We start from the raw sequence: 144,179 nt of genomic DNA, 5'->3' as shown, positions 1-144,179 counted from the left end.
AATCAATCCCGAAACAAAATTTCCATCAAACAAAAACAAAAACCAATCAAAATCTCAAAACAACAACAAACTAACCGCATCAGCAGTAGAATTATCAGCATCCATCTCCGGCCGAAGCTTGGAATATAACTGCGGACTCCGATAAACAGACCCAGGAGCAGGATGATGCGAAATAACAGGACCCACATCAAACGAAACAGTACCCATATAAAATAACATCCCAGAAATATAAATTAACGGCGCAAATAAAAAAATCCCTTGTCTCCTCAACAAAACTGATAAAACCAAGTAAGCCAAACGATGCGCCATTGTTCTGGGAGGTGGAGGTCCAGGTCGACCTTGCTTAGACCTTCCATGGCGGTACCTCGGCGACCTTACTGACGGAGATTGCGGCGGAGATGGCGTCGTATGACCGCTGCTTGGTAGTCTGTTGTAAGCTTGCATCTGTATCTGCATCTTCACACAAACAACAAACAGTTTCTCTCTCTAGAAGTTGTTTCTCTCTCTAAAATGTGAAATTGGTCTTCAATGGAGTGTAAAGTGAGTGTAGTTAAGCTGAGCTGAGCTTAGCTACATAATGGTGATGTGATGGGGGAATTTGAGTTGGGGTTTGAATGAATTTTGGTGATTTGATGTGATGCGCACGCTAAGAGGAGGAGGAGGAAGAGGGAGGAGGAAGAAATGAATTGTGTTTTTTGTTTTTTGTTTTTTTAATACTTGTATTTTTTTTAAATTTTGATTTTTTTAGTGTATTTTTGGAGGAGAAGGAAGATAGTGGGGAAATTGGTGAGGAGCACGTGCAAAGGGTGAATTTTAATTTTTTTTATATTTTTTGGGTGGTGGTGTATTATGAAAGTGATGTTCAGCTGTTGTCTGTCTGTACCAAGATGGTAATGTTTTTTAGTGATCACCCCTACAGCTTTTTAATTTACACGATTAGTACGTGGCTCGGAAGTTGTACCATGTTACTACTTTGAAATGGAGAATTTCTCTATCTCTACTAGTTTAAGTTCTCTAGGACTCAAGTAAGAGCATTTCAGGACTTGTTTCGATTTACTGGAAACAACTAAAATGAACTAAACTGAACTAATTTGAGCTGAATTGAACTGAACTGAACTGAAATATTTGACAATGGATTAATCATTTTTAACTATGGATTAGTAATGATATTAATCCACTACTAATTATGAAAAATAAATTAAAGTTCAAAATTAATCCACTAATAGTTTTTCTTTTTTTTTAAAATTTTTTATTTTCATGTTAATTAATGCCTGTGAATTAATCTACTGTAATAGTTTGGCTGTTAAAAAATGAATAAAAACAAACCAAAAAAAAAACAAACGAAGAAAATATCCAAAAATAAAAAAATGAAAAAAAAAAGGAAACAAAGACCCAAAACTACGCACTTCCATTATAACCATTTGAACAATTATTATTATTTATTATTATTGTTGTTGTTGTTGTCGTCGTCGTTGTCGTTGTAATATATACTAAAAAGTATGAAATTTGGCTTTAATTATCATTAGCAATATCATTAGACATAAAGATAACCTTAAAAAGATCGACCCAAAGGCATGCCTAAACTAATTGTCATTAACAATATCATTAGCTAAATCATATAAACAAATAAATTAGCATAAGAACTGAACTGAACTGATTGGAGCTGAACTAAACTGAACTAAACTAAACTGAAATGAAATTAAGCTCAATAGAAAAGACCCTTAGTAAGAGAATTTTTCTACCTTAAAGTTCTTTGAGGTCTCAAGTAAGTGTGGGCCCCCCATGTGTACAGCACTACTTCCTCCGTTTCGTATTAATTGCTACACTTTCTTTTTACATTTATTTCATATTATTGCAACACTTTTATATTTGAAAATAACTCATCATTATTTTATGATTTCTCTTTCCCACTAACCCTACTTTCACAAATATTTTATTATTTCTCTTTCCTATCAACCCCACTTATACTACTTTTTTATTATTTCTCTCTCCTACCAACAATACTTTATATTATAAAAAAAATCTTCTTTTTGGCTCCACCCTATATATTTTCTTAAACTTTGTGAACACCCTAGAGTTACGATTAATACGAAACGGAGGGAGTACATAATTAAAAAGCAACTATAAAAAATAAAAAAAATGAAGGACAGATTTGTGGTGGGTCCCTGTCATTTTTTGTTTAACTTATTTGTGGTTTCCGCCAAATTATAGTTGATAGCGGGAGTTTTTTTTTTCCCATCAATTTATTGCATTATTATTTCCAAATTCTTATTCTTTTTTCCACTAAATAAAATAACGTGATTTAATTTAATTTGCCATTGAATTCCTTCCAATTGAATGTTTTGGTTTTTGTAAAACGAAGAAGGAAATTCAAATTTGGGTCTTCGATTTGTTGTGTTGATAATTTATTGTTCCACATCTGGAAGGTGAAACTGGTGAATTATTTCTGCCATAGCTAAAATTGAATGAAAATGCATTTTGTTGATGGATTAAGCGATGTTAGTGGTAGTCATAGTGCAGAGGTTCGTTAGTGTATTGTATTTGAAGAATTTTGCAGTTCTAATTTGTTAGGTTTATTGATTCATGATTGCGCCTGTTGTTGTGTAACTAGTCTAATTATTAGTGGAATTATGAGTAGTGATATTAGCATTAATTAGTATTGTTGTTGAATAGCAACTTGTATGCTTTGTTTGTTGAATTTTGCAGCTTTAATTTGTGGGTTTAGGGATGTAGTTATTTCTTGTTGTATGCTTTCTATTGTAGTATGAAATTGGTAATATATCATATGCTGTGCACTTCATAAGTATGGAGGTTGTTCTCAGTTCTAACCTTCAATGTGATATAATTGTGTAGCATGTAAAACCAATAAGTGATGAGTTTGTATTTGATATTAATACCAATTGCAAACTGGATGGTACTGTTTTGATATTGTGTGTATGATTTTGATTGAATGATTTATTAATGGTCTATGTGAAACTTAAATTGTTTATACATGGTTTATGATTAGGGGATTTTTCCCCAACCAATCACTGTCTGCCATAAGGACCAATCAGGTCCTGCCATGTGTCCGCCACATGGACCAGCAAGGACTCGACACGTGTCAAGCAGCAATCAGTCCAGCATGGACCAATCGCGCCACGCCACGTGGCCTGTTGTCTGCCCACTTGGAGAACGACCACCGGGGCCCGGTTTCCGAGAAAGGCCAAATTAGCCCTAGGTTAACCTAAACCTAATATTGGGCATGCATCCCGAGGCTATAAATACAATAATTAAGCCTCCATTTAAGATTATTCAGAATTGATTACTCTCACCTAGAGAAGTCAAAACACACGTGCATACTAATCGCTAGACTAGAGTTAGTATTATTTGCACTTCCTGATCACTCCTCCCCCTAGAGGAACCAGATCAGTCTTTACTTTCCGCACCTTTTTACTCCACCTACAAGTACTAACTTGATCGTCGGAGGTGGAGCTCCCACCAACCGGAGTTTTCGTTGTTTTGCAAGTACAGGCGCAAGGATTCCAGTCCCGAAATTGTAACTCTCCCGCAGGACATCAAAAAACCCCGAAACATTTTGGCGCCGTCTGTGGGGAGAGTACTTTCGAGATGGAATCACAGTCTGTACCGAATCAAAGTGACAAACGTCCCATGGACGATCCCCTGGTTCAGACGAGCCAGGACACTGACAATGAATTTAAAGTCGAGACTCATACGGCCTCTGACGGGACCTTAAGAGCTCGACGCACCCGTTCCTCCGAAAGGAAGGAACGGGAGGATTTCCTAGCTGGATCTAGTAAACCAGCTGGCCAGTCGCTTGGTCATCCGCAGGCGGCCGAGGGATCTGCCCCCATCACCAGAAATGAACTCATGACCTACATGAATAGTTTCAAAGGGGAGATCCAGGAACTTATGAACAAAAGAACGACTGTCCCACCAAAGGAACAGTCGGCCAGAAGACCCTCCCAGTTTGGGAGGAAGAAGCTTGTAAAAGATCGGGAGGCGACTCCTTACCCTAAGCCTAGGGAGTGGGAGCCACCAGTGATCGATCTAACTAAATACCGCTTCCCCTCTCCAGGGAAGAGAAAGCCCATCCGTCATGTTCAGCCAGACGGGTCGAAGAAAACATATTCTGATGCTCGAATGTTGCTAGAGCAAAAGAAGAATGACCGACTATCAGAGTCGGCCTCTACGTCTGATTTTCAAGATAGTCTCCACAATGCCTCCCTGAGGTATTCAAAATCAAATTATGACAGCCAGACAGGCGGTACCTTCTACCGGTCCGGCTCCTAGAAAATCAAGCGGCCCCGTATGTGCCACCCCAGCCATATGTACCACAACCTCAATATTTTATGCAGCCTACTCTGTTTGGAGGACAGGCGGCAAGGAATGTCTAACCTTTGGACTGGCAACTTAGGTTGCTTAGACTTGGAGAACAGCCATCCGCCTTCTCGAAGGAGGTAATTGAGGCTGCCAAGCCGGCCAAAGTGAAGAATGTGTTGGTAGGAGCCTTTGATGGCACTACCAACCCTGAAGATCATCTGATGGCGTTCACCAACCTAATGTATCTTCAAGGGTTGGATGATCCCACATGGTGTAAATGTTTCCCGGCCACATTGAAGGGCATTGCCCAACAATGGTTTGGCAACCTGCCGACCGGTTGTATTAACAATTTCAAGACCCTCGCTTACTTGTTCACCTCAAATTTTGCGATGAACATCCTTGCTAAGAAGACGACCCTTGATCTAGGGACTATACAACAGGGAGAAAAGGAGGGATTGCGTTCCTACATCAGGCGGTTTAACCTGATGAGGATTCAGATCCAGGGGCTGCCGGATGAGGTAGCCTATACTGATTTTTTCAGAGGACTTAAGGACGGGTCGAACTTCAAATTCGACCTTGTCAGGAAGAGGGTCACCACCCTCCAAGAAGCCATGATAGAGGTGGATGCCTATATTCAAGCAACCGACCTCTGTAATACTGGAAAACAGTCGGACGGCAAGAGGTCTGACAAAAGAGAGAGCCGACCAAAGTAGTCGGCAAATAAAGAAGATAAAAAGAGAAAAGAAATTTGGGCGGCCGACTCCTCTGAACAGCCGTCCCAGAAAAAGAAGAAGGAATATAAACCATACTCCCCCAAGTATGAGTTCAACAAGGATAGCCATCCTTAATGAAATCAAGGGTCAGATCACAATTGAGAAGCCGGCCGCCATGAAGGGTTTTGTCAGCAATCGGAACCAAAGTAAATACTACCATTATCATGAGGACATTGGTCACGAAACCAATGAATGTATCAGTCTCAAGCGCCTTCTGGACCGCCTGGAAGACAAAGGGGATCTTGACTCCTATGTCAAGAAGGGGAATGCACCCCCCAAACAGAAACAGGCGGCCAAGAAGAAGAACCAGTCGGTTGACAATTCTGACACTGACGACGCCGTCGTCTATACCATAGCAGGCGGCTTCGCATGAGGAGGCCCCACAATCAGGGGCAATAAAGCCAACATCAGGCAGTTGGATGTTAACTCCGTCAACCAAGGACATACCTCCAAGAGTTCATTTCCAGAAATTGTCATCACAGAAGAAGACTTGGGAGGTGTTAGGGGGCCGCATAACGACCCCATTGTAATTGAATGCAAAGTGGCCAACTAGAGAGTTGGCCGGATCCTCATAGATACCGGCAGTTCTTCTGATCTAATCAGCAACAAGTGCTTGTCAAAGCTCAAGTACAAACCTGGCAGCATATATCCGGTATCTCACCCTTTGGTGGGGTTTGGAGGACGCGTCGTACATCCATTAGGACGGGCGGATCTACCTATCCACCTGGGTGAAAAAGGGGAGGGCCGTCACATGGTAGTCCGGTTCTTGGTAGTCGAGGAGCTCTCGGCATACAACATGATCTTGGGGCGACCCACCCTAAATAATTCAAAGGCTATCATCATACCATCTCTCATGCTCCTCAAGTTTGAAAGGGATGATCGATCAGTCGGCTCCCTAAGGGGAGACCAGAAGATGGCAAGAGAGTCTTACCTCTCAGATATCAAACCCACTATGGCGACTGCTGGTCCCAGTGGAGAGAAAACTAACCTTGAGCAAATCAGGGATGATGCGCCTGCCCAAGTAGCAGGCGGCAAGAAGAGAAAGGTCGCCCACCTAGGGGCCGAAAGAAAAGAAAAGCGATAGCAATCACTGGCCAAGGAGCGGTCAAACGAGTTCTGCCCTCAGCCGGCTGGCGAGCATGTGGACGTCGTCCTGGACGACTCACGTCCTAACCGAACAGTTAAGGTTGGGACGACTGCTCTTGCTGCACTTGGTGATGACTTTCACCAACTCTTGAAAGAATTCAAGGATATCTTTGCATTTGAAGTACACGAGATGCCAAGTATAAGTCCAGACTTGGCAGTGCATAAGCTAGCTGTGGATCCGAAAAAGAAGCCTGTTAGGCAAAAGAAGCGGAACCATGGTGAAGAAAGAAACCAGGCGGCCGCCACCGTGGTTAAAAAGTTACTTGATGCAGGGTTCATTCGGCAATGTTATTTCCCTGACTGGGTTGCAAACGTTGTACTTGTGAAAAAGCCGAATGGTACCTGGCGTATGTGTGTGGACTACACAAACTTGAACAAGGCGTGCCCTAAAGATAGTTATCCATTGCCTAAGATCGACAGTCTAGTCGACTCTACAGCCGGTCACGCCTTAATGAGTTTTATGGACGCTTAATCTGGCTTCCATCAGATTCCCCTATGGAAGAAGGACCAAGAGAAAACAGCCTTTGTCACAGATTAGGGATTATACTGTTATACGGTCATGCCGTTTGGCTTGAAGAACGCCCCGACCACCTTCCAAAGAATGATAAACATGGTCTTCTTTGATCAAATTGGGAGGCATGTGGAGGCGTACATAGATGATATGATTGTGAAATCCAAACTCCAGACGGACCATTTGGCCGACCTCCAAGAAACATTCACCACACTCAAGCGGCACCATGTCATGCTCAATCCCAAGAAGTGTGTTTTTGGAGTTGAGTCTGGGAAGTTCCTCGGATTTCTTATCAATCAAAGGGGTATAGAGGCTAACCCCGAGAAGTTGCAGGCGGTCATAGACATGCAGTCGCCCCGCACTGTCCGAGAGGTCCAGAAGTTAACAGGTTGTCTGGCGGCCCTGGGGAGATTTCTCAGCCGGGCAGGCGACAAATGCCTCTACTTCTTTCAGGCAATAAAAAAGAAAGCTATGTTTGAGTGGGGGACGGATGCTGAGGCGGCCTTCCAAAAGCTGAAAGAACATTTGCACTCTTTACCAAGGCTGGTCAGCCCTTTGCCCAAAGAAGTGCTCTATATGTATCTAGCAGTGTCTGACCATGCTCTAAGTGCCGTCCTCCTTGCTGAGAGGGACGACTGCTAGCTCCCGGTCTATTTTGTCAGTCACATTTTGAAGAATGTCGAGTTAAGATACCCCCTGGTGGAAAAATTTGGCCTTTCCCTCTTCATGGCAATTAGAAAGTTGAAGCCCTATTTTTTGGCGCATCCAGTCGTGGTATACACAGACCAGCCGATCAAGCGGCCCCTGACAACCATGGAGTCGTCAGGCCGAATGATCAAATGGGCGATAGACATACAGAGCCTTGAAATTTCTTTCGAGCCAAGAAAAGCAGTGAAGGGGCAAGCATTTGCTGACTTTATAGTAGAGATGACTCGGCCCTCTGATTCTCAAATTCCAGAATAAGTCTGGAAGGTTTATGTGGACGGGAGCTCCACTATGAATGGTTGTGGAGCAGGCATCATATGTCAGTCGCTCGAAGACGACAGGTATGAGTATGCTTTACGATTCAACTTCCAAGCCTCGAACAATGAGGCCGAGTATGAAGCTTTGCTGGCCGGCATCCGCATGTTCAAAGCGGCTGGGGCAAGAAAGATAGCCGCCTGTTCAGACTCACAATTGATAGTAAGTCAATACAATGGTGATTATGAGGCCACCCATCCGGCCATGATTAAATATTTACAGGCAGTAAGACAGGCGGCCGAGTCTCTATTGGAATTCCATTTAACTCAAGTACCCAGATCTGAAAACAACCAGGCGGACGCCCTCTCTAAACTAGCATCCTCGGCCTCCTGTGACACCCCAAGGGCCGTTTTCTGGGAAGTTATGGAGAAGCGAAGGATTGAGGAAGAACCTATTGGAATTCTTGATAGAAGCTCAACCTGGATGGACCCTATTAGAGCCTATTTAACAACCGGCATCTTACCGAGTGATCGCTCCCAGGCGGCCCTACTGAAAAAACGGCCGTCCAGTTTTGAAATGTGCAAGGAAGAACTCTTTAAGAAAGGCTATCTTCTACCTCTCCTAAAATGTGTCACCCTAGAAAGAGGACAAGAGGTTTTAAAAGATCTGCAGTCAGGGTACTGCGCTTCTCACGTAGGCGGCAGGTCGCTTGCTCAGAGACATTTTGGTAGCAGTCGACTACTTCACTAAGTGGGTGGAGGCAGAAGCAGTTAAGGGTATCAAGACCAAGGACGTCATCACCTTCATATGGAAGAATGTCATCACTCGATTTGGGGTACCCATGTCAATGGTTTTTGATAATGGTCCCCAATTTGAGACGCCTGTTCTCAAAAATTGGCTAGGAGACCAAGGTATCTCGCACTGCTTTGCATCAGTCGGCCGACCACAAGCAAACGACTAAGTAGAAGCTTTCAATAAAATCATCTCAGACGGTATCAAGAAGAAAATTGAACGAGCAGGCAGCGTATGGGCAGACGAACTACCGCATGTTCTATGGGCCATTAGGACGACTGAAAAAGGGGCGAGTGGAGAAACTCCATTCCTCCTAACTTATGGGGCAAAAGATGTTCTACCAATTGAACACTACGAGCCGACTCTTCGAATAATGTTGTATGACGAAGACGTAAATTGGGAGTCCATGCGTCTTGCATTGGATTCACTCCCAGAATGAAGGGGCAATGCAGCCCTGCGCCATGAGATCTACCACCTGAGGATGACAAGGGCATATAATAAAAGGGTACACAGGCGTCCACTCAAAGTGGGGGACTTTGTACTACGAAAGATGGAAGCAGTCGGTAGGGTCAATGAGTTGGGAAAATTAACTCCCAACTGGGAGGGTCCCTACCGAATCATTGAAGAGCTTAGGGACGACACCTATTGCCTGGAAACACCAGACGGCCAACCCTTACCTAGAACTTGGAATGTTGATAATTTAAAGAAGTAATATTTTTGAATGATGTAATTGCCGAGAGCAACTAATAAAACTTGCAAATTTGTTTCATTTATACTTTACGTTAAATAGAGAGGCATGCCGCCTGCTCCATTAGCAGTCGGCTACTCTCCAGTTTGCACTAATTGAGGGGCAGGCCGACTGGACAAACCATCGGCTACTCTCCATTTTCTTCGCTTTGTACTGTTTCAGAGGGGCATGCCGCCTGTAACCTTACAGTCGGCTACTCTCCTATACTTGTAGTAGAAGATAAACTTATTGCCCTTGTTCACCATGAACTAAACAAGTCCTATGGCCGAATGATCAGCTCAGGCGCCTTGCCAACTGATCCTCTCTTAAAATTAAACTAATACGACATGTCCCAACATCATAGCAGGCGTCCGGCGACATCCCTCCGGATGAGATTCATCGCAGAGAGCAGCTCCCTTTTGGGTGGAATAATGCTCTATAAACTAAACACACGGCCCCTAAACGACTGTCCCCAAGGACAACCACATAGCCGTTTACAACTGAGACAAGGATAACTCTACCACTAACCAAGCAAGAGGTAGCAGTTGACATCCGAGTCGGATGACCACTTGTATTACTTGGGATAAATACAGGGGGTACCTCTTGAGTTAATAGCCAAGAAACATTGGCGAATCAAGGGGATCAGCCGGCCTCCGCCGCCTGGTACCTCTACTACTCAAGCTAGGGTGATGGAGACTGCGTAAACTCCAATGTTAACTCATAGTCACTCTCTCAAACTTAGTATGGAACCTACAAGGTATGAGTAGTCCGCCTGTTTTTTAGCAAACAGAGGTACTCAAACCACTATTTTTACTAGGTTACCAACCTTTGAGTTAGTAGCCACGCAAAACTTGGCGAATCAAGGGAACTAGCCGGCCTACGCCGCCTAGTTACCCTACTACTCAAACAAAAGTATGGATCCAAAAAGTTCGACAGTCGACTATTTTTTGGCAGACAAGGGCTCAAGAACACTATTCCTACTTAATCAAACAGGCGGCCTGACAACAAGCAGCCTGTTCCCTTCAAACTTGCAAAAATTAAGAGACCTAATGTATTTGCTAAAAAATGCGTTGGGGGTCCGACTCGTTTCATGGCCGACTAGTTGCCAATCTAGAACAAAGACACCAAGTCGCCCAGGGGCATGTATGCAGTCGTCACCGTGAGTAGTTGGCACCTGATAAACCTCGCCTACTCGCAAAAATTTTGAACTCGCAAAGTTTTCTAAATTCAAAATTTTGATCATTCCTAGAAACAGATTACAAGCTAAAACATTCGGTTTGACATTCAAGAAGATATCAAGCAGATAAACATAAACAAGAATCAGTGATCAAAGACGACCAAAAAGTGGTCGCTAGCTTCATAATGAAACAGCCGGCCATGAAGACCGGCAAAATATTCATAACCCCGACCCCATGGTCGGGTAAAGAAAATTCACAAATACACGGCACACAGGCCGGGGAAAAGTTTGAAGATTTAAAGCTTTAAACATTTGGAGGGGCTTCACTCTCAACTACCGGCTGATCGAGCTCGATTATGGGCGCCTGATCTTGCAAGACGTCCTCTTTGCTCGGCTCGTTTTCCGGTTTAGGATCCTTTTTAATCTTGTTATTTAACTGAAGTGATCACAATATTTTAGAATTATATGTTGCATTAACATTCAACCAATTTAGCTTAATAATAGTTTGGAGCAAATTGAGTCTTTGTTTGTATGCCTTTAGGATTTCAGGAATACTTTTCGCTATAAGAATCAAGTAGAGGCCAATGCTGGCGAATGTGATTCCATGACTCACTTCGTACCATCATCCTCGATCCTCCTTTTGTGGTTCCGAACCATATAGTGTTAGTAATCTCATGGATTATGAATGGGGTGTAACCTTCATGGGTCAATCGTTGTTGCCTTTCATTGTCCCGTAATCGTGGTTTCCTTAAATGATGGCTTACAAGTTCCTTAAAAATCTTGTTGGTGGCTCCCTACTTTCCTTGTCTCTAATCTTATAAGGTTAATGCCCACTTCCTATGACTGCCAAGCATATTCATAACATGCTTAGGTAGGCACGCTTCGAATGACGCCTATAAAACCAAAATCCAAAAATGGTAAACTATCCTAGAAAAGAAAATAAGAGACCTCAAAAAGATTCCTTTGTCATTCCCTAAGTAGCCCAGTCGCGATCTTGGGTAGATGCAAGCCAAATTCTCAATATAAAATAGAAATGCCAAGAATCCTACGCCAGCCAAGCAAGTAATGTAGATGGCTTGAACAAGTAGAATGACCTCACAATCATGACGGTAGTGGAATAGCAAAAGTCACTCCTAAAGCTTCAACTGACTAGCTTAGAGAGCGACATCCATCTTACCATAAACAAGTGAGTTTAGGTTTTACGGCCCTTATGTTCTACACTAGCTTAGAGGGCGCACACAGTGAAGGGAGAAAAAGGCACATGGCAGGAAGTTTGCGCATTGGCTGCGGACCTAGGAGAAGGCGCGCACCCACGACACGCGGGCGCACAACCTTGTGTACAGGGAATGAAGAACAAATAAGAGGCACGGTAGAGAGTTTGTGCGGGGACCTGCGCGGCTACGGAGAAGGTGCACACATCAACTGCGCGAGCGCGCAAGAATGTTGTGCGGGCGCGCTTTTCTGGGTTCATTTTCCGTACCCAGAAAGTCGTGGGCGCACAACTACCTGAGAGGGCGCACTTACAGGTTGCGCATCGCTGGGTTTTAGTTTTTAAATCTGGATTGTTGTAGGCACACAGCAGTTGGGGAGGGCACGCGTCTGGTCGACTTCTTCTTTTTAAACCTTCCTATAAATAGCTTGTACTTTCTTTTTAAAGTAATTTGAATTAGATTAGCTTAATTTTGAGGTTTATTAGCTTAATCTAGAGAGAGAAACACTCTTAGCTTAGTTGGTAGCGAGAGAAAGTGAGATTTCCTCCATTATTGATACTTAGATCTTGAAGAGGAAGATCATCTTGGTTGTAGACATTCATCTTCAATCATGAGCATTCTCTTACTCTTTTCTCTTTACTTTTGTTAATTGATTTTGCTTTTGTTTTGTTAATTACTTGATAATCATGCTTTTGCTTGTTGATTTGATGATTAACTTGTTGATTGCAATGATTAGTGAGTAGTATTCTTAGCAAAGGATGTGGGGATGATGTAGTTAAAGCTTGATCATGTTCTAGATTTTGAACTTGATTTTATTGTGATTAAAGTCTTTATGTGCTTGATATACTTCAATTTGCTTGCAAAGTGCACGTTGTTTGTAAATTGAGGGTGAATTGATGCTTGATGATGCAATAGCGGACATTGCTAGATTCATTGTTATCGATCTATGCTTGATTGCACCTTTTAATATATGGTTCTAATGCGATAGCATTGAGGCTATGTTAGGGGAAACCTTTTGGCCCTGATAGGTGGTTAGATTGGACCTTATTTCGATATTCAAGCATGCTTAGTTTGCAATCAATTCAATTCTATGTCTATGTTTGTTTAAGTGGATCTTACATCTACCCATTCCCCTTAGTGTTTGTTATATAGATTTTACCTCGTACTTTCGTTGCTTCTAGTGCTTACTTAATCAATTTTCATCTCTTCGAACTAGCTTAAATTGTGATAGTGACTGTAGTGTTTGACCATTCCTTGCGGATCGACCATTTGCTTGCCATATATACTTGTGTTTGGTTAGTAGGTTATAAATTTTACTTGATTTGGGGATATGTAGTAGCGACCTATTTTTCCCAATATCAAATTGGTGCCGTTGACGGAGAACAATTTCTATTACGTGTTTGCTATCTTTTTTAGAGTAGTTCATTGTTTCTTTTGCTTTTTATTTTTTCTTATATGTGCTTACCTTCTTCTTAGCTTTGTTGTATGAGTAAGGGACGAACTCGCTCAAGATCTTTGGTGCCCATTGATTCTGAGTTAGAGCATTCTTTGACTTTGCTAAGGAAAGAGGCAAGAGCAAGGAGTAAGAACTCTCATACTACCCCACCTTCACCATCCTCAAGTGAAGAAGGAAGTAGTCCTAGTTCTTCCTCAAGTTCGGAGATCAACCTTTTCTCCTCATTCGATTTCGAAAGTGTGCAACCTCACAACATGGGAGATCATAGAGTCCTAAAGCAATTAGGGACTCTCGAAGCTTACACACCTTAATGTAGGATTCAAGCCCCCACCACTCAAGCAAACAATTTCGAAATCAAGCCTACTTTCATTACTATGATTGAGAAGAGGCAATTTTCGGGTGGAAAGTTTGAGAATCCACATGAGCATCTCGAGGAATTTCTCAAGTATTGTGATACTATCAAGGCAAATGGTGTTTCGCAAGAGTACATCCGCCTTAAGATGTTTCCCTTTTCTCTCACGGGTGTGGTTGATCATTGGCTCAAGAAGGATGTCCCTCCCGGTTTTCTCACAACATGGAATGAAGTCACCACTGCTTTCTTAGGACGGTTCTATAATCACAAGAAGACCGCCGAGGCTCGTTCAAAAATTCAAGGGTTCCGTCAAAGAGGTAGAGAATCTTTGTGTGAAGGTTGGGAAAGGTACAAAGAACTTCAAAGACAATGCCCCCATCATGGTATTCCTAACTACCAAGTGTTTCAAACCTTTTATGGTGGTCTTTCTCCTCAAAGCAAGACAAGTTTGGATGCCAGTGCAGGTGGTCCTATAATGAACAAAAGAGAAGAAGTGGTGGAATGCATTATAAAGGACGTGGTTTGCAATTATGAAGATTGGTATAAAGGAGAGTGTGAAGCTACCCCAAGTAAGGGAACGGTCCATTCATTGGAGCAAGCTAGCCATCACAAATCTTTCCAATCAAATGACCAAGATGGCAAAGCAAATGGAAGAGCTCATGAAGGAACAATCTCAAAATGCTTCCTCCCCTTCTACCAAGGGAAGCAATGGTATGAATACTCCTCCCCCTTCTTCTTACAATACAATGCCCCAAGGATGCTTATTTTGTGTTAATTGTGGTACTTATGATCATGATACATCTCAATGTACGTACTCTTGTGAAATTCAACCCCCTCCCCAAGAACATGATGATAATGTGGAAGATGGTAATGTTATGAATTTTGCCCCACGTATGGGGAATATAAGGCCAAACCTCAATCAAATGGGGAATTGGAATCAAAATTGAAACCATGGATGGAACCAAAGTGTTGGTGGTTATGATAACCAATACCATGGTGGGGGAGGCCCTTCCAATCCCAATGGAAGAGACTACCCTAACCAAATGGTAATCAAAACCAACAACACAAGTCCCGATACTATGACCATCAAAATCAAAGTTTTGGTGATCAAAGTAACATGGGAAACAATCAACAAAGAAATGTTTCTAATCAAGTCACCGGAGGCAATAGGGCTCAATATGCTTCTCCTTATGCCCAAAATAATAAGCCTCCTGGTTTTCATCAACCCCAACTTCCCCCACCTCAACAACCCCTTAAACTTGAGGCTCCACCAAATGATTCCATAATGGCTAAACTAGATGCTTTAATGAACATGCGTGAAGAGGATCAAAAGCAAACCAATGCTCACATGAAAATGCTTGAAACTCAAATTGCTCAACTTGCATCTAGTTCTTCTAATTCATCTACTTCTTCTTCTTCCCTTCCTAGTCAAGGAGTCAACCCTAAACCCATGTATGTCGTGACAACTAGGAGTGGAAAAGTGGTTGGGAATGACCCTTTAGTTAAGAAGAAGTCTCGTGAGGAAGTTGAATTGAGTAGCGATGATGAAACCCCCTTGGTGATTAAGCCTTTGAGAGGAGAAAAAGAGGTTGAGAATGTGAGGAAAAGGATGAGAGGGTTGATGATTCCCTAGAGAAAAACTCCTCAAAAGAAACAACACCTTTACCCTTGAACAAGCAACCAAGAGAGGAGAAATTGCCCTACCCCACAAGATTTGTGAGATCTAAGCTTGATGCTCAATTTGGGAAGTTCTTGGATGTCATTAAGAATTTGCAGGTTTCCCTTTCTTTTGTCGATGCTATGAAATAAATGCCCCACTACTCCAAACTTTTGAAAGATCTTTTGAGTTGGAGAAGGGAGTATGAAACCGTGAACCTGACCGCCAATTGTAGTGCCATTCTTTCCAACAAACTTCCCACCAAATTAAAAGATCCAAGTAGTTTCTCCATCCCTTGTTCCATTAATGGTGTTGAGTTTGATAAAGCTTTGTGTGATTTAGGAGAGAGTGTAAGCCTCATGCCCTATTCCGTCTACCAAAAGCTTAGTGAAGGAACCCTCTCCCCCACAAATGTTACTCTTCAACTAGCGGACCAATCTACTAAGTTTCCCATGGGTAAGGTTGAGGACATTCCCCTTAGGGTAGGAAAGCTCACGTTTCCCGTGGACTTTTATGTGCTAGAGATGGATGAGGATAAGAGGATTCCTATAATTTTGAGCAGACCATTCCTAGCTACCTCTAGAGCAATCATTCATGTGAAAGAGGGCAAGATGACCCTAAAAATTGACAATGACTCCATTAAATTTAACCTGAGCAATGTCATGCAATAACCCTCAAGGGGTGAATGCTTTAGAATTGATTTTCTTAATACTATGCTTAATGAATTTTCTCGCTCCTATATTCATGTTACTAATGATACTCTTGAGAATGTCTTGTTGAATGTGCCTAAGATAAGTCCACAAGAGGAAGTGCTAGCATATGAAGTAATGCTCAATGAGAAGGTTGAAGAATCAATTCAAGAAAGCAACACATCACCACTTGATCTCCATCATGTAAATGACAAGCAAGATGTTCTACAAGGTAAGGAAGCACCAAAGGTGGAGTTGAAACCTCTACCTTTGGGCTTGAGGTATGCATTTCTTGACTCCAATAATGCTTTCGCCGTAATCATCAATTCTAATCTAACGGAAGAGCAAACCTTCCTCTTGATCAATGTATTGAAGAAACACAAGAAGGCTTTGGGTTATACCATTGATGACCTCAAGGGTATAAGTCCATCTTACGCATGCATAAAAATCATCTAGAGGGAGATGCTAGACCGGTTAGGCAAAGGCAAAGGAAACTCAATCCTTCATGCAAGAGGTTGTGTGGAAGGAAGTTTCTAAACTTCTTGATGGGAGAATTATTTATCCAATCGCTGATAGTGATTGGGTATCTCCCATGCAAGTTGTGATTAAGAAGGATGGCATGACGGTGGTGAAAAATAATCGTGATCAATTGGTTCCTACTAGGCTTGTTACCGGTTGGCGAATGTGCATTGATTATCGCCAACTTCATACAAGTACTTGCAAAGATCACTTTCCATTGTCGTTCATTGATCAAATGTTGAAAAGGCTTACAAAGCACTCATTCCATTGTTTCCTTGACGGTTATTCGGGATTTTTCCAAATCCCGATTGACCCAAGGGACCAAGAGAAGACTACATTCACTTGTCCCTACGGTACCTTCGCGTATCGTAGGATGTGTTTTGGACTTTGTAACGCCCCCGCTACATTTCAAAGATGTATGATGTCAATATTTAGTGACATGATTGAGGAGGAGATGGAGGTCTTCATGGATGACTTTTCCGTAAGAGGAGTCACCTTTGAGGCTTGCCTCTCTAATTTGTCTCGTTGCTTTAAACATTGTGAGGAAACCAACTTAGTGCTTAATTGGGAGAAATTCCATTTTATGGTGACAAGTGGGATTTTCTTGGGCAAAAAATCTCCCATTTAGGCATTGAGGTGGACAAGGCTAAAGTTGATGTCATTAAGAAGCTTCCCCCACCTACTAATGTGAAGGAAGTGAGAAGTTTCCTTGGTCATGCCGGTTTTTATCACCGGTTTATCAAGGATTTCTCCTCAATTGCCAAATCCCTCACTACTTTATTGTAACAAGAGAAGGAGTTTGTTTTGATGAGGTTTGTTTGAATGCTTTTTGTAGGTTAAAAGAAGCGTTGTGCTCCGCTCCTATTATCCAAGGCCCCAATTGGTCTTTACCTTTCAAACTAATGTGTGATGCAAGTGATGAAGGAATTGGTGAGGTCTTGGGACAAAGAAAAGATGGAAAGCTTCATGTAATTCACTATTTTTCAAAGATCCTCAATGAGGCACAAAAGAATCACACTACAACCGAAAAGGAGTTTTTGCGGTTGTACATTTATTTGAGAAATTCCGGTCTTACCTCATTGGGTCCAAGACAATTGTGTAGACGGATCACTCGGCTCTAAAGTTTCTCTTGAGCAAAAAGGAAGTAAAGCCCAGGTTGTAGAGGTGGGTGCTATTACTCTGAGACTTTGATTTGGAACTTAGAGACAAAAGGAGAGCCGAAAATGTGGTGGCCGACCATCTTTCAAGATTAGGAGTTGCTAGAGTACATGAAGATGACTTACCAATTAAGGATGCCTTAATGGATGACATTCGATATGCTCTTGAGGAGAAATCAGAGCCTTGGTATGCCGATATTGTGGATTACTTGGCTTGTAGTGCCATTCCTCCAGATCTCACTCCTTAACAACGTTGAAGACTCAAGCATAAGGCAAAGAGGTATATTTGGGATGGTCCCATTTTGTTGAAACGAGGGGTTGATGGTCTTTTAAGAAGACGTGTTCCCAATGATGAGTTTCAAAGTGTTCTCTCTATGTGCCACTCTTTTCCTTGTGGTGGTCACATGAGTGCCCAAAACACCGCCTCTAAGGTCTTACAATGCATGCACTTTTAGCCCTCTTTATTCATAGATGCTTGGCATTTTGTTAAAACTTGCGATAGGTGCCAAAGGATGGGGAACATCTCTAGAAAGGAAGAAATGCCTCAAAACCCTATCCTTGAGCTTGAAGTGTTCGATGTTTGGGCAATCGATTTCATGGGTCCCTTCATCTCTTCTCATGGGAACAAGTATATCTTGGTGGCCGCCGATTATGTCTCCAAATGGGCGGAAGTCGTGGCTTCTCCTACAAATGATTCCAAGGTAGTTGTAAACTTGCTTAAGAAAGTGATTTTTCCGAGATTTGGTGTCCCTAAGGCTATCATAGTGACGGAGGGTCACATTTCAAGCACCACACATTCAATAGGCTCCTCAATAAGTATGGTATATCTCACAAGCGAGGGCTTGCTTACCACCCTCAAACAAGTGGTCAAGTGGAGATAACCAATAGGGAGCTCAAGGTCATTTTAGAGAAAATGGTGGCTAGGACAAGGAAGGATTGGTCCACCAAGCTCATTGACTCATTGTGGGCTTATAGGACCGCCTTTAAGACTCCAATAGGGACTACTGCCTATAAGCTTGTATATGGAAAGAATTGCCACTTGCCCGTAGAAATGGAGCATAGAATGCATTGGGCAATCAAGCAAATTACCTTTGATCTCCATAGTGCAGGTGAGAAAAGACTTCTAGAGCTTCATGAGTTGGAGGAGTTAAGGATGAATGCTTATGATTGTTCAAGCATGTACAAAGCAAGAACCAAGGCTTGGCAAGATGCCCAAATCGTCAATAAAGGCTTCGAAGAAGGGCAAAATATTCTCCTATACAACTCTCGTTTAAAGCTTTTTTCGGGCAAGCTATGGTCAAGATGGAGTGGGCCATTCGTCAACACTAAGGTGTTTCCCTATGGTGATATTGAGATTTCCAATGAAAATTAATCCCCGTTCAAAGTGAATGGACACCGCCTCAAGCCTTACTATGAAGGTGTAACTCCCTATTTTTTTTATAACTGGAAACGTTAGCAGAATTACGCCTGAACGGGAGGCTACTTAACTTCGATTGGCAAAGTCAAGCTTTACCTAGGTCTAAAAGTTAAATTTAAGTCATTCAAACATCGAAATTAAGTTGTTTTAACCTAAATGAAAACTAAATGAAGAAAAAGACAATAACAAATGAACTTAAACATAGGTAAATCAATTACATTCAAAAGCCAAGGGCAGTACAACCCTTATCGGCCAAACTGAAATCAAACTAAACTAAATTCAAAGCACTTAAACAAAAAGCTAACAACAATGCATACAAGCCTAAAAGTTGGTTTCTAAACTCCCAATTCCTAACCCATCGTCACATAGATCAAATAAACAAATAGAACCTGCAAATTACAACAACGTTCCACAATTAGCAGGGAGTAACTAGCAGTTCTCCTTCAAATCAAAAATAGAAGATTTTAAACTTAAATTAATAGAGAGAAACCACAACCACAAATGACCTGAAAACTCAAATGAAATCATTTAAAACCACCAACCATACAAACAATGAAATATTTCATAATCAACTTAAAACGGGAAACCGATATTAAAATAATTTACTTCAATCATAATTTATATAAACTTCAAAATACTTAATAATTTCATATTTTCAATATTTCAAATTCAAACTATTCAAAACAGTAGAACTGGCATGGAGGGAACGCTAGTGACCTCGCAATCCACTTCCTAAGGTTTGTCAAGACGAACCCCCGATCATCTGGCAGAGACCGTGTCTAAGATTGGCCAACTCCCGGTTATGGGTTAATGCCTATAAGGTCTTACATACCCTCGGACGACAACAATTAACCCAGGTTGAGCTACTAAGACTCGCAATCAAGGTAGTTAGCATGTTCATTAACCATCAAGAAGCAACTCGGCCTCACACCCGACTATGGCCCCACACATAATTCAAAATCATTAAGATACTTGATATAATTTATTTCACTTGGAAATCTGTAAAGAAGCCCAAATGGTCTTACACTCAATTCAAACTGCATAAGAAAATCATATTTCTTAAATTCAATTGAAATTCCATTTCAAAACACATTTCAACTTAATAAACTAGAAAAAGTATCGTCTGAGTTCGGGAATATAATTAATTATCGAAATTCAACAATTAAGTGCAATCACAACTCTTCGTGAAGTAATGCCAAAGACAGTGCTATCCTTCTCTAAAGCATTACGACGTCGACAATATAATTACAACTCACACATATTCAAACACACATCAAAATACTCATCACTTATTTAAAATATAATTTCAACTAATATATAATAGTTATAATAAAAATTCCATAAATTCATTTGATAAAACCAAAAATCCAAACTACAATTTCATAAAACAACCAAAACAGGGCAACAACATATAAGTCCAAAAATCATCACAAAAACCCAACCAAACATGCTTCAAATGTGAAATAAAAATTAGGGCACATACATATACTCAATAGGCATCATATAAAACCATTTCGGACTTAAAATTCTAGAATTAACATGCTTAAATAAAATCATAAACACAGCAGCCCCAATTTTAATTACAGCAGCACCATTCACACAAATCACCCCCAAAACCCACCTTAAACATGAAACTAAGCTTAGCCCATTTGAGTACACACTCTAAAAACATAATAGGTCATGTTAACCATGCATTTAGGATTAGAAATTAGGCAAAACATATCATAAAAACTCTCTAATTACACACCCTTCACAATGTATGGCAGCAGCTCCTATACTTACTTTTAGGCCATTAAAACAAATCAAACTTGCTTAGAATCATGCCAAATTAATTAGGTGATAGCTTAACATGATACTAATTCAATTTAGGCATGAAAACAAACCATATAATCAGATTTAAGACTCGTAATTCACACCCCAAACCTGCTGTAACTCATTCGCGGATTCCAGTTTTCTAAGCTCGAGAACAAGTCCAAAACATGCCCAAAATCAAGGTTTAACACATGGAACTTATACCTAACAATCCCTACAATGCTACTACACATTAACCAGCAAGAATAAGCCCAAGAAAATAGGTTAAACATGCCTCAAAACCACAACAAAACTCATGACAGGTATGTAACATTTCAGCAGTACCTATGGTGCATTTTGAGCCTTAAAACCATGTATAAACTCATTAAAAACATCATTCAAAGATCATATAACATCAAGGCCTTGATATCAATCAAGTTTGGACACAAAAACATGGATTAAAATCACCAATTCAAGCTCTACACTACACAAGCTACAGCAGCTACAAAGTGAACGAAAATCAGAAAATAAACCTAATCCTAGCCATGTTTCTACCTATCAATTCAACCCTAAAACCTAGAATTTCTAATCTAAGGGAAGAAAGGCTAGTTACCTCTTGAAGCGTGACCAAATTATAGACTAGCAAGAGGTGAGAAAAGCCACGAATTCAGCCCCTAAACCCACGCACAAGCAGCCCCTTGAAAACCCTCAAAGTTCTTCAATTTTGACACTTCGAAAGAGGAGGAATTTGGGCACGAATTGGAGTAGATTTAAGCAGCATATCAGGCTTTGATTCCCCCCTTGATTTGCCTTTGAAACTTACAAAAAGGATGAAGAGAGAAGAGAGTAAGTTGCAGCATAATTTGGTGAAGAAAAACTGACAAGTATTTGGCCTCTATTGAACGTGAAAGGAGAAGGGGAAGAGGAGAGGTTGGGCAGCCATAATTAGGTGTAATTAGGGAGTGAATGAGGGGGTAACTTAGGTTAGAAAATCAGTCCACATCCCCCCCTTGCTTCCCTTTTGGGCTTGATTGAATGATTAGTTGAGGCTTAAGAATGGGATTAAGGAAGCTAATAAACAATCCTATCTTAATCTATTTAGTCATGAAAGTTTTAAGGCAAAACCCAACCCATAAACAAATTCTAGTAGGCCCGAAACTAGACTAGGAAAGGAAAGCAACGAAAAGCGAGTTGAAAATGCGTTTAAAAACGATAATATAGATTATATTATTCATATCTCCATAATGATATAAACAATAATTACAATAATAATAATGAAAACAATAATTTAAATCACGACACAAAAATATATAAAGTTCTTATTCACAGAAAAGCGACATAAAAGAGATAAGAAAAATGAAACCAATAATATTATTCATCTATAATGACCTAGATGATAAAACGGCATTATAATGAGTTTTATAAATATAAAATAAAATAATAGTTTATGAATAATATCAATTTGATAAACGAGTTGACGGAATCACCAAATACAACTTTATTTATCGATATTGATACCATTGAACGTAAAACGTCTTAAAAACTAAATCATTTCATACCTATTAAATTGGCACTTTAGTCAAGGAATCACCCATGATGACCCGTATCAATTTTAATAGGTTAAATATCAAAAATACTATTTAAGTGTAACACTTATTGAATTGATGCTTAAGTTTAAGGAATCACTCTTTAAGGCTAATTTCAACTCAGACAAGTCAAATATAATTGAAATGATTAAAACTTAAATATAAAACCTTTTAAATAATAACTTTCAATCGTTTCGTCAAAACATTATAATTAGGGTTTCAAAAGTTTGGGATGACCCTTAAATCAAAATAACGATTTTAATAATTAAATTAACATTTCAAACTAGAAATTAGGTTTAATAGGTTGAAATGCACATAAAATAGTGGTTCGAAAATACGGGGCGTTACAGAAGGACATTCCATTAACAAGCCGGTTTCCTCCCTCCACATTCATGTGCATCATGTGTACGATCCTCCTTGAACTCACTCAAGGAGCGTCGAGCTAACGACGTAAACCAAAAGCGCTTACGGGAAGCAAAGTCTTTCTAACCCTCTATTCTCTTTTCTTTTTATACAATGCTTTTGTCTTATTTTTGTTGATTTTCTTGATAGGTGCTGGATTGTTCGCTTGGGTTGAAATTTTTTGATAATTTGTGGTGCATCAACAAGAGATGAGGTGAATATGCTTGAAGGTGAGGGAAAGAAAGCTCAAAAGGTCATAAAAGGGTGAAATTCCTGTGCACGGGTGTGTAGCCCTATGAGAGGGCGCGCACAGGAATTGCATAAAATGAAATTGGAGGCAGATTGTCTGCGCGGACTGTGCGCGGGCACTGCGCGGGCGCACAGACTAGGTGTGCGGGCGCACAAGTCCTGTTAGAGGAACGCACACAAGAAGAAGGCCAGATTTCAACTAGAGGAAGAATGTTTTGCGCGAGGACTAGGCGCATTGTTGTGTGCGCGGGTGCGCAGTTCGCGTGTACAGGCGCGCAACTGGGTAAATTCGGTTTTTAATCCCTTTCTCCTCCTCGATTTCTTTTCATTTCAATCTTTCCCCAAATTTTCTATTTCTCTCTTCTCTCAAACCCTAACTCTTATAATTCCTCAAATCTTCAACATAATCCATCATTTTCCTTTGTTTTTTCACCAAATCCACCATTTTCTCCACAATTTCATCAAATTTCATACTTTCTGTCTCCAAAAACCCCAAAATCGACCATTTTTTCACTACTTGGAGTTGGTTGAAGAAAGTGTTCTTGGGCCATTTTAGAGGGATTGAGCATCATTTTTGTGGTATAATTCTTTACTTTGTGTTTGATTTTACGGTGATTTCTAACAAGAAAAACACTTAAAATTGTGTGGGAACAAAACCTAAAAAATAAAATATTACAAAGTAATTGTAAATATCAAATACAAACCAATGTATTTCAATCAAGTATTAATAACTAAGAAATTACAGAAAATTTCTAAGTAAACACTAATGTAAAGATAATCTAACTTTCCTTAACTCCAAGCCATACAAACAATGCATGAACATAAGAATTGCGATGTTACTTGAGACTACGACCTTGATACACTGTCAAAGGCTATACTTTCCTAAAGAGATTAATTTCCCCCACACGGTGCTTGGGTTATTCCGGAAATTCACTTTGAGATACAATTGACAGCCCTTTCGTTCTTAGCACAAAGAATCGAAATGAAGATGAATAATTCACAAAGAAGGCTAAAAATCAAGAGTATTTCTCACAATAGTTTGCAAGAAAATTGAGAAAAATTATGGAGAATACTTAGGGAGAAACTTCAGAGAATAATGTTATGTATCCTTTTCTCACGAAACTTGTCTTTTAATAAAAGACACAACCGTCAAGAAAAAAAAAAACGCAAAACAGGTAGGCGCGGGCGCTCCTAATCAGAAATACAAAATTTCCACAGGAAGGCAGAAGGGGGCGCGGTTTAGGCGCGACCAGTGGAGCGAGCGCGCCACTCAGGACGCGCGGCCGCGCCATCTCTTCCTTCCATTTTGCCAAATTCCAGAGAGGTACGTGGTTTAGGCGCGCTCTCTACGCGGCCGCGCCAAACTTGCGCGGGCGCTCCTTCATGGTGCGCGAGCACGCAACCATCAACAATCTAAATATCTAACAATCCTCCCCCATTTAGTGTGTTCCCTTAAAACATTCTCCAATTCTATCAATTTAGCCACATCTCATGGATCAATGTGAAAGGAATCGCGTCCTTCCAACAAGTGTATTATTCCGATAGAGGGTTCAGAATTATCGGAAACCTAATTCTTCAGTAAGGTCAAGTGATCGGAATGTCTAGGTGGAGGCCGCTTCTGATCAGTAATATTAATGTACAATTAATATTACAGCTTAATCTTGACTGAACCCTTCGGGTCGAACCCAATCGAACAACCGATCCGAGACGACGAATCAATCCGAAGGATTTTGATGAGTCGTCGGAGTTTTACGAAAAAAGACGTCGGATATCGAGCTTAGAGCGTTGAAACCGAGCGTCGCAAGTTGAGTCGAATTTAGAATTCGACGAGACACGAAATCAATCGAGTTACAAGTACGAGCCTAGCCGTAGCCTCGCATTGGCCTAGCCATGTGAGTGCTAGGCTAGGCAAAACCCGTCGCAAGCCTAGCATGCTAGGCGTGCTGGGCTCATGATGCTAGCTAGCCATCGCAGCCCCACACCATCGCATAGCAGCATGCTATGCTATGCATGGTGCTGGGCGCTAGCAGCCTTGCTAGCACGCTTGGCAATAGCAGCGCCAAGCCATCGCAGCCACGCATCAAGCATCGCATAGCAGGGTGCATAGCATGCAAGGCTACGCATGATGCTAGGCGCTGGAAGCCTTGCTAGCACAACATCGCACAACACCATGCGCCAGCCAGCAGCGTGCTGGGCTATGCGTGTGCGTGCGTGTGCCTAGCATCACAACACCCAACACATCGCACCAAGCAGCAGCGATGCATTGCGTGCTGGATGACCTTGTGCTGGCAGGCAGCGCATGCATGCATGCGGGCTGTGTGCGTGTATATGCTGGCTGGCTGGCCAGGCTGCCCAGCCTTGGTGCTAGGCGCCAGCTGACAGCCTTGGCAGCCAAGATAGGCTGCCAGCCAGCCATGTGGAAGAGAGCGCCGGTTTGAGCAAGTGGGGACCAAGGTGAGTGGGAATTGCCTTGGGCACCAAGGGCATGGTCCCCTCCTCTTGGAATGGTCCTCACCTACCCACTCCTCTCCATGTGCCACTTGTAACTCATTGATTCCTTTGCATTTTATTTTGTTTTAATTAAAATAAAATAGTGGAAAAATGCAATTCTCCCACATTGATGGGAGAATGGGAAATCAAGTAGCATTCCCTTATAAATACCCAAGTGTTGGGCATATGGGAATACACTTGAGTAGAACTCAATGAGGCATCTCCCATTAGGTGAGAAAACCTCTAAGTTCGTAAAACTCCAGTTTTTATTTGGTCGGGTCCCGACTAACCTTCGGGACTTGGACCGTTCGGGTCGGGTTCGTGGGTACGAGCCGTTGGAGGCGGTCACGATTGTGACGCTCGAGCTTTCGAAGTAAGATCTCGATTTGCGAGCGAAGCACGCATTAAAGGTATAATCTTTTATCCTTTCTTATGCTTTAAATTATGTTTTTCTTGTTAATTGCATTTATTATGGGGGCGGGTCTTGGCGGGTTTCAATCCGCGTAGTGTGGGTCACTACGAAACCCAACAGCGGTATTAGAGCCACGCTCCTTTTCATTTTTGCAATTATTGATTAATTAAGGTGTTTTAAAGTAAGATTTAAATTTTGGTTTTGCTTTTCTAATTAGATTAGAAGCTCGTTTTAATTAATTTTAAAACTCGTATTTTTATCGATTTGACTGTCGAACCCAGATTTTGGCTAAAAAATAGTGATTTTTGGATGGAATCGACGTTCTGAAACAGAATCAACCCTCTTTGAGCACTGTCCAGAAGCCAAATTCGAACCAGAAACCCATGTTTTTGGGGTTTTTTTGTTTTTCAACGAAAATTTTAAATCTTTTAAAGCCTTGATTAATGCAAGCATTACATGGTTAGATTAAATGCATTATTTCATCCCTAATATACTTTTATTTTAATTATCCTTGAGCATAATTATGGAGTTTTAATTAGTGCTTGAGTTGATATGCTTTTCACACAAACTTGATTTTTCACAATTATGCAAATAAATTGCATTAATGTGTGAATGTTTGATGTGAATGTGTAATTTTAAGTTCCCAAGTATGTTAAAGTTCTAATCTTTAAAGGTTTAAATGATTGGAACTCTAACCCTAAATTCCATATTGAACAAAGTTTGGGTTTTTCATTTTGGTTGATTAAAATCCATGAAGTTCAAATACTTGTGAGTAAAATTTCGATTAATCTTCATATTGGAAGATGTAATCTTGTTATTTTACACAAGTATGAAAGTTGGAAAATTTTTATCATTAGATGGTTAATTTATTTTTCCAACTCCCATTTGTCAAATCCATTATTAATTTGCATTTTGGTTAAATTAATTATGGATGTAGCCCTTCAATTTTGTTGCATCAAGTTAGACCTAAAATTGATTCAGAGAATGGTTCTTGAATAATTTAGGCTTGTACACTATTAAAATTGAATTTATTTAAGTTAGACTTGTTATATTTTCACTTTGCTCTAAATTGATTCTAAAATAAATTTAGAATTAATTTTATCTCACACGAATATTGGGATTAAAATCCCGAGTCAAAAGCGCACAAATCGAGGCAAAAGACACCCAAGCACCACCAAGGCTAGCCGGACTGCTCTCGCAGCCCACATGTGGCTGCCTTGGTGCGCATGGTGGTGCTCCCACCTCGCTGTGTTGCTGCTGTATGGGGAGCAAGCATAGTGCACCAAGCGTGCTGCTGTGTGTGGTGTGTGGCTGCTGGGCACTGCTCGCAAGTGCTGCTAGGCAGCGAGGCAGCAAGCCACAGCAGGCCAGCCACACCTGCCAGCACACATGCGCGCATGCTAGCATGCAAGCATGATGCGTGCTGGTGCTAGCAGGCGCAACAATGCCTTGCAAGGCAGGCTGCCTGTGCCCAAGCACAGCACAGCCGCAGCCATGATGCTAGGCACTCGGTTTTGTGTGGGCTGTTTTTGGATGCATGGGCTATGTATTTTGCAAAATTTTGCCGTTTTAAATAATTTATGTAATTATTTTAACGAGGTTAGACCTCGATTTTTCCGGATTTTGCAAAATTTTTGACAAATTATGGGTTATGCCAACTTAATTAATCGGATTAATTAAGTATGGATGCGGAATTTAGTGGGAGCTTAGTTTATTGCTTGAACAATTTACTTTTAGAAATAATGGATTAAACAACTTTGACTAGTTTTAATTAGGCGCGTTAATCGGATTAACCACCTAAGTTAGTTACTAGTTTTGCGTGTTTAATTGTGTATTTCATAATATGCATGGGCCATTCACAAATAGTGAATGGGTGAATGAAAGATTGTTTTCAAAACAGGTTATTGAAAAAGGCAACTAGTAGGATCCGACTAGGATAGAAAATATGGACTGCGTTTCGTTACGTATTTTTGTAAATCTAAATACGGTCTGCGAACCGTTAAGTATTTTTGTACTTTAGATTAATCTTAGTCGTAGTAGCTAGTAAATTTATTTTGGCAAAGATGTCTCAAGACGGCGTTTCGATGAAGACTAGCCAAGATGAAGGCCCTTGAAGATTTGAAGATTTCAAGGGGTCATGCTAGTTGCCAAATGCATCATATTTGTGCCTTATATATATTGTTGTTTTATATATATTGTGAATGTTCGATGCATGTCTAGGATTTCAAATGTTGCGATGATTACTTAAGTTCACTAAAATCAACCAACATAGAAACCCTAGGTCCCTTAAAATATTGAGCTAAAATATGCCATTCCAAGAACAACACTTACCGAACTAATTTGCGTATGTGATGGGCTACGCCAAAGCGAGGCATCACTACTTCCCTAGGAACGTAAGGTATACTAGGTATACAAGTTGTCTTGGTTAAGCTCAACGATATCAGTAAGGAGTCCTTAGATGTCGTGGCAATGGAGATAAAATGTCAAGGAAGCATTAGATGCGACGTTTTATCGAACCAAGAGTAGCTTAGAGCTATTAGCAATTGGATTGCTTACCCTAAAATATTAAGTGTTAAGACAAGCCAAAGCATGCTTAATCACTTTCTGATTCTTGGGATCTTGGAATCGTTTTATTCTCGCCAAAAAGGGACATTTTAATGTGTGGATAAGACGCGTAATAAGATTGAAAGTTTGCATGTATGCTTTGAATTTCAAACTTATTATGATCTTGATAAATGGTTAAACTTTGCACTTATATTTGTAGAATTCGTAATCAAATTATATTGTTTCCATTGATTGGTAAAAGAAATCTTTTGAGAATGGTTCTCAAAGAATGGAAAGGCATTTCTAAAATACAACCTCTCATAATTGACTTTTATGACTTAAGTCCGAAAGGACGGTTGGATATCATGTATTCAAATAACTGGGTAGTTTTGATAAACATGAAATAATTGAGTTGAAAAACTCAAACTGTCAGTAGTTGACAACCAAAATATCTTTTCACTTCATACGCTTATGAGTAGGACTCATTGATGAAGTAATTCAGGTACGAATTAGTTGAAAAGATAGAACTTTGTTTTGCGGCGCATTAGATGCTTAATTATGCCTAACAAAGTATAAAAGTCGAAGAACTTAAAGAAATGATTCTTAAAGTTATGAGATGATGTACTATAAGAAATATAGGAAACAAGGAACAAAGAAAAGAATGAGATTCCTTTTTCTACCCTTGAGTTCATGTTATTATGGTCAACTTAGCAACTCGTTATCTTCATAAGTATTGGATACTACTTGAGTGTTTCACTTTAAAAGTGACCTCAAGCTATTGAAGTTAAGCTAAGTTATTGACTTACAAGCTTAGAATGAAGCAAGTAATGCTACATCAGTTGTAAGGTCACTTGTTTTGTTTAAAGTCCTTTTAAAACTAAGGCTGGAACAAATAATGGTTATTGTGTTCCATAATCAGCAAACGATCCATTTACACACGGAAAGACTCACATTCAAAAGTAAAAGCAATAGTTGCTAGGTTTACTTGAATGACATGGTCGCATAAGCCATGAGTCAAGAATGCTTGATTATAAACAAACATTTCCCTGACATGAAAACTCAAAAGTTCAAGTCATGAACATGATTTGCGTTCCAAACTTCTTTAGTAATGTCACATCGACAAGAACATACTCAAGGCTCTATTAGATAGACTCTTGATAGTTGATCGATTCGGAAGCGTTCTAAGACAAGCAAGTCTTACTTGTTGAAATTGACAAATAAAGGAGCTATTGTGCTTGGCATAGACAATTGACTCCAAAAGCTAAAGAAGATTCCATTACTTCAACGTCTCACAAGATTTTGAAAGAATGTGGCTACATTCATCAAATGTGAGCAAACTGGACCTTCAGTAGCTCAAATGTTCAGTGAAGTATAGAATCGACTTGGCAAGATATCACAACGTCTAGCTAGATTAGATCGAGCGATGTTTGCTTGAGCTAAGTGTGATCACATCAAACTTATGGAATTAAAATTTCATAATTAGCTCCACAAAGAACATAGTGTGTCTTGACGGAGACCTCGATGCCATTTGGAAATGACTCGAAGGATGATGAATCACATCCCTTCCTATAAAATTCTTAAGATTTGCACAAATGACTAAATGTTACACTAAACAAAAGTGTCGAAGCTAAGAAAGGACACCATATTCAGTTATGGATAGAAATAGTTTCTAGCGTCTTTTCAAGTATATGTCTAGGGCTCTTAGCTCAGTGGGAGCTAAGTGGCTCAATAAGGGCTAAGATAGCTCGAGAAGGAGCTAACTGTTTGTTTCACAACGAAATTTTACCCAAAGACAATATACATGTCTATTTGTAAGTATTCAAATGAGACTACGGGCATTACCTCCACAACCTAATTGAGAACATAGTATTTGTTGCTCTAAATGGTGTCTTTCTGGAAAGTAACACCTTTCCAAAATGACAAGTGGGAGGAAAATCGAACTCGACGAATTTCGAGAGGACGAGCAACAGTGTCAACCTGATAAAACTGACAATCAAAATGCTTTAGAAGCAGTTGATAAGATTGGTCAGAATCAAACAGACAATGTAAATGCTTAACCTATTACCCCGTATAGGTATAGAATTCATCAAAGGCTTGGATTGAATCCTATAAACCTAAGACTTACAAGCATATTATTCACCATTGGATGGTGAGGGAATAGTGTCTTGTAAATTAGCTACGAGAAATCCAAATTCCGAATAATGGTTAGAAGCCACAAAATCCGAAATAGACTCCATGTTTGTAAATCATGTTTGGAACTTGATTCATTTGCGTGAAGGGTTACAATCCTATCAATCGCAAACAAGTTTTCAAGAAGAAAACTGACAAATGTGGAAATGCAAAAGCATACAAAGCTAGATTGGTTGAAAAGGATACAATTAATTCACGGCGTTGATTTTAATAAAAACCTATTTCACCAATCGGAACGCTAAAGTCTTTTCGTGATTGTCCTAGAAAAATTGCGCATATGAAATATGGCAAAAATACGAAATCGCTTTCCTAAAATTGGATTTTGGAAGAGACTATAGAAATAGTCTAAGGGTTTTGCAATTCTAAGTAATGCTAGATTTGAAAGCAAGCTCAAGAAATCCATTGTGGGATTAAATGAAGCATTGCATGAAGGAATAGGAACATGTATTCTCAGAAAGTCAATAAAAGGTTTGACTAAAGGAGAATCATAGAAATTCTTATAAACAATAAGTTTAGTGGGAGCAAGAGTCAATCCTGTATGGTCCAACAAGAAGTTTGTGAACTCTATTGTGAAATGACTATCAAATGCTAAATGCTTAGATTTGAAATGATTTTCGACAATGGACCAAGAAAAAGGCGACACTTAGTACATATGGGAATTAAGATCTATTGGATAGACTTAATGAAATGTTTAATTAAACGAGTAGAGGAATTTACCGTGTTAAACATGAAGGACTTGAAAAGGCTTTCGACCCATATGTATAAAACTATGTAAATGTTTGAACTAAGTATAAGCTGGGCAAGTACTAAGTCAAACAAGAAAGGCTCTAGTAGAGACTTTCAACCGTATCACATAGCAAACAGTTTAGCAAAACTCTGTGAAACTGGATGAGCTAAAAGGTCACATGAATGGAACATATTGGGAATAATTCTGCGATTGAAACCATCATGTATGCTATGATATGGAGTCGTCACCTAACTTACATGCTTAGAGCATGAGAAGTATAAACTACCAATCAATCTAAATCTAAGTGATGAATCGTTAGATTATGGTCAAGAAAATCCAAAGTACTTTGATGAGTACAAGGGGATAAGTTCTTGACGCATAGAAACAATTGCAATTTGAGAATTGATGTTGCAAGCACATCCTTAGCAAGGATTAGATCCTTAATAAGGAAGCCGTTTATAAGCACAAGCTAGAATGCGTCGTGGCTTTAGAATGGTAACATGGACACAAATCCATGTATAATGTGTGGAAATTTAAGGTAAATTTCCATAATAACAAGTGATTAGGGCCTCCCAAATCTTTGTGAGTCGTTCGGAATAAAATCCGAGCAAAGCAACGTTAGAATGTCTACTGAAATATACGTTGAGAATAGTGTTGCCTGGAAGGCAATAAAAGGAAAGTGTTCAATGGAAGGTTCGTTGTCGAACGTTGATTGTAGGTTGTCAAGTTGAAAGATCTCAAGTCATGAAGTGGGAGCCATCACTTGGACAATAAATCATAAATCACATATGATCCATAACACTCTCAAAATCTTGTTATCTCATTATGAAATTGTTCGATAATGAAGATGCTAAGATTTGAAAAGTAATAGTAGCTAAACCTATGCAATAAGTGAACGACAACATTCACCAGATTGCATGAAAGAAATCAAGCATATTAAATATGAGTGTGTGATTTCTATAAATGTTTTGTGAAGAGAGTTGCTCTTAAAACATTTGGGGAAAAACCATTTATCATAAGATGAAACATTTGGAAGTTTCATTGTGGAATAAAATTTTACTAATGAAATTCCACAAACTATTTGATTGTGGTTTAGAATCAAATAATGAGTCCATTCGATTTGTGAAAATATTCGAAACAGGGTATCAAGACCATGTCTTGGATAAAGAAACACCTGTTAAGTGAACATTGAATATTTAAATCGAAAATTATCCCTAATCGAGGTCATCTAACTGATGGACGATTGATGACCACCAGAGATTAGTGTGTAGTATGATTTACAGCACCGTTTCTTGTGCTGCAAGGACATGATGGTCATAAATCATTTGCACGGGTGTCAGTTTGGAACTGCACTGGATCGACCTATGAGAGTACTTTAAGAGATTCAAAATTTTCATAAGTACATTTCTCATATAGATATCGGAACTCGTTTCCTCGACCATGAGTATTGTGAAGTTTTCTTGTTTGAGAACTAGTCTCTTTGATGTTGCCTAACGTCTGCCGTAACTGGGGATCATAACGGGAACACTCGGGAGATTAGGTCCACTTAGTAAGAGAAACTTACAATGCAAGACTGGGAATGTCCCCCTATTAGCAATAGGGAAGATGTCTTTGTTGTTTACAAGGCCGCTCGAAGAGCGAGACTGTGAAAATACATGGCCGTGCTCAAATGGATTTTAGAAATCATCTGCTTATTGACAGTCGAACTCGGAGATCGAGAAACACTTCTGAACGTAATAAGGATGACGATGAATCTTACCTTATAGTTCACGAAGAGACATAAAGCGACATAGGAAATTGGCTATACACTATATGCACACTTGTCAGGAAGGACAAGTGGGAGATTGAAAGGAATGGTGTCCTTCCAACAAGTGTATTATTCCGATAGAGGGTTTAGAATTATCGAAAAGCTAATTCTTCAGTAAGGTCAAGTGATCAGAATGTCTAGGTGGAGGCCGCTTTCGATCAGTAATATTAATGTATAATTAATATTACAGCTTAATCTTGACTGAATCCTTCGGGTCGAACCCAATCGAACCGATCCGAGACGATGAATCAATCCGAAGGATTTTGATGAGTCGTCGGAGTTTTACAAACAAAGACGTTGGATATCGAGCTTAGAGCGTCGAAACCGTGCGTCGCAAGTTAAGTCGAATTTAGAATTCGACGAGACGCGAAATCAATCGAGTTACAAGTACGAGCCTAGCCGTAGCCTCGCATTGGCCTAGCCATGTGAGTGCTAGGCTAGGAAAAACCCGTCGCAATCCTAGCATGCTAGGCGTGCTGGGATCATGATGCTAGCTAGCCATCGCAGCCCCGCACCATTGCATAGCAGCATGCTATGCTATGCATGGTGATGGGCGCTAGCAGCCTTGCTAGCACGCTTGGAAATAGCAGCGCCAAGCCATCGCAGCCACGCATCAAGCATCGCATAGAAGCGTGCATAGCATGCAAGGCTACGCGTGGTGCTAGGCGCTGGCAGCCTTGCTAGCACAACATCGCACAGCACCATGCGCCAGCCAGCAGCGTGCTGGGCTGTGCGTGTGTGTGCATGTGCCTAGCATCACAACACCCAGCACATCGCACCAAGCAGCAGCGATGCATTGCGTGCTGGATGGCCTTGTGCTGGCAGGAAGCGCATGCATGCATGCGGGCTGTGTGCGTGTGTATGCTGGCTGGCTGGCCAGGCTGCCCAGCCTTGGTGCTAGGCGCCAGCTGGCAGCCAAGACAGGCTGCCAGCTAGCCATGTGGAAAGGAGTGCCGGTTTGAGCAAGTGGGGACCAAGGTGAGTGGGAATTGCCTTGGGCACCAAGGGCATGGTCCCCTCCTCTTGGAATGGTCCTCACCTACCCACTCCTCTCCATGTGCCACTTGTAACTCATTGATTCCTTTGTATTTTATTTTGTTTTAATTAAAATAAAATAGTGGAAAAATGCAATTCTCCCACATTGATGGGATAATGGGAAATCAAGTAGCATTCCCTTATAAATACCCAAGTGTTGGGCATATGGGAATACACTTGAGTAGAATTCAATGAGGCATCTCCCATTAGGTGAGAAAACCTCTAAGTTCGTAAAACTCCAGTTTTTATTTGGTCGGGTCCCGACTAACCTTCGGGACTTGGACCGTTCGGGTCGAGTTCGTGGGTACGAGCCGTTGGAGGCGGTAACGATTGTGACGCTCGAGCTTTTGAAGTAAGAGCTCGATTTGCGAGCGAAGAACGCATCAAAGGTATAATCTTTTTATCCTTTCTTATGCTTTAAATTATGTTTTGCTTGTTAATTGCATTTATTATGGGGGCGGGTCTTGGCGGGTTTCATTCCGCGTAGTGTGGGTCACTACGAAACCCAACACAATGTTAATGTCCCTTCAGATTGAATTAACACCTAGTACAACACACTTAACAATGATCATATCCCATGATTTCCATATGGATTGAATCACATGGATATATCCAACCATTCGAAGGTGAAGTACACCCAAGACAAGTCGAATTAATCATCACTTAACACTTTTAAACAGCCATGTGTCCGTAACTTTCATAAGTTCATCAAAGTCTATATGTCCATCTAGACTTCTTGAAGCGGCTAAACTTCGAACTCATATAGGTAGGTTCTCATATACGTAATAGTGCCCTTGTGACAAAACACTTTCATTTAGAGCTTCTCAACTCTAAATCTTTGAGAACTTTAGATTGACGCTACCTTGCACATAACAAGTACCATAGTAATATGGGTCATCAAACATTGATAACAAACAACAAAAATGCGATTTAACCACATTGAATCTAAGACTTGATGTTTCTTCAAGCGTTAGATTGGGTTTCACAAATTTGTGTTTTAGGACATAAACCCATTCCATTCATAGCAAATATGATGGAATGTCTTGGCATTGCCTTTGTAAAGCAATCTGCCAAATTTAACTTTGTTGGAACATAGTCAAGACTTATGACCCCTTCATTGATAAGCTCTTTCACTAGGATATGCCTTAGTGAAATATGTCGAGACTTACCATTGTACACTTGACTATAAGCCTTTATCAACGCCGAATTGGAATCACAATGGATTGCCACTGGTGATATTGGTTTTGGCAATAAAGGCAACTCTATCATGAGATTCCTCAACCACTCAGCTTCCTTACTAGCTGAAGCAAGAGCTATAAACTCCGCTGCCATAGTGGAATCCGCAATGCAAGTTTGTTTCTTGGAAGACCATGAAATGGCACCTCCCCCAAACATGAATACCCAACCACTTACAGAAGAGTCATCCTCTTTGTAAGTGATCCAACTTGCATCCGAAAATCCTTCTAAAACCGAAGGAAATCCACTATAAGTTGACCATAGTCTAACGTACCCTTAAGGTACCTCAAGACCCTTATTATTGCAAACCAATGTTGTGCACCCGGGTTACTAGTAAATCTACTTAGTTTCCCCACAGCCAATGCAATATCCGGCCTTGTACTAGTCATGGCATACATCAAGGATCCAATTATCCTTGAATATTCCAATTGGGAAATCGTTTTCCCTGAATTCTTAACCAACTTAACATTAGGTTCCATGGGGGTGTTCACGGAACACTTATCAAACATATTAAACCGTTTGATAATTTTCTCAATATAATGAGATTGACTTAAAATAAGTCTACCATTGTCCCTTATAATCTTGATGCCCAAATTGACATCCGCCACCCCCAAATCCTTCATCTGAAAAGATGAGGATAAGAATTCCTTGGTCAATTCTACTTGTTGTAGACTTGTACCAAAGATAAGCATATCATCAACATATAGACAAATGATGACACCATGACCTTTGTCATCAAATTTGCTATAAATACACTTATCAGCTTGATTCACTTTGAATCCAAAGGACAAAATCGTGTCATCAAATTTCTGATGCCACTGTTTTGGTGCTTGTTTAAGTCCATACAATGACTTAACCAATTTGCACACCTTATCTTCTTGTCCTTCCAAAACAAACCCTTCGGGTTGTTTCATGTACACTTCTTCCTCTAGATCTCCATAAAGGAATGCCGTTTTGACATCCATTTGATAAATCACTAGATTATATACCGAAGCCATTGCAATCAATAACCTTATGGAGGTAATTCTTGCAACCGGTGCATAGGTATCGAAATAATCAACACCATGCTTTTGCCTAAAGCCTTGGATAACCAATCTGGCTTTAAATTTCACTATGGAGTCATCCGGTCTCCTTTTCCTAGTGAAAATCCACTTGCAACCAAGAGGTTTGCAACCGGGAGGTAAATCTTCTATGACCCAAGTATTAATTCCCATGATGGAATCCATCTCATCATTTATAGCTTCTTTCCAAAATGCACTATCTTGACTAGATATTGCCTCGCTATAAGTCTTTGGGTCACTATCCACATTGAAACAATATGGAGTAGTAGAACTAAGGACATCCCTAGATCCTTCAACCAAATAAATTATGAAGTCATCTAGAGGATTCCTAATTCTCCTTTCCCTAGTACTTCTCCTCACTTGAGGAGTTTCAACATGCTCATTATTGAATGTACTTTCATGAGTTTTAAGTTGATCATTCAACTCTACTATCTCCCTATCATTGGCACTGATCTGTAGGTCTTTCGGTCTACTCATTGATGAAAATCGATTTTCATCAAATATTGCATCTCTTGACTCAATAACCGAATGAATCGATATATAGTCATTTTGTTCTATTACATAGAACCTATAGGTTTTTCTATGCTCAGCATAACCTATAAATATGCAATCCAAGCCCCTTTCACCGAGCTTTCTTTTCTTGTTGCCGGGCACTCTTACGATTGCCCTACAACCCCAAACCTTGAGATACTTCAAGTTTGGTTTTCTTTTGTACCAAAGTTCATAAGGAGTAGATTGTTTTACCTTAGTGGGAACCCGGTTAAGAATGTGACAAGCTGTTAACATTGCTTCACCCCAGAACCCTTCACTCAAACTAGAGTAAGATAACATGGAATTAACCATTTCTTCAAGAGTTCTGTTTTTCCTTTCAGCTACACCATTTGATTGTGGTGCATAACCCGCTGTTGTCTCATGAATTATACCCAAAGATTGGAAATAAGCAAGATCATAATATTCCCCTCCCTTATTAGTTCTAAATCTCTTAATAAATGACTCTACTTGCAATTCTACTTCTCTTTTATAAACATCAAACTTTGTTAAAGCTTCATCTTTGGAATGCAAGAGATACACATAACAAAACCTAGAATAATCATCTATAAATTTAATCATGTATCTTTTGTTCCCCAAAGAAGGAGTACTATGAAAATCACACAAGTCACTATGGATTAGTTCTAAAATATTAGAACTTCTCTCAACTCTCTTAAAAGGAGTTCTAGTGATCTTGTTCAACATGCAAGTAGAACATTTATTAGGAGAAATATCACAAGAAGGAATCAATTCTTGTTTGGACATGAAAAGCATTATATTGTAATTCACATGTCCTAATCTAGAATGCCATAAGTCAAACAAACTCAAATCAACATGATTATCATTGACATCAACATTCAAACACATGTCATCCGATACATACTTATCTCTTAAAGAGAGTTTAAGCAAACAATTTTCCAAATAGCAACGACCTATAAATGTTACACCCTTAGTAATAATGCATCTATTAGCTTCAAATACAAGCTTATAGCCAAGACTATTCAGGGTAGGCCCGGATACAAGATTCCTACTAATTTTCGGAGCATACAAAACATTCCTAAGAATTATTGCAGTCCCCGAACTAAACACAAGCTCAACTTGTCCTCTTCCAAGGACCTTGATGGTAGAATTGTTCCCCATGCAGAGGTCTTCTCCATCAACAAACTTTTGAAAGGTTTTGAACCAGTGTTTACTCTTGCACACATGCCTTGAAGCCCCCGAATCAATATACTATGAGTCATCATCCTGCACCATAAAAATGTTAGGATCCGTTGCATTTAAATCCAAACCGGAATTAAATTCAACCTTGTAATTGGATTACCTTTGGTGGGTGTGTCCTTGCTTTCATTAGCACGACCCTCTTTAGCTTTCTCCATCCTTTTCTTAAAAGAAAAGCAGTCCTTCTTGCAGTGACCAATCTTACCGCATTCCCAACAAGCAAACTTGTTATTATTTGCTTGCCTTTTGGACTTTCCTTTGGAAGAATTATTATTCTTCCTTTTTCCCCTAGTAGATGCACTAGCTCTTCCTTCATCTACCAAGTTCACGGTAGTTGTGCTAGGATTTCCATCCTTAGCTCCTTCCATGGCACGAATCCCTTCTTCAATTCGAAGATGGGTGGCCAAACCAGACAATGTCATGTACTCTTTCTTATGTTTCAAGTCATGCTTCACATTTTTCCAACTAGGGGTTAATTTATCAATAATGCTAGAAATAACAAACAACTCATTCATAGATATACCATGTTGTTCTAAGCTACCATAGATACGTTGCAATTCATGAAATTAGTCCATTATGGACCGACCATCAACAAACTTATAATTATTAAAATTGCTAACTAAGAATTTCTTACTTGATGCGTCTTCCGCCATGTATTTTCTTTATAAGGACTCCCAAAGATCCTTAGCCGAATCCACATTTTGGTACACATCAAAAAGATCATCCACCATCCTATTCAAAACATGACCACGACAAATGAAATCGTCGTTATCCCATTTTGATCTTTCCCGAACGTTCTCCAAGGTCTCATTCTCATGTTCACCCGGCCTTGGAGTACTTATAACATAGGCAACATTAGAGATGTAAGAAGAAAATACATTTTCTTCTTCCACCTCCTAAACTCAACACCGTCAAACTTCTTGAGTTTGACAAAATTTGTTGTTAATTCCTTCACACTAGACATACTTGACAAATTCTAAGATTTAATCTCTTTATATTGTTAGGTTTTACAGTGATTTCTAACAAGAAAAACACTTAAAATTGTGTGGGAACAAAACCTAAAAAATAAAATATTATAAAGTAATTGTAAATATCAAATACAAACCAATGTATTTCAATCAAGTATTAACAACTAAGAAATTACAGCAAAATTCTAAGTAAACACTAATGTGAATATAATCTAACTTGCCTTAACTCCAAGCCGTACAAACAATGCATGAACATAAGAATTGCGATGTCCCTTGAGACTACGACCTTGATACACTGTCAAAGGCGTATGAATATTTTCCTAAAGAGATTAATTTCCCCCACACGGTGCTTGGGTTATTCCGGAAATTCTCTTTGAGATACAATTGACAACCCTTTCGTTCTTAGCACAAAGAATCGAAATAAAGATGAATAATTCACAAAGAAGGCTAAAAATCAAGAGTATTTCTCACAATAGTTTGCAAGAAAATTGAGAGAAATTATGGAGAATACTTAGGGAGAAATTTCAGAGAATAATTTTTTGTATCCTTTTCTCACGAAACTTGTCTTTCAATAAAAGACACAACCGTCAAGAAAAAAAAACACCGCAAAACAGGTAGGCGCGGGCGCTCCACCAGGAGGCGCGGGCGCGCCACCAAGTGGAGCGGGCGCTCCCATATTAGGAGCGGGCACTCTTAATCAGAAATACAAAATTTCCACATGAAAGCAGAAGGGGGCGCGGTTTAGGTGCGATCAGTGGCGCGAGCGCGCCAACTGTCGCGCGACCGCGCCATCTCTTCCTTCCATTTTGCCAAATTCCAGAGAGGTACGCGGTTTAAGCGCGCTCTCTGCGCGGCCGTGCCAAACTTGCGCGGGCGCTCCTTCATGGTGTGCGAGCGCGCAACCATCAACACTCTAAATATCTAACACTTTGCTACTTTCTTACTCAATTCCACATCTTTATTCAAAAGTATTTGGATTATTAAGCATGTTTAGATGATAGTTGTATTTTGTGTGAATTTGGTATTCTTAATTGAACTTGTGTGTTGTTGGTGTAATATTTGTGGTTAGTTGTTGCTACTAACCTCATTTTGTAGATTGTTGACATTGTTCTTAGTGTTGTTGTTTTGGTTGGAATTTGGATTGATTTGGTAGTGAGTGTTCAAAATTTGGGTTGATTTTGTGTGGTATCAATTTGAGATTGTATTTGAAGCTATTGTTGAATGATGAATGTGTTTAAGAAGAGGAAGAGTAGAAAGGAGTCCTGTTTAGAAATCAATGAGCCTCAACCTCAACCTCAAACTCAACCTTAACCTTAACCCGAAACACAAACACCCACCCTTCCCACTTTGAAGTTCAACAACAAAAGTCATATCCCCATATACAATGACCTCAAGAAACGCTTACTTCGTCCAATGAGACACTACTATGAGAAAGACATGGTGAGGTTGGGTATAGATGAAGACCTTAGGTCCCTCCTAAAAAACTAAGGATGGGTGAGTTTGTGAAAACTTTCTACCGCACCTACCGAGAGCCTACATATGAATTCCTTGCCTCTTTCCAAGCTAAACCAAATGGAGCCAATGACTTTAACATTTCATTCCAACTTTTCAACAAAACATACAACATGAAGCTATAGGACCTCAATGTCTTTTTAGATTTTATTCCCGATGTTGACCTCCTTTCTCCAACCCCTCAGCTGCTCCCCGAATACAACGAATTTTGTTAGTGGCAAACCATTTCGAGGTATCAAAAGTTTAGCACACGCTACTCGATTGCAACTCAAATCATCCACCCGGTTCTCCACATCCTTCACCGCCTCTTAGGGTATGTAGTGTTTAGTAAGAAAGACTTGGGAAAGCTCTTAAGGGAAGAGCTTTTCACCCTTTGGATCGTAACTAGAAAGGATTTGAGTGGGCGGCTCAACATGGGTTATTGGTTTGTAGTTGTAAAGCGATCAAATTTGGCAATAAGACGGGTGAGATTGCTTTGGGTGGGATGATCACAAGATTGGCTAAGAACCTTGGGCATGAGCACTTCTTTCCCGCTTGCACGCAAGTGGGAAATGATAAGGATCTTTTTCCCTCCATTGCCCAAATGAAGAAGTTGGGTTTCATTTAAGAAACCGATGACGTCAACAACTACTTTGATTGACAAGTAGATCGTGAATGCCATTGTATCTTGACATTCCCCAACCGGACATCCATTAGGAGGCAAGATACGAATGTGTGGAATGTGCCTTCCAATAGTGGGGTATTGCCCAATGTTATGGGAGGTGGTCAAGGAGATATGGAGGGAAAAGAAGAAGAAGAAGAAGAAGAAGAAGAAGAAGAAGAAGAAGAAGAAGAAGAAGAAGAAGAAGAAGAAGAATAACAACAACAACATCATCATCAACAAGGCATGAGTTTCCTTGAGCAACAAATGATGAGCATGCAATTGGGCATGCAAGGTTTGTTCGAAAACCAACAAGGTATGTTCCTACAAACCCAAGCACTCTACGGTGCGGCCGTGAAAAGGGGTAAGGTTACCCCCACGGTCAGCTACCCCTATTGGCCACCACAACATGGCTCGGACCCGCAATGGTCGGGAGATCGACCTACTTGGCCCTATTGGCAAGGGCCATCTTCCCTTAGTGTCCCCCAAGTGGACTACCTGACGGAGACCGGGTATGATTACCGTGCCCCAGGTGGGTGCGACTATAGGGGTGATCCTAACTACCGATATGTGGATCCTACTCACCCCGCCCCTGTAATCCCCCGTATTTTTAAATATTTTACAAATGAAATTTTATTTTATTTATAATATCTATTTGTATTTTTCCAGAATTTAATTTTCAAATTATTAATTTGGGTCAAAAATTATTTTAGGCTAAATTAATTTATGAACCTATATCCTACAATCCATTGTTATAAAAACAAAGCCTAAACCATTTATTTAATTGGCCCATTATTTTCATGAGGCCCAATCCTACCCTACAATTCTCTCCTATAAATACCCCATGAATCCCCAAATTTTCTACCACACAAAAAGGTTAGTCTTATTTTCTTCCTCCTTTATTTCTTATTATTTTCATAAAGCTTATGTAATTGATTTTTGGGTTTTGGTTTTTTATTGCTTGAAATTAGTTTATTTAGTATCAAAATCATGTTTTTGATGTTTTAAACTAATGATTTCAGATTATAATTGTTGTTTTAATTTTCAGATTTTGTAATTTTAAACCTAGGGTTTTAATTTAGTTAAATTGGGATTTTAGGGTTCTAATGATCAATTAATTTGGAGCTTTTGTTCCTATAAAATTTCTAATGATTAATTAAGCATAAAAACAAAATTTTCAGTTTTCCGTAATCAACTTATGATCTCCGTTCTTAATTTATTTTTAATCACGTTTAGATTCTAACTCGTCCGATTTTTACAAAAAAAAATAGTATTTTTCGTGTGTAAACAACGTTTTAATCAAACCACACTACCTATTGTAGTGATCACCACCCTCTTGTGGCCAAATTCAGCATCTAAATATGGTTTTCGGGCAGTTTTTTATTTTTAACAAAGGTTTAATGTTTAAAATATATTTTCAGATTTTTATAAATCTCTAAACTTGCTGTAATTTTATGAATAAATATGTGTTTTAATGTTTTTATGTAGGAAATTTTAAGAATAATATATAAGCTTTTAATTCTAGCAAAAAGGAAGGTTTTAAAGTGTTGTTTAATTGAATTTTGAAGGTTTGCTTGAGTTTTTATGAAACTAGTTGAATTCTGATTATATATTTCAAGTTTAAATTGTTGTATTCATACATTCTACTATTAAATTAAATTTTCAGATTTTTAATCTTGGTTTTAAAGGTTTTAAATCATGGTTTTATAATGGATTTTTAGGTTTTTTAAAATACTAACCTACTATTTAATGATTATTTCAAGTAGAGATGTCTATAAGGTTGTTTTATAATTTTAAACTAATTTTCAGATTATAATCCTTAATTTAAAATTGTTGGAATTTTATGTTATAAGCTATATTTTCATGATTTTAACACATAGACTTATAGTTGAACTATTGAATTATTAACTTTGACTATTGTGAGTAATTTAAAAGCATTATTTCAATGGTTTAAGGGGTTTTAAAGTAGCTTGGTATTGCTGTAAATTATATTGCTTGGTATTGATTAAACTATTGTTTTTTGGTTTAGGAGAGGAATTTGTAGAAGGCAATTTTTAGTTCCTAGAGTGGCCAACCAACTCGTTTACTCAAGGTACGTACAAGGATACGAAAACCTTGACTCTAGAAGCATGTTTAAGGACTTGGAAGACTTAGAATCATGTTAGGAAACTTGTGGATTGATTGGAATTGTATGGTAGTAAGTTTTATTAGTGAATAATGTGATGATTGGTTTTGTTTCATGTATGAGAATTGCGTATTAATTTATCTTGTAAGCATTATTTATGCATTAACCTGCAAGATGAGCTTAGAGGAAAAGGTACGTGAATATGTGGAATGAATTATTTTATTACTCGTTCATAATTAATGAAATGGAATGAGTAAAGGGAGATTTAAAGTCTTATAAGACGAGGTTGAGGATTGAGGTGCCTTATGCACTTAAGGTGTTTATACACCGAGGTAGTTAAAGGATTCAACACTAAATATTGTTTGTAACTAATGAAACAAGAATTGAATCGGAAACTTGAATTGCTTAAATGATTGTTGTTTGATTGATGGTATCGTTTTGCATTTGAGTCATCACCAAGTTTTTTGTATGGTGTGGGGGATGGTATAGTGGCATGCTAGTGTGGGGGAATGTTTTCTTTGGGTGGTAGAGAGTGCATGGCTTTGGTTGGTTCTTTTGCAAATTTGTTGCCTATGATGATGTTGTTGGTTGTTATTTCCATGAGTTTGATGATGTTTTAGTGATATTTTGATGATGGTTTCGAAATTTTTGATGATGAATGATTTTCAATGATAACTTTGATGAGTTTTGAGTTTCTTGATAAATGAAGATGCTCCCAAGGAGGAAAATCCAAATCCCTATTATCCAAACTCCTAATATCCAACTTGTATATAATTTTGTTTAGTTTCTTTCCTTTGTTTATAGCTTTTCTTTCTTCATTTTTGGCTTGCTAACCCTTTTTTTTTTGTTTAGTTGTAGTGTTTTTCTTTTACTTATCACATTTTGTAACTTGGAGATGGAGTGCACAAATAGAGGGCCGAGGAGTGACTCAAATCCCGAAGACCTTGGTGAGATTATGAATTTGCTTAGTGCTCTAATTCAAGAAACATTGGGTGAGAACTTTCCCTTTTCTCTTTTATTTTTCTTTATGAGCATAGTTAGTTTATGTAGTTGATTGTTCGAGGTTGTATGCCGAACGATCTTTGTTTGTCGATTGGGAATTACATGTTTACTTGCCTCTTATTTTTCTTGCACTCCTTCCTTTAAAAAAATCAAAAAATTGAAAAACGAAATAAAAAATAATTTCCCTTTTTGTTCAAGACAAACCATGAAAACTTTAGTTGTATCATCTTCATTTTGAGCAAAATAAAAGTTGACTTATGTGATTGAATGCCTTTCTTCTTGAGTGTTATAAGTTTGCATGCTTCGGGATTGCCATTGATTGACTCTAGGATAGGTTCATGCTAAGGTAGTTGTTCTAGAACTCGTAAGGCCCATCGAACCCAAATTCACTTGTTTGTGGCAAGAAGGTGTTGTTCTCATTAGGGGATTTGAAGCCCTAAAGGTAGTTTTTGTAACCCAATGTGAGATTTATTGTTCAAAGCCTCCAACATTACTTGTATGAGCGGCGTAGGATCCTTACCAAGGAATGTTTAGATCTAGAACTTTGCATCCAGTTTCCCGAGATCACGACCGAACTAAATTAGGGATGACAAAGGCATTCTTCATTCGGTGACTATTTTGTTTTCTAAGACTAGTCTTTTTCCTTAATGTTTTTGTATTTTTGTTTGCATTTTCCCTTTTTGCTAACCATGTTGAGCCTTATCCTCTTTGATTATAGCACATTACAAGCCCATGGCCCTTTTGTTTTATTTTCACCATTATATTGTGAAGCTCGAGCCGTGTAAGTTTGTTGTGGTTTTGATTTGAAATTCGGAAGGTGATGGTTCAAGATGAAACGTGAAGTTATAATTTTGTGAATATGTGTTCAATAAAAGCAAGTGCAAATCCTAGAAAAAGCCGTCCACAGTTACAAAAGGCAAGGATAATGGAATAAAATTGAAATAAAAAAGAAGGAAAATTTCCAAAATAGCAAAAAAAGAAAAAAGAAAGAAAAAAAAAAGAAATTGATGAATGAAGATGAAAGAGGAAAATGAAAGCTCAAAAGCGTTTGGCAATTTAGTTCTTTGTGGCAATTTAGTTTGAAAATTGGTAGATTTTTTATTTTGAAAAAGAGGCTTGATCACCCTTTGCTTCACAATTAGGCTTAGCACCAATTTCCAAATTCCTCCACACCTTTACCCCCCAGCCAACGTTACAACCCTCTTAACGCTCTTTCGACCTAGGTTAGTTGAGTCACTAGTCGGTGGAAGGAGCTAGATTTCAAGCATATGGAGAGAGCATGACTTGGTAAGATGTCAGGTTCCCCTCATTTTGTATTGTTTTATCTTTGTTCCGGCTCCTTTGAGGAGTCATGAGACGCTACCTCCAAGGGTGGATTTGAATCTAGATGAGGGAACGCGGTAAGATTGTATGGAATACCAGGGGAATGGTTCATGTTAGAGTTCTCTATGCTTAGCATGATTTAACCTTCAATCAACCCTTGGCATCCCCTTGCGTGCTCACTTCTACCACTTAGAAAGCTTGTCATTCACTTATGCTTGTTGTCTTTACAAGCTTGATTTGATTATGATTTGTGTGCGATTGTTGATTCACTTTTCTCTTGTTTTATCATTCTTTGGTTTGTCTTGAACACAATTTTGCAAGAGTTATGGGGTAAGCTCTTTGGAAACCCTCACGGGATCACAACTCGTCCTAACCGGCGACCTTGAGGTTTAAATGTCTTGTTGCTTGTGCTAAAAGAAAATTCGGCTTTTCTTTTCTAGTTTAGTTCTTGTAGCATCCTTTGCTTAAGGACAAGTAAGAGGCAAGTGTGGGGGAAGTTGATGAGTGGCATTTATGCCACGATTAAGAGCTGATTTTGATAGTTTTCCCCATACTTGTAGCTTGTTTGTACCCTCTTTTCTATCTTTAGCTCCTTTTCTTTCTTAGTTTTATCCCTCTTTTCTTATTTATATTCTACCTTGGTTTCTTTTGTTCATGTTTTTTAAGAACCATGGTGCTAGCTAAGGAGAAGATTTTGGCTCAAGATGCGGCTACAGAGAAGGCGCACAAGAAGGCTGTGTGGGCGCGCTTTTCTGGGTTCATTTTTCGTACCCAGAAAGTTGGTGGCGCACAACTACCTGAGAGGGCACAAATACAAGTTGTGCGGGCGCGCATTATTGGGTTTTAGTTTTTAAACCCACATTGTAGCGGGCGCACAGCAGCTGGAGAGGGCGTGCGTCTGGTCGACTTCTTCTTTTTAAACCTTACTATAAATAGCTTGTACTTTCTTTTTGGAGTAATTAGAATTATTAGCTTAATTTTGGGGTTTATTAGCATAATCTAGAGAGAGAAACACTCTTAGCTTAGTTTGTAGATAGAGAAAGTGAGATTTCCTCCATTATTGATGCTTGGATCTTGAAGAGGAAGATCATCTTGCTTGTAGACATTCATCTTCAATCAATGAGCATTCTCTTGTTCTTTTCTCTTTACTTTTGTTAATTGATTTTGCTTTTGTTGTTATTTACTTGATAATCATGCTTTTGCTTGTTGATTTGATGATTAACTTGTTGATTGCAATGATTAGTGAGTAGTTTTCTTTTCTAAGGGTGTAGGGATGATGTAGTTCAAGCTTGATCATGTTCTAGATTTTGAACTTGATTTGATTGTGATTAAAGTCTTTGTGTGCTTGATGTACTTCAATTTGGTTGCAAAGTGCAATTGAGGGTGAATTGATGCTTGATGATGGGATAGCGGACCTTGCTAGATTCATTGTTATCGATCTACGCTTGATTGCACCTTCTAATATATGGTTCCAATGCGATAGCATAGAGGCTATGTTAGGAGAAACCTTTTGGCCCCGATAGGTGGTTAGATTGGACCTTATTTCGATATTCAAGCATGCTTAGTTTGCAATCAATTTAATTCTATGTCTATGTTTGTTCAAGTAGATCCTACATCTACCCATTCCCCTTAGTGTTTGTAATATAGATTTTACCTCGTACTTTCATTGCTTCTAGTGTTTGCTTAATCGATTTTCATTTCTTCGAACTAGCTTAAATTGTGATAGTGATTGTAGTGTTTGACCATTCCCTACGGATCGACCATTTGCTTGCTATATACTTGTGTTTGGTTAGCCTAGGATATAAATTTTACTTAATTTGGGGATAAGTAGTAGCGACCTATTTTTCCCAATATCACCTTTCCCCTTAAATTGGGAGGGAAGACTAGGTGCATGGGAAATGGCACTCTCCAATTTGTCTTTGATCGAGGTCATCTCCTTGCCTAGATTTGTGAATTGTGATGTCATTTGTTGATTGCATTAAAATGATTCACGTAATAGAGCACACTAACACTTTTGCTTGATGATTCACGATCACCACCTTGCCAATCCATGCAGTGCCTCACTACATCTTCAATTATATCAACAACTTCCTCCTCCGTTCAGTTCATGATTGGGCCACCGGTACCCGCATCCAAACATGACTTACCTTGAGCATTCATCCGTCCATACAATATTTGTATGATTTGGTATATGTTGGAATCCCATGATGAGGGCACTCACGTTGCTACTCTTTGTACTTTTCCCATGCTTCATTGAGGCTTTCACTCGGCCTTTACTTGAAACCTTGTTTAAGTGCACGAGCTTTGGCCGTCTACTTTTGAGAGTAAAATCGTGATAATTATTCTTAGGTGACATCATCCCAAGTCCTCAATGAATTAGGCTTCACATCCTTATCTAACCATTCAAGGGCTCTACCTATGAGGGAGAAAAGGAAAAGTTTCAGTCACACAAACTCTTAGGTCACGCCATTGACCTTGATTGTATTATAATATTTCTCAAACTCCTTAAGATGATTTAGTGGGCTCTCATGCTTAGCACCGCTAAATTGCCTTCTCTCAATTAATTTTATCCTGGCCGGTCTAATCTCAAAATCATTGGCCAGTGTGGTTGGTGGAGCAATACCACTTTCAAACCTATAGGCACGCGAAATTCCTAACTCCTTCAATGCAATTCTAGGTGGTTCACCCATATTCTCTTGTTCAACTTCTTGTTCTAATTCTTCTTGTGGTGGACTAGAGCTCAATGATCTCATGGCTACCCTTCTTTTGGTGATTGTCCTCTCAATTTCCGGATCAACAGGCACTAGAGGGCGAGCACGAGTACTATGCATGCAAAACTCAAAGAAACAATTAGTAGCACTGCTACAAGTGTAGCCTAAAGAGGAAAATCTGTTTGTATTTTTAATATGAATGAAATAGACTCAACAAACTAAAGCAACAAACTAACATCATTCCCCGGCAACGGCACCATATGGCAAAAGGGGAAAACTATGTCATTGTATAGTCTTCCTAAGTCAACCAAAATAAGAATTCCAAACTTATTCCTAGTGATAGGGTAACTTCGGGTCGAACCATGAGCACTAGTAGAAAAAATGAAAACCGCACCCCCCTTTTCGCACCGGTTATTGAAAACCGGTGGGAATAGAAATGGGAGGGATTAGGAAAATTACTTTTCGCACCGATTCCTTATAAACCGGTGCCAAATGTTGTTTTTCCCACCGGTTTGAACCGGTGCCAAAATGTATTGTAAAAAAAAAGGGGGGGAAGGAAGAGATTTCACACCGGTTCAGCATAAACCGGTGGGAAAAGATTATTTAGGACCGGTTCGAACCAGTGCGCAATTTAACCCAGAAACCCGCCTAAGTTTAATTACTTCGTGAAACCTTTCTTCTTCCTTCAATTCATTCCCTTGCTTTTCCACATTGAGTTCTTCGTTCCTTCTCTCGTTCTCGCCTAGCATCACCATTGATGTCCTTCATTGAAGCGCACTCTGAGCTTTCTCACCTCCATTACCGCCAAGGTCAATTTCTTTTTTCTCTCCATAGCCCTCCTACATTGAAACGCATTCAGAGCTTTCTCATCCCGATCTATTGAAGTGAATTCAAGGGTTTTCTCACCTCCATTGTAGCAACTTCGAGGTAAGATGTATTTTGGGTCTTCTAATTCTATTGAATTCTTTCACAATATAGGGTTAGTCGTTGATTTTCTTTGCAATTACATAATTCTAGGGTTAATTTGCCTGCTGTTGTGACTTCGAGAAAATGGGGTTTGAACCAGAAGGAGGCTGAAAGGCGGTTGGTCTTAGTCTGCTGTTCTTGTGAATTTCGAGCTTGCTGTTGTGACTTTTGAGCTTGCTGTTATATTCAGGTAAAGCTGCTGTCTTTGATATGTGTTCATTTGTAAAATGTCGCTTACTGCAGTCCTTAGGAAATGCAGGTCTTTGATATGTGTTCATTTTTTTATTCTTCATATTTATTAACTTTTCCTTATGTATATTTTGAGGTTTCTTCATCATCTCATTTTTGCTGTTGGTTTGTAGATACTCAAACGTGGAGTGATCCAGCCATGCATTAAGGGAACTCCACCATCTCCTAGGGACAGTCATACTTGTACAACAATTGGAGACAATCTGTTCGTGTTTGGTGGGACAGATGGGATGAACCCCCTTGGAGACTTATATATACTAGACACTTGTAAGTTCAAGTGAAAATTATATTTGTCATTGTTTCTTTTGAAATTTCATATATCCGATGGAAACAATAAAAATATGATATAGGCTTTTTAGATAGCTAAATTGAATCAAGTTCATGCTAGTTATGTTTGATATAATGCTCTTAAGGATATAACTTTCCCTGACTCTTGTATCCAAAATTTACTTGCCTGGAGAGTAGCTAATTGATATGGTTAAAACACTCAAACGAAATAACTATTGTGATTTTTCAAATGGCTCTTTCATAACTTGAAAATATTGGCAAATTTTTACATGTGTAACTTATACTGAACCGCACCCCACTACAGAAACTGAATCACCTATGTTGTAATGGAAATTACATTATTTGATTTTGACACTTATTTAATTGACCCCATATTGAACCGTTGTTCAATATGACTAGTATTGACTGATTTATTATTATAAGCTGATTGATTTATATATTACCTGACTTGAGCTGACCTGAAATTGAATTAAATTGCTGATCATTTAAACATGATTTGCACGAACGATATATTTCCCACCTCTACATCAGCTTCCTCATTGTTGAGCTTTAAAGGCTATTAATTTTGCTTGTGTGCATATTAGAATAGTTATCAATCGTATAGCTTGTGTCATTGAATGCTTTTGGTTGTGAATCTAATTGACAAAGCTTCATGAACGGTTGTAAACAAACAACCAAACTCAACAATGGGAGTAATGATGTTGAATAACAAACACTTATATAGTATATAATATAAATAACCCATGCATCGACACCATCGACACCATAATGATAACACTTATATATATATATATATATATATATATATATATATATATATATATATATATATATATATATATATATATATATATATATATATATATTTTCTGTGCCATCCTCAAGTTATATAAGCTCTTGAATGCCTACTTAGAGTCAGGTAATAATGACATGTTAAAAGAAAGAATGAGTTTATTTGATAAGAAGTGTAGAAAATAGGGATACAAGTATTGATATAGGCCTTATTCGGGCCATTTTGGTTGAAAATGCGTCTTAAAACCATTGAATTGTTCTTTTAATGTGATTTCAAGCCTTAGCCGCCTATAAATAAGTAATATTGACATGTTACGAGTAAGAATGAGTTGATTTGGCAATAAATGTAGAAAATAGGTGAAGTAGTAGTCATATAGGCCTATGTATTAAATTTTTGCCTAACTTAAATTGTAAATGTATTTTTACATACATAACCTAAGTAATTAATTCTAGCTAACATCATTTTTGTTTAACCAAGTTTTGCAAGGTACAGAAAGGAGGTCCATTGACGAGAAAAGAGCTGAATGAAGTTCGAGACATGTTAGCGTCTTTCATCACATATAATTTAATTTGAACCTGTTAACTTATACATTAATTATTGGTATAGTTTGTAAATATAACACCTTTTAATTAATGAGTTGTAAAAGCTATATGACATTTCATTGTATCGCATTTACGGTTATTAATTAATATTTATGTATTGTTGTTATTATTCCAATGTAAAAATTATTATATTAATAGTATTTTTAATAATAATATTATAATAATAATAGTACGGGTAATAATTATTATTATTATTACTGTTATTATAATATATATTAATGGCAGAATTAATACAGGATGTGCAGGTTTTTAATTATTTTTAATTATTAAATTTTTTTTTTTAAAAAAAAACAGGTTTTTCCCACCGGTTTTTACAATGAACTGGTGCCCAAAACAATATTGAAAACTGACGCGCTGACTTTTGGCACCGGTTCAATGTGAAAACCGATGGGAAATGTTATGGTTTTGCCACCGGTTCAGTTGAAAACCGGTGGGAAAAGTCCTCCAGCTATAAGCTAAATCGCATGTTTTTACCACCGGTTCACTCCAAAACCGGTGTGAAAAGTTGTTTTTGCCACCGGTTTTGAACCGGTGGGAAATCTTTGGGGATTTAGCACCCCCCAAATCAAGACCGGTTCAAAACTGGTGGGGAATGTGTGGTTTGAACTGGTGGGGTTTTTTGCCTAGTGGAGGAATGGGAAGTCAATTACTATTGTCCTAAGTCAATCTATTTCGAAATGAGTGTGAGGTTGTTGTGTGACCAAAGCTAAACAAAACAAGCACCAAATTTGAGATAAAATCAAATACCAAAGAGCTAGGGATTATGTTCCACATGCATTCATGATAGTGTACCAATTTGGGGGTAAATCAAGCCAATCAAGTGTCGCAAGGACCAATGGTAAATATTTTTGAAAGGGATCGAAAGGTTATCACCTAATTGTCAAGTTAGGTCTCCACTAAGAATGACAAATTAGGAGAATCACTATTCAAACCAATCAACAATTACAAATCCTAAATCAAGTGGTCATGTCAAAAGGATATACAATGCAATCTAGCTTAGTCATTTAGGTTAGCTACTCCTATCAAACCAAACACGTACATGCACAATTCTATTAATCAATTTAATCACAACAATCAATTAACCTAAGTCCCTCAATTATCAACAATCCATCAATCATACATGCTTCCCTCACTAGGGGTGAGCAAAAATTTCGGGTACCCAGAATTGGTAAGGAATCGGCGGGTCCGAATTGAAACCGAAATTGGACCCGGTGGTTCCAATTCCGGGTGATAAATTAAGGGATCGGTTGCAACCAGTTCCAAATCCAATTCTCGATTTTTTGGACCCGGAACCGGTTGGGTACCCGGTTACCCAACATATGTTAAACTAAATAAATTTTTAAAAATTAAATTATGTTGAATGTATGTAGTTAGTAAATTAAATAAAATATTATTAATACCTAACATAAATAATATAGCTTAATGCATATAAAAATACAAGTGCTAAACGCTAAAAATGAATATAGATTAAAGTAAGTATTATAATTTATATTAATATATTTTAACAATTGTATATGTCGGGTTTTGCGGTGTCCGACACCGCACGGAAACAAAACCCGATAACCGGATCGCATGCATAATAATTATAACATAAATAAAAGCATGCAAAATAAACATAAGAGAAGAGAAAGAGAAGAGAGAGAATGCTCACCCTTGTAGCGTGCTTCGCTCAACCTTTGAGCTCGGACTTAGCTTCAAGTTCCGCAAGTGCGAGAACCTTCGACGGCTCACACCCTCATCACCGAACCGTAGCCGGTCCCTACCCCAAAGCTTAGTCGGGGCTAGACCAAATATAACTTAAAGTTTACAAACAAAGGTTTTCTCGCTTTTGGGGATCCCTTAGAGTTCACCAACTCAAGTGAAAATCCCAATTCCCCATGATTGGTATTTGTAGGGAAATCTCCCCAAGAATTCCCATCATCTTTCAATGTGGGATAGTTGGTAAAAGCAAATATAAGATTTAATTTAATTCTAAATTAAATTAAAAACCCGTGAAACAATAATCAAATTACAACTGTCAACATGAGGGAGGGAGTAGGTAAGGACCACATACCCATCCTTGGAGAGCAAGCATAAACCCACCAACTTACATATTTGGTCAACACAAGGAAGATCGGCCACATGCCTTGGGCCTCAAGGCTCGCCTAGCTGGCGGCCTTGCCCTTGGCTGGTCTTGCTATGATGCCGCAAGCCCACGCCTAGCAGCAGCCAGGCTATGCGCCTACCACAAGCATGCAGCAGCACGCACGCACAATCCATGCGCCTACCGCAAGCATGCAGCAGCACGCACAGGCCCAACAGCAGCCTCGCAAGCTTGGCTTGCTTTCTGGCCTTGCAATGCAGGCGCACCAGGCTGCCCAGCCAGCCCGCACGCAACACCAAGCCTAGCTGGGCCTTGCGATGGCTGCGGTGGCTTGGTGCTTTGGTGCTTGCGACCCATGGCCATTAACCTTCGAATCCGAGGCGTGGCTAGGGCTCGTGCTATCCTTGTAATTTTAGCACGATACGACATTTCATTATTTTTCTCGTCTTCGTTGATTCATAAAATCGACTCGATGTACGACGCTCTAAGCTCGAAATCCGACGTCTTTGTTCGCAAAATCTCTATCGACTTATTTAATCCTTCAGATTAATTTGTCGCTTCGGTTCGATTACAAGATTGGGTGTGATCCGAAGGGTTCAGTCAAGATTAAGTTGTAATATTAATTATTCATTAATATTACTGATCAGAAGCGGCCTCCGGCTAGGCATTCCGATCACTTGACCTCACTGAATAATTAGCTTTCTAATTAATTTCGAACCCTCTATCGGAATAATACACTTGTTCGAAGGATACCATTTCTTTCAATCTCCCACTTGTCCTTCTAAACAAGTGTACTGATTGTGTATAGCCTGTTTCCTACGTCACTTAATGTCTCTTCGTGAACTATAAGATAAGATTTTTCATCATCCTTATTACGTCCAGAAGTGTTTTTCGATCTCCGAGTTTGATGACTGTCATTAAGCAGATGATTTCTAAAATCCATCTGAGCACGGCCATGCATTTTCACAGTCTCGCTCTTTGAGAGGCCTTGTTAACAACAAAGAAAAGTTCCCTACTGTCAATAGGGGGACATTCCCAGTCTTGCATTGTCAGCTTCCCTTACTAAGAGGCCCTAGCCGCCCAACTGTTGTCTTTATAATCCCCTTGTACTGCAGATGTTTGACAACATTAAAGCGGACTAGTACTCAAACAAAAGAACTAACAATGCTCATGGTCGAGGGAAGAGGTTCCGATAGCCATAATGAGTAATATACTTATGACGATTGTTAAATCTCTTAAAGTATCCTCATAGGTCGATCTGGTACAGTTCCAAAATGATACCTGTGCAAATGATTTATGACAATTTTGTTCTTGTAGCACAAGAAACGGTGCTATAAATCATACTACACACTAATCTCACGCGGTCATTAGTCGTCCAACTTTCAAATGACCTCGATTAGGGATAATTTCGATATGATATTCAATGTTCACTTAATAGGTGTTTCTTTATCCAAGACATGGTCTTAAAACCCTATTTTGAATATCGTCAAATCGAATGGACTCATTATTTAATTCTAAACCACAATTAATTAATTTGTGGAGTTATTAGTCAAATTTTATTCCACTATGAAACTTTTCAACGTTTCATCTTATGATAAATGGTTTTCCCCAAATGTTTTAAGAGCAAGACGCTTCACAAAACATTTATAGAAATCACACCCATATGTAATATACTTGATTTCTTTTATGCAATTGTGAATGTTGTGGTTCACTTATTGCATAGGTATAGTTATGATTACTTTGCAAAACTTAGCATCTTAATTATCAAAAACTCTCATAAAAAGATGATAAGATTTGAGAGTGTTATAGTATATGCGATTTAGGATTTATTGTCCAAGTGATGACTCCAACTCATTCTCATGATTTGAGATCTTCAACTTGACAACCTACAATCATCAAAGTTCAACAACGAACTATCCATTGAACAACTTCCTTATTATTGCTTTTAAAGCAACAATGTTCTAAACATATATTTTACTAGAGTTCCTAATGATGTTTTTCTTGGATTTTAGTCTAACCGGTTCACCATGATTTGGGATACCCTAACCATTGTTGATCATGGAAATTTACCTTAAATTTCCGCACATTGCACATGGATGCTAGTCCATGTTAACATTCTCAAGCCACGACGCGTTTAAGGTCGTGCTTATAAATGGCTTCCTTGTTAAGGATCTAATCCTTGCTAAGGTTGTGCTCGCAAAATTATATTTGTTTCCATGCATCAAGAACTCATCCTTTTACTTAACTAAGTACTTTGGATGTTCTTGATCATAATTTAATGATCCATTGCTTAGTTTCAAGTCGATTGGTATTTTATACTTGTCATGCTCTAAGCATGCAGGTCATATGATGATTCCATATCATAGTATACATGATGGATTCAATTTTGAAATATTCGCAATTTCATCCCATTCATATGACTTTTATCTCATCCAGTTTCACTGAGTCTTGCTAAACTGAATGCTATATGATGCGGTTGAAAGTCTCTCCTAAAGTCTTTCTTGTTTGACTTAGTAGTTGTCTAGCTTATACATAGTTCAAACATTTACTTAGTTTTATACATATGGGTGGAAAGCCTTTTCAGGTCCTTCATGTTTAACACGGTAAATTCCTTTACTCGTTCAAACATTTTATTAAGTCTATCCAATAGATCTTAATTCCCACTATGTACTAAGTATCTCCTTTAGCTTGGTCCATCATTGAAAAATTCTTTCAAATCTAAGCATTTAGCATTTGATAGTTATTTTACAATAGAGTTTGTATACTTCTTATTGGACCTTACAAAATTGACTTTTGCTCCCACTAAACTTCTTATTTATAAGAATTTCTATGTTTTTCCATAAGCCAAACCTTTTTCTAACTTTATGATAAAACACATTCTAGTTCCTATATGCAATGCTTCTCTCAATCCACCAATGGATTTCTTGATATTGCTTTCACATCTAGCATTAGTTAGAATTACAAAACCTTTAGAATATATCCATAGTCTCTTCCAAAATCCCATTTTTAGGAAGGCGGTTTCGATATCTATTTTGCCATATTTCATATGCGCAATTTTGCTAGAATAATCGCGAAAAGACTTAAGCTTTCCGATTTGTGAATAGATTTTATAAAATCAATGCCGTGACTTTAATTGTAACCTTTTCAACCAATCTAGCTGTGTATGCATATACATTTCCATATTTTTCAGTTTTCTCCTTGAAAACTTATTTGCAATTGATGAGTCTTTACCCTTCATGCAAATTAATCAAGTTTCAAACATGATTTTCGAACATGGAGTCTTTTCGGATTATATGGCCTCTAACCATTATTCCGAATTTGGATTTGTCGTAGCTAATTTACAAGACACTATTCCCTTACCATCCAATAGTAAATAGTATGCTTGTAAGGTTTAGGTTTATTTCTAACTTAATAGAAATTTATAGGATTTAATCCAAGCCTTTGGTGAATTCTATACCTATATGGGGTAATTGCATCAAACACTAAGTTTCAAGGGGCTTTTAAAGCCCTTTGATTATATTGATCTTACTCCAATACTTCTAAAGTTTTGTGAGTAATGAATTCTCTCTTAAGGCACTTGTAAAGTCCTTTAAGTATTCTTGATCAATCATTCTCATGAAGCCCTTCTAAAGTCTTCCGAGATTCTCAGTCCTAGTTTGTTGCTAATCTCGATGGTCATCGAGTTCATTTTCCTCCCACTTGTCATTTTGGAAATGTGTTACTTTCCAGCAAGACACCACTTAGAGCAACAAATACTATGTTCTCAATTAGGTTGTGGATGTAATGCCCGTAGTCTCACTTGAATGCTTACTAAGAGACATGTATATTGTCTTTGGGTAAAAGTTTGTTGTGAAACAAACAGTTAGCTCCCACTTGAGCTACCTTAGCCCTTATTGAGCCACTTAGCTCCCACTGTGACACTTAACTCCCACTGAGCTAAGAGCCCTAGACATATACTAGAAAAGACGCTAGAAACTATTTCTATCCATAACTAAATATGGTGTCCTTTCTTAGCTTCAACATTTTATTTAGTGTAACATTAGTCATTTAAGAAATTTTTTAAGAACTTTATAGGAAGGGATGTGATCCATCATCGTTCGAGTCATTTCCAAATGGCATCGAGGTCTCCGTGAAGACATACCATATTATTTGTGTAGCTAATTATGAAATTCCAATTTCGTAACCCTTGATGTGATCTTTCTTGGCTCAAGCAAACATCATATCGCTCGATCTAATCTAGACATTTTGATATCTTGCCAAGTCGATTCTATACTTCAGTGAACTTTTGAGATACTCAAGATCCAGTTTGTTCACATTTGATGAATATAGTCATATTCTTTCAAATTCTTGTGAAAACGGTGAAGTAATGGAACTCTCTTTAGCTTTCGGAGTCAATTGTCTATACCAAGCACAATAGCTCCTTTCTTTGTCGATTTCAACAAGTAAGACTTGCTTGCCTTAGAACGATTCTGAATCGATCAACTATCAAGAGTCTATCTAATAGAGCCTTGAGTAAGTTTTTGTCGATGTGACATTGCTAAAGATGTTTGGAACACAAATCATATCCATGGCTTGAACTTAGTGAGTTTTCATGTTAGAGAAATGTTTGTTTATAATCAAGCATCCTTGACTCATGGCTTAAACAACCATGCCATTCAAATAAAACCAACAACTATTTCTCTTTTACTTTGAATGTGAGTCTTTCCGTGTGTAAATGGATCGTTTGCTGATTATGGAACACAATAACCATTTATTTGTTCTAGCCTTAGCTTTAAAAGGTCTTTAAACAAAGCAGATGACCTTACAACTGATGTAGCACTACTTGGTTCATTCCAAGCTTGTAAGTCAATAACTTAGCTTAATTTCAACGGTTTAAGATCACTTTAAAAGTGGAACACTCAAGAAGTATTCGATACTTGTGAAGATAATGAGTTTCTAAGTTTAACTACGATAACATGAACTCTTAGGTAGAATTGGAATCTCAAATTCCTTTTCTTTGTTCCTTGTTTCCTATATTTCTTATCATACATCATCTCATAACTTTTAAGAACCATTTATGTAAGTGTTTTGACTTTTATACTTTGTTAGGCATAATTGAGCATCTAATGCGCCGTAAAACAAATTAAGTTCAATCTTTTCCTTTAATTCTCACTTGAATTACTACATCAATGAGTCCTACTCATTAGTGTATGAAGCGAAAAGATACGTTGGTTGTCAACTATTGACAATTTGAGTTTTTAAACTCAATACTTCATGTTTATCAAAACTACCTAGTATTTTGAATACATGATGTTAAACCGTCTTTTTAGACTAAGCCATAAAAGTCATTTATGAGAATTTGTATTCTAGAAATGTCTTTTCTTTCCTTGAGAATCATTCTCAAAAGATTTTCTTTTACCAATCGTTGGAAACAATATAATTTGATTTAGAATACTACAAATATAAGTGCAAAGTATAACCATTTATCAAGATAATAACATAATAAGTTTGAAATTTAAAGCATACATGCAAACTTTCAATCTTATTAAGCGTTTTATCCACACATTTAAAATTTGTCCCAATTAGGCGAGAATAAAACGATTCCAAGATCCCAAAAATCAAAAAGTGATTAAGAATGCTTTGGCTTGTCTTAACACTTAATATTTTAAGGTAAGCAATCCAATTGCTAATAGCTCTAAGCTACTCTTGGTTCGATAAACCGTCGCATCTAATTCTTTCTTGACGTTTATCTCCATTGCCACGACATCTAAGGACTCCTTAGTGATATCGTTGAGTTTAACCAAAACTAACGTGTATGCGATGCCTTACTTTGGAAAGCACACCAACATATCTTGCTTCCCTAGGAAAGTAGTAATGTCTTGCTTTGGCATAGCCCATTACTATTCTCATTAGTTCCGTAAGTGTCATTTTGGAATTGCAGATTTAACTCAAATTTCTTTCGGACTTAGGGTTTCTATGTTGGTTAATTTAAGTGAACTAAACTAATCATTCAACATTCGAAAACCTAAACATGCATCTAACATCGCAATTATATAAGCAAAATATATAAAGCATAACTAAAGATGCATTTGGCAACTAGCATGACCCCTTGAACTTGAGTCTTCAATTCTTCAAGGGCTTTCGTTGCATCCTCTTGGCTTCGTCTTCTTAGAAACGTTGTCTTCGAGACATCACCACCAATTATGAAACTACTAGAAAGGCTAGGACTAATCTAAATAATTTAAGTACAAAAATACTTAACGGCACGCAGTCCGTATTTAGATTTACAAAAATACGAAACGGAACGCAGCCCGTATTTACTATCCTATTAGGGACCCACTAGTTGCCATTTTGTAAAACATGCATTAGAATATCTATTCCATCCATCCATTCACTAATGTGAATGGCCCATGCATTTTACAAATAATTCAAGCAACAATTCAAAACGAGCGCAAAACTAGTTACTAACTTTGGTGGTTAATCCAATTAACGCGCCTAATTAAAACTAGTCAAAGTTGTTATCCGATTATGTGAATTAACGCAATAATAATAGCTCAAAATGATTTATGAAGCTCCTACTAAATTCCACATCCAACTTAATTAAAATTAATCAAGCTGGTTAACCCAAAATTTTGCCAAAAATCTTGCAAGTGCCAGGAAAAACCGAGGCCTAACCTCGTTTTAATTAAAACGAAAAACCGCAAAATTGCAAAATTAATAGCCCTTTACAGCTGAGTGACTAGCATCCAAGCCACGAGGCTCGGCTTCCTAGGCACCAAGCCAAGCTACCATGTGTGGGTGCTGCCCCGCACAGCCACGTGCTAGCGGCTGATAGCATCGCTCGTGCGTTATGCTGGCCCTAGCACCATGCTTGCAACGTACGCAAGTGGTGGCCTCAAAGGCCATGCTGCTGTGCGGGCCGGTGCTACCTAGCAGCCGCACACCGCACCCCACGCAAGGGCCCTGCCGCACCAAAGCTCGCACACACCAACGCACAAGCATGTTGCACATCCTCAGCAGCCACATACAGGCTACGCTAGCAGCCCAGCTGGCTGAGAGAAATGCTCGAGGCTCCGTGCCTCGATTTGCGTGCTTATGCCTCGGAATTTTATTCCGATTTTTGTGAGACATAAAAATTAATTCTAAATTGTTATTTTTAGAACCAATATTGAGCAATATGAAAATAAAACAAGTCCAACTTAATTAAATTCAATTTTAGTGCACAAACCAAAATTAATTCAAGAACCATTCTTTAAATTATTTTTGGCTCAACTTGGTGCTACAAAATTAAGGGCTATTCTCACAATCAATTTAACCAACATAAATTAATAATGAGGTTTGACAAAAGGAGTTGGAAAAATAAACACAATCATCCAATGAAAATTTCTCCAACACTAACTTGTGTAAATTTGGAAAAATTACATTCTTCTAACATGAAGAGTAATCTAATTTCAATCACAAGTTTGAACATTTAAGACTTTAATCAACTCAAAATGATTAAAATGAAAATTAGTTCATTACGGAATTTAGAAAGTTAAGATCCAACGAAATAAACAATTAAAGATTAAATTTATAACATTTTAGGGGCTTCAAAAATACATTCACCATAAACATTCACACTCCAAGCAATTAATTTGCAAAATGTGAAATTGCAAGTTTATGTGAAAATAAGAGCTAACCAAATTAAGCACCAATTATGACCTCATTAACATGCTTAATAAGGGTTAAAATTGCAGAAGATTAATGGTATAATCAAACACATAATCCAACAATTCCGAACCCTCTATTGGAATAATACACATGTTCGAAAGACACCATTCCTTTCAATATACATAAGTGGGTACCCGGAACTGGAACCGGTACCCGGTGGTTCCAATTCCAAATCCTAAATTTTAGGACCCAGTTGAACCAATTTCAATTCTGATTGATCCCAACCAAATCCAAGTCCGATTTCTAAAATTTTGACCGGGTACCTGGTTTTCTCACTCCTATCCCCACACCCTAGCTAAGGAAATAACTCATTACGCATGTTGAATTCAAGAATTAAAGCAAAGCTAATCATCATCATCATCATCATTATCAAGTAATCAAAGAGAAATTCAACTAATCAAAATTCAAACAAAATTAACCAAGCATAAAAAATTAAGCAAGAAATTAAACTAAGAGAATTGGAATCAAGGGAAGAAAATCTCACTAATTGTCATTGATTAATTGAAATCCAAGCTTGATTATTTGAAGTACAAATCAAGTATCTAAGTCTTTCTCTCTCTACTTTCTCACTATACTTTCTTTATCTAAATTTGGAAAAGTCAGAATTGTACTAACAAAAACGTCATCCCCCCAAAATTGGAAAAGTCATGGCCTATTTATAGAAAGAGTAAAAAATGAGCCTAGGCCTCTAGTGGTGCGCACGCACCACTAGGTTGCTCCCCCTAAAAAACGTGCACAACATGAACATTTAAGCACAAATAGAAGTGTTGTAGCACGGCACTCTCTGTCGTAGCTTGGCACCATCTGCCGTGGCGCGGCACTCTTTACCGTGGCACGACACTTAGCAAGCAGCAGCAACAACATCTTCGCACCAGCCAGCACACGCATCACTCGCACCTTTTGCACAGCAGCTCCGCATCACTCAACGAGCAATCACCATCACTAGAAATGTGTTTCGCTCTCATAACTTGGCCATGATGCCCACGAGGAGGGTAGCCACTAAATGCAAAAATAGGTGGGTTCAACACACACCTTATCTTGAGAGCGTGGCGTGAGAGCTCAAGAGCTTGAACTTGGAATTTGCCATTTCTTTGCTTCATTAGCTATCCATAAGCTAGGACCTTGCACCAAAAGCCTCTTCCAACCCGGGTAATCATCGTGAATGGGTCCCAAGCTTTTCTTTACACCTTCAAACAAAGAGAGAGAAACAAATAAAAGAGAAAAGACAAGAATAACTACTAAAAAGAACGAAAACACAAAATAAACAACAAAAGGGAAACTAAAGCTCAAAGGAGAAAAACTAAGCCATTTTTATGAGATAAAGCTATGAAAAGAGATGAAAACCAACTTAAAACACTACTCTTTGAGTGACAAAAATGACACTCATCATCCACTTCAACTATGATGCAAACTTTGGTTGTTGAATGACTTTTTATCTGTTAGTGTGTCATAGACTGGTCTTCTGTTATAACAGCTAATGCAACAAAGATGCCATGTCCAACAATTTGTTCACAACAATAGTTCACATATAAAACAAGCAACTTCTCTGGACTCAATTGTTTAGTAATGGTATATATTGAATTATCTACAACTCATACAGAGAGAGAGAAAGAACAAATGACTGTAACAATAATGTAATTACAAAAATGTACACAAACTAATAATAATAACCTTTAGTTATTTCATCCTTAAGAAAAAAAAAAAGCAATTAGTAATTTCATCCTTAATAATCTGTAATTCGCTGTTTTGATTAGGATATCGTAGTCTCACAGATTATTGTAAAATAATTTAAACTTTTTATTATGAAAATTTATCCCTGTAACTTTTGGTCCTAGTACTAACTGACTTAATTGGATCATATGTCAGAGTTATTGCATAAAGATTTCTATGAACTAGTAGAATACAATAAAAAAAATAATAAATATAAAAAAGGAGTGAAAACCATACTAATACTTGGGCAGGAGTATTGGCAATTGCAATTAAAAGTTAATTCAAATTCTCAATTACTTTTGATGATTAATTAGTTAAAATTGTATTTCACATGAACATTAATTAGTTCCAAAGTTTTTAACTAACTTGAAATTTTATCTTGGTTAATTTACCAATTCCAAGTCTCAATTTATTTAGACGAGGTGTATCTATAAAATTGAAACTTAAAATTCCCCTAAAACCCTACAGGTATCTTAACGTACTCCTTAATGAAGGTATGAATTTTAAAATAAGCAAGCAATTACCGACAAGATTCATAAAAAATTAAACCAAAACAGAAACCAAATTGACAAATAAATAGGATTAACTACACTAATGATATGTGAGGAGATTACAAAAAAATATCAAAAAATTATAAAACAACATCAAATTCAATTAAAATCAAAGAGTAACAGTTTATCGATAAAGAATCACAAATAAAATTAGGAGATTGAAGAAATAAAAAAAAAAAGAAATAAAGAGGGGAAAGAAAATAGGAGAATACTTACGAAATCGGCATATCAAACTGGCTTATGGAGACCGAATTTTGCTAGTGAGGTTGATTAACAGGGGTGATTTGAGGTTTGACAAATGAAGAAGGCAGTTCCCTTTTGTTTGGGGTAAAAATTACCTCTGTCACATGGCCCAATGAGGACCTGACACGTATCACCCTCATGCAGGCCCAAGGGGATCCAATCAGAGGATGCCACGTGGCATTGAACCCCTAATGGGGGAGCAGATTCTCATCTGCTATAAATAGAGGAATCATCCTCATTTATTGGCATTCATAAATACAGACACAAATTCCGAGCAATATTGATTGCGGAATCTCCCTGAATTAGAGAGAAACACCTATTTTACTTTCCGCACACTTACTCATCCGGAATCATACTAACTTGATCTTCAGAGGTGGAACTCCACCCAACCGGAGTTTCGTGGTTTTGCAAGTACAGGAGTCAGGCGCTCATACTCAGTATTGTAACTCTCCCGAGGGACTAAAAACACCCGAAACATTTGGCGCCGTTTGTGGGGAGAGAACTATTGAGATGGCATCTGATACTGTACTGAATGCAGAGGGCAGCCGGCCTACGGCTGACCCTGAGGTCCATACGGACCATGAAAGTGGCAGTGGTGACGACTACGACGTCGAAACCTATATGGCCCCAGATGGGTCATTTCGATCTAGGCGCACCCGTTCTAAGGAACGGGGCTAAGACAAAGCTGGTCCCAACCACCCAGGCGGCAAGCCTGTTGGTCAACCCCAAGCGGCGGAGGGTGCTGCCCCCGTCACCAAAGACGAGCTCATGAAATTCATGACGAGTTTCAAAGGGGAAATAAAGGACATAATCAAGAATTCAACTGGCTCAAACAAGGGTCAGTTGGCAAAGAAGCCTTCTCCCTCTGGGAAGAAGCAAATCAAAGACCGGGTGCCTACTCCTCACCACAAACCCAAAGGGACGGATGGGCCCCTGATCGACCTCTCTAAACTTCGTTTCCCTATATCATGGAAAAGGAAGGCCATCTGGCATACACAGCCGGATGGGTCAAAGAAGACTTTCTCTGACGCCCGGATGTTCATCCAGGAGAAGAGAAGTCAGAGCATGTCTCATTCGGCCTCCACGTCGACCTACTCAGACAGTTTCCAAAATGCTTCAATAAAGCATTCGGAGACGCAACAAGGGAGTCAGTCACGCGGCGTGTCCGCACGTACTGGCCCTCACGTGATCCAGCAGGCTCCGTATGTGCCCCAACAGCAATACGCCCAGTATGGATCTCCATTCATGCAGTCGGCTCCCTTCGGGGGTCAGGCGGCATACCAAGTCCAGCCTATGGACTGGCAGCTCCGGCTGCTAAACCTTGGGGAACAGCCTTCGGCTTTCTCCCGGGAAATAACCGAGACGGCACAGCCGGCCAAGGTTAAAAATGTGTTGGTTGGTGCCTATGACGGTACCACCAACCCAGAAGACCACCTAGTGGCATACACCAACCTCATGTATTTACAGGGGTTGGATGACGCCGCCTGGTGCAGATTCTTCCCGGCTACATTGAAGGGCATAGCCCAACGATAGTTTGGCGACCTGCCGGCTAGGTGCATCAATAACTTTAAGACGCTAGAATACTTGTTTGCGTCCAACTTCTCCATGAACATCCCTACAAAAAAGACAAGTCTAGACCTAGGGGCTATTCAGCAGGGTGACAAGGAAGGACTTCGGTCCTATGTTAGACGGTTCAATCTGATGAGAATTCAGATTCAGGGGCTATCTGACGAAGTTGCATATACAGAATTCTTCAAGGGTCTGAAGGATGGGTCAACTTTCAAATTTGACCATGTCCGTAAGAGGGTAGCTACCTTCCAGGAGGCGTTGATGGAGGCGGAGGCCTATATAAAGGCAACCGAACTCTGTGCCATCAAGCACCCATCGGAGCCCAGGCGGTCCGAGAAAAGATAAAGTCGGCCAACTCAGCCGGCCAAAAAGGAAGAAAAGAACAGAAAAGAAGTCTAGGCAGCAGACCGCTCTGGTCAGCCGTCCCAGAAGAAACAAAGAAATTTGGAACTGTACGTCCCCAAGTACGAGTTCAACAAACACTGCTCTTCCATCCTCATGGAGATAAAAGACCGGTTGACAATTGAGAAACCGGCTGCAATGAAGAGCTCTGTCAAGACAGAGACAAGAGCAAATATTGTCAGTTCCATGAGGATGTCGGCCACGACACCAATGGTTGTTATAGCCTTAGGCGGCTATTGGACCGTCTGGCTGACGAAGGGGATTTGAAATCTTACCTGGTGAAATCCAAGGGCAACCCCAAATCAAGCGGTGGACAACCGTCCAAAAAACCGGCTGCGAGCTCTGAAACTGATGAAGCGCACATCTTCACCATCGCAGGCGGCTTCGCATGCAGGGGTCCTACCATCCGGGGTACCAAGGATAACATCTGGAAGCTGTCCAACCCAGAGGATGAGGGTCAGGCGTCGAAAGACACCTTCCCTGAGGTCTTCATCTCTGAGAAGGATCGAGGTAGGTCAGGCGGCCCCACGATGACCCCATTGTCATCGAATGCAAGGTAGCCAACTAACGAGTTGACCGGATCTTAAATGATATTGGGAGCTCGTCTGACCTGATCAGCTACCGTGCTTGACAAAGCTCAAGTACAAGCCTAGCAGTATGCACAAGGCTCCCCACCCCCTAGTCGGCTTTGGGGGAGGAGTGGTGCATCCGGTGGGAAGGATTAATCTACCCATCCGGCTAGGAGAGAAGGGGGAAGGGCAGCACATGGTCGTCAAATTTTTGGTGGTCGAGGAATTGACCACCTAGAATTTCATATTGGGTCGTACTACCCTCAACGAGTCCAAGTCAATCATCATCCCATCCCTTATGATGATTAAGTTTGAGAAGGATGACGGGTCAGTCGGTGTCCTACACGGGGATCAAAAGACGGCTAGGGAGTGCTACCTCTCAGATGTCAAGCCGACTGCAATTGCAGCAGCCATAATGAGGAGCCCGTGGACCTTGACGACGAGGAAGCCGCGCCTTCTCCCAAGGCAGTCGGTAAAAAGCGAAAGGCGGACCAATTGGCCCCCACCAGAAAAACTAAATAGCAATCACTAGCCGGGGAAAGGCCGGATGACTCCAAACCCTAGCCGGCTGGTGAGAGTGTTGATGTTGTCCTGGACAACAGCCACCCTGACAGAACAGTCAAGGTTGGGATGGTTGCTTTTGAAAAGTTGGGGGCATACTCGCTCCAACTTCTAAGAGAGTTCAAAGACATATTTGCCTTTGAAATGGAGGAGATGCCAGGCGTCAGCCCGGATCTAGCCGTTCACAAGTTGGCCGTTGATCCCAAAATAAAACCGGTTAGGCAAAAGAAGAGGGATCATGGCGAGGAGAGGTCTCAGGCGGCAGCCGCTGAGGTCAAAAAGCTCCTTGATGCCAGGTTCATTCGGCAATGCTACTACCCAGATTGGGTAGCAAATGTTGTTCTTGTCAAGAAGCCGGCTGTACAATCGATAGCATGGTCGACTCTACAGTCGACCATGCCTTAATGAGCTTCATGGACGCCTACTCAGGCTTCCATCAGATTCCCCTATGGAAGAAGGATCAAGAGAAGACGGCCTTCGTCACTGATCAGAGGTTGTACTGCTACACGGTGATGTCGTTTGGGCAGAAGAATGCGCCTGCCACCTTCCAACGAATGATTAACACGGTTTTCATCAATCAAATTGGAAGGAACGTAGAGGCGTATATTGATGACATGATAGTCAAATCCAAGCTACAGGCGGATCACCTAGCCGACCTCCGAGAAACCTTCACCACCCTCAGGCGGCACAAGGTCATGCTTAATCCCAAGAAGTGTGTCTTTGGTGTTGAGTCAGGGAAGTTTCTCGGATTTCTGATTTATCAAAGAGGCATAGAGGCCAATCCGAAAAAAGGTACAGGCGGTGATTGACATGCAGTCACCCCGCACTGTCAAGGAGGCCCAAAGTTAACCGGTTGCCTGGCGGCATTAGGAAGATTCCTCAGCCGGTCATGTGACAAGTGCCTTTACTTCTTCCAAGCAATCAGGAAGAGGTCTAGATTTGAATGGGTAGAAGAGGCTGAGGCGGCATTTCAAAGGTTAAAGCAACACTTGCATTCTTTGCCAAGGCTAGTGAGTCCCCTGCCTAAGGAGGTTCTCTACATGTACCTAGCCGTCTTAGATCACTCTCTTAGTGTTGTTCTCCTTGCTGAGAGAGACGGTAAGCAGCTCCCGGTATATTTCATCAGCCATATACTCAGAAATGCTGAGCTCCGGTACCCAATGATTGAAAAATTTGGGCTGGCTCTTAACAAAGCAGTCAAGCGGCTGAAGCCCTACTTCTTGGCTCATCCGGTGATTGTCTATACTGATCAGCCACTCAAGCGTCCAATGACTACTATAGAGTCATCCGGCAGAATGATCAAGTGGGTTGTTGAAATGCAAAGCCTGGAGATAACTTTCGAGCCTAGGCGGGCAGTGAAAGGCCAGGCGTTTGCTGACTTCATTGTTGAAATGACTAGGCCGGCACAGCCGGAGAATACCGATCAGGTTTGGAAGTTATTCGTAGACGAAAGTTCTACCTTGAACGGTTGTGGTGCAAGCGTAATTTGCAAGTCTCCAGAAGGAGACACATACGAGTATGCACTACGGTTCAAGTTTCAAGCTTCAAACAATGAAGCTGAGTATGAAGCCCTGTTAGCTGGTATACGCATGTGTAAGGCGGCAGGGGCAAGGAAAGTTGACGTCTGCTCGGATTCTCAACTGATCGTTAGCCAATTCAATGGTGACTACGAGGCCACCCATCCGGCAATGATTAAATTCCTTCAGGCGGTCAAGGACGAGGTGGGGACACTAGACGAGTTTCATCTAAGTCAGGTGCCCCGGTCAGAAAACAATCAGGCGGATGCTTTGTCCAAACTGGCCTCATCCGCCACTTATGATACGCCTAGGTCAGTCTTCTGGGAGGTCATGGAAAAAAGAAGTATTGAGCATGATCCCATTGGAATTCTTGACCGAAGCTCTACCTAGATGGACCCCATCCGGGAATATTTGGTAGACGGCACTCTGCCGGATGCCCCTTCAGAAGCGACTGCACTCAAAAAGCGAGCTCTGAGCTTTGAAATGTACAAGGGGTACTCCTCATAAAGGGTTACCTCCGGCCGTTGTTGAAGTGTGTTACCCCAGAAAGGGGAAAAGAGGTGCTAGAGGACCTGCATGCGAGCTTTTGTGCATCACATATAGGTGGCAGGTCTCTAGCAAAGAGGGCCAGGCGACAAGGCTACTTTAGGCCAACCCTTGAGGCAGACACCATGGATTTGGTAAAGAAATGTGACAAGTGCCAGAGGTTTGGCCTGCTCATACACCGTCCGGCAACAGATCTTACGGCTATCTACAGCCCGGTTCCATTTGCAAAATGGGGCATGGACATCTTGGGTCCTTATACGCCTGCCACAGACGGCAGAAGATACATTCTGGTGGCTGTAGATTACTTCACCAAGTGGGTTGAGGCCAAGGCGGTCAAAAGCATCAAGACAAAGGACGTCATCTCCTTCATTTAGAGGAACATCATCACCCGGTTTGGGGTTCCTATGTCTATGGTCTTTGACAACGGTCCTCAGTTTGAGAAGTCTACCCTCAAGAATTGGTTGGGAGATCAGGAGATCTCACATTGTTTTGCATCTGTTGGTCGGCCCCAAGCAAATGGCCAAGTTGAAGCCTTCAACAAGCTCATCTCAGACGGCATAAAAAAGAAGATTGAAAGAGCCGGTGGTCTTTAGGCGGATGAATTACCTCACGTCCTTTGGGCCATCGGGACAACAGAAAAGGGGGCAACCGGTGAAACCCCATTTCTCATGACATATGGCACTGAAGTCGTCTTGCCTATTGAACTTTATGAGCCAACACTCCTAGTCATGCTCTATGACGAAGAGGCTAATTGGGAGGCCATGCGTCTAGCATTGGATTCACTCCCGGAGCGCAGGGGCAACGCCGCCTTGCATCATGAGATATACCGTCTGAGAATGACGAGGGCTTACAACAAAAGAGTACACAAGCGGCCCCTCAAAGTGGGGGACTTTGTGTTATGAAAAATGGAGGCAACCGGTAGGGCAAATGAACAAGGAAAGCTAACCCCCAATTAGGAAGGCCCCTACCGGATTTTTGAAGAAGATAAAGGCGGCACCTACCGCCTGGAAACACCAGAGGGCAGGCAGTTAGCCAGAACCTGGAATGTAGATAACTTGAAAAAGTACTACTTCTAAAGAGATTGTAAATACTTTTTGTAAAGAGTAAATGAATGAAAGGAATACCGTATTTCAATTTTTTATATTAAGTCCCATGTGCAATGCACAACCGGGCATCTCCTAAGTCCCCTGTGCAATGCACAACCAGGCATCTAACAAGACCTAACTGTGCAATGCACAACCGGGCACCCGTTTGCTCAAAATAAGAAGCTAAGTACCTAACTTATCTCTTTAAAGGCCCAAAGCCAACATATTTTAAACCGCCTGCTTTAACCCTAAGCAGTTATCCGGCGACGCCCATCCGGGTGAATTCGTCGAAGAGAACATCTCCCTTCCGGGTGGTACATTGTTCTATGCGCCATGAACTCAAACGGATTTAACCGGTTAAGTTAAAGATAACCCATGTCTGTTCGAATGATCTTTTGCAAACAAGATACACCCAGCTATTGCCCCAAGGCAATACAGACGGTGAATTAAATCTTGTTAGTCAGTCGGCTTTGCCCAAAAGCACCACAACCGGCCCCCGCTTCTACCCTAATTAAAATCAAAATCATCTTAAAAATTGTAACCGGCTATTTCCCCAAGGCAATACAACCGGCAAATTTTGTCATACTACAACCGGCTATTTCCCCAAGGCAATACAGCCAGAAAGTAGCATCATAGGTCGCAACCGGTTATTTCCCCAAGGCAATACAGTCGGAAAGTAGCATCAGCAGCCGGCTTTTGCCCAAAAGCACCCCAGTCGGCTCAATGATCCATGCCTAAGCGCAGACCCTGTTAACCCCAGCATCCGCCTTGCTATTACCCCATGGCAATATAGGCGGCAAATTACACTTCAGTGCGCAACCGGCTATTGCAAGAAATCAATACAACCGGCTACGACGTTAGAAACAAGGCCAGACCTTGTCTACTTAACAAGAGTTTAAAGAGCATACGTCCGGTCCTAGGCCGCCTGAATAAAGCCGGAAAATCTGTTCATTTATCAAGATAATTATGGACGACTGCCTGCTTAGAACTAGCAACTAAGCAACCAACCATCCAGGGGCATACATAGCTAATACATCTGGCATATCGCAAGAGCAGGCAAAACAATATTGCAAAAGAATACATCCATCATATCGCAAGAGCAGGCAAAACAATATTGCAAAAAGTCAAAAGTTGCAAAAATTGAAAAGAAATGAATTGAAATGACAAAGCAAACCGACTTGGTCGGTATATGTATATAAAATAAATTTGTTCAAATGTTAGCCGGACCCCTGTCCGGTGAAAGTGATACATGAAATACACGACACGCAGGCCGGAAATAGTTGAAGACATAAAGGCTTAAGACTGAGCCGGGTCCTTAGAGGCGGTCTCCGAAGCAGGAGGGACAATCTCTTGATTCTCATCATGCTCCTCTCCTCCGTCTGTGTCGATCTCCGCCTGCATGGCTTCGATCTGCTTCTTGGCCCAATCCTCATATGTAACACCCCAATAATTCTCTCTTTAAAACCTATATCAATCTGTAGTAACCTGTAATCACCTATAAATACTTTTAGTAACCTGTGAGAGAATTACTGGCGTGCTACCGCCACGTGTTCAAACGTTAAGGCTAGTTTCAGAAATCAGCAGCGGAAAACTAACTTTGTTTTAAAAAGGAATATAAGTTTCAAAACTAAAAGTCAAAACTCAATTTAGTCTTACAAATTGGAACCATAATGGCACTTATTCAAAATCCAGTATAATAGGAAGTAAATGGAATTAGAACCAAATTAAAATTCAATCTATGATATAAAATAAGCTAAGTGATTAACCAACGCTCCACTCAAATCCCATCACCCTGATGCAAATCAGCTTATGAAAAAACCTGTGATAAATCTGCTCCCCAATATTACAAGTGTAAGAATTGGATCATTACAGGGTTATTGAAGACGAAGGCCATGACCAAGAGAAACACACAAAAGCACGCAATCAGCATCACTGAGTACATACAAGCTACGAAAAATAGTAAAGAGTCTTAGCATGATACTATCAGGCATTCCATACACTCACAATATAATCATTGACTCGAACACATGATTCAATTGTTACTTATTACAAAGTTTCTCTAATAGTATTGATCACTTCATTAATTTAATTGGATTAAGCAATAGACCAGGTTGTCCCCCTATGCTCCATTCCGGAACATTAATAAAGAAAACCCTATGCCTCCTTTTGGAAGACATTAATAAACATCCAATGGCAGATGGGCGCGACTCCGTGGCCATAGCTAGTATGAGATCTCATCTAACTCATTATAATTTTAAAAGAATTTAAAACAAGAGACTCGTAGATCAGACGGCCTCTGAAAAGTACACGGCTAATACCCCGTGGACCCCAACCCATGTTTGTCATTACTCTAGATGTGCACAAATCCAGAGTTTTATTGCTCATCCTTCTTACACTGTACGTGATTTACCAGTTTAAATTTGGTGATGACTCATATGCAAACAACGCAACCAATCATACATCAAACATTCAAATCATTCAAGTTTCCAATTTAATTCTTAATTTATTAGTGACAAGTAACATTTATTATTGAATCCTTTAACTACCTCGGTGTATAAACACCTCAAGTGCATAAGGCACCTCATATCCACAATCCTGTCTTATCAGACTTTAACTCTTTCTTTACTCATTCCATTTCAATTCAATTGAATAAGTAGTTAAAACGATTCAGTCCATATATATATATATATATACTTGTAGCTTTGCTTCTAAGCTCTCTTTGCAAGGTATTGCATGAATAATGCTCAGAAGGAAAAATCAATGCAATTTCTCATACATGAATTAAAGCAATCATCACATTTGTCATCAATCAACTCATTACCAAACAATTTCAACCAATCCACAGTTTCTTAGCATGATTCTAGGTTTTTTTCAAGTCCCTAAACATGCTCCTAAAATCAAGGTTCCTCGTATTCTTGTACGTACCTTAATTAAATCATCTTTCCAACTAGCCACAATGCTAGAAATTACTCAACTTAAAGTCTCCTACAATACCAAATACATAAACTCAATTACTTCCTTGATTACACAAATTTCTAGCAACTTTTAAACACTTTAAACCTTCTCTAATAAGCTGAAATTTTGGTTTAAAACCTTTAAAACTCTTTCTTTAAGTGGGTAATTAAAACCACAAAGTAAAACTCATTCATGGTGTTTATATAAAAATTCCAGCACACTTTTTAAAATTTAAACCCCCCAAATAAATCGTAAAATTATTTTTAAAACATTAAACCTTCGTAAAAAATCAAAAACTGTCCGAAAACCCTATTTAGAGGCTGATTTTGGCCACGAGAGGGTGGTGCACACTACCAATGGTGGTGATTTATGATTGTAATGTTGTTTACACACGAAAAACACTATTTTTTTGTAAAAATCGGACGAGTTATAATCTCAGCGGGATAAAAACGTGATTAAAAATAATTAAGAACGGAGATCGGAATTTGATTACCGAAAATCAGTTTTTATGTTTAATTAATCTTTATATATTCAATAGGAATGAAATCCCTAATTTAATTGATTATTAGAACCCTAAAAATCAACACTTTAATAGTTAAAACCCTAACTTTTTAATACTTTATAAAAACCATAATTTAAAACCATACAAAATCAGAAATTTATACTCTTTAGTTATCAAAACACAATTATAAAATATACTAATCATATTTAAATAACAAGAATCTAAGCCCAAAAATATATACTACATAAAACAATAATTTAAAACAAGGAAGAGGAGAGATGGGTGGCTCACGGTGGGGGTGGTTGCAGACGTGGGTCGTCAGAGCTCCGACTGGGCGCCAACGTGATGACGTGGCAGCGAGGAGGAAGCAAAGCAAGCAGCCTGCTTGCTTGCGTGATGTTGTTCACGCATGAACCAAAAGAAAAACAAGGGAAAAGAATAAGGAAAAAGAAAAAGAAAAATAAGGGAAAAGAAAAGAAAAGTTACTTACCCCCAAAACCTGATTTTTGATCTCTTGTGTGGGAAAATTTTGGGGTATTGAGAGGTATTTATAGAGTAGGGAATAAAGATTAGGGTTGGGCATAATAAACAAATGGACTTTATTTATGAAATATTTGACCCACAAAGGTTCAAATAAAAGAATTGGGCTTACTTAAATGAAATGGGTTGGTCCACAAGGAGTATGTAAGGATTGTTTACATACTATTATTTAAACGAGCCTAAAAGATTAATAAACGTTTAGCCCAAAATAAATTATACTTTTATAAAACTAAATAATTTAAATACTTTAGCCCTTTAAATATTTAATTAAAATACTTGAGTATTTTAAAAATATATTTTAAAATTAATTAAATAATTTATCAAATACATAAAAAATACGGGGTATTCCATCATAAGGCTCCGGAGCCGGCTGGTTCTATTCCTATGCCTCAATGGCAAGATCAGCGTATTTGTAGGCAAGTTCCTAGACGGCATATTCCGTTTCCGGATGCACCACGGACCAAGCCAGTTGCATTCGGTTGGCGCAGTCTTGCTCATTCTCTTCAATGAGCCGGCTTTGTTCTGCTTCCAGGGTGGTTTGGAAGTTCTGACTGGCTGAAGCCGCCTCCTTCTTTAGGCGGACGTTCTCAGTCAGCAGCGAAGAATTCTCCTTCCTAATTAGTTCTAGGAGTTTAAGAGAATCCGACGCCCTCTTCACCTCCGCCTCAACATTCTCCTTCTCCGCCTGGAGATTGTGGAGCTTTGTGTAGGCTTCATTGAGAGACTTCTGAAGCGTCTTGATGGAGTCCGCCTGTTACATGATTATGCCTTTAGATTTCAATTCATGCATAATCATGGAATATTGGGCAACGTTATGAGCATTGGACGCATCCCATTTAGCCCGTCTTACCTCCTCTTGCTTGCGGGCGTAAGCTTTCTTGAGCCCCTCCACGCGAAGCATTGACTGCAAAGACCCAAGCGGTGTTAAAAGGGGTCAGATGGCATAATAACTTGAAGGTGTTGAAAGAATTCTTACCTCAGCCAGGCCGGCCATGACCCGGTCGGCATTGAAGGTGTTGATCCCTGGGATCGCTTCCTTCTCTTCTTAAGGGATCGCCTTCAGCATGGCCCGGGCGTACGGCTGTACATCCGGCCAGCGAGGGGAGAGATCTGCACCAGAAAAAGATGGTGAGAAGGCAACATACTTCCCTCCTATTGACTGCCGGCTTCCAGAAGAGTCTTCTAGCTAGAGCTGGGAGTGCGACTTGACCCGCATGGGCTTGCCAAGCAAAGAAGGGGTGAAGGGATCTATTGTACCTTGTGATATTGGGCGAGGGTCATGACTGCCCTCAGCCGGTACCGAGGCACCGGATGCCTAGGCGGCGCCTCCCCCTTGGATGCCTCTGGGACATCCGGCTTCCTGGAAGTAAGATCGAATCCTAGGCCTGTGTTTTTGACAGTTTTACCCCCAACCGTCAGCCAGCTGGGAACTGTTTGGGAGGAAATCTTCCTCGCCTTATTTTGATTGGCCAGCTCCTCCCCCGGACGGGGCCTGATTAGCTTGGTAAGGGAGTGGGGTGCCTTGCTCCCATCCTGAAAAAGCAAGCGCACAAAAGGTTAGCCAGCAAGACAGTCAAGTGAGTTAAACAAGGGAAAAGAGAGGAAAAGCAGTATACCTTATTTTTTGCCGCCTGGGCGACAAGTTTCTTCTCCGCATTTTCTTTGCGGATTTCTTTGGCGGACTTAGCCGGTGTTTTTTCTGCTGACAACATGGCTAAGGCTCGCACTGGAAAAAAGAACCCATCCAATTAGAAGAGAGTCGAGAAAGCATATCATGTACAAACGGCAAAACAGGATCAAGCACTAGTGCAACCTACGTTTTTCAAACTGAGTGCTAAGTTTACAGGCGGACAAGAATGCCTCATCACGAAGGAATTTGTGCTTTGGTACCCAATTCTTGGGTACGCTTATTAACTCTCCATTAGAGAGGGTGGTTGTGGTTTGTTCAAAAAACCTCGCCTCAATTATCCTCTCGTAGTCCTCATCCGGGACTTGAGGCTTTTTACATTTGTGACCCAGGAGGTCTGGCTTCCGGTTGTATGTCCTATACTCCCGGTTTTCTTCCTTGGTGGGGGCCGAAACCAGATAAAACTGGTTCTTCCAATCTGACCACTTGGACGGCTTGTCCAGGGTCATCAGATACTGAGGGTAGGTGGTCAGTGTATACCAGGCTCTCCACCCGCCTGGGCTCCGACTCAAATAATGCATATGGGCAAAGGCCTCCCAGCCGGTGTTAATGTTCTGCATTTCGCAGGTGGCAATGTAGCCCAAAATGTTAACCTAGGAATTGGGGGTTAACTGCCAAATACCCAGACCATACCCTCTAAGAATGGCCTTGATGGTGTTGTGCAAAGGGAAGCGGAGACCGGCTAGGAACGCCGCCTCATAACAACCAAAATACTCGCCGGAATTCGGCTGATCGTCTTCCCAGATTATGGTGCCCATCTCAGGTGGCACGATTATTCTCCTATCTTCTCCAAGAGGACGTATTTTGACAAAGTCCTCTAAGTTTCTGGCCATGCTGGCCCTATCTTTTGCAGAGACGGCGATAAGGAAAGGGTCGCCTTATTGTTCCATGTGGGCCTCTCCTCCTCCTCGCTATCCGCATCCGGTGTAAGAAGGCTGTTGCTACTGCCGCTTTGCTCTAAACCAGATGAGGAGGCGGTCTCTTCACCACTCGCGTTCTTTGAAGGGTTTTCCTGTTCAACCCTGGAGGGAGAGGCGACATCTTCACCGCCTTCCTGACCCAACCCCAGTATTCCATCACTGGGAGTGCTTGAGGTGCCATGTCGAGATCCCCTTGCCATCTCAGCTTGATTAGAGTCAGGCGGCAATTCTTCAGAGGTTTCCCCTCTGTATTCTGGATCAACGGTTGTTTTCCTAGTTCGAGCCATTGCGTCCTGCACAGAGACAGAGACGGTCGGTTTTGGAGATGAACAAGGAGAGTCCCAGTACCCAAAGGCGGCACCCCTAGTCCTAGACTCAGCCGTACCAGGAGACCGGTTGACCTCTAAATCGTGGTGTGTCATGTGTGTGTTGGGTGAGCCCATTATTCTAACAATATATACAGCCGGGAAAGTTTAAAAACCTCCAAAAAATCAAGGAAAATTGGCGTTACCTTGTAGTTGAAAGAAGAGGTTGGTGAAAGAAGTTGGAGATTGTTGACCAAAGATACCCCAGACGGTATCACTTTAAACATACTGCAAATTGGCAAAAGAAAGCAAGGTTAATTACCAATGTTGCCCAAATATACCACAGGCGGAAGAAATCGGCTGTGGTAGACATACAAAACAAGTAGTCTGGAGTTTTTATGAAAGGTTGTCCAAAGACCCCCCAGACGGTATAAACTGGCTGAGGACTATTATAGGCAACTTATGAAGAAAATTGTACGGAACTACCACAGGCGGCAGAAAGCCGGCTGCGCATCCGTTAAAACAATAAATCAAGAGGTTGTTCGCAGATACCCCAGACAGTATAAGACCGGTTGAGGTGTCAGCAAAGAAGCTTAGAAAGAAATTGCTCGCACATACCCACGACGGTGTGAGACCGGCTGAGGGAACCGCAAAGCAATTCAAAAGAAAATTTTATTGAAGATACCCCAGACGGTGTAAACCGGCTGAGGGTCTATAGAATGCAACTCACAATGAGATTGCTTGAAGATACCCCAAACGGTATAAACCGGCTGAGGGTCTATTGAATGCAACTTATAATGAGATTGCTTAAAGACACCCTAGACGGTGTAAACCGGCTGAGGGTCTATTGGGTGCAATCCATCATGAGATTGCTTAAAGAAGCTCCAGACGGCATGAGACCGGCTGCAGCTTTATCAAAAATCAAGATGAAGCTGGCAAGGTCAGAATCATACCTTAGTGAGACGGGCAAAGAAATACTCAACCGGTATCCGGATGTATTGAAGTTGAAGGTTGTTTGCAAGAAAGAGCAGCTGAGAGCAGGAATTCTCACTTTTTCTCTCATTGTATTCTCTCTCTGAATATTGGCAAAGTGAGAAATGAGGGGAGGGAGGCTCCTATTTGTAGGAAATCCCAGAAGGCGAACCGTCACCTCCCCCCCCCCCCCTCAGCTTCAAATTTGAAAAAATAGAGGGAAGGAGGCGAACCGTCACCCTCCCGCATGGTGACAAGTGTCACAGGTGCCACGTGGCAAGCCACGTCACACTTGTGAGGGGAAAATGTTTAGGGTAAAAATTACCCCTTCCACGTGGCCCAATGAGGGCCTGACACGTGTCACCCTCATGCAGGCCCAAGGGGATCCAGTTAGAGGATGCCACGTGGCATTGAACCCCTAATGGGGGTGCAGATTCTCATCTGCTATAAATAGAGGAATCATCCTCATTTATTGGCATTCATAAATACAGACACAAATCCCGAGCAATATTAATTGCGGAATCTCCCTGAATCAGAGAGAAACACCCATTTTACTTTCTGCACGCTTACTCATCCGGAATCATACTAACTTGATCGTTGGAGGCGGAACTCCACCCAACCGGAGTTTCGTGGTTTTGCGGGTACAGGAGTCAGGCGCTCATACCCAGTATTGTAACTCTCCCGAGGGACTAAAAACACCCGAAACACCTTCAGATCAATATATTGATTACATGATAGGACGACTAATTCTCCTTCAATTGTTTAAATTAGACATGTAACCTAACAACTAAGAGCTTGACTAGAAGTAACTGATTATGAAGCCATGAGAAAGAGATAAACAAAGTAAAACGAAGTTTTCAGACTAAAGTGAAAAGCTAAACTCATGAGACACCTAAAATCCCAAAAAAAATAAAAAATAAATAAAATAAAAAATAAAGCAAAATCAAGAAAAAATAGGTAAACTGTAGAAAATTAGCCAATTAATCATCTTAATCCCACAAAATTAAAGCCTAAAAAATGTGGCAACTGATGCATTTATCATTAATTTCTTACGATAGTAACAAATAATCAGGAAAAAGTAACACATACATAATCGAGATAATGAAAAATAAAAACCCAATTCCACAATTAGAGCTTAATATATTAAAAAAAAAATATCAAATTGCAAGGTAAAACAAGACGGAAGTTATCGAAAAGAAAAAAAAAAACAAAAATCCCAAACTCATCTAATTACTTCAACCAATTCAGATGCATGCAAATTTCAGTATGAAAATAGTGAAATTATACATTTTAATAGCAAATTCAACATCAAATTAAGAAATCATCAACAAGATCAGAGAGAGGGAATTGAAACCCTAATTTTAGCTAGCTCAAATTCTTGTTGATAATAGAAGGGAAAGGGAACAGAGTTAACCCTAACTTTAAGGTGGAAGCCGCCGAGGAAGGAGGCTAGGAGGTGGCAATCGCTGTCTTTGGGGGTGGCAATCTTTGTCCCTTCAACTTGGAGCATGAGCTGTTGTGTACGTCTTCGAGTTGGAGCACGAGTTGCAATGGAGGGAGTCTGTAATGGACAGGGGCTACAGTGGAGCACTGGGGGCGAGATGGAGAAAGCGATGGAAACCGAGGATAGCTTAAGGGAGGAAGAAGTTGGGAACGAGATGATGAGCGGCATTCATGCCACTATTTCACCCCTTTTCACTAATGATTTTCCCTTATTTGTCACTTGTTTGTGCCTTCTCTAGCGGTTTTTACCTTTATTTTGGTTACTTTTATTCTTTCTTGTGTTTTTCCTCTTCTTTTATCTTTTCTTTTGTTTTATATCTTTTCTTTGTTGATTTTGAAGGTTTTTGGCAACCTTAGGATGAAGCTAAAGGAGCTATTGAGGCTAAGGAAGAGGAGGAGATTCTCAAGAGAGAGGGCACGCAGCGCACAACAAGGCCGCAGGCGCAGGAACCAAGGCTGCGGGCGTGGGTCGAGTTCTGAGCTGAACATCTCAGTTTCTAGAGATGGCTGGGAGAGGCCTCTCCCAGGTAGCCGCAGACGTGACAGTTACTAGCCGCGGGCGCGGCAGTTAATGATTGCGGGCGCAGCAGTTGATGGAGAGGGAGCGGCGAGCTGGGTCTTCCCAAGATCGTACCCACGGCAGAGAGGGCGCGGAAGCTCCCGGAGAGGGCTCTCCCCCACTTGCTACCCTTGTTTTATCAAGAGACTATAAATAGTCCTTGGATTGAAATTTCATGACATTATTTATTCCAATATCATCAAGAACATTTGTAGAGAGAAAAACATCAGTATTTTAGAGAGAGAAAGTAGCTTAACCTTCAAGTTTTCATTATTGTAATCAAGATCTTTTCAAGCTTTCTTCAAGTTTTCATCTTTTCAATGCAACTAGTTCATGTTTGCTTAATCCATCAAGCTTCATAGTAGTAATCTCTTTACCCTTATCTTTTATTTAGTTTTATTGCTCTTGATAGTGTTTATTTCCATAAATTTCTTTTCTTTTACTTGTTTCATTGCCTTTTCTTTGGTTTTGAATCATGTTTAGTTTTATTATGATTGAATCCATGTTTAGTGTAGTTGTTATGGCTACCTTCTCTTCTCTAGCTTAGATTTCTAGCTAGGAAAAATGGTGAAAATCATGATTGGTTGAGTTGATATTGATGATTGATTAGGTTTTGCCTTGAGTTGATGATTTTGTGCTTAAAATGCTTGGAGCTATTGTTGTGCACCTTTAGTTCCAATATTTGAGTTCTAGATTAGATGCATGAGAATGATCTAGTTTAGGTTTGATCTATTTCATCAACTTGCTTGAGTGATTGCATGAGAATGAATAAGTAGAGTTTGTACTCCTTGGCATGAATCCATGATGATTATCATAGTTGTCTTAGTCGATCATGATTGGAACCCCCTCTCCCTAGTGTTTTTTATCATATTACCCTTAAAATCTTGTTTTCCCTCTTTATTTTAGTGTTTCTAGTTTGAACTTCTTTGTTTTGCTCGTTTTAGTCTTTTTGGTAGATAGTTTAATCTTAGAAATTCACAAAAACAAACCAAAATACCCATTGTTACTACTTGCAATAGATTCTTAATTCCACATTGATTGTTCAATACCCCGTTTCCTTGTGGGTTCAACCCTAGCTTGCCGCTATCTAGTGTAAACTTGATAGAGTTAGGTTAGGAATATAAATTATTGATTTGATTTAGGATAGTAGACACGACCTATTGTCTGCCGATCACGAGACAGTGAGGATATGAGGGTTGATTTTTTGACAAGATAAAAGGTGTATTTTTTTATTTAAAAAAAATTGATAAGAAAAAAAAAAGGATTGATCATACTTTCTCCATCCCCAAATGTTCTTTCCATTTTAACTGTGCACGTTTTCCAATGTAAAATTTTAACCATAAATATCGTTAGTTTCTCATTAGTGAAAAATATAACAATTGAATATTTAAAAACTATTCATTAAGATGAAAAAAATAAGATACGAAATGACTATGTTATGTCTTATATATTAAGAGTAATTTAGAAGATTCTCTCACCTTATGAATAGTGTCAAAATAATAAATGGGAAGAACATTTGGGGACGGAGGGAGTATCAAATTAAGTGTTACAATTAAGTGCTACCTCATATCAAAGTGCTACACTTTAGTGCTACAATAAAGTGTTACATAATATTAAAGTGTTACAAAAATGTTATCTATTACCACACTGTTACAAAAGTGTTACGTAAAGATCAAACAATCATGAAATTTTTAAAGTGTGAGAAATGGGTGTTACTTAAGCCCAATTTATGTTAGAGAGGAGCATGTCAGATTAGAGGTCCACTTACCTAGTGCAGTTGTGGTCGTGGAAGCATATTTGCATTGGTCGATCCTATGTTAGGAGGCCTCAAGATCCGCCGCAGAAGGACGTTCAGGAGGAGGAGGACATTTTGGGGACTCAGCATGAGCGAGGAGTTGACTCCTTGGCGTGCAAGAAGTGTATTACTTAAATTTTTTGTTCATAAATTGCTTTTACACAAGAACTAAAATTTTTTATTAACTAAATTTTACAATTGGCTTCATGTACATCTTTTGTGTGCACATACTGCTTCTGGAATCTCATATTATCGAGATGCATTTGACCATCAACGTGAGGACCAGGTATAATCAGTGTTTTACTTTTTCTTCATGCATTGGTATTCGTTCCTTATAATAGTTATAATTATCCTATACTGATAAAAACCTTATTTTTTTAATTAGATAATTTGGTAGCCATATATATACCGAGGTAGTGATGGAATGACTTCCTAAGATTTGTTGCTTTGACATTTACATTTGGCGTACGCGAGCCCCTCTGATTTGCTTTGACGTTGTTGAGTTCCACCTCCTACACTGAGTCATGCATCAGTTTGGGTTGAGTAGTCGATCCCATAGGTAGTTGACACGGACGTTGCTCTACACAAGAAGGATCGAATGGGACATCGTAATTAGGAGACTCGACATTCGACAAATGTGCAAGAGTGGAGCCGACAAGAGGCATTAGTAGTCTAGGGAAACTCGTTCACAGGGACATCTTAATCAGTCGTGACATAGTACCTGGCTTGGTAGCGTCATATCAACGAGGCTGATCATTACTCCACCTTCCAGACACATCCCTCGAGTCATTACCGGCCATCTAGCTTTGACCTAGTACTTGTACGAACTTCTTTTCATTTTAATTATAATTTAGTTATTTCGTTTTTGAATTCATTATATTGACATTAAAATTGAACTACAATTTAGGTGCATGCAATTGCTGATTTGCACATGAGGCTATCGGGAGCTAGTGAGACCATTTCTGATTTGCCATATAGATGATATAGAGTCTTACATATTTTTGTGGTCAGACCTTGTCTAGGGTGAAACATTCGCACCTTATTTAGCAGCCTCAAGTGTCCACTTTGCTATCTTCTTCTGCTTCGGTTGTGCACACCCGATCGATCAGACCACACCACCTCATTGTGGTGGTCAATCATCACGTGCCTTTCGTCCACCTACTCACTCTCCCTTACATGCTCCTTCTCCCTTACATGCTCCTTCTCCTTCTCCATCCTACTGTTCGACATCTAGTTACTACTTCTACTCCTCCTTTTCCCCCCTCCACCTCCTCAAACTCTAGTTGTTACTCCTCAACATACTATCATCACATCTCCTCCACTAGTGCAACGCTAGTACCAGAGAGTTCGACGACGTGTCACTAGTGAATCTCAGCTTGGAGTTGGAGCTTGAGTTGGCCAGCATGACATTCTAGAGGACGGGTTAGCTACATCATCTTCATCATCACTTCATGGGAAGAAGAAACGTATGAGCTAGGTGTGTATATTTTGGTTACGTTGTCATATGATATTTTGCAAAGATTAGTATTTGACACTTTGTTATATATGATCATCTCACAAATATTTGACATTGCTCTTATAAAATACCTTGAATATATAAATTTGGAGTTCCATGAATTAGAATATTTAAGTTCATAAATTTGTTACCTATGGAGATTGTGTTGATGATTCATTGTGTATGGACTTGGCAGGTTGTAATAGTAGATTTTACAGGCACAAATGGCCTTTGCAGGATTTTTTGGCTGCTTGCGTATTGAAAATTATAAATAAAAAAAAAAAAAACCCTTACAGCAAAAACAAGTAACGGTTTATATCAGAAAACAACCACTTTAAGTAGTGGTTTTCATTTTAGAACCCGCTACTTGAAGTAGTAGCGGTTTTTAAAATGGAAATTGTCACTTCAAGTAGCGGTTTGTAGCTGCATCGATAAAAAAAATTAATTTATTTTCTTCGGCTGATGTGGACAATATGGTAGGAATTAATAAAAGAATCTAATATATATATATATATATATATGGGATCATGTGAGAACACATCCCTTGTGTGAGAACTATAATTTATATGAGAACAAATCCAGACCATTGATCAAATTAAATCTAATGGTCCAAAAAAAATATAGTAATGGCATGTCAAATTAAATCATCGATACTCTCTACTTATGTTTAACATCTATGTTCTAATATGTTAAGGTAGATGTTCTGAAAATAAACTAAACCCACCATCTTCAACCTCAACATTCTCTCTCCTCTCCCAACAGCACCACCGCCACCGTCGCATGTCTCATAGCTTTGCCACCACCGCCGTCGCCACCACTCTCTCTCCTATTACCAAATTTGTGATAAAAAATGTTAATGTTAAGGTTTCATTTTTAATACCATCCAACCTACCATCTTCAACATCAACATTCTCTCTCCTCTCCCCACCAACACTATCCAATCTCTAGCTCCTCTATCACCACCACTACATGTTCCACAACCTTTATGCCACCACATCCACCACCAACACTCTTTCTCTTTTCCCTGCCATCATGGCCAACACTCTCTCTCCTCTCCCACGACGACCACCATCACCACATGCTAAAATTTTGTGTGTTTTATATCAACTTTTGAACAATTATAATCAAGAATTCAAGTTGTGAAGCTTAATCAAAGGTAAACCAAGTTTAATTGACAGTTTAATATGTGAAATCAAATTTTTTTCATCCATATCAATCAAATTGGGCAAATTATATAGAGTTTGAAATTTCAAGGTATTTAATTTAAGAAACAAAACAACAATTCAACTGTTTTATATTACATTGGAAATCAAGAATTAACTGATTTCGAATCAATTCGTTGTAAAAATCGAATTTCAATTCATGTTCTATATTAACGAATTATGTTCTAAAAAATTAAGTATGTTCTAAAATATGTTGCATATGTTCTAAAAAATATTGCACATTGTTTGCTCGCTTCATATTAGTTTGAATGTTTTAGAATTTTTGCTCATTTGATAAATGAACAAAGAATAGTTGTTCATTTGATAAATGAGCAAACAAAACAAAGAAATATTGTTTGCTCATTTAATAAATGAACAAAGAATTATTGCTCATTTAATAAATGAACAAAGAATTATTGCTCATTTATCAAATGAGCTAATATTATTTGCTCATTTGATAGATGAACAATAATTATTTGCTCATTTGATAGATGAACAATAATTATTTGCTCATTTGATAGATGAACAATAATTATTTGCTCATTTGATAAATGAACAAATAAATGTTGCTCATTTGATAAATGAGAAAAAAAAAAATTTACTCATTTGATAAATGAATAAAGAATCGTTGCTCATTTGATAAATGAGCAAATAATATATATATATATATATATATAGCTCCTCGTAAGATAATGATAATCCTTATCGTTAATAATTGATATCACTTAAGCAAAATTAACGAATGAGATTTGAAAATTTAATTTTAAATGTAAAAAACAACGAATAGTGATTTATGATTTTAATTATTTAAAAATAAAAAAAAATCTTTTCACATAAAAATAATCCTACGAATGACATAACATATTTTAAAATAATTATTTTTTATAAAAACTAACATGTAACTAACAATAGCGAATAAGGTGGCATCATAAATCTATAACCTTTAAAAAGTCACAACTTGGCAATTAGAAAACCCTTATGAATAGTGTGGTACCCATTTTATCCCTCAAAATATGTATTTTACGATTACTATTTTACCCTTTTCTTAACTTTTGTTTGCTGTGTCATTTCACTTTTGATCTTTCCCATGGTTTCGCTCATACCACTCATTTATTTATCTTTGTTCTTCTCTCTCCTCTCATCTCAATTCTCTCCTAAATCATCATGTGTTAAGTTCGAAAGGGTTGCAATCATGTGCATCATAGTTCATGAATTCTTCTAAGTTAATCTCATCTAACCTAGGTAAGTGGTTATTACAAATCCAGGGATAATTCAAGTTCCTAAATTTAATTTGAATCGATTAAACTCTGAAATTTTATGAATTTCTTTAGATCTATTCGATTTCTGCAATATTTGATGACGACGATTTGGGTCTGCACCATTAATGTGGCTTTTAGGTAAGGTTTTTTTTTTTTTTTTTTTTTAATCTTCAAATATAAATTTCATAATCTAGGTTTTTAAAGATGATTTATGGGTTTAATTTTTTGCATAATTATGGGATTTTGTAGGTACTTTGTTTGATTAAATCGTTGAATCTGTCAACATTTGGGTTTTCTATAGATTGTGATGAATTTGATTTTTGTTTGCTTGGAACTTTTCCGGGTAATTATGATTTTATCATGTTCATATGTGATACATGTTTTATTTCTATTGCTGATTTTCTTCAAAAAATCAATAATTCATGTTATTCTTTTTGGTTTGGTATTTGCAGATACCAATTGCACCTTAATTTTTAAAAATTTAGATGGCTAAAAGTTCATTCAAATTCAAGCAGCCTTGTGCTTCGTACAATTTCTTTTTTTCTATGCCTTTTAAAATTTTGAATTTTTGGTGTAATTTGAATGTTTAATGATAATTTTTGTGGAATATGCATCTGAGTTTGTTTCTAATTATGAATCTTGGAAGCAAATGGTCCTAATTGATAATTTATTTGGTTTTTTGTTCTAGGCTGATTGAATGGTACAAAGAAATGGGGTATGAAAAGTAGTTTTTTAGCAAGGGCTCAATGGCAGGAAAAGGAGGGAAAAGGCTATTGGCTGGTAAAACAATTGCGGTTAACAAAGAGAAGGAATAAGAAAGACCCCACATTTCTCGTTGTTCTACACACCTAGTCTTCCAGTAGCCTTTCCTCATTTATTTAAATTGAGATCAATATAATTTTTCAAGTAGCATTTAGATTGATATAATTTGATTTCAGTGGGTTTGTATGGTTTGTCATTGTGCTGCATTTTTTATTTTATGATGCATAATCGACACTTGTGAAGCTTAAGCATGGCTCACAGTGTAATCTTAGCCCGACAACCCAAGATTCCATGGATTTTGAAACGAGCTGGAATGTTTCGGAGGTCTTATTTACTTTAATTTGCCTTTCTGCAATCCTTCCTCTTGGGTTAATGGAAGTAAATAAACTGATGGAAGGTATCTCCTTTATTTTCCATATTATTATCTTTGTGTAAGCTCAAGCATGGCTCACAGTGCATGTTTGCCTATGGGTTAGCTTAGCTTAGCTTTGATCTTCATGTCAACTTAAAATGTGAACTTAGTATCTCTAATCTTTATTTAAAGAAAAGTATCTTTGATATTGGTGTTGAAAAAGGTCATCATTATTTCAATTATCTGGTATAGAATTTTGCATTAATGACATTCATATGATAAATTGAGGGAAAATATATCAATACTGCTATGAAATTCGAAAATGTGATGATGATTGAGATTATGTGAATTTCATGTTCTTCATGGTTCTATTTCTCTATGCACACTTTTTTCTTCTAATTTTATATATTTTGAATTATTATTGTTGATTTGATAATGATTTTGTTTAAATTATGATGATTTGATTGGTAATTTAAATTTTTGTTAGTTTTGAGTGTTAGATTATGGATTTGTTGGTAGTTTCTGTTTTGAATTTATGAGTTTTTGTATGTTTATTTATTTATATTTTTTATTTTTTTGAATTACTAATGTTTGCAAATTTGGTTGGATTTGTTGGCTAATTGGACTTCAAATTTGAAATGAATGGATAAGGAGTTGGTAAAGTGGCGTGAACCATAAGCTTATCAACCTTAATATCAGGGGCCAACGTGGAAGAATTAATATATAGGGTTTGCCAAAATTTTTGAGCATTTCTTTCTCAAATTAGTAGGATGGAGATTTGTAAAATTAGCAAATAATTAAAGTAATTGAAAGGCTTTGCTTGGAAAAGGTCACTAGATCAACTTGTTCTATGTGATGATGACTGATGAGTCTCTTATATTAATTGTATGTACTTGAATAAGCTTGAATTATTTGGATGCATGGATGTGGGTGTAACGGTTTAATTTCAAAATTTTCCCTAATTGCTTTCACAAGCCTCTAACTTTAGCCGGCCAGTTTTGTTTTTTCTCTTCTTTTTATAGAGGAAATAAAGAGAAAGAAGGGTTGGATGTTGGTTTTGAATGTGATCTAAGGATTGCAACTAAATGGCCTTTCTACTGCTGCAGGCACCTTATGAAATTAAGGAGTCAAAGCAGGAATGGTTGAATTGATGGGGAAAAAGCTCAAATTTAATGAAGAGATAGCTGTTGAAGCAATGGCCACTAAAGAATAGTAGAAGAAAAAGCTCAAAATCTATGAGGTTGGCAGACACTAAGCTAGAGCCTCCAGGTTGAGGGATATAGTGGAAGAACTGACCCGCCAGCTTAAGAACTTGGACAATAAAGATAATAACAAGAATAAAACTTGTTCGAGATATGTATGTTGTGGCCTTTGGAGTGACTTTGGAATTGACTTTGTTGGTACATAATGGGAAATTGATGTACCAGAACAGCAAGCTCAAATGAAATGGAATTGTTAAAAGTAGAATCACTTTTATTGTGATTTTTTAGGCTTATATTTATAGTCAATTTATTCATCTCATCTGGGTTTTTCTTTGTATAATAAGGAAATAGTAGCTTCATAGTATTGAAATATTGGTAGCTTTTCTCCAAAAAAAAAAAAAAAAAAATCTTCGTAGTTCTACCCATAGAGCACAAAAAGATTAAATTACCGTTTTTTATGATCAACACTTAGAATCTAGGAACTAGGAAGCAGGTACAATGCTAGAACTAATTCATGTGTCTTTACAATTATTGTTAATATCTTCTTACAATTAAAATTGGTATGACTTAGGATTTTACATAATGTGCCCCAATATCATATCATATAATGTGACTCAAAGAAGTCCAATATCTCAACATTTAAATTGGCAATGTGACTCAAAAATAATCAAATCCATTTTCTCAATATGAAATTTAGATAAACATCCGACTATTCTTTTGAAACATCATCAAATCATATGCAACATTATTTTAATACTTAATTGCAACAAATTCAATTCCACTTTTAAGAAGATTACATGTAATTCGAATTGCAATTGCGAGAATAACTTCTATATAACCCGATTCACAATCATTAAAAGTACATTACTAATTTAATGCGCGCGGACATTATAACTAGTCTAATATATAAAGTGAAAGGGGGGTTTTTGGGTGATAAATTTACTTCCAAAAATACCCCCCCTCTCATCCTTAAAAAAAAACTACCATCCTTATTTAAAAAGAAAAAAAAATTACTCCCTCCGTTCCTTTTTGTTTTTGACGTTTGGAATTATGCTCAGTTTTTAAAAAAATTGTATAAAGTTGGGGTATACTAGCATAACATCAATGATTAAAAGTACAATTTTATTTAAAAAAAAATATTGTACATGTGGGGTAACAAAAGTTGGAAGAAAGTAGAAGAGAGAGGAGAGAGAAAGTATGAATGAGTATTGGAAAACCATTAAAAAAAAGTACAATTACACATGGAAAAGTAGGGATAATTGAGTATCTATATTGTAAAGTAAGGGTGATTTTGTCCAATATATATATGACTAAAAAAGGGTAGAAACTCAATGTAAAGAATAAAAAGAAACATCCTAAATGGAAACGTAAAAAACAAATGGGAACGGAGGGAGTATCATTAATATAAAAAAAAAAAAAGGGAAAGTCATATCCTATTATTTAGCCTCAATGACATTATCAATATATATTTTTTTAATAACATATCTTTTTTTAAATGCCTAACGTCTCTTATCATAGCAATTAAATTAAATTAATTTTTTTATTGTCTAAATTGTTTGTCTAAAAAATTTAGAGTTACCTGGAGAAAAGAATTCCGAACATAACTGAGCTCACCATCACCTTTATTCATATGAAGAAAATCATTAATTCCCATTTTAATTTTGTATTCTACTTCTAGTTCTTCCTTTTTTTTTCCCAGAAATCTCCCTTACAAAATTGAAATTCCTTTCAACGCACAAAAGCTATTAATGAATCAAATAATTAAAAAAAAAAACTTAAGAGTCTAATTAAGAATTATAAGAAGCATTTTTTTGAGATGTGTGTACTAAAAATCCGTGCATTACACGGGCTTTCATCTAGTGACCTTAATTTGGGAATTACGGGTTTTCCTAGTATTATTTAGGAAAAGGGCTCTTTAAAAAAAAATACCACTAAATAAACATTTTTTTATTTAGGAATAATACACTTTAATAATCCCAACTATTAGTGATTTGCTTTTACTAATCCCAACTAAGGTTTGTTATCTAATAATCCCAATTATGCTATGAGTTTGCTTTCAGCGGTCCCAGTCGGGCAATGACGAGTCAATGACCTATTATAACAGGTAATCATGACCCGTGTCGACACGTGATTGGTTCAAAATTTTAAAAAATATATATAAAAAAAAAAAACCAAACACCTCAGTCACAATCCCCTCCCCCTTCCCCCACCGTAAAACCCTTAGACCAGCCCCTAACCCCACCGAAAACCGGCCGGCAGCCCCCTTTAACCACCTAAAATGGCCGGTTGACCCCTCCCAACCCCCAAAACTGATACAACCGCGATCAACCACCTACAGACCAATACCCCAAGCATAGTTAGAGTCGAGGACAAAAATTCACCGGAAAGTTGGTAAATTGATTGCGTTTGTGTTAAAAAAAATTCGAAATTTAATCCGGTTTGATTTTTGGAGTTGTCTTTTGTGCAGCTAGAAGGACGAATTGTAACCGCATCTTCCATATCTCTGCTCCGACCACAAACAGAAGTGTAACCGAACTTAGGAAAGTCATCATCAATGGTGGATTCCTTAGGTTTTTCACTGGAAATTTCAAGGTCAAAATTCTCACAATCACACGCCACCGGTAAAATCAAGGACAACTGTTGTTATTGTTGATGTTTATCTTGATCTTCGATTTTGCGGCGTTTCAAGCGAGTAGTTTCGGCAATATTTATTAATTTCCATAATAGATCAATCAGCATATATAACTAATCAAAAAGCATTAAAATAAGAGAGTAAAACAAAAGTATGACAGATTTGTTTATAAAGCCGGCATAACAATATGCAAATGCGGAGGCTTTCCAAAGGGAGGTTTGATAGGTACCTGGACATACATATCAAGGGGCATAAGAGACATTTCGCATGAAATTTACCCATCTCTCTCCTCCTTTCTCTCACCCCCATGTGCTGAATTTAAGTGTACCACTGGGTGATTAATAGTATCACTAGATGATCAAATAGTATCATTGAACATTCAGTGGTACTATATATTCATTCAATGGTACTGTATATTCATTCAGTGGTACTAACTACGTGTAGAAATAGAATCACTACATAGTCAATGATATTATATAGGCTTTCAGTGGTACATTTAAAACTGGTCCCACATGCCCATCTCTCTCCTCCTTTTCTCCCACCCCCATGTGCTTTACAATACTTTTCAATATTTTAATGTTTGATATGTATTTGCACATACATATCAAACCTACATTAGTACTTCCTCTGCAAATGCGAGGCTAACATACTCAACGTCATCCATGATGTTTTGCCCAAGACCCTGGTTGATTGCGGTTGTGCTGGTTTTGGGGGTTAGGAGGGGTCGGCCGACCGTTTTAAGGGGTTTAAGGTGGCGGCCGGCCGATTTTCGGTGGGGTTAGGGGTTGGGCTAAGGGTTTTACGGCGGGGAAGGGGGAAGGGGAGTGGCTCGGGTGTTTGGGTTTTTTTTTATTTATTTAATTTTGGACCAAACACGTGCTGACATGTGACTTTTAAAACCGAAAAAAAAAAACTCTTTTCAGCTGTTAACCGGCTAGTGGTGTTTCGGGGTTTTTTGATGTCCTGCGGGAGAGTTACAATTCCGAGACTGGAACCGGACGCCTGTACCTGCAAAACAAACGGATGCTCCGGATGATGGGAGATCCGCCTCCAACGGTCAAGTTAGTACTTGATTAAGGAGTAATTAATGCGGAAAAAATGTAATTGGGTCTCTCTAGGTGAGAGTGTTAAATGTGCGTAATCCCCTTTAATGAGGATTAATGGGCATATTATATGCCTTGGGATGCATGCCAATACTAGGTTTAGGTTAAACCTAAGGCTGATTGGGCTTCCCACAAAAATTGGGCCTTGTTGGCTGATTTATCCATTTGGCATGGATGGACACGTGTCGCGTCGCAATTGGTCCATGGAGGACGTATCTCTGGTTGACACGTGGAAAGCTCCCATTGGCCTACGTGATGGACACGCGGCGGAACCTGGCTGGTCCACGTGTCAGATGCTGATTGGTGGATAAAAATCCCCTAATCATTTGCCCCTCACAGGTGGCACGTGACTGGTCACGTGTTACCTGTGACAGGTGTCGCACCGTAACAGGCGACGGCCTGCTACAGGTGTCACGCGGTGAAAGGCCGAGAGATTTTCCCGCCCAAATTTTGAATTTTGGGAGTGACTCTTCGCCTTCTCATTTTGCCTATATAAGGGTGTGTTGACTTCAGTCATTTTCACACTTGAGAACTTTTGAAGAGAACATTCGGACCCCTGAACTTGCTCTGACATTCGGGACTCTTTCTGCCTACCATCTGCTCTGACAAGCCGGCTACTCAGAATTTTCAGAACTTCGTCAACTTCGCTCGTTCAGGTAACCGTCGGTTCTCATCCTTTTATTTTTCTTTATTTTTCCTTTTTGAAATGGCACCACGGAAGCACACGACACGACCTAGGTTAGTGATCAGTCGGTCACCGGGGACGGCTGAATCTAGGACTAGGAGTGCCGCCTGCCCTTTTCTGGACCCATCTTTGCCCTTTATACAAAGTCCGACTGTATCTGTGTCTATGCAGAGCATGATGGCCAGAACAAAAAAGACTGCCAGGATCTCAAACTCAGACGGCTACTCCCACAGGGTGCCGATTAGTGAAACATCTGACCAGGCGCCAGATGTGGAAGTGAAACAAAGCGGCTTGAAAGCCGGCAGTTCTGAGGGAGGAGTCAAAGTGACCCCTTCCCATTTTACAGTTGACAATTCTACATTCTCTCCTGCTCCTTTTAAAGGAGAAGAGGCGGGCCCCTCCGGGAGAGGGGAGGAGTCGTCCTCTTCGGACTCGTCAGAGGACGAATCCGAGTCTAGCTCTTCTGGCCATGCTTCTCTGGACACAGAAGAGAAAAACATTCGCCTACAAGAGGCGAGGCTTTCTCACGCAGTTGAGAAGGGGGACGATTGGGCGGAGCCATCCGCCTCTCACCGAGAGCAAAATACCCCCTACTACTGCACGGTACCTCGAGGCCGGATCACGGCCATGCAAGAGAAAGTGGGGAGCTTTATCGCAAACCACACAATGGGCCCTGGCTTTTTAGTGTTCGTGCTGGATCCAGAAGACACAGTCGTCTGGCCGGCTGGTACCAGTTATGATGGCGCCTGCTTTGGCTGCTACGAGGCGGCCATCAAGGCTGGGATGCGCTTCCCACTACATCCGGCTGTTCAGCGGATCTTGGATGGGTATGAGTTGGGGTAATGGAAGTTAGCCCCGAACTCCTGGGTCAACGTACTCGGCTATGTGGCCGGGTGCGAACTGCACGGGGTGGAGCCGAACTTCGAGGCTTTCGCCCACATGAACTACCTCAGCCGGACCCCTAAGGCAGGCGGTACCGGCTGGTATCAATTGACGAGCCACAGGGACTACCTCATGACAAGAGGTAAAGCAAACAAATGGAAGGACTGGCGGAGCACCTTCCTTATCATTGAGAGTTCAGACACAGAGCTGAACAAGCGCTTCAACATGTGGAACAGGAATCCGCCCCTTCTTGCAGGCGGCCGCAGCATGCCGCTTGTTCCCCCCAAGGCTAAGAAAGAGATCCTAGATAAAGGACTCTTCAAAGTAGAGTCGAAGGTGAACTCTACTTCAGGGGTACGAGAGCAAGTACCCCTGCACTGCGTCCCGAGCTTCAAATGGCTCTACGACGAGTACTTTTTGACCGCCTGTGGCCTCAGCAGTCGGTGCTCAAGAGGTAGCCGGCCTGTCGAATACTCTGTTGTTCCGTGCATTTCTTGTTATGACTTTTATTAACTTTGCTATTTGTTTTTGCAGCGGACGCCATGAGCAAAATTACCGCCTCCAAGACTGCGGCGGCCATGTTGCGGGCCTCCATCATGCAACAGTCTTCAACCGACTCCCCCAACAAGGGGGCACCCTTGGTGGGCTTCGAACCTTTCACCCTCTTTTTGGAGTTGTGTTTATGCATATACTGACTCTTTTCTTCTTTTTTAGACGGGCGCTCCAAGAGCTTCTTCTTCCCAACAGCCGGACCCCAAGGCCCGGAGGACGACTGTTGCGAGCTCTCCTTGTTCTGCCAGGAAACATGTGGCGGCTGAGAAACAGCCGGCCACTTCTTCTAAAACTCCAGCTGGGCCACCTAGAAGTATGAAATTATCCTTGTAAATTTTAGACTTGCTCCCTTCTTTACTAGGTCTAATCCGTTTGTTTATGCAGCCGGCCCTCAGGAGCCTGACTTGGTCGAGGTGGCCAAGTCTATGATCAAGGCCGTTCCTCCAGCTGAAAGGGAGGCGGTCAGGGGTGTCGGCACCCTTGACCTAGACGGGATTGCAGGGGTCCTTGCTGAGGTATACTTAGCATATTTTTGAGTATTTGAATTCCAGGACGCCTGTTTTCTTTTTTGTTTTGAAACTGACGCCTGTTCCCCTTTTTACTTAGGCCCTGCTCCGAGTGAACGGCCTTCGCAAGCCGCTTGACCGGAAGAACAAAGAGGTAAAGGCTGCAAAAGCTATGGCCGCCTCTGACTGTGGTAAGGCAATGTTTCAAATTGCCCAAAATGAAGTTCTGACCATTGATATTCTTTATTATCAGGCGCAGGCTACCGCCGCTATCCGGGCTCAGTTAGAGGCGGCCCAGAAGAGGAATAGCGAGCTGGAGGTGACCATCAACAACCTCAAGGCCGAGCTGAGACCTCTTCGCCAAAAGATGTCCTCATACGAAACCTTGGAGAAATCCTTGGCGAGCGTAAAGGAACGCCTGGTGACCCAGGAGAAGAGTCTTACTCAGGAGCTCTCGGAAAAGGCCGAGCAAGAAAAGAAAGAGCTGGTCCGGGAGATGATGGAAGACTCTGCTCAAATCCAGCGCATGACTTGGGGCCGCCTCTTCCCCAATGCCGACTTTGCCTCATGGGAAAAAACGTACCGCCAGTGTTCTGATAGATATAATCAAGAGATCCTGGCGGCTGCTGAGGAAGAGGCGTTGGAGGAGGAGGAGCATCCGGTAGTGGCGCTTGTGCCGCTTGGGGGTAATGCATCAAAGAAGGATGCAGCTGAAGCCGAGTCCAGCAAGAAGAGTGCTGACCAGGCGGCAGCTGCTAATATTGAAGATCTGCCCCCTTCTTAAGCTTTATGTCTTCTTTCCACGGCCTGCGTGCCGTTTGTTTGTATTTACCCGGCCAGGGGGCCGGGGCTCTGAATATTTTGCCGGTCTTTAATGACCGGCTTCCTTTTAATGAATATTTTTGTTTTGCTTCAAATTTGTTTAAGTATTGAATATTCTGATATCCAATTGTACACTATACCGACTGTTTTACATGGCCGATAGTTGCAGACAGGTACGGATAGTTAGTCACGCCGCCTATGCCCCTGGACGACTGGTCGTCTGTTTCCAGGCTAGATGATCAGTCGGCCATTTATCCAATCGGTATTCGAACCATTTTAAATACTGGATCCCCTTTAGGCAGGCGGTCCTGTCATTTGTAAAATTAACCAAGTAGGAAAGTGGTTTCCTACTTGTCATGTTTTTAGGCTAGAGACTTTAGGCCGTCTAGGCCGACTGTTCCCCGCCATATTTAATCTAGTGTGAACAGGTGCTGTATGAACACCTTTTTAGTTTCATACTAAATTTTTAAGGAGTGACCAAGTAAACATGATTGTTACCTTGTCGCCAAGTAACTGAGTAGTAGAGGTATCAAGCGGTGGGTACCGGTTGTTCCCCTTTATTCGCCAATGTTTGTTGGCTATTAACTCATAAAATACCAACTGTTCTTATCCCAAGTAGTTCAGTCGGTCGGTTGACCCGGATGGTTACTGCGAACACCTGCTTGACGTGATTAGTCAGTTAAGTGAGATATCCTTGTCCGGGAAACGACTACGTGGTTGTCTTGGTTAGACAGTCGTATAGGTGCCGTGTAATGATTTTATAGAACAATGTTCCACCCAAAAAGGGAGCTGCTCTCTGCGACGAATTTCATCCGGATAGATGCCGTCGGACGCCTGCTATAACGTTGGGACAGGTCGAATTGAATTTTTATATTTTGATCAGTTGGCTTGGCGCCTGGTCTGATCATTTTAGCCATGAGCCTTTGATAGTTCTTGGTGAACTGTATTATGGGAGTGTAGCCGGTTGAGTGAAACAAGCGGCGTGCCCCTCTTAAGTAAGAATAAAAATTAAACATGGAGAGTAGCCGACTGTTTGTCAGTAGGCATGCCCCTCTTAAGTAAAAATGAAAACTGAGTATGGAGAGTAGCCGACTGTTTGTTAGTAGGCGTGCCCCTCTTAGTACAAAATTGAATGAAACAACAAACTTTAATTAAGTAGCCCTTGACTATTTACATCATTCAAAAGAAATATTTCTTAAGATTATCTACATTCCAAGTTCGAGGCAACGGTTGTCCGTCTGGTGTTCCCAGACGGTAGGTACCGTCCCTGACCTCTTCACAGATTCGGTAGAGTCCTTCCCAGTTGGGAGTTAGTTTGCCAGACTCATTAGCCCTACCAACTGCTTCCATTTTTCTAAGTACAAAGTCCCCCACTTTGAGTGGACGCCTGTGTACTTTTTTGTTGTATGATCTAGTCATTCTCAGGCGGTAAATTTCATGGCGCAAGACAGCATTGCCCCTCCTTTCAGGAAGTGAGTCTAATGCCAGGCGCATGGCTTCCCAGTTTGCCTCTTCGTCATATAGCATTACTCGAAGAGTCGGCTCGTAGTGTTCTATTGGAAGAACAGCTTCCGCACCATAAGTTAGGAGGAATGGAGTTTCTCCAGTCGCCCCTTTTTCAGTCGTCCTAATGGCCCAGAGAACATGTGGTAATTCATCCGCCCATAGGCCGCCTGCTCGTTCAATCTTTTTCTTGAGACCGTCTGAGATGATTTTATTAAAGGCTTCTACCTGGCCGTTTGCTTGTGGACGGCCGATAGATGCAAAGTAGTGTGCAATTCCTTGGTCACCCAACCAGCTTTTGAGAACATGCGTCTCAAATTGGGGACCATTATCAAAAACCATAGACATGGGAACCCCGAACCGAGTGATGACATTTTTCCAAATGAATGAAATTACATCCTTCGTCTTGATTCCCTTTACAGCCTCCGCCTCTACCCATTTAGTGAAGTAGTCGACGGCAACAAGTATGTACCTCCTTCCGCCTGTAGCAGGCATATATGGACCCAGAATATCCATGCCCCACTTAGCAAACGGTAGTGGGCTATGAATGGTAGTGAGGTCAGTAGCCGGACGGTGAATTAGTTTGCCAAACCTTTGGCACTTGTCACATTTTTTCACCATCTCCATCGCATCTGCTTCTAAAGTAGGCCAAAAGTAGCCCTGCCGCCTTGCCCGTTGAGCAAGCGTCCTACCGCCTATATGGGAAGCACAGTAACCAGAGTGAAGATCGTCCAGTATCTCTCGCCCCTTTTCTGGAGTAACACAGTTTAAGAAGGGTTGAAGGTACCCCCTTTTGTGAAGTTCTCCCTTTATTATTTCAAAACTGGTTGCTCGTTTTCTTAGTGCTGCCGCCTGTTGATGATCATCCGGCAGGGTACCATTTGTCAGATATGCCCTGATTGGATCCATCCAGGTTGAGCTTCTGTCTAAGATTCCAATAGGTTCTTCCTCAATGCTTCTCCTCTCCATTACTTCCCAAAAAACAGTTCGAGGAGTATCACAGGAGGCGGATGATGCTTATGTACCTCCAGATCAGGACTAATGCCTGGCATATCATGGACTTCGAATGCAAAGGTGTCCTTGTATTCTTTCAATAGTTTGTGAAAGTCGTCACCCAGGTCCCTTAGAGCAGTCGTCCCAACCTTGATTGTTCTGTCAGGACGCGAGTCATCTAACATCAGGTCCGTATGCTCACCAGCTGGCTGAGGGCGGAATTCATCCGACCGCTCCTCTGCCAATGATTGCTATTTTCTGTCTTTTCTTGCGGCCCCTGTCTGGGATGCCTTTCTCTTTTTGCCGCCTGCTTCTTGAACAGGCGCACTCTCCTTGACATTGTCAAGGTCTATTTTTCCACCACTCGACCCAGTGGCCATAACAGTGGGCTTGACATCCGAGAGATAGCACTCTCGGGCCATCCTCTGATCTCCCCTTAGGGACCCGACTGTTCCATTATCCCTCTCAAACTTGAGCAACATAAGAGATGGGATTATAACAACTGTTCTTCTACTACCAGGAACCGGACTACCATGTGTCGTCCTTCCCCTTTTTCGCCCAGGCGGATGGGTAAATCCACTCGTCCCACTGGGTGGACGACTCCTCCTCCAAACCCTACTAAAGGGTGGGATGCCGGATGTATGCAATCAGTCTGATATTTTAGTTTCGACAGACATTTGCTACTGATGAGATCTGAGGAGCTTCCGGTATCTATGAGGATTCGGCCAACTCTCTGGTTGGCCACTTTACATTCAATAACGATAGGGTCGTCATGCGGCCCTCTTACCCCCTCCTAGATCTTCTTCAGTGATGACAATCTCAGGAAATGAATATTTGGAGGGCCGTTCTTGGTGAACGGAATTTACATCTAACCGTCTGATATTGTCTTTGTTGCCCCTAATAGTGGGGCCGCCTCCTGAGAAGCCTCCTGCAATGGTGTAGACGACTGCATCATCTGTATCGGAGCTGTCGGCCTGTTGATTCTTTTTGGTCGACTGCTTTTTCGAGGAAGTGTTCCCCGTAGATTTCTTGACATAAGTGTCAAGATCACCTAGCTCTGCCAGGCGGTCCAGATATCGCATGAGACTGATGCATTCATTGGTGTGATGACCAACATCTTCATGATAATCACAGAATTTTTCTTGGTTCCAATTGTTTGCAGAACCCTTCATGGGGACCGGCTTCTCAATTGAGATCCGTCCCTTGATTTCCTTTAGGATAAATTGGCTATCCTTGTTAAACACATACTTTGGGGAGTATGGTTTGAATTCTTTTTTCTTCTTCTGGGACGGCTGTTTCGAGGAATCAGTTGCCCAGACCTCTTTTCTCTTCTCGTCTTTGTTTGACGACTGCTTCTTTCGTCCTTCTCTTTTGTCGGACCTTTTCCCGTCTGACTGTTTTACCGTACTACAAAGATCAGTTGCCTGTATATAGGCTTCCGCTTCAATCAAGGCCTCTTGAAGAGTCGCCACCCTCTTTCGGACCAAATCAAATTTGAAGGTCGACCCGTCTTTGAGACCTCTGAAAAAGTCAGTATAGGCTACTTCATCCGGTAACCCTTGAATCTGTATTCTCATCAGGTTAAACCGCGTGATGTAAGAACGAAGCCCCTCCTTCTCGCCCTGCTGAATTGTTCCTAAATCAAGGGTCGTCTTCTTCGCAGGGATGTTCATGGCGAAGTTGGAGGTGAATAAGTAAGCAAGCGTCTTGAAGTTATTTACACAACCAGTCGGCAGGTTGCCGAACCATTGTTGTGCGATTCCTTTGAAAGTCGCTGGGAAACACTTGCACCAAGTGGGATCATCCAACCCTTGAAGGTACATCAGGTTGGTGAATGCCATCAGATGGTCTTCTGGGTTATTAGTGCCGTCATAGGCGCCTACTAATACATTTTTCACTTTGGCCGGCTGAGCGGCTTCAGTAATTTCCTTGGAGAAGGCCGACGGCTGTTCACCAAGTCTAAGCAACCGTAGCTGCCAGTCCATAGGTTGGACATTTTTTGCTGCATGTCCACCAAACGGAGGTGGCTGTAAAAAATACTGTTGTTGCGGTACAAACGGTAAGTTTGGTACCGCCTGGTCGCTATGAAAGCCGGACTGACGGGAGGTGTCGCTTGACTGACTCTCATGATACGACTGAGTATGCCTCATCGAGGTATTTCGCAGACTGTCTTGGAAGTTTGAAGTAGAGGCCGACTCTGACAATCGGTCACTCTTCTTCTGCTCTAGCAGTAGCCGAGCGTCTGTGTATGTTTTCCTCGACCCGTCCGCCTGAATATGACGAACATGTTTCCTATTTCCTGGAGTAGGAAAACGGTATTTTGTGAAATCAAGGGCAGGTGGCTCCCACTTCCTAGATTTAGGATGAGGGGTCGCCTCTCGCCCTTGAACTGGCTTCCTCTTCCGTGAAGTGGAGGGTTTCTTAGCCGACTGCTCCTTGTCCAGAGCAGGCGGCTTCTTGTTGATCAACTCTTGAATTTCTCCCTTGAAGTCCCTCATGAAGGTCATGAGTTCGTTCCTTGTGATGGGAGCAGACCCATCAGTCGGCTGCTGCCGAACAGGCGGTGCGCCTGCTGGCTCGCTTCCAGTTTGAAGATGTTCCCGTTCCCTCCTTTCGGTATGACGGGTACGTCGGGCCCTTAGGGTCCCGTCTGAAGCTGTGTGAGTTTCAACTTCAAATTCATTCTCAGTATCGTGGTCCGACTGAACTAGAGGGTCGTCCAGGGGACGTCTCTCTTCAGGAGCCGGTACAAACGTGGATGCCATCTCAGAAGTACTCTCCCCACAGACGACGCCAAGATGTTTCGGGGTTTTTTGATGTCCTGCGGGAGAGTTACAATTCCGAGACTGGAACCGGACGCCTGTACCTGCAAAACAAACGGATGCTCCGGATGATGGGAGATCCGCCTCCAACGGTCAAGTTAGTACTTGATTAAGGAGTAATTAATGCGGAAAAAATGTAATTGGGTCTCTCTAGGTGAGAGTGTTAAATGTGCGTAATCCCCTTTAATGAGGATTAATGGGCATATTTATATGCCTTGGGATGCGTGCCAATACTAGGTTTAGGTTAAACCTAAGGCTGACTGGGCTTCCCACAAAAATTGGGCCTTGTTGGCTGATTTATCCATTGGGCATGGATGGACACGTGTCGCGTCGCAATTGGTCCATGGAGGACGTATCTCTGGTTGACACGTGGCAAGCTCCCATTGGCCTACGTGATGGACACGCGGCGGAACCTGGCTGGTCCACGTGTCAGATGCTGATTGGTGGATAAAAATCCCCTAATCAAGTGGGACTAGTATAATTGAAAGTAGATGAAAGCCGTGCGATGCACGATTTTTCATACATATATCTCAAGAAAAGATATTTTCCTATATACTCTAAGTTTTTTTTTTTTTTTTTTTTTAATAATTATTTGATTTATTTTACAATTTAATAATTTCAGAAAAAATACAAATAATAATTTAATTAAAATGATATTGCCAATTACAAAAGTATAATTTTCTTAATGTAATTTATAATGCGACTTAATTTATTGTTGTTTGTATTTTATTCACTGTTGTTAGTTATATGACAATAATATGATATTTTTCAAAAAAAAAAAAAATTGTAAATATGATATTTCATTGATTACATATTAGGATAAAATATATAATGTGAAAAGATAATAATTTTTTATTTTTAGAATAATTTAAATCCTAAATCATTATTCGTTGATATTTACGCTTGAAATTAAACTCTCAAATCTATATTTCATTTTGTATATTTCTTGTGATCTCTACCAAATTATCTGTCTTTTCAAATTTTTAGACACAAAATGTATAAAGAAGGTAAAGTTTTTTATTGTGTTATAAGTTTTCAATTTTTTTTATGAAAAAAAACATCTTATTAATCGGGTATTTAGATAAAACCATTAATTTCATAAGATAAATTTTTATTGTTTTTAATGATTTTAAATCCTAATATCTCATGGTTTTTTATACATAAAATCTCATAAAAATAATTTTTGTAATTAGATCATACTCATAATATTTTTGATTACTTTGCTATTGTTTGTTAAGGATAATTTTTTATTAATTTTATGTAATTTATTCCCCTAATAAATATTTTGATAAGAACATTAAAAATAATAGTTATTAGATGTAATATTTCGATGTAAAAAAATTTGTATTAAATTTTTTTTTTGATAGGATTACCAACTTTTGTGAAATTAATCTAAAAATTGTAATTATACAAAATTAAATTTATGCATTGAAATTTTTTCATCGTCCATAATCGCCCAAACAATAGTATTTTTGGAAAATTGAATCATTATTTTGTTGTCGTTGACAATGCGTGCGATATTGCTTTTTATTTGTAACGACTGAAAAGTATCTAATGGAGTAAACTTTTCCTTCAATCAATTTTGAACAAAATTGTAGAACAAAGTTGACTTTAATTGAGCCATAAACGTAATCACCCTGTAATTAAAAATAAAAAATTAAGTTAATTTTATGACTTAATTAAGATACCTAAATCACAAAAAAATTGTTTTAATCATAAAATTAATTGATAAAAACTAAAAGGTTCATTAAAAGGTTTAATAAATGTAAACGATTTATAAAGATATAACACCTCCTCATCCAATAGGATCATTAGGCGAGAAACTCGTACTTTGATATTCCAAAGATTTTTGCTCAAATATAATTCTCTGATTAAATTAGATCTGCATGTAAAAACAAAATTCAGTAAAAAAAACATAAACATATAATCATTAAGTATCCCAAATAAACACAATTTAAACAATAATCCCAAATATACATTTAAATATGGGTTTTAAAAATTAGGCTAAGAATTACCCAGTCATTGATGACCTAATAAAACTGACACAAAACTAATGACACAAAATTTGCTTGGTTTGGTTTTGTATTGATACGAAATTTTGTTGGTGTCATATGATGCGTCAATTTATAATGGTAAAAATCACAAATTTTAATTTAATTTTAATTAAGGATAATTTTTATTTATTATCATAAACACTATCAAAATTTATCTTATGATAGTAGGTATATAAATCTTATATCTAAAGATGATTATTTTATAAGATAATTTTTAGTTTTTTAAATAAATTAAATCCTAATAAAAATGGCTACTTTATTTATATATATATATATATTAGATTAGATTAAATTATTAAATAATAAATATTAGTTGGGATTATTAGAAGTACATTCCAAAATACAAATAAAAATGATTTTCAATTCCATTTCTCATAGTAGTGTGAATTGTGGAACTGCCGATAACTCAACGGAAAACCGATTCTATTAGTGGGGGCAACACAACTCAACACAACACCCATTTACTTTTTTCAATCTCAAGTTTCATCAAAAGCAAAAATCTCATATAAATTGTAATAAAGGACCAATTTTGGTTGCAGAATCTTCATTTCTCTTGAATTGGGTGTTTGTTTTTGTTTTGAAGAAGAGAGAAAGTTGATGGATGATACAATGGTGCAGCGAGTTTTTGAAGAAGGAGGCAGAGATTATATTCAGCAACCTTCTACTTCTTCCTTTTCTTCGATTCTTCAATCTCTTCCTCTTCATGTGGTACGACTCTTTTCTTCGATTATTTAAAAATCATATTTTTATGTAGTTTGATCATTTTTGTTTATTTCAATGTTCATCAATCTTTTCAGGATGGGTTTAATTGTTTTATTTCTGTTTTGAGCATTAAATATAGAATTTTGGGTTTTAATTTGTGGGGTTTTTTTTTTAATTTAATAATTAATATGTGGGATTATGGTTATTAACTATTTAGGATGAAATGAATAGTTTCTCATCGATTGTATACTGTGGAATTGTTTATTTAAGAATTTTAGAATCCTGGGTATTATAATTTTGATTTAATGAATATATATATTTTTTATTTATTAATAAATGAATTTTGTTTGTTTTAGTCATATTCGAACTCTTCGAACCTGTTGGTTAGATTTAATTTTCAACTTGGATGGTTATTGTGGCTATAACTGTTTTACCTTGTTAATTCTATGATCATGCACTCTGTTAGTTTAACTTATTGGTTGTTGGTCTTGGATTGATGGCAGTCTTTTGACCATGGATGTTATTTGCTAATAAAATCAATTCAAGAACTCCGCGAAAAGAGACAAGGTTTTGTGACTGTAGGAATTGGCGGTCCTAATGGCTCGGGCAAAACTAGGTGTGTTCATCTTCATCTCTATGTTAATTGACATCGTTTGTTAATCTCCAAACTGTCCCCTTTTTTATTTATTTATTTATTTTTTTTTTTTTTTTGCTGTGGGGTGGGGTTAAGTTGAATTTAGAACTTTTGATTGAGAATTTGAGATATGCTCATCACTATGTCTTGTGTACTCTCATTAGTTGTGACTATGCAATCATTTCATGGAAATTAAATCTTTGATTGATTAAGCCTTTGGTTTTAAGTTTTAGGGGCGGATGTTTACTAAGATATTTCATTAACTAAAAATCTGTTTTTATGATTTTTGCTAACTTGATAGTGTTATATAATGCGTGCTGGTTTATGAAGCTTGGCAGAAAAGGTGACATCTGTGATTGGATGTACTGTTATATTGATGGAGAACTATCGGAAGGGAGCTGAAGAATCAAATGATTTGGATTCTATAGACTTTGAAGCATTAGTTAGTAATATGGAGGTTTGTTTTAAGCTTATTATTATTATTATTTTCTGGGAAGGAAGCTTGATTATGCACATTTTTTTGACTTAGAATTTCTCAGTTAATCATGAAGTGTCAAAACCTCTTCGGAAGGACCTTGTATGTAACAGGATGATAATGTTGTTCGTGTAGTATGGTTTGGCTTTGGTACAAATCTGAGCTGTCATAAATGTCCATTCTTGTTGAAGTTTGATAACCTTCTCCGCTAATTTTCTTACAAGTAAGGTTACTTTGCGAGGGAATTCACTACTTTAGGGTTTTTAACACCCTGAATTAACTGTATTGAGGAAATTGGAGATTGGAGCTAGTTCTAAGGTCATTAAGTCCTTTTTGGTAAAGAGCGTTTTGGTGAGCTTGAAGCTCAATATTTCTGTAGGGTTTTTGTAATAAGCAGATGATTGATTGACCCCTTAGGTCCTCAAAGACTACATTAGTTAGTGTTTTTTTTTTTTTTTTTTTTTTTAATTTTTTTTTTATTATTAATGAGATGGAAGAAATGAAGCTGTAGTATGTCCTTTGTAAGGTCTGTTGACTTGATACTTCCACAACGTTGGTATTTTTAGTAGGCAGAAGTTTTTTTATTTAGAGTACTTGTTAGTGTGGGTCATTGGTATCTGCATAGGATAAAGAATTAAAGTTATCGATGCATTGTAAATTAGTTTTGTGAATGATTTTCTCTTTAGTTTATCCATTTGACATTAGCTTTTCCTCTTAGCCGAAAAGCCTTTTTATCTAGTTGTAATTATTTGGGGCTCTTGATTGCCTATTCTCCCAGCTTAATATCCATTCACTATGCTTTGCTTGATACGGACATTTCATTTGTTGAAGTAGCTTATATTGAAGCTAATCATGTAAATTTGTATATTGAAGCCCACTTCTCTTTTTGGAATAGGACTTGATGAAAGGTAAAGATACTGCAGTACCAGTATTTGATTTCCAAGAAAAGCGACGTATTGGGTCAACAATCATAAGGGGGACTTCATCTGGAGTGGTGGGTTTTATTTGCCTACTTCTATTTTTTTTTTCTCGACCCACTTACATTAGGCTCTTGTTTCTAGGGGAGTTGGTTTGTGATTTAAAAAAGTAGATAAAGTGAAAGAGATTGATGGTAAGCTGGTAAAAGGTGTTTGTCAAATATAGAATAAAGAAAAAGTGGGTAGAAGTCATAGAACAAAAGGAAAACCTCAAAACAAAAAGTTGGTAGAACCAAAAAAAATTTAGAAAAGAGGCATTATTTATTTTACAATGGAAATTGTTAAAATATTTTGCCCAACATTTTATGTTACATGTTTCCAGGTAATTGTTGATGGTACATATGCCTTGCATGCAAAATTGCGGTCATTGCTGGACATTCGGGTTGCAGTGGTAATTAGTCTTCCTTTCACCTGTTCTATGTTATTTTTTTCCTTTTAGAAATTTTAGTTTATCAAGACCTTAAGGTTCTTTTATATATTTTTTGTAAAATTTTTCTATTGTTGTAATTGTTGTTGGTGAGAATCTGAGATTGCATCTTTTACAGCTTATCTTCTCTGTTTCATTTTTTGTTTTAAGAGTTTTGTGTAAAATTACATGCCTGGCCTTTGTACTTTATTTTTGAAGCAGGTTGGTGGTGTTCATTTTAGTCTTCTGTCTAAGGTTCGATATGATATTGGAGATTCTTGCTCCTTGGATAATCTCATTGACAGCATATTTCCATTGTTCAGAAAGCACATTGAGCCAGACCTTCATCATGCACAGGTTCCCTATGAATTACTTATTAATTTGGCTTTTCCCTGTTATGTAAGTGTTGCCACATATATTCTTATATAATCTCTGTTGTACGAGATGCTTTATGCAGATCAGAATTAACAACAGCTTTGTTTCATCTTTTAGAGAGGCGATCTACAAGTTGAAATGTAAAAGCAAGGTTTGTTTATTTGGTGGCCATCTGGGTTATCTTGTGCTATTTTGCTGAATACTATATATCGTTAATATTATATGACTGAAGTTGTCAAAATGAGCTTCTTGTACTGTTTAAAGATGATTAAATAGCCAAGGGTGGACCTATATAGATGATACAGATGATACCATTATTTTGTGACATCAGATTAACCCCACATATATCATGTTCATAGTATATTATGTTACTTAAAGAGGAAACCTATGAGATAAATAAAAGCTTCCAGGCAAATGAATCTTTTATTTATGACAAGCTCTACATGGGTGGAGAATTTATTGAAGGAAGACTTGTATTTTGTCTTTGTTTCATGGTCCGTGTGTTTTGATCATTGTCTGTGTGATTTGACGTCGGATTCCTGCAGTAGTGACAAGGGCACGAGTCGGATGTGAAAAGGTCTTGTGAGAACCAACCAACGGAAGCAAACATTGAGTTAGAAGCGCTCTTGCCTATTGGCAACACGAGTGAAGTCAACAATAGGGACGTGAGACGGATGAGCTAACTGAGGCTGGCACAAGCAGGGTCCGACGACACCTTTTATCTATTTGGGACTTGTAGGATTTTATCTGTTTGAATGAATTTTAAAACATGTGATAACAAATATAAATCATACAACAACGCACAAGTAATAAAGCACGAGACAACAATGGGTAGGAAGCTTGGATTCAATTTATTACTTGTCCCCTAAAGTGATTCTTTTTGGAATTACAATGTCCTACCGCCGCTGGATTGACAGAAACATAATAATGGAATTTAATGCTTAAAAAACTTAAGGAAGAGTCAGAGAAAGCATTAAAGACATTCAAATGGAGTTGCTAGGATTTTAAACTGTTGGGAGGGAAAGAATGTCATTTCACTTCAGAAGAAGATAAATTTTCCTCGTACCATGTTTTTCATGTTGGGGAAATTCTCCAAAATGGCAAAGTAGCTTTGGGATAGCTAACTTTTTCTACTCAAAGTGTTTATGAGGGAATGTTTATTGCAACCAAGTGTAGGAGTATATGTGGGTGACTTTTTGTATTTTGACTATGAATTTTATGGAATGGGGTGGACTCAGCATACAAAGGAATTGGAATGAAAGAGAAGCCTATGAACTCATTTGAGAGGATTAGGAAATAGAGTGTGTTGTGTAATTTACAGTGCTTATGATGGAGGAAATCCATTTTTAAACAAATCAAACCATCAAGATAGCTCTTTAATTTAAGGTTCTTGATTGAGGCAGCATGAATTGGCTATGGGCTTACTAATTGTAAAGAATAAGAATTATATTTGTCATAGAAAAATAAAGAGTTTAATGTTATGAGATGATTTTAAGCAAATATTGTGACATTGTTGACTTTAAGCCCTTCTATTTTTTTTTTTTTTTTTTTTTTTTTTTTTTTTTTTTTTTTATATTTAATATGTAGTGAAGGATCAGTCAAATAGAGTGGTTTTGGTTGATGTATGGACCAGTCAATGCTTAAAACATGCAACTTTATGAGGTACTCTATGCTGATAATTCAATCTCTTTGTTAATTGAGGCAGGGGAAGGCATCACATTTGAGCTGGATTTTGGAGAGATATCTTGGTGAATAAGTGCTTTATGGGGTAATCTATGCTGATAATGCTGACTTCTTGTTAACTGAGTACTTCATGCAAGTTTAGGAACAAAGAGTATGATAACAAATTGATGCAGAGACTTAATCACTATGAGCAAAGAAAGAATGATTCTGTTGGTTAGTCCTGCATGGTAGTGTAGAGATATACGTGAGACTTTACACATTGTGAAAAATGTCCAGTTAGGGAAACGGAGTAGCACCTTATCTGGAGAGATACACTCTTGTAGGTGACAAACACCAGCCTTGCTCCATGGTACTTTGGGTTTGTACTGCCAATTAGAATGTAAATATCTGAGGTATTGAGAGGGTCAGAGAGAAAATAAGTATGCTTTTGAAGCCTTACTAGGTAATGTCCAACAATTTAAGAGGAAATAGTAGGTGAGAGACATTGAAATGCTACAAAATAGAGGGAGTATGTTGAAAGAGGAAGTGCAAGACCATAGAAGAAATACAGGTTATGGATTTGACTTGTCCACAATCATGAATGTTTTTCTGGTACCACACTGTCACAATATATGATTATAACTAAGGACTCAAGGGGTGTGGGAACGACAGATGTTTGATCCTTTTGTGCCTTTTAGTATTCTAATGTTCTCGTAAGACTTGTACCGATGTTTTTTGTCGCTAAGTTCTGCGTGCTTGTTGTAATATGTTGGAAGAACAATAAACTTTTGCCTGGTATTTGTGGGGGAATATATACTGGGTTTGTTTCATAGGTTTTGGTCATGAAGTGGAGGATAGGTTTTTTGGTGGACTGGGTAGCATGTTATCTTTCTGAAGGCAGGTTGTTTTTGTGGAAGAATGATAACACTTAAGGCCAGAATTTGTGAGCACCTGGAAAGGACTATTTCTATGGCTTCTTATTCAAAGTTCAACCTACTTGCAGGCTGTTTTGAAGGGAGCTTTTTTCATAAACTTGGCTTTTAAGTTATAATTTTCACGTTCAGGATAGTATTGCCTTTTCATATCATGTAATATGTTGAAGACAGCTAATTCGTCCACATGTTGATACCTGTTTCTGCTTTGGTTATTTTAATTTCCCATAGGAAGATGTGTCTGGTATAGATATTTTGCTTTTGTTATGAAGATGAGCCCATTCTTGACTTGCATTTTAGACCATCCTAACCTCATGCTATCTTTGGAAGTAACTGACAGAACTTATAAACAGTGTAGATATGATGATGTTCAGTAGCATTTGTGCGCTGATTTATACATGATAATGTGTGTGTGTGTGTGTAAATGTTTATATATTTCACATATTTTTTTATTTATTTAATTATTTTTGATATTAGTGCCCCTTTTACAGTTACCAAATGGACATTCTGATTACACGCTGAGTGGGCAGGAGGCGCAAACAGATAAGTAAGTGCTGAGGTAGCTGCTTTTTAGTTTTTGTGCTATTTATAATATGTATAATTTCAGTAGGTTTGAAACATCCCAAAGTTTTCTATATCACCTAGGGAGTGTTAACTAAGCTCTTGTTTCTAAGGTTCATTCAGATTGACCCTTTTCAGTTTATAACATGTCTATTTGTGATGGCCATTATTTATGCCATAATAATGTGACATTTTCAAATGTATATTGAGCAATAAATGATCATGTTTAGAAACTTGTTTAGTTTGGCGACAAGACTAGAAATCAATTCAGTGCTATATCATTTTCTGGGATTGGTACATGGCTAATTTTTGTGCGGAACTGCATCTATTGTTTAAACCAATATTTTAAAACAAAGTGCCTCGGATTGCAGTCCTCCCTCCCCATGCTTTATGATTTGGAGTGATCAATTATATTTATGGGCCTTTTCAGTACTAGACTGTGTTGGACTGCACCTAGTAATGCAGTGGCTTTCTATGTTGATACTTTTTAATTAGAGGGGGATTATTATTGATAAGCCTGACATGAGAAACTCTCTTTGGTCTCTGTTTTTATGTCTAAAATTACTGTATGAAAGAGAAAAGATGATAATGAAAATAGAGAAGGATTCTAGTTCATTTCCTTTTCATACTTTGACCTTGTCTTATTCTTCGTCCTTCCCTCTTTTATCGCTACTCCCAGTCTTTCATCCTCCCTTGTCTTTTACTTGCTTTGACCTTGTATTCTTCTTCGTCCTTTCTCCTTTATCTCTCTTCCTAGTCTTCCATTCTCCCTTGCCTTTTACTTTCTCACCTTCTCAATTTCATTTGTTCTATCCTGTCCTTTCGGTTTCTCATTTTCTTGCTCTAATGTTTCTTCTTATCCTTGTCACTTCCTTCGAATCTGCATTGCCAATTTTTACATATTTTGTCTCTGATGGCTTAAGAGGATTTTCTGTTTTTTAATGCCTACTTTTATAATTCTTTGAGCATATCAATGGTTGATTGTACTCTTTATCATCTTTAAGACTTTAACTGAGTAGACCATTTTTACTTTCATTTCCCTTGCTTTGCTTCTATAGACTTATGTCTTCTCAAATGACAGATACTTGTTATGTGTTTTAAATTTATTTTGTTACAATTGTATCTTTTTTTACAATAGGTTATTCGTTTGATCAGAAGTGGTTTCTTTTGATATGTGTTTTAAATGTCTTGTTTTGGAATAGCCTTCTAAAGAGGTATACCTTGTACATAACTCTAGGTCCATATGTTGTTTGTTTCCATTCTGAATTGTACGTAGTTTAATACTAGATTCTAGCGACTGTGCCTCACAACCTTAAGGTACCTTGAAATGTAAAGTTAAGATGAAAATCCATTAGGAAACGTGACAATGCTGAAGGTCAATTTAAGGTTCCTTGCGGTTTTGTTGTTTAAATCATGTCTTAGAAATACGAGTCACTGTATACATATACCTTGATTTGCTTTAGTCAATCTGTGACTGTTTTGTTTTCTTTTAGTTTTATTGAGATGTACCTTCGGCCCCCTTCAGCAAGTGAAGAAGCTCGGATTAATGATTGGATCAAAGTGCGTCAATCTGGAATCCGTTATTACCTTTCACTTGGTGATCAGAGAATTGTTGATAAACATTTTATCATCCGGCCTAAGGCAGAATTTGAGGTAAGTTATGAGTCTATTACTGATGAACTTATCAAGCATAGCATTAGAACTTCATGAGCAATTTGAGACTAATTTAAATGCCTACTAGCACATGTGATCTATGTGAATTGTGCTGTTAATATTAAAGGTTAACAACTTCTGTCATCATAGGTGATATCCCTACAAATATTATGTTTTGAGGGCCTGCCTTTCTCATGTTTCCTTATGATTTCATGCGAATACCGTTTACTTCAGGTGTAAATTGTATTCATGTTTTCAACTTTTAGCTTGATATTTGAAAAAAATTAGTTGTCAATTTGGTTGAACTCAAGGCGATATTAAGATTATGAAAAATTGCCATATATGAGACCAACTAACATATATCAAAGTGGAGTTTCTTTGTAATCCTGTGAGCGTTAATTTTGATGGTTTGACAAGAATTGTAACTTGGAGTTTCTTTGTAATCCTGTTACCACTTATTATGTAAAATACCCCCATTTGAACTACCTCAAGTATCTGATTGCCTGTTCTTACCTTTCAGCAATTGGTCCTATGTGACTATTGTTCATAGAAATTAAATCATAAAGAATCATGCTTAGTTCTGACTGTAATCCCCTTTATCATGTGAAAGCAGGTCGGGAAGATGACACTTGGTGGTTTGCTTCAACTAGGATATAATGTTGTCGTCAGCTATAAAAGGGCATCATTGACTTTCAACTTTGGAGAGGTTTCACTGGCTTTTGAAACTATTGACTCCCTTGGTGAAACATTCATGGTGGTGAGGGGTAGTAATCGAAAGGTAAGCCCTGGCTTCCCATTTCAACCAATATCTATATTCGTTATCATCTTTGTTTGTTTGTTGATCTTTATCTGGCCTATAGATGCCAACCTTGGATATGCTTGATGGTTCCTAGCCAAACCTAATTTTTCCCTTGATATTTGTCAACATATTATCAGGAGCTGTTTATAAGAAGATGCCTTTTGCTAAAATTATCAGAAGTTTGCTCATCTCTTTTATCAATTAAGCATTTTAAATGCTATTAATTGTGATCAAGTGTTTGCATAATTATCGATTTTTAAATTTGTGATAAAGCATGTTCCCTATGATGCTCAGATTCAGGTATGAGGATCCAAGTGTTGGATCTTCCAATATCAAAATTAAAGACTTGGGAACACGTTTTAGAAGAATCCCAAGTGTGGATTTGGACTTGGCTTTAGTTTTTTTTTTTTTTTTTTTTTTTTTTTTTTTTTTTTTTTTTTTGGGATATAAGATAATTTTTTGTAGTAACTTTTAAATAATTATCAATTTTTCTTTATTTATGTATTTTGAAAAAATGGCTTAAAATTAATGTTGTTGAATGTTAAGCTCTTTTGATGGGATTGATTTGGAGAATTATAAAGGCCAACTATTTTTGTTTAATAAACATGTTCTTGAAAAAGAGACCATTTATTCAAGAAGTCAAAAAAGCAATGAAAGCTTAACTGAATTACTGCTGTAGGTTACAACTAGATGGGATGATGAGGTAAACTGTGAAAAGATAACTAAATTTAAACACATTGGGAAAAGAAGGTAAGTTGCTTTCCTCTTCTCCTGTAATTGAACTTTATTTGAAATCTTCCATGGGCTTTCTATCCAATAAAAAAAAAAAACCCTAAAACATATAAACATACACTTCAACCGATGTGAAGAGTGTTTTACTCCATGTGATTTGGACCCATATCCCATGTCCGCACCCTGGTGAGGTTGTGTGACATGGGTGTGGCAGGCCAAACAGCCAAGTCCTATTATTGCACATTGATTTTCTCGTGGACATGACTTGTGAAACTGTACCTTTTTTTTTTTTTTTTTTTTTTTTTTTTTTTTTTTTTCCTCTTCATTTTCAAGGATGTGAAACTATACCTATTATGCACTTATTTAACCATTGTTTATACCCCAAGTTCTACTATTTTTATGCACACATTAATATACTTGGTTAGTTGGTTATTTTTATGCATATGTGGCATGACATTTGTTTGTGCCTCAGCAGCATTGTTGCCCAGATAAAAGGGCCAGGAGATTACCTAACTGATTTTGCTTGATTTCCTTTTTCTAGACTGTTGGAGCTGAAGCATTGAGACTGGGTGTTTGCGGACCTTGGATAATTAAATCATATTTAGAGCTAATCCTTGAGCAAAATGGTTAGCATCACGTTGTTTAAATTTTCAAAAGGAATTAATTTCTGTGCAAGGTCCATACATGTGTTTTATTTTAAAATTTAACTTACAGGAGTACCACGCCTTAATACACCACCACCCCTAACTAGTACCTCAACGACACCTAATCTGGAAAGAGCAATGTCTACACCACGGCCTATTCGTGTTACTCCTAATTTTGTTAGTCAGCTTGAAGATCTGTCTCAACCATGGACTCGATCACCTACCAAATCCAAGATGGAACCTGTCTTAGCAACATGGCATTTTATCTCAGCAGCATCAAGTGCTGATGCTTCTGTTTTAGGTTTGTAAACCTCTACCTGGAAATAGATTTTTTAACAAGCGGTTTTTTCATTTTTTGTTTTACATTGGTTATACTAGGTCAATTATTTGTCTGTCTGTAGCTCTCTCATGAAACAACTGCAGATCCCTCTTCTTGCAGGGACAGTATGCAGCTTGCTCCAATGCCTGATTCATATGACTTTGATCGAGGGTTGCTACTTGCTGTTCAAGCTATACAGGTTAGAACCAAGGGAAAGTTTTTTCTGCTCTTATTCATTTAGTTTTATAACCTATTTTGACTCAAATAAGTAATGGTTTTACCTTCGCTGTGTGATTTCAGGCTCTGTTAGAGAATAAAGGACTTCCAATCATAGTTGGGATAGGTTTGATCTCTATTTCTTTATTTTACCCTGTCCCCTATAATCTTCCCTTATCTGCCTTTATTCATGCTCTAATATCATCCCAAAAAAATATGGCTGCTCCATTTTTTTTGATGAGAAAATAATTGTTTTATCAAATCTTAGAAATCTAAACAAAGAAACTTTAGCATTTTTACAGATTATCCCAATTCCTCTGTATCTCTCCTAGAAAATATTGGGGAAAGCCCCAGCTACATTAGCCCATAATGAAGCCAACATTTGCTTTCACATTATATTTTGTGGGATGGTAATTAACTCAACCATTTCTTTCCATCTACATGCACCACAAGATTGCCAGCACTGCATCTTGCCATAGCAACTTCTTGATTTCCCTGTCATAGCCCATAAATTGAATCTGTATCCACTCTTGAATGTTTGAAGAGTACACCCAAGTTTCCTGGTTATGCACCACTAAGAGACTTCTCCTCTTAACAATTTGAGTGTGGCTAAGACTGCAAATTGTCTTTGTAATGTTGCCCAATACTAAGCAGTGTTTGAATTCCGAGGTCAATCATGCTCCAACAACTTAACATAAAGCAGAGTTTGATCTTTTAGGATAGTGTATAAGCTTACAGAAGGCACTGCCTTTTTTGAGGGTTTCGGGCATGCATGAATGCATGTGTATTAGGGGAGAGGGACTGATGACGAAGTTGAAGCATGATTTTGCTTTGTTTAATCAGCAGACTAAGGGTTTTGAGCAGCAGTGCAAGGGGTCTCGGTGAGGCATGTGGAGAGAGCAACCTTGACACTGACAAGGCTTTTGATGTACACATTTGTGAGGCTGTCAGCTGGTGCTCTGATGGCTTCAATTATGAGATTCTTTTTTTTTTTTTTTCAACTCTATTTTGTTAATAAGTTTCCTCTTATTCTGTTTGCCCTGCTTTTTCTGCTGTAGGCGGTCCAAGTGGCTCTGGCAAAACAAGTCTGGCTCACAAAATGGCAAACATAATAGGCTGTGAGGTTGTTTCCCTTGAGAGCTACTACAAGTTTGAGCATGTAAAGGACTACAAGTATGATGACTTCAGCTCACTTGATCATTCTTTGCTGTCAAAGGTGAGAATATGTAACTTCTTTGTAAGAAAATTGTTTTTGATGGTGGCTCATCTATACTATTTACCTTGCTATTTTGTCATTAACTACCATCTGTCTTTTATGGACTAAGGAGTTTGGAGCTTTTTAAAAAATTTATATGGGGAAGATACTAAGGAATTGGGCAATTTTGTTATTGTGTTCTCTGTTTCTTTGTGAGGAAACCTTGTCCACTTATTGTTTCTTTAATGCAGTTTGATGTTTTTTTTTCATAGATAGTATATTGTTCCTTGTTTTCTTACATCTTTGTTATTGTTGTAGAACATTGATGACATACGGAAGAGTAGGAGAACAAAAATACCCATATTTGATCTGGAGAGTGGTTTTCGGAGTGGCTCTAGGGACCTAGAAGTTTCTGAAGACTGTGGAGTGGTAAGGTGCACTCTTTTTATTTTTGTTTTTTTATTTTTATTTTTATTAAGCTGATTAAACAGAAAAAGCTTCAAATTGGAAACTGATCTTCAAGTTCTTTGTATATATTTCAAATGACGATGGACTATTATTGTGAATTTTATTTTTGAGTTAAGGACATTAGAGGCTTGACTAGGATATTTAATTGTTTTGGTTATATTTTATGGATTTCAGAAATTATGTGCTTCAAACCTGGTAACCCTTATTCTACTACACCCTCCCAACTGGGAATATCTTCCATGGTGGAGATATTGCTGGTTTGGACAGATTTTACTTGCAAAAATGATTGGTTACTCTCCTGCAAGTGTGGCTTACTTTTAGTTATTTTCTTAGTAGTTATGCTGTAATGAACGCGATTTGGATTTTTTCTCCTCCCTTTTTTTTTCTATAATTATTATAGTTTTTAAATGAGCAGTTAAAGAGGGTTATCACAACATACTTGTCTACTTGATTAGTACTTAGGTATTTAGTGGGGGTTAAAATTAAAGTCTGGTGCTTAAGGTGTTATATTAGTGTGAGATTAGTAGTTACTAGTTAGATGTAAAGGTAGTTATCAGGTAATTGTTCTTTTGATGATGTAAAATAATTTTGTATATTTTCCAAATCTGATGCTAGAGAAGTTGGTGATGGAAATTGGAATGGACTTAAACAAACTATTGGAAGAGTGTGGTGCTGTATAGTTAACATTTCTATGTGATTAATCTTAAAGGAGAAGAGGATTCCATGTGGTTTGAGGTTGGTTAGGAGAAGATTTATATTGTGGGATGGAATTGTGTTTTTAGGTATAAGGGTAATGATGGTCTGTAACTCTGTATTTTGGATAATTTGGGGGCTAAAACATATCTTCAATTGGGAAGTGGTTGTGGCAATCTCCGCTCTAGTTTTGTTCCCTTTGACTTACAGGTCTTTAGGGTCTTAGGGGCCGTTTGGTTCGCAGTAATAATCAAAGGGAATGAGATTCCATGGGAATCATTCCCTTTGTTGTTTTTTTTTTCCATTTCAATCATTCCCTTTCCCCTTTGATTACCCAAAAACCTTCTACTCCCACTCCCCACCCCCCAGCCTTTCCCATTCCCTTTCCCCAACCACCACCATACTCACATCAGCCACCCTCACCCACTTCTCGCCGAAACTTCGCCGCCCCTCACCGGAATGTCGTCGCCATCCCCCGCCCCTCACTGGAACCTCGCCACCCCTCCTCTCACCGGATAATCATTCCCTCACCCACGCATAACCCTCCCCTCCACTTAGATCCGTCGTCCGCTTCCGTCTCAGCTTTCCTCCTCTCTTCTCGCCGACTCCAGGTGACGTCGTTTTTCGGCTACAGCGATGTACATGGTCGGAGGAAACCCTAGTTCGCACTCGAACTCTGCTTCATCTCGTGAATCTCTCTCCTCTAGCCTAGACTTCGTCGGAGTCGGAGAAATGGTGGTGACCGGTCACCGTTTAATCCGGTAATCGTTTTGCGGGCCCCATCGGAATCAGATGCCGCTGTTGCTGGTGGTGGAGGGAGTTACGAGCTTTACTATGATGATGGTGGAGGATCTGGGCTAAGGGAGGTTTTTTGGGGGAGGGATGAGCTGCGCAGGGGGGGTGGGGGAGGGTTGGCGTAGGGCGGCGAATGGTGGGGGAGGTGCGGTGAGTGGTTTGGTGGATGGATGGTTGATGGAAAAGGTGGAAAGTTAATGAATTAGGTGGTGGTGTGGTGGTGGGACTGGTGGGATTTGTTTCCCTTTGTTATTAAAACAAACAACATAGCAAATTTCAAGGGTTTCATTCCATTCTCCTCCATACCCTTTCCCCATTCCATTCCGATTTCACTTTGCGAACCAAACGGCCCCTTAAGCTCTTCATTCTACTTTTCCTTGGTGAAGTACATGGTAGATAATAAAGATTAAAGAGCACATTGTTATTATTGAAAAAAAATTTGGTAGCAGTCTTTTAGTATCCTTTTTTTCCTCTATCTATTGATTGTCCTTTGCACGTGATACTCATATTTCTTTCTTTTGGTTGAGGGAAGGTGCCATTTTTCGTGTAATCTTCTTTTATTTTACTGAATTTTTGTGATCCTTTGATTATGCTTTGTTAGGCTCCCACGAAAGGAATGTGTGGATGACTGATTCCTAGGGCCCTTAGGGTCTTTTTCCTGTATTATCTTTTACAAACACTTTAAAAATCAACAAATACTCAATTTTTTCTTGTTACTGCTTCTATTTTTAAGGTTAAGATTCCAAAGCAATTAAAAGCATTTGTCTAGGTTGCTAGCTTTGGAAAGTCAGTATGTAGTACTTCTTCCATCCCTTAAAGATTGTCCCTATATCAACAATTCTCTTTAGTAAGAGTTGTATTGAGTGAGTAGGTAGTATTTTCTTGTAGCATGTGAGGTAAAAATAAAGTAGAGAATATAACTGTGGGACCATATCAACAAATAAAGGAACTAGGGAAAACTCAAAGGGGCAAACCAAAAGGAAATTTGGGCAATCTTTAAGCACCAGAGGGGGTAATATGCAATTATGCAGGCTGACATGTTTACTTTGTATTTTGTTAGTGAGGATACAAGGTATCATTTGTCTTTGCTTTTACGCACAGTGATGTTTCATTTGGGAAAGTTTATTTGATTTGATTGTGATCTGGGGTCATTTACGGGTTTAATATATGAGGTTTGAAAGGTGTAAGTGGCATGAGTTTAGTTGCAGGCTGCTTTTTTGGCCATTTTATGGGTGTTTTGTTTTGGGGTGGATGGTAGGTTTTTTCTGTGTTCAGGAGTTGGGATTCCTCTTTGGTTACTCTCTGGTAATGCGTGGTGTATTATGCTTTCCTTCCATAGTTACATGTCCATATATGATATTTTGCGAGGTTGAAGTACTTGTTTTTTCTTTTGCTTTGATTTGTGGTGGACTTATGGCCCTCCCTGCTTTGTATTGTTCTTTTGCTTTTAAGTGAATGTTCTTTTTCTCATGTAGCAAATATTACTTGTTGCAGTCATCTGAATATTAACTTGCTATGATTGCTCATTGCCTCATTGTTTTATAATCTAGCTGTTTGTTTATTTATTTATTTATTTTTGTAGTTTTAGTGGTATATCTGGATCTTTTACCTGAAATTGCCTTGTGTGCTCAAAGAAAATCTTTTTTGTGTTGCTTTTGTACTTACTATATCCAATATTTGCAGGTTATCTTTGAAGGGGTTTATGCTCTGCATCCCGATATTAGAAGGTCACTGGACTTGTGGATTGCTGTTGTAAGAATTACTCTCCACATTCTTTTGAATGTTGCTTATTTGTTGGGCACAATGCTCAATGTATATAATGAGATTTGATAAATTACAGGTGGGAGGTGTCCATTCACACCTAATTTCTAGAGTTCAAAGGGACAAGAGCAGAGTTGGTTATGTTATGTCTCAAAATGAAGTAATGATGGCAGTGTTCCCCATGTTCCAGCAGCATATTGAACCTCATCTTGTTCATGCACATGTTGGTATTCTTTTATTAGCTTCTTGAAAAATGATATAGTAGTATGCCCAAGTGATGCCTTGAATTGTCAAATTTGTTGGTATATGAAATTTTCACCTGTACTAGAGTGGAATCGAATTTGCAAGCTGTAATAAGTCTAAATTGTGATAGTTTTCAACATTAACTAAAAGTAACATTAAGATTATCTCTTCTTTCTAAATAGTAGGATCAGTAGCTGTGATAATCTCATTTTCTTGTAGCATCTCAGTGTAAAATTTAAATTAGTGACCGGAACTTTTCATATATCGAAATAAGTAAACATATGTATGAAGTCAAATATTCTGTTTATTTATTTAGTCATATATCAATTAATACTGAGCTATGTAGCTCGTAAACAACTTGGAGTTTCAGAAATGGGAGTGTTTCAAATTAGGAAATTCTCCCAGCCATTATTACGTAAAGGTTGGGGTTTAAGTAACAGGGAATCCTCATCTTAGAATTTTCTGTGTTATGTAGATAATGAGGATCATTGTGGAATTGAGTAGAGCAAAATGATTAACAAACAACAATTTTTTATTTAAATATGAATTGCGGCACTAAACATTTATAATGATTAACAGACTACTATTTTTTATTCAAATATGAATTGAGGCACTAAAAATTTATAATGATTAACAGACAACAAATTTTACAAATTTCTTTTGTCCATAATTTTATTTTTTTTATTTTTTTTTAATTTTTTATATTGATATGAGTGTGAGCAAGCCCAAATGACCCAAAGCCTGTCTTGGGAGCCATTTGTTAGGCTCAGCCCAAATTTTGCAGAGCTTAAAACCTTCAGTTAGTACTACTTGACTACTTGTGCATTTGAAAATAGAGAAACAATATTATGAAGTGATGAACATTGTACTCCATTTTATTGTTGAATAATGGCCAAAATTGGTTTCAATTTAAGCTGTAGATCTTTGTACAGAGTTAAAATATCCCCAAAAATCTTTTTGTTTGTCATTTATAAGTTTCAAGTTGGTGCAAAGAATATACATTTTATAAATATTAAAAAAATAAAATAAAGAGGTGAGGAGAATGGAATATATGAAATGAGAACAAAAGTCAGATTCACTTAATCAGAAATTTGCTGATATCAAAATTAGAATATGTTGCTATGACAAATTCATCGCATAACAAATTTGTTGATAAAAACAGAAGATATGATAACACTTGCCTCATTTCTATATGCAGCTCAAAATTCGAAACGACTTTGATCCTGTTTTATCCCCTGAAAGCTCATTATTTGTCTTGAAAAGTAACAAGCAAGTACGTACATCTGATGCTCCCTTCCTAGAATTGATCTATATACAATATATATTTTTTTTTCTTAACAAACTATCTCAATTTTTATATAACAGGTTGCTTATCAAGATATATTGAAGATTCTTGACTCTATTAAGGTCTGCAGCTCAGTACAGAACTTTACTGACATATATTTTAGGCTTCCTGGAATACCTTCTAATGGCCACTTAACGGAAAGTGATTGTATACGAGTCAGAATGTGTGAGGGAAGATTTGCATTGCTGATACGAGAGGTTGATATCTAGTTCTCCATCTATCAACATTTAATTAGTAATTAATGTAGTTCCTCTTTGCGGCTGGTAATTTTCCTTCTTTATCTGTTTACGATGTTTCAGCCAATACGAGAAGGGAACTTTATCATCCAACCCAAAGTTGATTTTGATATCAGTAGTAGCACAGTGGTTGGGCTGCTTAATCTTGGGTAAGCTGTTCCATAGTTCTGTAATAACACGTCCAGTAATTTTGGTTTTTATTAATTTACTTGGTTTGACCTTCATTTACTCCATGAAAAATCTGGCTTGATGTAACTTGTCAACTAGTGTATCATAATTACCTGTTGATAGATTGATATGGCCTATAATCACCTATGATAGATTTGAGAATTTAATTGCCTGATAAGCTGGCTTAACCTAATATTGTTGCAGCAAAGATCAACTAGTTACTGGTTTTCCACTGCTTGCAGCCTATCTTACTTTGAGATCTCTAAAGGTTGATTTTGACAGTAAGCAGATGGAGACATTGCATAAAGCTTTGTTCTGTTTGGCAAAGTTTGGAATGTCTTAGATCATAGTTGTGGGGAACAGGGAAGTAGTTTTGGGGGGAGATTAGAGGTTAGTGGAGTTGCTAGTTTGAATTATTGCACAAACTCTTTCGTATTACTTGTATTATTTCTGACATTAGAATATAGTTTCTGTTTGTTTGGATCCTGCCTTTGAAAAGGTGGCTGGAGGGTGTGGTTTAGATAAATTGCTTAGACTCCTAATTTACGAAAAAGAGTTGTCTAGCACTCTAGCCCAATAATAGGTTTGTAGCTAGCAAAAATGGTTTTCAGTTGGTAATTCCGCAATCTTAATTTATGGTAGTTCTTAATTCCACAAGCCAAAATGTCTTCAGATATGCCCCTGAAAGATTGTATTCTTAATGAGGAATCTTGTTTCATTTCAGTGCCTTGGTTTTTATCCCTTATTCTGGCTGTGTTTTTTTTTTTTTGTTTTTTTTTTTTTTTTTTTGGCTATGGATTGTAGCATTGTGCTGATTATGATTGTAGAATGTTGTACAAACCATTGGTTGTTCATTTAGTTTTCTAAGCTAGGGATATTGTAATTAAATTATTAAGAATCTGCTGTCAGGTATCAAGCTTTAGCATACATTGAAGCTTCAGCGTACATATACCAAGATGGAAAGGTTAGACAGTACCTGAGCTCATTAAAGTTTTTTATGAATTTGGAATTTGAGCTTGTTGCTAGAATGAATATATTGAACTTTCTAACAGATCCATAGGTTCCTGTCATACTGCTATGTATGAACAAATAAGAAGTTGGGATAATTTTCTATGGCTTGATATAACTTGTAGTTAGATGAAATATTCTTACAACTCTTTCGCCCCTTTCTGCCCATTATAAGAGCTGCTTAAAACATGCAGTGGAGCTCAGCATCGAAAGTTGTATAAGTATATAGTCATAAAATGCTGTTTCAAAGAGTGATGAAGTAACAGGGACTGGGTGGGGAGAGAGTTTATTTGCATAAAATGCAAGGATCTTGCTGTGTGTTTTGTGCTTGAATAAGCACATTGTTTTATAAAGAATATCTTGTGATTTGGTTAAAAGATATCTATAGTCAAATCTTATGAGTTTAATGTAATCTTATTCCTCCGTAGATTCATGTATTCTAGAACTAGATGCTACTTTAATGGTATCTGACACACTTAGTTCTATAGAAATTATAAAACTGTAGTTCCATCATCATCTCTGCTGATCATAGCGAGATTGAAGAGTTGGTAACTGGTGGGTTGAAGTGAGCTGTTGAAAAAGTGTTGGGTGAGGGAGTCAACAATAAGTAGCTACAGCAGTTGGGAGGGAGGGGATTTGTAGAGATGGTAGCAAGGGGAAGGGAGGGTGTGGGTTTTTAATTTATTCTTTTGCTTGGAACTGATATTTCAAAACTGAAACTGTGACAGTCTTTACCATAGGAACGGTGCAAATGTGAGGGTTACATGAGAAGATGGCTTCAAGTACCAAATTACATGAATAATTTCCATTTATTTATTTAAATCATTCATTCATGTTTTAAAATTCAAATGAAACCGTTATTATATGATTTCAAGTCATTTTTAATTCTTTTGTATGAATTATAAAATACTACTCCCTCCATTTCGGATTAATTGCAATACTAGGCCTAGTGCATGGTTTAAGAAAACATATAAGGAGGGGACCAAAGTGGGGATTTTATAATGAAAAGTATAGTTGTTGGGGTATATATAATTTTTAGTGGGAGAGAGAAAGAATAAAAAAAAAAGTAGTAAAAGTGGGTTTAGTTGAAGAGAGAAAATAATAAAATAGTAGTGGACCCATACCAAAGATAGAAGTGTTGCGGTTAATCAGAAATGGATAAAAAAGAAAAGTGTTGAGGTAAATCAGAAACAGAGGGAGTAATGTTAATATGGTATTGAAAAACGCTTGAAACATTGTTTTTATTAATAAAAATGCGTTTGAATAAAGAAATTTAATTGAATCAAAAACTAATAATGATATGGAAAAATAATTTTAATGAAGGCCACTAGATATGCCTGGCTCATGGGTCTTTGGGTCTTTTTTGTTGTTGCCCCTTTTGCCAGGCATTGCCGTGGGGCCCTGTGGCGAAATTGTGCTGGGTTATGCCAGGCTGCCAGCCTACTTGCTGGCATGACCCACTTCTATCTTTTAGTATGTGTTCTTGCCTTTAAATTTCCAAGATAACTATGTGTATACAAGATGGTTCCAAGCTGTTTTATTATCCTTAAATTTTCTGTTTTCGGTTATAGAAAATTTCACTTTGGATATCTTCTTTCAGATTCTTGTTGAAGTTGATAATCTGCAAGATGTGCCAAGTCCCTATATCCAAATTAAAGGAGTTGACAAGGAAGCTGTAGTGGCTGCAGGCTCAATGCTAGGGCTTGATGGTTCATACACCACTAAGGTTCGGACTTTGTACCTGTGGTTAACTCCTCCATGGTTTTCTAGTTGCAATTTTTGTAGCTTTATAAATAGAATATCTTTGTGGCCTGTTATAAAAGCTAATGTGTTATTGTTTCAGAGCTATCTGCAAATAATATTAGAGAGCTTACCAGCCCTGGCAATAGACTCCAGTGGAGTCCACACTCAGCAAGCTGCAAGATTGCAGGAGCTTGTGGAAATCATTCAGTCTCAGGTATTCGTTTTTCGACTGTTTATCAATCTGCTTTATGTGATGAGTCTTGTTAAATGAAGAACAAATGGGATTGGCATATTTCTCTGATTGAAAGTAGCTCTTTCTACTGGCTTGGCTATGTCTGATTACGTGGTGGGTTAGTAATTAGATTAATGGATTAAAATAAATGTATTGTCATGTTTCTATGTCTCTGTACCTACAGATTTGGGGTGTGTGGTAGTTATTAGAAGCAACCTGGTGCTTGTAGATGCCAATATGCTGTAGGGTCAATTCATCATTGGAAAGCTGATTAGTGTGATATGATACTAGAATGCATTCCTGTGGACAATATTTACCGTGCTGACTGTCTAATAGTTTGGTGAACCTGATCTTATGATGACGAGATGAGTGCAATAACAGGATATTAAGTGCTCTAAATAGATGTACTTCTTTGTTGGGAAAGGTCATATTGCTCTAAACCCACATAATAAAGGATACAATTTTAATAACTTTATGAAGCTGAGAACAATTGTTGGAAAAGTCAAATCTTAATATGGTCATCCTAGAAAAGTCAGCTACAAACCATTATTTTCCAATGAAATACCACAGAATTTTCCATACATCTTAAAAGTGTATAATGCTCGTCTGGTTTATGTCAAAATCCACGGGAAATAAAAATTTCTAGGGAGGTGGAGTTATTTGGTTTGCAAAATCCAAAGAAGTTGCACTTCTGAAAAAGATCAACTTTCTACAAACAAAATGTAGGAAGTTACTTACTTGAGTCCCCTTGGGTAAGTGAAACTTCCTGTCTGAAGTATAACTTCTTGACATGCTCAACCAAACAACAATTAGCATTCCTAGGATTTGAAACTGCGTGGGAAATAAATTTTCCTAGGCAAGACTTCATATTACTTTTCATTTTCAACCACACAAGCACTAAGCTATGTGGTTATTTTCACTTGATAGGGGGAGTAGTTTGTATTTTTATGTATTCGTGGAAAATAAGTTTTGGAGTGTGGGGTGTGGTTATGTGGTTATTTTCACTTGATAGGGGGAGTAGTTTGTATTTTTATGTATTCTTGGAAAATAACTTTTGGTTATTTAGTGATTGCTGGCTTTCCTAATTCATAGTCCAAGGAATGCCCTAGTCTCAATGTTGAATGTTAACATTTTACCACCTAGCTTTGGCTTTGACAAATGCTCTAAACTTATTGAAGGGAAGTAGCTCGGCTTCAGAATCCTCTCCAGGCAGAGAAGGGGCAGCAATTGAAAATGCAATTGAAGACCTGCAGTGCAGAATCAAGAGGCTTGAACGGTGGCAAACAATCAATACTGTATGTTTTTTTCTCCCACTATTTCTCATTCGAATTGTTTTTTTATTGTTTATATCAAACCAATATTTTATGCTATCTTTGGCAGGTACTATGGACTTTCTTGGTGTCAGCCCTCATAGGTTATTCACTTTATCAAAGACGCCGTCGGTAGGTGGTAATATTATTATATAAGATAATTGTTTAGACTTCAGTGAAAAGTTTCCAAGGAATTTCCATCTGTCGTTATACCAAAGACAGGATGCGAGTTCCTTTCTTGTATACAAATCTCAGAAAAGGTATATAAAATAGATATTGATGGTGATGAAACAGATGCTCCTTCATCTTATATCTATTCATTTCCCTTCATTTTATCTCCAGCAGATAGGGTTTGCACAAGGTATTATGTGTTCTGTTGCCCACATTTATAGCTCGGATAAGTTTCGTTCATTAGTAAATGTGAGGGAAAGGAAAGCAGAATCAATTGGATGTTACTTCAAAGCTTTTGAGAACTTGAAATCGTTTTACCATAATTTTCAGATATATCGATTGTGAATAATTACAGAAAGATCACCCCAGATAGGCTTGGCATGCTATTAGATACAGATCAACGTGTATCTCATTTCTTCTGTTACCTATTCTGTGTTTCTGGTATATTTTTTAGTTATTTTTTTCCCTGTGCTTCTTGCACATTTGTATGGTTTAAGAATACAAAGTAGGATTTAGTTTTAAAGCAAAATAGCATCCTCGCAGGCTCGCCCTTTCCTTATGGTACCTTCCCAAAAACAGGAACAATTGAGTATTCTTTACTGTCCCTCTCAATCAGCCCTATAACTGGATTTTGTTTTGGGCAATTACTTTCTATAAGCAACCAACTAAAGCATTGTTTCTCTTTGTCGATTTCCAACCTGCTCTCTCTCTCCAAACTCGCGTAGAATAAAACGAGACATACCAATGGTAAGGCCTGCAATGCATTTCTGAAACCAGAATAAGATTGTAGATACAGCCTGCTAGTTTTACATGATCAAAGTTCAACGTTTTTACCTTTTTATTGACCTTACCTTTTGCGTAAAGAGTTATTTGTCATAGAAATATATGTACCAAACTACCAATCCTTGAACTTTCTCAGATCACTGCTTTATATGTTACACAACCTTTCAATATCATATTGTCAAAGACAATGGTACATTTATATTCGATTTTGACAATTCAAAGCTAGAGTTACGCAACTGTTATTTCCTTGCTGAAGCCTTTAGGACTAGCATTAATAGAATAATTCCTTCAACATTTTTAAAGAAAATTCTTTTGACGTCGTGATACAATCTCAATTTCATCTCTTGCGAAAATTCCTTTTTCAAGGATCCAATCCTCGATCATGACCTGCGAATGAACAGCCTGATCAGTGGGCACAAAATGTCCTGCTCCCAACACTACAGCATGAGTCAAACTCCCCCATTTTTGCACATACCCAGCAACCTCCTCTTCTACTTTCCATACTTTCCTCTCTGCATCTTCAAACTTCCGAACCCCATCCCACTTCAACTTCTTCAGCCAAGCCTCTACAGAAACCACCCCATCTCTCAGGTCACATTGCCCCTGATATAACAATACCTTGGTCTTCTGTAACAACATTTCCACCATGTACTTCACGCTCTTCATTACATCTTCATGTAAAATCTCGCCTACTATGTTACTGCAGTCCTCCCAAACCATGGATTTATTCACCCCTAGCGCCTCCTTGACCTCAGAACTGCTCAAAAACCGCTCAACCAAGTACGATTCATAGGGTATTTTCCTTCTGATATCATACAAAGTAGCCAACCCTGTCATCTCTTGGAGCAAATTCAATACTTCACTCCTTGCATCAGTTGCCTCACTCCACTTCCTCTCCATAACCAACTTTACCGCCGCCCTTTGAGCTTCCTCTAACTGCCATCTCTGCTTTTCATTCACTAGCCCACTAAAGTAAGCATTCAACCCATGGGTTGTCACCTGGGTTATCGGGTCAGTTAACCCGTTTCCAATTGCTATTCCGCCTAAATTTACCCTCTCAGTTTCTGGTAGCTCACTATTTCTCCTTACTATGTAATACCCTATTGCAGGAGCATATTTTCCTGCATAACTTTCACCAGTAATATAAACGGGTCGATTTCCAAATACTGCTTTATCTAATGCAAGAAATGATTTAATAGCAATAAAAAGATGTTTAGCTACACCATGTTGATCCCTTGGAATCTCCTCTGGTGTAGCAGCAATACTAAACCCTGTCCCAATTGGATTATCCAAGAACAAAAGCCCAAATATCCGATTCCATGCGCCTTTATTTCTTTCTAACTCAATCTTATGGTTAACCCGCCACGGGCCAAGCTCATAGAAGTTTCCAACCATAGAGGAACAACCAGGACCTCCTTGGAGCCATACAAGAAGTGGAGTTTTTGCAAGTGTTGAAATAGGTTGTTGTGCTTCATAATAAGTGTAGTAAATAGACGACTTAGAAGTCGAGTTTACGACTAAGTGGCCGAATTTAGTAGGAAGCGATTCGGGTGTAAATGGGGTGGATGATGAACTAATTGTAGGAGTAGAATTGAAAAGAAGAAGAAAGATAGATAATGAGCGGATGAATTTTTTCATAGTGTTTGCTTGTGTATTTTTGTGTAGTGGTGCTTACTATTTAGCATTGTAGTTTATGATTGACGATGAGGATAATGATATAAAGTCTTCACGTGACATGCGCGTATTAAAGCATCTTTAGTTTGGTGAATTTTCAATTCTACTTGAACAATTTCCGCGGCTAAAAAAATAATAACACGCAAATCGAGGCATTTTATAATAGGCAAAATGAGGCATTTACGTTATTTTTTTTGCAAATTTGAGCTCAATTTGGTATCATATGGACTAAAACGGCCTCCAAAACCTTTAATGGAACATTTTTCATCACGTAAATCGATAAAAAAAAATTAATTAGTGGAGTGTGGGCTCCATGACTAACGGTGATTATAATAACATAATGGAATTTTTTAACGGCGGGATAACGGTAAGGTCGTCGTATGATTACTAACTGTACCTGAGGGTTATAATGTGTAATTTTTAAAAAGATGGGGCACAATCTAAAAACCGTAAAAATAGAGAGTTATAATGTAGAATTTCCCTAATAAAAATAAAACACATTGATAAGCTTCAACGATAGCGACTACCGCATAGAGGTACGTAGTGGGATTCAACACAAGGGACCTTTGATGGTCAGCAAGTGCTTGCGTTATTCAAATGGATTGAAAAACGTGAAAACGTTATCTAATTGAAAATGAAATTCATTAGTCTGACAAATGACGAGGGAGTGATATTTAGAGGTGTCAAAATCGAATCAATCCGAAAAAAGTTATTCGTTTTGAACTGTAACTAATTCGATTTAATCCGATAAATTCAGAACCCAAATCCGGTCTGTAACTGATCTGAACTTAATCCGAATTCGAATTTAACCCGATCTAAACTTAACCCGGCACCGATTTTGTAACACCCCAATAATTCTCTCTTATCAAACCACTTACTTTAAATAAAATAGTGGAGAACTATTTACATGTTACCGCTACGTGTTAAAACGTTATGACTTTATCAAAGTATCGCAGCGGAGAAACCAAATTTAAGTTTTTAAAATAACAAAGTTTAGAAAACCAATAAGTCAAATCTTACAAACTGGAATCATACAAGACCCTTATTCAAAACCAAACCAATATTCAAAACCCGAAACATGAACGAAATAGCAAAGCATAAATAAGTTTAACACAAGAATCAAATATTCTCAATCACACCAAACCCTTGACAATGGTATGGCAAATTCCTGAACTTCACATCATCAAGCTAACCTGTACAATACTGCTCCCCAATAATACAAGTGTAATAATTGGATCATCATAGGGTCATTGAAAGCCGAAGGCTATGACCAAAAGAAAACACACAAAGCATTATACAAGCTACAACGCAGCAAACCTAATATGCTCAACTAATTAAAGTAAATAACATTCAACATGTATTCATTAATCAAGACTCTCCACTTAAGTAATTCAATCAACTCAACATACTTACTAACCAATTCCAAACACTTGACTCTTTATATTTAATTTAATTAATTTACTTTGGAGTAAGCAATAGACGAGGTTGTCCAATCCACCAAATCATTTTGGTCACAAATGACCATTTAAAATAAAAAATATAGCGCGATGCAAGAATGGGTGCGACTCCATCCTCACAAAGTTAGTCTAGGATCCCATCTAACTTTCATAATAAAAAAGAACTGTAAATACCAAAAGAAAAAAGGACATGTTGATCAAACAAGCCTCGGAAAGCCACGGGCTACCACTGTGTACCCCAACCCATAATTGTCAGTACTCTAGAAGTGCACCCTTTCCAAAGTTTTATTACTCATCCATGTTTCACTTTACGTGATTACAAGTTTAATTAATAGTTAACTCATCATTCAATTAAACATTACACAACCAATCTTAGAGATTCAATTTTAATCTTAATTAAGACAATGATGATCACATCACAAATTGACCTTTAATTCCTTTAAATTCCAAAATATCCAAAATTGTTGAACACAGTCAGCTTACCTAGCCATTTCGACTTAATCCACCTTTATTCAACATACTAACAAGTCATTCTTGAATAATAGATAAAATAATAATAACCTCATGGAATAATTAGAAAATTCATTCCACATAAAACCATTTCCAATCCTTTAATAATCCAAATGTGATTATCAAACCAATCCAATAAAATATGCTTGTATCAACAATCCATACAAACAGCTCATCCAATATAATTGAACATGCTTGCATCCATAATTCCATACAAACATAATCAATTCACAAAAACATGTCTCATTAACATATGCACATGCATTAATTCAATGTTTAACCAAACAATTTCCATCCAAGAGTTCTCTAAACATGAAACTAAGTTCTTTTCCTTTTGGTACCTAAACATGATACTACTTACAATGAAGTAAACATATACGTACCTCGTGTAAACAATTCTTTGTGCCACTTTTAATCACTTAAAATTCTCCTAGGGAATAATCACCTCTTAGAAAACAATCAATAATAAAATATTAATACCCAAATAAATTTCCAGCAATATAATTAGATTAAAAGCTCCTTAAAACTTCCTTTAAAATATGTTTTTACGCCTAAATAATCATTAAAAATACATTAGGTACAAAAACTCCAATTTAATTACTGATTAGAACCCTAAAATCCCAATTTCAATAAATTAAAACCCTAGGTTTATAATTGTAAAATCTGAAAAATTAAAACCATTATCTAATCTGAAATTATATCTTTAAATCATCAAAATATAGTTTTTCATACTAATTAAGTTAATTTCAAACAATAAAGCCAAAACCCAGAACAATTATGCATAGTAAACAAAACAAAGGGGAAGGAAGAGTGGGCCACGGTAGGGTGGTCGTCGACAATCTGGCAGCGGCGGCGGCAGGTGGGTGCACCGGAGGTAGCTGGCGGTAAAAGTGGTTGGCATTGAGCTTGGGGAAACTCACGTAGGAAAGGAAAAAGAAAGAAAGAAAAAAAAAGAAAAAGAAAAAAGAAAAGAAAAATAAAGGAAAAAGGAAAATAAAATAAAATAAAGAGAAAAGAAATCAACTAACCTTTTGTGAGGGGAAAATTTTGGGAATTCATGGGGTATTTACAGGGGAGAGTTGTAGAGTAAAATTGGGCCTCATGAAAATAATGGGCCAATTAAATAAATAACAATGGACTAGACTTTGTTTTTATGAGCATAAATTATAGAACGAAGGTTCATAAAATAATTTGTGCTAAAATAATTTTTGACCCAAATTAATAATTTGAAACTTTTGAAATAAATTTCCGGAAAAATACAAATAAATATTATAAATAAAATAAAATTTCATTTATAAAATATTTAAAAATACGGGGGATTACAATTTACCCCTCTTAAAAGAAGTTTCGTCTAGAAACTTAGCACAAAATCTCTTAAAGTGCAAAATATTTGCATAAAACCATTTCTAAATTTTTAATATTATGTTGTTGGAATTACAATTGTGTTATAATATCGACACTAATACCTTATCACCATCCCAATTTACGTACTTCACTAGATACATAAACAATAAAATAGCTATGAAAGCATAAAAAAACACCACAAAATTAAATAGCATAAAATAGGGCAAAAAGCGTGAAATTACACGCATTTTACCCCCCTTAAAGAACAAGAGTTACGCCCTTGTAACTCATCTCATTAAATAACTCATGGTATCTCTTTCTCATATCATCCTCGGCCTCCCAAGTAGCCTCTTCATACTCTTGGTTTGACCAAAGAACTTTAAGAATTCTAATATCCTTATTGCGTGTACTACGCATCTTATGATCCAAAATTTTCACAGGCTTTTCCTCATAAGTTAAAGTCTCATCCAATTGAATCGATTCAGGTTGTATCACGTGTTTTGAATCAGGAACATACTTTTTCAATTGAGAGATATGAAACACATCATGCATTTTCTCAAACTCCATAGGTAATGCCAATTTGTAAGCAACCTTGCCTACACGTTCCAAAATTATATAAGGACCTATATACTTGGCACTCAATTTGCCCTTCTTTCCAAATCTCATCAATCCTTTTGTAGGTGAAACCTTCAAAAAGACTTTATCACCCACATTAAACTCATCATCTCGCCTTTTTAAATCGGCATAGCTTTTCTGCCTATCTTGTGCAGCTTGAATTCTCGAGCGAATCCACTTCACTTTATTTACCATTTCCTCAATAAACTTTGTTCCTAAGATAAGATTCTCACTGTAGTCATTCCAACATACATGACTTCTACACTTCTGACCATATAACGCTTCAAAAGGAGCCATGCCAATGCTAGCATGCATGGTAGTTATTATTGTAAGAAAACTCAATCAAATCCAAATAATCCTCCCAACCTTGGAAATCCAAGGCACACTCCCTTAGAATATCTTCCATGGTTTGATTACTTCTTTCATTTTGTCCATCCGTTGCTCGATGGAACGCAGTACTCATTTTCAATGTTGTTCCCAAGTTGGCTTGAACCTTTTGCCAAAATTTGGACAAGAACCTTTGCCAATTGTTTCTTTTTCCAAGTTTCCTTTATTAGAATAAACACCGCAGACTTTGTAAGTCGATCTACAATCACCCAAATAGTGTCATTGCCATTTTTGGTTCTAGGCAATCCTGTGACAAAATCCATAGATATTGAATCCCATTTCCAACTTGGAATCTCCAAAGGTTGAACCTTTCCCATAGGTCTCTTGTGATTAATCTTGACCTTTTGACAAGTCAAGCATTTACTCACAAACTCATCTACTTCTCTCTTCATGTTTGGCCACCACTATAACTCTTTCAAGTCCTTGTATAACTTGTCCCCTCCGGGTGCACAAAATATGGATTATTGTGGCTTTCTTCCATGATTTTTCTCTTTAAATCCTCACACTTTTCTGGTATGCACTACCTTTCTTAGTAACTCAAACTTCCATCACCGTGGATCTTGAAATCTACATTTTTCCATTGGCTCATTTTCTCCTTAATCAATTGGATTCCTTCATCACCTTTTTGACTCTATTTTATTTCATCCAACAATGAACTCCCAAGTGACAAAGCAGTCAACCTTGCTTCTACTTCACCATAGTTCACAATCTCCAAGTCCAAACGCTTCATATCTTTACATAACTCGTCAGGCACGATCAAAGCATTCACACCATGACTTGATTTTCTACTCAAGGCATCCGCAACAACATTTGCTTTTACGTCATAGTCATTGAACAATTCCAACCAACGTATTGAGATTTGTTTGAGTGAAAATATACTTGAGACTCTTGTGATCCGTAAAGATCTTACACCTTACTCCATACAAATAATGTCTTTAAATCTTCAATGCAAACACTATAGCCGCAAGATCAAGATCATGTGTAAGGTAATTAACCTCGTAAGATTTGAGTTGGCGAGAAGAATAAGCTATCACCTTCCCATTTTTTTGCAACACACACCCTAATCCATTCTTCGAAGCATCACTATAAACTTCAAATCCATCACTTCCATCAGGTAAGGCTAAAACAGGTGCGGTGGTTAAACGCTCTTTAAGAGTTTGAAAGGCTTGTTCACACTTCTCATCCCATTCAAACTTACTTTCTTTCTTCATTAAATTATTTAATGGTCTAGCAATGTTTGAAAAATCCTTCACAAACCTTCTGTAATAGCCAGCTAGTCCCAAGAAACTCCTTATGTTAAACACGTTCTTAGGCGTAGGCCATTCACTCACTGCTTAAACCTTTGCTCGATCGACAGAAACACCTTCTTTAGACACATAATGTCCCAAAAATGCAACCTTCTCTAACCAGAACTCGCACTTCGAAAACTTAGCATACAACTTATTGTCTCTAAGAGTTCTCAGCATAGTCCTCAAATGCTCCTTATGTTCTTCCTCACTTTTTGAGTATACCAAAATATCATCAATGAAAATAACCACAAACATATCCAAGTGCTCATGGAATACCCGATTCATCAAATCCATAAAGATTGCAGGTGCATTGGTCAACCCAAAAGGCATGACTATAAACTCATAATGCCCATATCTAGTCCTAAAAGCAATCTTAGGTATATCCTTATCAGCAACTCTTAGTTGATGGTACCTCCAACGTAAATCAATCTTGGAAAACACACTAGCTCCCTTTAATTAATCAAACAAATCGTCGATCCTTGGCAGTGGGTATTTATTCTTTATTGTCACATTATTCAATTCTCCATAATCAATGCACAACCTCATGCTCCCATCTTTCTTCTTCACAAACAAAACAGGTGCTCTCCAAGGAGATGCACTTGGCCTAATATACCCTTTATCCAACAATTCTTGCAATTGCACTTTCAACTCTCCCATCTCAGCAGGTGTCATTCAATATGGTGCCTTAGACATTGGTGCTGTTCTAGGAACCAAATATATTGTAAACTCCAATTCCCCTTTTGGTGGCATCCCATAAATCTCTTCAGGAAATACATCCAAAAACTCATTCACAATTAGCACATCTTCCACATTCAACTTATTACTCATTTCCAAGTCTTGCACACAACAAAAGAACAAAGGATACCCCTTACTCACAAGTTTCGACAACTTCATTGCAGAAATAATCCCAATACCTTTTGGTTTCCCAAAACGTCTGTAAGACAAAGTTTTTCCCAAAGGAATCCTTAAAGAAACTTTTTGTACCTCACAATCAATCTTCGCTTTAAAAGTACCTAACCAATCCATTCCCAAAATAACATCAAGGTCACCCAACTCAAATTCTATAAGATTGGATGGAAAATCATTTTCTCCAATCCTAAAAGGTAAACCCTTATGTATCTTGGTGCATCTCACAACTTCACCAGTGGGTATAGTAATAGGCAAGTCAATCAAGTTCAGTTCAACTAGTCCTAATTGTTTCACGACAGAACTAGAAATAAAAGAATAGGTGGCTCCAGAATCAAACAAAACTTTAACAGAAATAGAATGAATAGAAAAGTTGCCAGTGACAACAGACCTTTCAGCTTCCTTCTTGCTCATTACAGACAAACGACTTGTAATGACATTCTTTCCTTGATTCCCGGAGTTGTTGTTGCCAACGTTTCCGTTCTTTGCATTCCCATTATGACCATTAGAATTTCCTCCTTGGTTGCTCGTTGGAGTAAACTTGTTCCCATTCCCTTGTTGCTTCAGTTTAGAGAAACACTCAAACTCCCTATGGCCCTTCTTGTTACAGAACCTACAAACAACCAAGTTCACATCACAATCCTTTCCAAGATGATCCTTGCCACACCTCTTGCAATTGAAATGCCTCTCAGCTTGGCAAGTAGCTCTAGATGATCCTCCATTATTCTGAAAATTTATGTTCTGGAAATTCTTGTTCCTTGGCTTCTTGAAGTTGCCTTGGTTACTCGAATTCCCAAAATCCTTACGTTTTTCTCCAACACTTCCATTCTCAGGTGCACTCCTGACATTCAGACTGTACAGGTGCGCTGCTCTCCCATAAACCTTATCAAGAGTCTTAAAGGTCTTTCCAGCCAAGTCCTTTTGTAATTGCTTAGTCAAACCTTGCTCAAATCTTTGAGCCTTTAACTCCTTAGTAGGCACTACTTTAGGAGCAAACCTCGATAAGGCCATATACTTGTTATAATACTTAGTAATCGACATGTTGTTCATTTGCAGATTGATGAACTCTTGAGCCTTTTGTTTCCTTAAGAATGGTGGATAGAACTTCTCTCTAAGTTTGGTTTTGAAAGTCTCTCAACCAAAATTAGCCTCGGCACGAAGCACATTTCCATTATCCCTACACCAAGTATCTCCCTCATCCTTTAAATACATGGCAGCTTGATCAACTCTCATATTCACGGGGCAATTCAAAGCAGCAAAGATCTTATCAAATTCCCTAACCCAATTCTCCTGAAAATTTGGGTCTCCACCTCCCTTAAAGTATGACGGCTTGACTTGAGCAAGCTTCTTAAACATCTCACCAGCGGGATCAGGATTATCATTACGGTTTTGGTTCAAGTTCTCATCTAGTAGCCTAATGGCATCAGCTAAAGCATCGTTGTTAGCTATCCTCCTTCTGTGCCTGGAAGTATAAACAAAAGTACTCTACTTGCACAACACATCACATTCATGATCATCAATTATACATATTAAGGTAGAAAGGTGGACAAGGACACACGATTGCTTCTAATAAGTCACTTTTAAAGGAAATGATTATTAAATTTTAATCATTCCTACGCACAAGATAATTAAATAAAATAATTACCTTGATTCAATCCCCACCAAAATCCAAGCATTAAGTAAATAACATAATTAAATAAACACATAATAATAGTCACATAATTACGTACTTCACTTAAGCAAATCATCACATACCATTCCATATTACATGCTTTAAACCTTAAACATGGTACTAAGTGATCACACTCAAGTTGCACCATTACATAAAACACGTACAGTTACATAACTTGCATAATCACTTCATACAATAATAAAATCACAAAAGAATTAATCTCAAAGCATATAGAAAGAAATAATCTATCCTATACGTCCTTCCTAATACTACCCAAATCTCACAGATAAATTAAAGTAAGCACACAAGTTAAAATAAAATAAATAATCAAATTCATTTTATTTCAAAATAATTAAATAACATAAAAAATATATAAAACACAAAAAATCATTATTATTATTATTTTATCTAATAAATGCCGAACTAAATTTATTAAAATAAAATTATTTTCAAAAATTTAACTATAAACTTTAAATAAAGTAGTTAAATCAAACTCATTAGATTTAAAACATTAGGCGCCTAAAAACTTTGAAATTGACTTTAGTGGTAATTCAAATCTAACCTAAGCTCTGATATCACTTTGTCACACCCAAATAATTCTCCCTTTTCCAAACCACTAATTTTAAATAAAATAGAGAAGAACTATTGACATGTTACCGCCACGTGTTAAAACGTTAAGGCTTTATCAAAGTATCGCAGCTAAAAAACCAAACTTAAGTCTTTAAAATAACAAAGTTTAGAAAACCAATAAGTCAAATCTTACAACTGGAACCATACAAGGCCCTTATTCAAAACCAAACAAATATTCAAAACTCGAAACATGAATGAAATAACAAAGCATAAATAAGTTCAACACAAGAATCGAATACTCTCAATCACACCAAACCCTTGACAATGCGTATGGAAAATTCCTAAATTTTACATCATCAAACTAACCTGTGCAATACTGTTCCCCAACAATATAAGTGTAATAATTGGATCATCATAGGGTCATTGAAAGGTGAAGGCCATGACCAAAAGAAAACACACAAAGCACGCAATCAGCAAAACTGAGTACATACAAGCTACAACGCAACAAACCTAATATGCTAAACTAATTAAAGTAAATAACATTCAACATGTATTCATTAATCAAGACTCCTCACTTAAATAATTCAATCAACTCAACATATTTACTAACCAATTCCAAACACTTGACTCTTTATATTTAATTTAATAAATTTAATGTGGAGTAAGCAATAGACGAGGTTGTCCAATCCACCAAATCATTTTGGTCCCAAACGACCATTTAAAATAAAGAATATAGTGCGATACAAGAATTGGCACGACTCCATTCTCACAAAGTTAGTCTAGGATCCCATCTAACTTTCATTATAGAATAGAACTGTAAATACCAAAAGAAAAGAGGACATGTTGATCAAACCATGTACCCAAAACCATAATTGTCAATACTCTAGAAGTGCATCCTTTCTAGAGTTTTATTGCTCATCCATGTTTCACTTTACGTGATTACAAGTTTAATTAATAATCAAGTCATCATTCAATTAAAAACTGCACAACCAATCATAGAGATTCACTTTTAATCTTAATTAGGACAATGATGATCACATCACAAATTGACCTTTAATTCCTTTAAATTCCAAAATATCCAAAATTGTTGAACACAATCAACCTACCTAGCCATTTCGGCTTAATCCACCTTTACTCAACATACTAACAAGTCATACTTGAATAATAAAAAAAAAAAAATAACCTCATGGAATAATTAGTAAATTCATTCCACTTAAAACCATTAAGTTCCAATCCTTCAATTATCCAAATGTGATTATCAAACCAATCCAATAAAATATGCTTGTATCAACAATCCATACAAACAGTTCATCCAATATAATTAAACATGTTTGCATCCCTAATTCCATACAAACATAATCAATTCACCAAAACATGTCTCATTAACATAAGCACATGCATTAATTCAATGTTTAACCAAACAATTTCCATCTAAGAGTTCTCTAAACATGAAACCAAGTTCTTTTCCTTTTGGTACCTAAACATGATACTACTTACAACGAAGTAGATATGTATGTACCTTGTGTAAACAATTCTTTGTGCCACTTTTAATCACTTAAGAGTATCCTAGGGAATAATCACCTCCTAAAAAAACTACCAATAATCAAATATTAATACCCAAATAAACTTTCAGCAATATAATTAATTAAAAACTCCTTAAAACTTCCTTTAAAAACAGGTTTTTATGCCTAATTAATCATTAGAAATACATTAGGTACAAAAGCCCAATTTAATTACTCATTAGAACCTTAAAATCCCAATTTCAATAGTTAAAACCCTTGGTTTATAATTATAAAATCTGAAAATTTAAAACCATTATATAATCTGAAATTATAACTTCAAATCATCAAAATATAGTTTTTCATACTAATTAATTAATTTCAAACAATAAAACCAAAACCCAAAACAATTAAATCAATTATGAAAAGTAAACAAAACAAAGGGGAAGGAAGATGTTGGGTTTTGCGGTGTCCGACACCGTGCGGAAACAAAACCTGTAAACTGGATCGCATGCTTAGTAATTACAACATAAACAAAAGCATGCAAATAAACAAAACACAAGAGAAGAGAGAGAAAGAATACTCACCCTAGAAGCGTGCTTCGCTTAACCGATGAGCTCGGACTTAAAAGCTTCAAGCTCCTTAAGTGTGAAACCTCCGACGGTTCACACCCTCGCTTATCAAACCGGAACCGGTCCCTACCCCGTAGCTTAGACAGGGCTAGACTAAAAAAAACTTAGAGTTTGAAAACTAAGGTTTTCTTGCTTTTGGAGAACCCTTAGAGTTCACTAACTCAAGTGAATTTCTCAATACCCAATGATTGGTATTTATAGGTAATTGTTCCCAAGAATTCCCATCATCTTTCAATGTGAGATAGTTGGTAAAAGGCCAAAAGGAAGAATTAATTTAATTCCAAATTAAACTAAAATGGCAAGGCAGTCATCAAACAACAAGTGGCATAAGGTGAGCAAGGGAGTAGGTGAGGACCACAAGCGAGGACCACACTCCCTTGCTCCCCAAGCCACCCCTTCACAAAACTGAGTGCAATGGGATGGCACCAAGTGGCAGCCCGCCTTGGGCACTTAGGGAGCCATGTTGGCGCCCGGTTCCTCCGCTGGGCCTTCTCGCACCAGCCCGCAATAGCAAGGCTCGCAAATGCGAGATGTATTGTTGCTGGGCACTACTGCTGCTGCTATGCACCAAGCTCGGTGCTAGTAGCTTTTTCATGGCGCGCCTTGCTGCTAGCTCTCGCATGCTAGCTGGCTGCTGCTTGCTTGTAACACGGTCTGCTAGTCCAGCCACGCATGGTTTGCTCGGCCATGCTGGCGATCCTTGCCCGCATGGCTGCTCGGGCAGCTCGCCCAGCCACTGCATGCGATGCATGCTAGGCTTGCGGCCAAGTCTTGCCTTGCGGCATGGAGCCCGGATAGCCATGTTAGCCTACGTAGCCCTTGATTGGCTAGGCCATATCAAGGCTAGGATTTTCATGCGCGTTGACTTGTTGTTTGATTGATTTTTCCGTCACGTCGATTCCTAAATTAGATTCGACTTTTGACACTCGGCTTCAACCCTCTAAGCTCAAAATCCGACGTCTTAGTTCGTTAAATCTCTATCAACTCATTTAATCCTTCAGATTAATTCGTCACTTTGGTTCGGTTACACGATTGGGTGTGACCCGAAGGGTTCAGTCAAGAGCAAGCTGTAATATTAATTATACATTGATATTACTGATCAGAAGCGGCCTCCAGCTAGGGATTCTGATCACTTGACCCCACTGAATAATTAGCTTTCCTAATTAATTCTGAACCCTCTATCGGAATAATACACTTGTTCAAAGGACACCATTCCTGTCAATCTCCCACTTGTCCTTCCGATAAGTGTGTTGTTTGTGTATAGCCTGTTTCCTATGTCACTTAATGTCTCTTCATGAACTATAAGGTAAGATTCAACGTCATCCTTATTACGTCCAGATGTGTTTCTCGATTTCCGAGTTCGATTGTCAATAAGCAGATGATTTCTAAAATCCATCTGAGCACGACCATGCATTTTTACAGTCTCGCTCTTCGATAGGCCTTGTAAACAACGAAGACATGTTCCCTACTGTTAATAGGGGGACATTCCCAGTCTTGCATTGTTAGCGTCCCTTACTAAGAGGCCCTAGCCGTCCGAGTGTTGCCTTTATAATCCTCTTGTACAGCAGACGTTTAACAACATCAAAACGGACTAGTACTCAAACAAGAGAACTTGTAATAATCATGGTTGAGGAAAAAGGTTCCAATAGCCATAATGAGTAATATACTTATGACGATTGTTAAATCTCTTAAACTATTCTCATAGGTTGATCCTGTATAGTTCCAAACCAATACCTGTGCAAATGATTTATGACATTCTTATCCTTATAGCACAAGAAACGGTGCTATAAATCATACTACACATTAATCTCACGTGGTCATTAGTAGTCCAACTTTCAAATGACCTCTATTAGGGATGATTTTGATTAGGGATTATACTACACACCAAGTTCGCCAACGAACTTACGAATCCAAACTGTCTCCTTAGCTGCTTATGAAGCTGACAAGTACTCGACTTCAGATGTAGAATCTGCAGTCGTGCTTTGCTTAGCACTTCCAACTGAACGTTCCCCCATTAAGACGAAACATGTATCCTGATTGTGACTTGAAGTCGTCTCTGTCAGTCTGGACGCTTGCGTCGGTATAATCTTCAACAACCAAATCCTTACTCCCACCATAGACCATAAATTTATCCTTGTTCCTTTTTAGGAACTTTAGGATATTCTTGGCCGCATTCCAATGCGCCTCTCCTGGTTCTGATTGGTATTGGCTCGTATCACTCAAGGCATACGACACATCCGGCCTAGTACATATTAAGGCATACATGATCGATCCAATAAGCGAAGCATATAGAATCTGACTCATTCTCTCTCGCTCATCAAGTGTCTTTGGACACTATTTCTTGCTAAGGGTTATGCCATGAGACATGGGTAGGTGGCCTCTCTTGGCTTCCACCATATTGAATCGTGCCAGTACCTTATCGATATAAGTACTTTGGCTCAATCCAATAATCCTCTTAGATCTATCCCTATAGATCTTGATTCCCAATATGTAATGTGTCCCTCTCAAGTCCTTCATTGAGAAACACTTTCCAAGCCAAGTCTTTACAGACTCCAACAAATTGGAATGCTGTTTCCAATGAGCAATATGTCATCGACATATAAGACAAGGAACACAATGTCACTCCCACTGACCTTCTTGTAAACACAAGACTCATTTGGATTCTTGATAAAACCAAATTTGCTAATGGCTTCATCGAATCGCAGATTCCAAATTCTGCTTGCCTGCTTTAATCCATAAATGAGTTTCTTAAGCTTGCATACCTTCCCAACATTGTTTGGATCTACAAAACCTTCCGGCTGTGTCATGTACACAGCTTCTTCCAAAATCCCATTAAAGAAGGCGGTTTTGACGTTCATTTGCAATATCTCATAATCATAATATGCGGCAATGTCTAGGATAATCCGGACGGATTTAACCATGGCGAATGGCGAAAAGGTTTCATCATAATCAACCCTGTGAATTTTCCTGTAACCTTTTGCCACCAATCTAACTTTGTATACACATACAACTCCATCTTTGTCAGTTTTCAACTTGAAAATCCATTTGCAACCGATAGGTGTGTAACCTTCGGGCAAATCAGCTAAGTCCTAGACTTGATTTTCAAACATGGAATCCATCTCGGATTTCTTGGCTTCTTGCTATTTTGCAGAGTGGGGGCTTGTCATAGCTTGTTTGTATGTTGCTGGCTCATTTTCATCTATAACTAGGATGTCTTGATTCTCGGTTAAGACAACACCGAGGTATCTGTCTAGTTGAGATCTTGGCCTTTGCGACATACACAGGGTAATAGATTAAGCATTTGCATTGTCATTTTGACTTTGAACATTGTCAGTTTGACTCTGGCCATTGTCAACAGCTGCTTCTATAGCACTTTGATTATCAGTTTTGTTAGGTTGACTTTGTTGCTCATCTTCTCGAACTTCATCAAGTTCGATTTTCCTCCCACTTGTCATTTTGGAAAGATGCTCCTTTTCCAAAAAGACACCATCTCAGCAACAAATACTTTGTTCTCTGATTGGTTGTAGAAGTGATACCCCTTTGTTTCTTTTGGATATCCCACAAAGAATCATTTGTCAAATTTTTGTGCAAGCTTGTCAGACATGAGTCTTTTGACATATGCTTCGCAACCCCAAATCTTAAAAAAAAAAAAAACAACCGTGGAGGTTTCTTCGTCCATAATTCATATGGAATCTTTTTGACAGCTTTTGACGGAGCGCAGTTCAGTGTAAGTGTCGCGATTAGAAGTGTGTGTCCCCAGAAAGAGATAGGAAGATTGCTAAGTCCCATCATTGATCGAACCATGTCTAACAGAGTTCGATTTCTCCTCTCGGACACTCCGTTGCATTGTGGAGTTTCGGGAGGTGTTAATTCCGAGAGAATACCATGTCTTTCAGATGGTCATCAAATTCATAGCTCAAATACTCACCACCTCGATCTGATTGAAGTGCTTTGATTTTCTTGCCAAGCTGATTTTCCACTTCACTCTGAAATTCTTTGAATTTCTCAAAGGATTCAGATTTGTGCGACATAAGGTAGACATAGCCATATCTACTATAGTCGTCCGTGAATGTGATAAAATAGCGATAACCATTTCTTGCGGTTTTGCTCATTGGTCCACATACATCCATGTGTATAAGACCCAATAAGTCACTAGCCCTTTCTCCCAACTTGGAGAATGGTTGTTTTATTATCTTGCCAAGTAGACATCCTTCGCAGTTTTCAAACGACTCTAAGTCGAATGAATCATGAATCCCTTCATGAAGAAGCTTCTTGATGTGTTTGATGTTAATGTGACCAAGACGACAATGCCACAAGTAGGTTTGATTCGACTTGGTGGTCTTAGCTCTTTTGGTGGTATCATTAACATTATAAACCTGTTTGTCTAGTGAAAGCACATAAAGACCATTTTCTGAATGTGTCGTACCATATAAAACATTATCAAGATAAAATGAACAACTATTGTCTTTTATTCGAAATTCAAAACCCTTGGCATCTAACGCCGAAATTGAAATAATGTTTTTGGTAATGTTTAGAACATGATAACAATCTTCAAGTTCTAAAACAAGCCCAGAAAGCAAAGACAAACTAAGTGTCCCAACGGATACGGCCGCAATCCTTGCTCCATGTCCGACCCGGAGTTCCACTTCTCCCTTCACTAGCCTTCTACTTTTCCTTAGTCCCTGAGCATTGGAACAAAGGTGTGAGCCACATCTGGTATCTAATACCCATGAAGCTTTACTAGTAAAGTTAAGGTCTATAACATATATACCTGATTCAGAAGTAACGGTGTCGTTCTTTTTATCCTCCTTGAACTTGAGGCAATCCCGTTTCAAATGTCCCTTCTTCTTACAGAAGAAACATTCGGAATCGGATTTAGAAGATGCTACCTTGATTTCTTTGTTGCTCTTGGTAGCTTTTGACTTAGGCGGAAAGGTCTTCTTACCTTTCCCCTTGTAGCCCTTTTTCTTGCCCGAGCGCTTGAATGGATTGCCCATCTTGATCATAAGCATATCATGCCTCCCCTCATCCTTGAGCGTTTGCTCGACCTGCTTCAACATCCCATGAAGCTCGATGAGGGTTTTCTCCATGCTGTGCATATTATAGTTCATCTTGAACTGATCATAGTCTTTGTGCAGCGAGTGGAGAATAATGTCAATTTCCATCTCGGTCGAGTACCCAACGTCAAGCCTTTCCATGTTCTCAAATAATCCGATCATTTTAAGTACATGTGGGTTGACCGGCTCTCCTTTCTTGAGCTTGCTCTCAAGGATCTGCCTATGGGTCACAAACCGCTTAATTCAAGCCTGCTCTTGGAACATATTTTGAAGTTCGGATATGATCTCAAAATTTGTTTCCTTCTCAAAGAAAGTCTTTTAGAGATCTGGAGACATTGTGGCCAACATGATGCAATTGACACCCCGATTGGCAGCGTGCCATCGGTTTAGGGCAGCTTCAGTGACCTCCTCATTAAGAGCATCGGGCATTTCCTCATCAAGGACGTATTCCTTTTGCTCTTGCTTGAGAACTATACGCAAGTTCCTTTTCCAATCAAGGAAGTTTGGCCCACTCAATTTCTCCTTATCGAGAATTGAGCGTAACAAAAATTGGTTGTTGTTGGTGTTAGTTGCAGAAATGTTTCTACAAACTAATAAGAAAGAAATTTAAAGCAAACATGCAAATTTCCAATCTTATTAAGTGTTTTATCCACACATTTAAAATTATCCCTTTTAGGCGAGAATAAAACAATTCCAAGACCCCAAAAATCAAAAAGTGATTAAGCATGTTTTGGCTTGTCTTAACACTTAATATTTTAAGGTAAGCAATCTAATTAGTAATATCTCTAAGCTATTCTTGGTTCGATAAAACGTTGCATCTAATGCTTTCTTGACGTTTATCTCCATTGCCACGACATTTAAGGACTCCATACTGATATAGTTGAGTTTAACCAAAACTAACGCGTATACCTAGTATACCTT

General features: G+C 38.5%; 5 protein-coding genes and 1 long non-coding RNA gene across 8 annotated transcripts in view; 4 read left to right on the top strand and 2 right to left on the bottom strand.

Annotated features, from left to right (window-relative positions):
- The window catches only part of LOC110694416 (uncharacterized protein At1g04910-like), a 16,194-nt gene extending 13,801 nt beyond the window's left edge, over nt 1-2,393 (bottom strand). The window contains exon 1 of the mRNA XM_021871589.1: nt 76-2,393. Coding sequence (XP_021727281.1) covers nt 76-456 — 381 coding nt within the window. The 5' untranslated portion in view covers nt 457-2,393. The remainder of the gene's footprint in view (nt 1-75) is intronic.
- Nucleotides 2,394-15,234: 12,841 nt separating this feature from the next.
- LOC110694341 lies at nt 15,235-15,753 on the top strand. Its single transcript, XM_021871515.1, has one exon. It carries the CDS (start codon nt 15,235-15,237, stop codon nt 15,751-15,753), a length of 519 nt encoding a protein of 172 aa, XP_021727207.1.
- Nucleotides 15,754-15,795: 42 nt separating this feature from the next.
- On the top strand, nt 15,796-18,819 carry LOC110694340. Its single transcript, XM_021871514.1, has 6 exons — nt 15,796-16,189; nt 16,919-17,024; nt 17,126-17,335; nt 17,494-17,634; nt 17,950-18,148; nt 18,283-18,819. Exons 1-6 carry the CDS (start codon nt 15,796-15,798, stop codon nt 18,817-18,819), a joined length of 1,587 nt encoding a protein of 528 aa, XP_021727206.1.
- A 66,502-nt stretch (nt 18,820-85,321) lies between these two features.
- On the top strand, nt 85,322-88,168 carry LOC110694415. 2 transcript variants are annotated; one of them, XR_002505826.1, is made up of 4 exons: nt 85,322-85,521; nt 85,611-85,676; nt 86,227-86,697; nt 87,759-88,168. It is a non-coding gene; the product is annotated as an uncharacterized LOC110694415 (long non-coding RNA). The 2 variants fall into 2 exon arrangements; XR_002505825.1 differs by having other exon boundaries at nt 85,331-85,521; nt 86,227-88,168.
- Nucleotides 88,169-102,781: 14,613 nt separating this feature from the next.
- LOC110694413 lies at nt 102,782-125,275 on the top strand. Of its 2 annotated transcripts, none has more exons than XM_021871585.1 (26): nt 102,782-103,116; nt 103,614-103,726; nt 104,075-104,201; nt 105,115-105,213; nt 105,519-105,587; nt 105,825-105,959; nt 106,060-106,128; nt 109,063-109,118; nt 110,626-110,785; nt 111,399-111,563; nt 112,858-112,942; nt 113,031-113,261; nt 113,384-113,478; nt 113,580-113,622; nt 114,554-114,711; nt 115,009-115,119; nt 118,330-118,398; nt 118,487-118,630; nt 119,849-119,923; nt 120,016-120,192; nt 120,295-120,380; nt 121,309-121,363; nt 123,008-123,133; nt 123,251-123,364; nt 124,561-124,677; nt 124,763-125,275. In XM_021871585.1, exons 1-26 carry the CDS (start codon nt 103,006-103,008, stop codon nt 124,826-124,828), a joined length of 2,856 nt encoding a protein of 951 aa, XP_021727277.1. In that variant the 5' UTR covers nt 102,782-103,005; the 3' UTR covers nt 124,829-125,275. The 2 variants fall into 2 exon arrangements, with proteins under 2 accessions (XP_021727277.1, XP_021727278.1); XM_021871586.1 differs by having other exon boundaries at nt 102,783-103,116; nt 104,083-104,201.
- Nucleotides 125,276-125,765: 490 nt separating this feature from the next.
- LOC110694414 (serine carboxypeptidase-like 50) lies at nt 125,766-127,359 on the bottom strand. Its single transcript, XM_021871587.1, has one exon. It carries the CDS (start codon nt 127,282-127,284, stop codon nt 125,944-125,946), a length of 1,341 nt encoding a protein of 446 aa, XP_021727279.1. The 5' UTR covers nt 127,285-127,359; the 3' UTR covers nt 125,766-125,943.
- Between the last annotated feature and the right edge of the window lie 16,820 nt (nt 127,360-144,179).

Source organism: Chenopodium quinoa, unplaced genomic scaffold, assembly GCF_001683475.1.
Source record: "Chenopodium quinoa cultivar QQ74 unplaced genomic scaffold, ASM168347v1, whole genome shotgun sequence".
NCBI lineage: Eukaryota > Viridiplantae > Streptophyta > Magnoliopsida > Caryophyllales > Amaranthaceae > Chenopodium > Chenopodium quinoa.
This window is presented reverse-complemented; position numbering and strand designations above follow the sequence as displayed.

What these genes read in the sequence shown, in the direction of transcription:
- LOC110694340 (XM_021871514.1), top strand. Translation starts at nt 15,796, where the DNA reads ATGCTTAATGAATTTTCTCGCTCCTATATTCATGTTACTAATGATACT. An exon ending in CATGCCGGTTTTTATCACCG is followed by an intron (nt 17,025 to 17,125) that starts GTTTATCAAGGA and finishes TGCTTTTTGTAG; the next exon opens with GTTAAAAGAAGCGTTGTGCT. An exon ending in GAGGAGAAATCAGAGCCTTG is followed by an intron (nt 17,635 to 17,949) that starts GTATGCCGATAT and finishes AACTTGCGATAG; the next exon opens with GTGCCAAAGGATGGGGAACA.
- LOC110694341 (XM_021871515.1), top strand. Translation starts at nt 15,235, where the DNA reads ATGCCCCACTACTCCAAACTTTTGAAAGATCTTTTGAGTTGGAGAAGG.
- LOC110694413 (XM_021871585.1), top strand. Translation starts at nt 103,006, where the DNA reads ATGGATGATACAATGGTGCAGCGAGTTTTTGAAGAAGGAGGCAGAGAT. An exon ending in GCTAATCCTTGAGCAAAATG is followed by an intron (nt 112,943 to 113,030) that starts GTTAGCATCACG and finishes TTTAACTTACAG; the next exon opens with GAGTACCACGCCTTAATACA. An exon ending in TCCAATCATAGTTGGGATAG is followed by an intron (nt 113,623 to 114,553) that starts GTTTGATCTCTA and finishes TTTCTGCTGTAG; the next exon opens with GCGGTCCAAGTGGCTCTGGC.
- LOC110694414 (XM_021871587.1), bottom strand. Translation starts at nt 127,284, where the DNA reads ATGAAAAAATTCATCCGCTCATTATCTATCTTTCTTCTTCTTTTCAAT.